At 42.4% G+C, this 119,130-nt stretch overlaps 5 protein-coding genes and 1 pseudogene across 13 annotated transcripts; 2 read left to right on the top strand and 4 right to left on the bottom strand.

The window, feature by feature from the left end:
- Positions 1-12,467: 12,467 nt before the first annotated feature.
- Positions 12,468-22,999, bottom strand: LOC106562654 (methenyltetrahydrofolate synthetase). Its single transcript, XM_014127624.2, has 3 exons — positions 22,707-22,999; positions 21,033-21,303; positions 12,468-14,232 (listed from the first exon to the last, which is right to left on the bottom strand). The coding sequence occupies exons 1-3, from the start codon at positions 22,815-22,817 to the stop codon at positions 14,006-14,008; spliced, it is 609 nt and encodes a 202-aa protein (XP_013983099.1). The 5' UTR covers positions 22,818-22,999; the 3' UTR covers positions 12,468-14,005.
- A 40-nt stretch (positions 23,000-23,039) lies between these two features.
- On the top strand, positions 23,040-42,108 carry LOC106562652 (AN1-type zinc finger protein 6). 8 transcript variants are annotated; one of them, XM_014127619.2, is made up of 7 exons: positions 23,040-23,307; positions 31,931-32,088; positions 33,164-33,278; positions 34,562-34,662; positions 39,503-39,691; positions 40,898-41,029; positions 41,209-42,108. In XM_014127619.2, exons 2-7 carry the CDS (start codon positions 31,938-31,940, stop codon positions 41,355-41,357), a joined length of 837 nt encoding a protein of 278 aa, XP_013983094.1. In that variant the 5' UTR covers positions 23,040-23,307; positions 31,931-31,937; the 3' UTR covers positions 41,358-42,108. The 8 variants fall into 8 exon arrangements, with proteins under 8 accessions (XP_013983094.1, XP_013983091.1, XP_013983097.1 ...); XM_014127616.2 differs by having other exon boundaries at positions 33,164-33,287; XM_014127617.2 differs by lacking the exon at positions 23,040-23,307 and adding an exon at positions 23,461-24,184 and having other exon boundaries at positions 33,164-33,287.
- A 368-nt stretch (positions 42,109-42,476) lies between these two features.
- Positions 42,477-68,656, top strand: LOC106587846 (fumarylacetoacetase). Of its 2 annotated transcripts, XM_045708427.1 has the most exons (14): positions 42,477-42,761; positions 43,003-43,113; positions 43,996-44,117; positions 44,577-44,626; positions 45,130-45,220; positions 48,240-48,337; positions 48,487-48,539; positions 48,738-48,837; positions 53,392-53,522; positions 54,466-54,541; positions 56,487-56,533; positions 60,051-60,152; positions 62,543-62,660; positions 68,317-68,656. In XM_045708427.1, exons 1-14 carry the CDS (start codon positions 42,597-42,599, stop codon positions 68,385-68,387), a joined length of 1,335 nt encoding a protein of 444 aa, XP_045564383.1. In that variant the 5' UTR covers positions 42,477-42,596; the 3' UTR covers positions 68,388-68,656. The 2 variants fall into 2 exon arrangements, with proteins under 2 accessions (XP_045564383.1, XP_045564384.1); XM_045708428.1 differs by lacking the exon at positions 62,543-62,660.
- A 1,471-nt stretch (positions 68,657-70,127) lies between these two features.
- Positions 70,128-73,439, bottom strand: LOC106587845 (major histocompatibility complex class I-related gene protein). Its single transcript, XM_014176498.2, has 2 exons — positions 73,262-73,439; positions 70,128-71,873 (listed from the first exon to the last, which is right to left on the bottom strand). Exons 1-2 carry the CDS (start codon positions 73,341-73,343, stop codon positions 70,855-70,857), a joined length of 1,101 nt encoding a protein of 366 aa, XP_014031973.1. The 5' UTR covers positions 73,344-73,439; the 3' UTR covers positions 70,128-70,854.
- Positions 73,440-86,739: 13,300 nt separating this feature from the next.
- On the bottom strand, positions 86,740-89,328 carry LOC106566091 (major histocompatibility complex class I-related gene protein). The gene is made up of 2 exons (XM_014133932.2): positions 89,196-89,328; positions 86,740-89,096 (listed from the first exon to the last, which is right to left on the bottom strand). The coding sequence occupies exons 1-2, from the start codon at positions 89,248-89,250 to the stop codon at positions 88,114-88,116; spliced, it is 1,038 nt and encodes a 345-aa protein (XP_013989407.2). The 5' UTR covers positions 89,251-89,328; the 3' UTR covers positions 86,740-88,113.
- Positions 89,329-117,810: 28,482 nt separating this feature from the next.
- The window catches only part of LOC106594926 (major histocompatibility complex class I-related gene protein-like), a 1,743-nt pseudogene continuing 423 nt past the window's right edge, over positions 117,811-119,130 (bottom strand).

Below are 119,130 nucleotides of genomic sequence, written 5' to 3'. Positions count from 1 at the left end.
TTGTTTTTGAGATCTTTGTTTTAAACCTATCCCAAACCTTACCTCAACCATTCAGAGTTAATGTCTAACCTTAAGGTTAACGTCTAACCATTCAGAATGAATGTCTAACCTTAAGGTTAATGTCTAACCATTCAGAGTTAATGTCTAACCTTAAGGTTAACGTCTAACCATTCAGAATTAATGTCTAACCTTAAGGTTAATGTCTAACCATTCAGAGTTAATGTCTAACCTTAAGGTTAACGTCTAACCATTCAGAGTTAATGTCTAACCTTAAGGTTAACGTCTAACCATTCAGAGATAATGTCTAACCTTAAGGTTAACGTCTAACCATTCAGAATTAATGTCTAACCTTAAGGTTAATGTCTAACCATTCAGAGTTAATGTCTAACCTTAAGGTTAATGTTTAACCATTCTGAGTTAATGTCTAACCTTAAGGTTAATGCCTAAACTTCATCTTCAACATTTCCAAATTTAACATTTGCAACAACTTAGAAATTTGACGTTTGAGAAACATGGATGAACTTCTAATTATGACGTGAAACTGTGAGAGTGTAACGGCTGTCTGAAGAGAGAGTAGACCAAGGTGCAGCGGAGTTAGTGTTCATCATGAATATTTAATTATGTAAGAACACTATACAAACAAAACAAGAAAACTGACAGCCAAACAGTCCTGTCAGGTGCAAACACTAACAGAAACAATTACCCACAAAACCCAAAGGAAAAACATGCTCCTTATGTGTGACTCCCAATCAGCAACAACGAGCTTCAGCTGTGCCTGATTGGGAGCCACACACGGCCCAAAACAAAGAAATACAAAAACATAGAAAAAATAACATAGAACGCCCACCCAATGTAACACCCTGGCCTAACCCAAATAAAGAACAAAACCCCCTCTCTATGGCCAGGGCGTTACAGTACACCCCCCCCAAGGTGCGGACTCCGGCCGCAAAACCTGACACTGAAGGGGAGGGTCCGGGTGGGCCTTCTTATGGCGGTGGCTCAGGTGCGGGACGTGGCCTCTGTTCCACCCTTGGCGTCGCCCTCTTAGATGGCGCACCTGGCGCGCCGAAGGTCTGGTGGGCGACCCTGACTGCGCCCGGCTGGCGGGCGGCCCTGGTTGCGCCCGGCTGGCGGGCGGCCCTGGTTGCGCCCGGCTGGCGGGCGGCGATGGTTGCGCCCGGCTGGCGGGCGGCGATGGTTGCGCCCGGCTGGCAGGCGGCAAAGGCTGCGCCCGGCTGGCGGGCGACCCTGGTTGCGCCCGGCTGGCGGGCGTCCATGGCTGCGCCCGGCTGGCGTCCCTGGCTGTGCCCGGCTGGAGGGCATCCCTGGCGGCTCCGGCGGCACTGACCCAGGATTCACCAGGCTGGGGAGATATGAAGGAGGCCTGGCCCTGGGCGCAGGCACAGGACTCACCAGTCTGGCGGGCGGCTCTGGCGGCTCCGGCGGCTCCAGGCTGGCGGGCGGCTCTGGCGGCTCTGGCCCAGGATACATTTTCCAATTAGCTCTCAGTAACACCCTGGCCTAACCAAAATAAAGAACAAAAACCCCTCTCTATGGCCAGGGCGTTACTGAGAGCTAATTGGAAAATGTTACAGTTTCAAAGCAAGAACACTTAGCAATTTTATAAAATCGTCATGCAATTCTACTCATTTTGCCATGGGGTGGAGAGAAATTTCTGCAGTTTGAAAGCTAATTTGCAACAATTCTATACATTTTGTAATGACTTATTCCATGTAAATAGAATATGTGAGTGAGAATGATTAACAAAATCAAAGAGGCCCCCTGGAGGTCAGGGACCCTGGGCATGTGCCCTGCCTGCCCGGTCAGTATTCGGCAATGATTACTACAAGTTTAGATAGCTGGCTTGACTAACTACCAATCTAAACATTTGCTGACATGGCTAATTGAGCGACTGTCAGTGACCGACATAACAAGAGAAAAAATTGCTGACACAACCAAATTTCAAATTGCACCTGGTGTATTCTACTATTCTTACTCACAGTAGTAAGTTGAGACCCAGATTGAGTTCCTAAAAAGAAAACTAGCGGCCGGGGGCCCTAACCAACAACTTAGGCCCCTTATCCCTGGATCCGGCCCTGCCCACCCACACACAAGCATTCAAGACAGTAGCAGTACAGGTACATATCAAAATGTATAGACTCAGAGCTGCTTCTGAATTTCAATGTAAGTGGGTGTCGTTTGCTAACAGCACAAGACAGAACCGGTTTTGTATGCAGTGCTATTGTGCTTAGATCTCACCTTTAAAAGGCTCTGACTGTAATTTAAAATAGTATTATTTTCTGTACTGGCAGGCTGTGCATTGCTGGTATATTCATCTCAGAGGTACACATTCAGGTTGTATACTGACACAATGGTTGAGAGAACACTGTCTTTTTTAGTCACACATCTTTACCTCTTTCCCTATCTAAACCTTGTCTGACCTGGCTTTCATCCTGTCATCCGGAGTCGAGGCACGTTCTGTCTCAGACAGAGGGTGTGTGTCTCTGTGTTTTTGTGTGTACATGCCAGTGCTGACTAGCACCCTCCTCCATCCAAATGGCATGGCTCAGAGAGCCACCCCCACCACCCCAACCTGTCCTTGACCCTCTGCCCCAAACACATACGCCCCCTTCACGCCTCACAGGCCTTCACCACCATCAAAAGTCTCACACACACTGTCGCATCCCACCTGCTGATGAGATTTCCATGGGCCACTGCCAGGCTCTGATTACATGTATGGGCACACAGGGAGTGAGTGCGTGTGCGTGTGTATGTGCGTGGTTGCATATGTGTGTGTACATGTGCGTGTGTGTGTGTGAGAGGGAGAGAGAGAAAGAGAGAGAGAGAGAGAGAGTTAAAAAATAAGGATAAAGCAGTCCCTCCAGGATTCTGCTATAGAATCAACAATACCCTCCATATTATGCGAGGGATTGCTAATTGACCAATCACTGCACTATTTCCGCATAAAATGTTTGATTTTTGACCACAAGTATTAGAAAAAAGTTTAATTGAATGCTAGCTGAATTGTCCCACTACCTGCAACACAGAGAGCAATATTTGTCAGGCTAAAAGGCAAGCCAACCACTTACTAATCAGGACAACTGGCAAAGTCAACGTGCTCTACAATAAATGACCTGCCCAGAAGAGCCAATCCCCTTCAGGCATAACAGAGTAAGTCACCCTTTAGTGCAAATAATTTGCATTGGAATAATAATAATAATAATAATCTTTGTGCAGAAGTTCAATCAAGTTGGATTCCTCCCTGTTCTGGAGATTAGCTGGGCTCAGATAGGAGGAGAGGAGAGTACTGGGAAAGAAGAGAAACAAATGCTGTTCAAAAGCAGAAGGCCAATCACTGGGGCGGGAAGTAGGAGGGCCTTCCATAACATCAGATTGCCCTCAGTCCCCCTCCCCCACGCACCCCGTCCTTTGTTTCCCTCTTAGTTCTGTAAGCGTGTTGTGTCGTTGTAATGGTATACATTTAAAAAAATACAAAGGGTAAAATTATTTCCATAGTTTCTTATTATTGTTAGTAGGAGCATGACAATTAAACAATAGAGGCAGAAGCGCACTGACAGAGTTCATGTTCAGTGCACTTCTGCCTTACAGTTACATCGTACAGAGTTGAAGGTCCACACACACACACACACACACACACAAACCTCAAATCAGAGGGTGACTTATTCCAGAATATTCCCTATCAGCTGTTCTGTGGGACTCAAGGGTGCTTACACTGTCAAGCCACTGGTATGTAGCCAATAGTAATCAGTGAGATCTGGAAATGAAGCCAGTCCTCTAGCCCGAGTCTAGTACTTTTCAGACTGGGCTAGTAGAAAATATGTCTAATTAGCCCAGCTGGCTAGTGAAATGTTGTCTTTATAAACATTGCATGGCGCAGATTTAGGACCTGACTGTTACCCTGGCTAGTAGAAACCGCAGTCTAGTAGCCCAGCTGGCCAGTACCCAAAATCCTTCAGTTCCATCCCACAAACCAAACTCTAGTCAGCTCTCCATCTCAAGACTGGTCAGTCCTCACTGCGCCTGTTGCAAAATGAGATGAGATGAAATGAGTTGAATGTCAGATTCAACATGAATATACACTACAAAGTTAGTGTCCACAGTTAGGAACTGATGAAGGCAGTCCAGTCATTACTGACAGGTTGACTGGATGTGGGAACACCCGCATTGAGTCCAGGGTGCAATCGCACATATTAAAACAACACATTTAACACTGGATAAAAGTGGCTATTACCTCATGTTAAATATTAATTAATTTGTTCATTCATTTGTTCATTCATTCACTTTCTCATACACATTCATACCTACCTGTACATGCTGTACATACATACATACAGTATGCCCATTCATTCATTAATCCATTCACTCCATGTCCTTTCCTCTGCCTCAGATTCCAGGTGGGTGCAGGCCTGTACCGATGATGGATTACAGAATATTAGAACTGCTGCTCAGATGGTTAAATCACTTCAGCCAAGTTTCTCTGCTGCTCATGGCAGAGGGTGCTACCCAATTCACAATGGGCCATGGTCATGGTCAATGTCATTTGGGACGCAACTAGAGAGAATGGTGGTCTGCTCATACGTAAGCCCTCAGAACAAATGTGTCTGTCTGTGGAATGCCTCTGAAAGCTCTGCAGTTCTGTAGGTCTGTCTGTGGAATGCCGCTGAAAGCTCTGCAGTTCTGTAGGTCTGTGTGTGGAACGCCTCTGAAAGCTCTGCAGTTCTGTAGGTCTGTGTGTGGAATGCCTCTGAAAGCTCTGCAGTTCTGTAGGTCTGTGTGTGGAATGCCTCTGAAAGCTCTGCAGTTCTGTAGGTCTGTGTGTGGAATGCCTCTGAAAGCTCTGCAGTTCTGTAGGTCTGTGTGTGGAATGCCTCTGAAAGCTCTGCAGTTCTGTAGGTCTTTGTGTGGAATGCCTCTGAAAGCTCTGCAGTTCTGTAGGTCTTTGTGTGGAATGCCTCTGAAAGCTCTGCAGTTCTGTAGGTCTGTCTGTGGAATGCCGCTGAAAGCTCTGCAGTTCTGTAGGTCTGTGTGTGGAACGCCTCTGAAAGCTCTGCAGTTCTGTAGGTCTGTGTGTGGAATGCCTCTGAAAGCTCTGCAGTTCTGTAGGTCTGTGTGTGGAATGCCTCTGAAAGCTCTGCAGTTCTGTAGGTCTTTGTGTGGAACGCCTCTGAAAGCTCTGCAGTTCTGTAGGTCTGTGTGTGCTACATCAGCCGCTTGTCATTACTACAGGCACTGTGTGTGTGTGTGTGTGTGTGTGTGTGTGTGTGTGTGTGTGTGTGTGTGTGTGTGTGTGTGTGTGTGTGTGTGTGTGTGTGTGTGTGTGTGTATCACCATCAGTCAATTATCATTAGTCAGCTCTACAAGCACAACGCAACTTGGAAACCTGGTTATTGGATTAATATTGGACAAAAACATTCCATAACTGCAGGTAGCAGTAAATCACCAATGTGGCTGTATACCTTTCAGACTATACACAGTCCAGCACAGTCCGTGGTGGTACACACCTGTTCAGTTTATTTACAAATGACCAAAACACTCATAGAAGTAGAGGAAATGTATTACTTTAAAGGGGAGGTAGCTGTTAAAGGGGAGATAGATAGCTATTAAAGGGGAGATAGCTGCCCATGCTGTCACAGAAGACCTAATTTGCAAGGATAGAACGTGTGCTATCTTTCCATATCTATGCTGGAGCCTGTGTTTAATGCTGCGTTCGTAACCATGTGGGAGGTGGGAATTTACCATTTATGAAGTCGTAAATACTAGTTGGATGCATTCAAGTGCTTTGAACTTGTTGAGAATTTGATTTGATATATTAGGATCCCCATTAGACTACACCAATGGTGACAGCTAGCCTTACTGGGGTCCGACATATAACAAAAACGACATTACAGACAAAATACTTTACAATTTACATACATTTAAAAACATTAACATTTAGTGTGTGTGTGTGTGTTTGCATCTATCAGTTCCACATACATGTCAGTACATATACACAACAAGTAGGTCACATGGGAGAGAGGCGTTGTGCTGTGAGGTGTTGCTTTCTTAGTTTTTTTAAAAACCAGGTTTGCTGTTCACCTGTACTATATAAGATGGGAGTTCCATGCACTCATGGCTCTGTTTAATACTGTACGTTTACTTAAATTTGTTCTGGACCTGGGTGCTGTGAAAATAACCCTGGTGGCATGTCTGGTGGGGTAAATGTGTGTGTCCGTGCTGTGTGTAAGTTGACTATGCAAACAATTTGGAATTTCCAACGCATTAATGTTTCTTATAAAAACAAGAAGTGATGCCTCAACTCTTAGCCAAGACAGACTGTCAAGCACAGTATTAATATCAGCCCTCTGATTACAATGAAGAGCAAGACGTGCCGCTCTGTTCTGGGCCAGCTGCAGCTGAACTAGGTCTTTCTTTGCAGCACTTGACCATATGTCTGGACAATAATCAAGATAAGATAAAACTAGAGCCTGCAGGACTTGCTTTGTGGAGTGTGGTGTCAAAAAAGCAGAGCATCTCTTTATTACCGACAGACCTCTCCCCATCTTTACAACCATTGAATCTATATGTTTTGACCATGACAGTTTACAATCTAAGGTGACACCAAGTAGTCTCCTCTACTTGTTCAACAGCCACACCATTCATTACCAGATTCAGCTGAGGTCTAGAACTTAGGGAATGATTTGTACCAAATACAATGCTCTTAATTTTGGAGATGTTCAAGACTACCTGGCCACCCATTCCAAAACAAAATGCAAGTCTTTGTTAAGGGTTTCAGTGACTTCATTAGCTGTGGTTGCTGATGCATATGGTTGAATCATCAGCATACATGGACAAACATGCTTTGTTTAATGCCAGTGGCAGGTCATTGGTAAAAATAGAGAAAAGTAGAGGGCCTAGAGAGCTGCCCTGCGGTACACCACACTTTACATATTTGACAATCGAGAAGCTTCCATTAAAGAAAACCCTCTGAGTTAAATTAGATAGATAGCTCTGAATCCACGATATGGCAGAAGTTGAAAATAAATGACACATATGTTTTCTCAACCATAGGTAATGAAATCTAACAGTACAGCTCCCACAATCTTCTTATTATCAATGTCTTTCAACCAATCATCATTTGTGTCAGTGCAGTACATGTTGAGTGCCCTTCTCTATAAGCATGCTGAAAGTCTGTTGTTCATTTGTTTACAGAGAAATAGCATTGTATTTGGTCAAACACCATTTTTTTCTAACAGTTTGCTAAGCTCTGGCAGCAAGCTGATAGGTCTGCTGTTAGAACCTGTAAAGGCCGATTTGCCACTCTGGGTAGCGGAATGACTTTGGCTTCCCTCCAGGCCTGAGGACAAAGACTTTTCTCTAGGCTCAGATGAAAGATATGACAGATAGGAGTGGCTATAGAGGCAGCTACCATCCTCAGTAGCTTTCCATCTACGTAAGTTGTCAAGGCCAGGAGGTTTGTCATTATTATTTTTGTATTTATTTAACTAGGCAAGTCAGTTAAGAACAAATTCTTATTTACAATGACAGCTTATGAACAGTGGGTTAACTGCCTTGCTCAGGGGCAGAATGACAGATTTTTACCTTGTCAGCGCGGGAATTCGATCGAGCATCCATTTGGTTACTGGCCCAACACTCTAACCACTAGGCTACCTGCCGCCCCAGGTCATTTTTACCTGGGGCGGCTTCCTCTTGAGCGGACAGCTTGATCTTCTCTAAGCATTACAGGGATATGGCTCTGAATATATACAGTCCCACTTCCCCCATAAGCATTCCTGTCTCTTCTATAGATGTTATATCCTTGTATTGCTACTGCTGTATCATCAAATGAACTAAGTGAGTCTCAGAAATGGCTAATATGTGAATGTTATCTAAAGTTAGCAAGTTATTGAGTTCATTAACCTTATTTCCAAGGCTACATATATTAATATGGGCTATTTTCAGCCCTTTCCTGGGTAGCTTATTGGCTAATGACCAACACTAAAAGTACAGCTATCATGCTTGTAAACAAATTATAGAGTAAAACAATTATATTAATAGATTACTTTTTATAATTAATGTTTTATTAACTGCTGAAAATGCTGTTATCGATGTCCTTTTCCTAGTAGGTGATGTCAGAGATCAGCATATGGTAGAAGTCGGAGCTCAGGGAAGATTTCCTCCTAGTAATTACCAGTTAGAGGGCTGTTCAAGTGATAAATTCCCACTTCCCACTTGGTTACAAACGCAGCATAAGGCTCCAACATAGATGCCATAAAGTAATTGCCTGGGGAATCACCCCAAAACAGAATCAAACATTAAAAATACTTTAGTAGGCCAATCTCTGTAAATTGAGAATCTGGTTCATGCATGTTTCTATTTCTAATCAAGCCTCATTTAGTTGATTATTCAACTGAAAGTAACTGTTGAAAACATCTCTGGTTTAATATCTACCATATAATTTATTCAATCAATTTAGCTAAGCAAATGGAGTTAGTGAACTATGATGAGTAACCTTGCCTGAGACCTGAAGACTTGTGTTGGCTCTCTGAGATAATCTCATCAGTACCCTGTCATTCTGAAGATGGTTCATTAAGGAAATGAGACCTACAGGTGTGTGTGTGTGTGTGTGTTCACCTGGGGTGTTCTTGGGGTGTGAAATCTGAACTCATGCTCATTTTCAGTGCAGTCCCCAGAGCATAAACACTCTTCCCATTCTCATGAAATATTGAAGAGCCCTCACTCTTGTGGTTCATTGGGGAAGAGATACACACACACACACACGCACAGGGGAGAGAGAAAACACACACACACACACACAGGCGATTTACAAACAGGTTGAACACAAGGAGACGGCCAAATGACTGTGGAAGAGAGCAGTGATGGAGCATTCGGGAAGTGTGTAAGGCTAAATGGAACCCTATTCGCTATATAGTACACTACTTTTAACCAGAGCCCTATGGGTCCTGGTCCAAAATAGTGCACTATAAAGGGAATAGGGTGCTATTTGGAGCACAGCCTAACACTTTATTTATGGATCTGCTTATATTTAACATCTTTTCAGTTTGTTAGACATGTATAATACCTGTTGTTCATGCTTTATACATGATGACATTCAGACTTAAATAGTTTATACTGTTCATAAATACACTGCTCCAAAAAATAAAGGGAACACTAAAATAACACATCCTAGATCTGAATGAATGAAATAATCTTATTAAATACTTTTTTCTTTACATAGTTGAATGTGCTGACAACAAAATCACACAAAAATAATCAATGGAAATCCAATTTATCAACCCATGGAAGTCTGGATTTGGAGTCACACTCAAAATTAAAGTGGAAAACCACACTACAGGCTGATCCAACTTTGATGTAATGTCCTTAAAACAAGTCAAAATGAGGCTCAGTAGTGTGTGTGGCCTCCAGGTGCCTGTATGACCTCCCTACAACGCCTGGGCATGATCCTTACGAGGTGGTGGATGGTCTCCTGCGGGATCTCCTCCCAGACCTGGACTAAAGCATCCGCCAACTCCTGGACAGTCTGTGGTGCAACGTGGCGTTGGTGGATGGAGCGAGACATGATGTCCCAGATGTGCTCAATTGGATTCAGGTCTGGAGAACGGGCGGGTCAGTCCATAGCATCAATGCCTTCCTCTTGCAGGAACTGCTGACACACTCCAGCCACATGAGGTCTAGCATTGTCTTGCATTAGGAGGAACCCAGGGCAAACCGCACCAGTATATGGTCTCACAAGGGATCTGAGGATCTCATCTCGGTACCTAATGGCAGTCAGGCTACCTCTGGCGAGCACATGGAGGGCTGTGCGGCCCCCCAAAGAAATGCCACCCCACACCATGACTGACCCATCGCCAAACCGGTCATGCTGGAGGATGTTGCAGGCAGCAGAACGTTCTCCACGGCGTCTCCAGACTCTGTCACGTCTGTCACATGTGCTCAGTGTGAACCTGCTTTCATCTGTGAAGAGCACAGGGCGCCAGTGGCGAATTTGCCAATCTTGGTGTTCTCTGGCAAATGCCAAACGTCCTGCACGGTGTTGGGCTGTAAGCACAACCCCCACCTGTGGACGTTGTGCCCTCATACCACCCTCATGGAGTCTGTTTCTGACCATTTGAGCAGACACATGCACATTTGTGGCCTGCTGGAGGTCATTTTGCAGGGCTCTGGCAGTGCTCCTCCTGCTCCTCCTTGCACAAAGGCGGAGGTAGCGGTCCTGCTGCTGGGTTGTTGCCCTCCTACGGCCTCCTCCACATCTCCTGATGTACTGGCCTGTCTCTTGGTAGCGCCTCCATGCTCTGGACACTACGCTGACAGACACAGCAAACCTTGCCACAGCTCGCATTGATGTGCCATCCTGGATGAGCTGCACACCCTGAGCCACTTGTGTGGGTTGTAGACTCCGTCTCATGCTACCACTAGAGTGAAAGCACCGCCAGCATTCAAAAGTGACCAAAACATCAGCCAGGAAGCATAGAAACTGAGAAGTGGTCTGTGGTCACCACCTGCAGAACCACTCCTTTATTGGGGGTGTCTTGCTAATTGCCTATAGTTTCCACCTGTTGTCTATTCCATTTGCACAACAGCAAGTGAAATGTATTGTCAATCAGTGTTGCTTCCTAAGTGGACAGTTTGATTTCACAGAAGTTTGATTTCACAGTTTAAGTGTTCCCTTTCTTTTTTTGAGCAGTGTATATAACAGTATTTATGGGTAGGCTTACTTGTATTTATGAATAAAAATAGATCTATATGTCATTTGTTGAAATGATTTCCGGAGTTTTCTAGACTGTTTCGACGCACCCCATTGGCCATATGTACAGTGCAGTATCAAGCTTCTCAACGTAGGAGTGCTGATCTAGGATCAGGTCCGCCCCGTACATGTCTTTTTTTTCATTGTGATCTAAAAGCCTAGACTGATCCTAAATCAGCACTCCTACTCTGAGATGCTTGGCCCCTGATCATGCAGAATGGCTGTGACATCAGAGCTACCTGCGTCATCGTAGCCAGACCTGTCACCTGACACTGACAGTCCTACACCTGTTGTATTCGGCGCACATGACAAATAAACGCTGATTTGATTTGATGTGGTAGGAATAAGTATTTCTTCTTAACCGACTTGCCTAGTTAAATAAAAATAAAAAATGTGCCCGTCCCATCTAGCCTTGTTACCTCTCTGTAATGAGCAGCCATGCTGAGCACACACACACATACACATACGTGTAGGTCTCATTTCTTTAATAAACCATCTTCACACTGGTTCTGATGAAGCAGGCAGCTGTAGCTCTCTGGGAGAGATTGATCAAGCAGAGAAAGAGAGGATGGAGAGAGTGAGGGAGAGAAGGCAGTGGTAGGTGAGAAAGTCTGTGTGTGGCTGCTGGCCTACATATATGCTCCTGATCCATGTCATTATAAAGCTGGCTGATTCTGAGAGAGATGTACTGTGTGTACTGATGTACTGTGTGTGTGTTCTGTTCTGTACAGCTGGAGAAAGACTTCCTCCCCGCCATGGTAATAAACCAACTGCTGAGCAGACAGACAAACAGACAGACAGCCTTTGAAAGATGGCACTGTTTGGTAGTCGGGGCTTTACAAACTGAAACCAATGTTAAACACATAGAGGAACCGAATAACGTTTATGTAAAACCACTTTTGTGATTTCAGCAGATGAACAAACTATAAACCACCATGGGGATTTAATGAGTGGGCAGGTCGTGGTGGAAGTACAGCCAGTCTAAAATAATAGGATTGAGACAAGGTCTTTTGTAATCTCTCTCTGAAGGTCTTGTTTAGATCATGGAAGGATGACTGTGGTTCTGAAGGTCTTGTTTAGATCATGGATGGATGACTATGGTTCTGAAGGTCTTGTTAAGATCATGGATGGATGACTGTGGTTCTGAAGGTCTTGTTTAGATCATGGATGGATGACTATGGTTCTGAAGGTCTACTGTAGGTGTGTACATCCTTTTGTTACCACCCAGGAACAAACGTTTCCTGATCCAAATAATCATGGTCTTCAATAAATAAAAAAAAACAGAGGACCAGCAATGTATGTTCAAGTGCGGTTACACAAAAAGAGAGAACATCTTAGTGTTTTACTCTTGGATCTACGGTGAGCCATTCAAGCTTTCTGCGATTCATGCTGCTGCACTTAGCAATGTCATGTCATTCAGTCTCAGTTTAAAACAGGCAAGACTTTGATAAGCAAAACATAAAAAGACTCTACCAGAAAAGTATGGATTAATTCCCAAGAGCATCACAGCAATTAGGCAAACAAGCGAGGCAGTCACTAGGCAGTTCATTAACATTCTGCCAGTCAAACACTCATTCTCAGCATGCTCTCAGTCTCCAGTAATAATACTGTTATTCCTTTGTTAAGACAACGGAGGGGTTTTGGATCCCACTTCTGACACCAAAACTATGCTAGCTAGCTTTGGTAAGCAATAAACAAGCGTGTGTTCATTCAGCAGTCTTTATTCTTAACCGAACTTCCTGTGTCCCCTGATGGCAGCATAATCATCTCATTACAGAAGACCAGGAAGTTTGACAGTTTAAAAAAAATCTAAGAACTGAAATCACAGGAATCTTGAAATGGAAACAAGGTAGTGTCATCTGGTAGTAGTGTCATCTGTAGAGAACAGTTTATTCCTCACCAATTCAGGCACATTCTAAGACAACTCGTTTGACCATTATGATCACTAGGGGTCTTTAGCAAGCACTTTAGAAGTCCAAACTGAACCCTGGCCCCTTACTTAGGCCCTTGTTGATGCCCCCACTAGAAGATTTAAATGGATTGGATCCGTATTTAAACAAACACCTTGGAGTAAGGGCTAATGATCCATTTGGAATGAGGCCACCAGGCTCAGCTCTACCACTGTCCTGTTGACTAGTTCACAGCTTCATGTCTTATGATAATATCATATCAACATACCAAACAATATCATCACAGCTAGCACTGAACGTTCCCTAAAGGCTCTCTTTTGGTTGTTTGAAATAACTTTCCCACAATGTTCTGGGAACCAATATCTGTTAGCTGGGATCACATAATATGATATCATGTGCTGTATAATACAATTTCATCCACAGGTTGGTGGCACCTTAATTGGGGCGGACGGGCTTGTGGTAATGGCAAGAGCGGAATCAGTGGAATGGTATGTAAATACATGGTTTGATGCCATTCCATTTGCTCTGTTCCAGCCATTATTATGAGCCGTCCTCCCCTCAACCTCCACTGATTTCATCGTCATACCATTGTAGTCCAGTTGACTATTCCCATCACAGTTAAAGGAGAATTTTCCTATTTCTGAATTAGATCTCTGTTTCTGGTGTAAATGGCATGTTCTAGAAGGGTCCAGTCACTGTTTTGTGTGATTTGTCTTGTTTTCCATACGTTTCTCCCAGCCATGATACACTTCCTCATTGCTTGTTGTGCAGTACCAGGGCACATAAAAGACATGAACAAAAGCTCAAAAAACACCCAAATATGTCCTTTTAGAAATGGATTTTCAGTATAGTGATGTAGGTCTTAAGATGTTGTACATGTGTCATTCCGAAATGTATCCGCAACATTATAATCCATTTTGGTCGACTTGCACTGTTTCCCCCCTGCAGCTGTGCAGGTTGAGCGTGTCCCTATAGTACACGGACACAGCCCGCGCAGCACAGCTGCTAGAAGAAACGGCTCCAGTCGCACAAAATGGAAGCTAACGTTGTGGATAAAGTCTGGAATGACACAATTGAATGTGTACAACATCTAAAGACCTACATCACTATACTGAAAGTGTGTCCGTTTCTAAAACGACATATTTGGGTGTGTTTTATTCATGTCTTTTGCGTTGCCCGATTACTGCACAACGAGCAAGGAAGTGAATCACGGCTGGGGTAAGTTTCTCAAAAACAAGCCAAACCACAAAAAAGGTGTCTGAACCCTTCTAGAACATGCCATTTACATCACAAATAGAGATTTACTTCAGAAATATGAAAATGTGCCTTTTAACTAGTCCAGGACATCATACAGGACCTCGTCTATCAGCACGTCGTTGTCACCCACGGGTATGTCCTGACACAGCTGCTCCCTGAAGGCCAGAGCGATGGTGTACGGCTTCCCCTTGGGGTGCTTCATACAGCGTTCCAGGTATGTGTCGTAGAAGCCCTTCCCTCGGCCCAGCCGGTTCCCATTCCTGTCAAATCCCAGGCCTGGCATCAAGATCAGGTCAAGACCTCCTGCATGGGAGGAAGACATGAAAATACATGAATGAGGAGGCTATAAAACAACACTGTTCATCCTATTTAAAACAGAAATACACTCCACCCCCTAAAAATGCTATTGTTGCTTCGTAGCAGTGAACTGCAGGCCTGCTTCAATAAATGCCAGAACTAAAACATGCATTGCCAGTTCTACAGTCTCCAGCATGATCAATTCTTTATAATTCCATCAGACCCAACAAGCTACAGATTCTCTGTGAGGCAAAAGATGGATGGTGTTCGCTGCAAGACTTCACAAGCCCTTGGATGAATATTTCACAACATCCTGATGTAACCATAGCATCAAGTGCTCGCTGACAACCCAAAGAAATAACAGATGAGATGTTTCACAGAATGTTTCTTAGAACATCTGATATCAGGGCCCGTACATATCAATCGTCTCAGGGTAGGAGTGCTGATCTAGAATCAGTTTTGGCTTTAAGATCAAAATGATCAAGATTACATGGACAGGGTGGACCTGATCCTAGATCAGCACTTTATGAATGCGGCAGCAGGTTTCTGGTGATGATGTGAACCTCTCACTTCATTCTGCTCGGTGTAGCCTGAGACTCTAATATCAAAAGCTCTTCCTGTTGTCACGCAACCATGACATTCATTAATCATTTATGCAGATTAAGCAGGGACATTCTGCATACACGTTCCTCACAGCAGCAGCAGGTTGCGGTCTCTTCTCTGGCCCTCCAGACTGCATGGCAACATTCATCTATTATTGATGCATGTAGCCTACTGTTGTTCACATGACTCATCTGGCATCACATCTACTTTAAATGGTAGTAAGGATGTAATGCTAACAATTGAACCCTGATAGTTAGACACGCACGCTCACACACACACCCACACACACCCTCCCAATGTGTAAATAAAACAGAGCCCAATCAAAGGTCTCTGTTTTAATCTACTCCAGTCTTTTCTATTCCTAGCCAATAACAAAGATCTCGGATGAATGTTAAATCATTCACTTTCTGAAGGACATCTACTCCTGCTGTGCCAAAATGCCATTACCCCTTTTCTCTCTCCCTCTCTGTTGTGTGCTCTCTCCCTCTCTCTCTCTGTTGTGTGCTCTCTCTCTCTCTCTCTCTCTCTCTCTCTGTTGTGTGCTCTCTCTCTCCCTCTCTCTCTCTGTTGTGTGCTCTCTCTCTCTCTCTCTGTTGTGTGCTCTCTCTCTTTCTCTCTCTCTCTCTCTGTTGTGAGCTCTCTCTCTCTCTGTTGTGAGCTCCCTCTCTCTCTGTTATGAGCTCTCTCTCTCTCTCTCTCTGTTATGAGCTTTTTCTCTCTCTCTCTCTCTCTCTGCTGTGTTCACTCTCTCTCCCCCCCATTTCTATATGCTGTGTTCTCTCTCTCTCTCTGATGTGTGCTCTCTCGCCCTCTCTCTGCTCTGTTCACTCTCTCTGCTGTGTTCTCTCTCTCCATCTCTCTACTGTGTTCTCTCTCTCCCCCCATCTAACTGCTGTGTTCTCTCTTTCTCCATCTCTCTGCCGTGCTCTCTCTCTCTCCAGCTCTCTCTGCCGGGTTCTCTCTCTCTCCAGCTCTCTCTGACGTGTTCTCTCTCTCTCCAGCTCTCTCTGACGTGTTCTCTCTCTCTTCAGCTCTCTCTGCCGTGCTCTCTCTCTCTCCAGCTCTCTCTGACGTGTTCTCTCTCTCTTCAGCTCTCTCTGCCGTGTTCTCTCTCTCTTCAGCTCTCTCTGCCGTGCTCTCTCTCTCTCCAGCTCTCTCTGCCGGGTTCTCTCTCTCTTCAGCTCTCTCTGCCGTGTTCTCTCTCTCTTCAGCTCTCTCTGCCGTGCTCTCTCTCTCTCCAGTTCTCTCTGCCGTGTTCTCTCTCTCTCCAGTTCTCTCTGCCGTGTTCTCTCTCTCTCTGCCTTGTTCTCTCTCTCTCTGCCGTGTTCTCTCTCTCTCTCCAGCTCTCTCTGCCGTGTTCTCTCTCCCTCTAGCTCTCTCTGCCGTGTTCTATCTCTCCAGCTCTCTCTGATGTGTGCTCTCTCGCCCTCTCTCTGCTCTGTTCACTCTCTCTCTGCCGTGTTCTCTCTCCCTCTAGCTCTCTCTGCCGTGTTCTCTCTCTCTCTGCCGTGTTCTCTCTCCCTCTAGCTCTCTCTGCCGTGTTCTCTCTCTCTCTGCCGTGTTCTCTCTCTCTCTCCGCCGTGTTCTCTCTCTCTCTGCCGTGTTCTCTCTCCCTCTGCCGTGTTCTCTCTCCCTCTGCCGTGTTCTCTCTCTCTCTGCCGTGTTCTCTCTCCCTCTGCCGTGTTCTCTCTCCCTCTGCCGTGTTCTCTCTCTCTCTCCGCCGTGTTCTCTCTCCCTCTAGCTCTCTGCCGTGTTCTCTCTCTGATGTGTGCTCTCTCGCCCTCTCTCTGCTCTGTTCACTCTCTCTCTGCCGTGTTCTCTCTCCCTCCAGCTCTCTCTGCCGTGTTCTCTCTCTCCGCCGTGTTCTCTCTCTCTCTGCCGTGTTCTCTCTCTCTCCGCCGTGTTCTCTCTCTCTCTCTCCACATGTAAGTATCTGAACAAGAGGAAAATGCTTTGAAGACAAGTTTCAGATGCTCAGCAGGATGGCAATCCTTGCAGGTAGCAATTTGTGTTGTGTTGTCCACACACACACACACACACACACCTCCAGACCTTTGCTTTCTATGCACCCCAGGACAAAGAGACATTCTTTATGAGGATGGAACTGCTGTTATGAAAAGAGGGAAATAATATGGTCTATACCCTTCTGTCAGCTCCTGGGAATATTCAAGGTACTTGGAATAAGGTGCCCTTCTTGTTGCTATGTGAAAACCATGACGATAATCAAAGCTAATCTGATGGCACGGCAAGACAGACCTCCCCCCATCTCTTCTCATGTATTTAAATTTGCTTTGCATTATGTTCTATCGGTAGTTTCCTTGACAACAGCCATGATAGGTTCATGAGAGGTATTCAAGGCTGCAGGACTGAGTCAGAGTGGAGAGAAATTCATCAAACCAGCTGTTCACTGTCAGAGGGAGCCCTAAACTGAAGACGTGATTGGTTGGTATACAGAGACTACAGAAAGTCTACACCCCCTTCAACTTTTTCACATTTTCTTGCGTTTTTAAGTGGGACTGAAATAGATTTAACTGTATTATTTTTATGTCAAGTTGAATAGAAAATTATATTTTTTTTTACAAATTAATAAAAATTAAACAACAAATAGTAATTGCAAAAGTATTCACCCTCTTTGTTTATGCAAACCTAAATTAGTTCATAAGTATTTCGCTTAACAAATCACATAAGGACTCCCTCTGTGTGAAATAACAAAGGTTGACATGATTTTTTAATGACTATCCTTTCCTCTGTCCCCCATACATACAACATATATAAGGTCCCTCAGTCAAATATTGAATTTCTAGCACAGATTCAACTACAAAGACCAGGGTGCTTTTTCGAAAGCCTCATTACGGATGGCAGTGATTGGTAGATGGGTAACAATAACAAATTAGACATTGAATATATCTTTAAGCATGGTCAAGGTAATAATGATGCAGTGGATGATGTATTAAACCAACCAGACACATCAAAGATGAAGTCATCCTTCTGAACTGAGCTGCAGGACAGGAAGGAAACTGCTCAGGGATGTCACCATGAGGCCATTGGTGATTTTAAAACAGCTAGAGTTCAATGGCTGTGATGGGAGAAAACTGAGGATGGATCAACAACATTGTAGTGACTCCACAATAATGACCTAAACGACAGAGTGAAAAGAAGAATACAAATATACAGAATACATGCATATGTATGCAATAAGGCACTAAAGTAATACTGAAGAAAAAAAAACAAGGCAAAGAAATGCAAAGCCTTATGCCAAATCCAACGCAACACATCACTGAGTAACTGCCTCCTTATTTTCAAGCATGGTGGTGGCTGCATCATTTACACCAGACACTGGGAGAGGAATTCACCTTTCAACAGGACAATAACCTACAACACAAAGCCAAAGCTACTGGAGTTGCTTACCAAGAACACAGTGAATATTCCTTTGGCCAAGTTACAGTTTTGACTTAAAATCTGCTTGAAAATATATGGCAAGACTTAAATTGCTGTCTAGCCATGATCCCCAACACCTTGACAGATCCTGAAGAATTTTCAAAAGAATAATGGGCTAATATTGCACAATACAGGTGTGCAAAGCTTTTAGAGTGTCACATCTGTCGTCAGGAATGGACCAAGGCGCAGCGGGTTGCGTGCTCATCATTGTTATTTATTAGAGAACACGAAAAAACCACGACAGTACACCAGTCTTGCAGGCTATACTAAAAGCAATGCAAAAACAACTACCCACAAAATCCAAACCAAACACACACCTAGTTATAGGACTCTCAATCAGCGGCAACTAGAAACACCTGCCTCCAATTGAGAGTCCAACACCCAAACCTAAACATAGAAAAACTAAACTAGACAGAACGTAGAAATACATACAAAAACCCTCTGCCACATCCTGACCAAAACTAATACAATTACTCCCTCTGCTGGTCAGGACGTGACATAGAGACTTACCCAAGAAGACTGACCGCTGCCAAATGTGTTTCTGACATGTATTGACACAGAGGGGTGAATACTTATCTAATCAAGGTGTATTAGGGTTTTATTTTCATTCATCTTTAAAAATGTTTGAATTTTTTCTTCCACTTTGACATGAGTATTTTGTGAAGATCGTTGACAAAAAAGAAAGATTAAATCCATTTTAATCCCACTTTGGAACGCAACAAAATGTGAAAAAAGTTAAAGGGAGTGTAGACTTTCTATAGTCCCCAACGCCAAAATAAGTGAACCTGGTTACAAGTGAACCTGGTTACTAGTGAACCTGGTTACTAGTGAACCTGGTTACTAGTGAACCTGGTTACAAGTGAACCTGGTTACTAGTGAACCTGGTTACAAGTGAACCTGGTTACAAGTGAACCTGGTTACTTGAGCTGGCGAGTGGAGTGCATGAGGTGAGTGAGAGCGATAATTAGAATTGACACAGGTTATTGCCAGACAGGAGTGAATTCATACATATGTAACCGGTGTGAAATGGCTAGCTAGTTATAGCGGGGTGCGCGCTAATAGCGTTTCAATCGGTGATGTCACTCGCTCTGAGACCTTGAAGTAGTTGTTCCCCTTGCTCTGCAAGGGCTGCGACTTTTGTGGAGCGATGGGTAACGATGCTTTGAGGGTGGCTGTTGCCGATGGGTGCAGAGGGTCCCTGGTTCGAGCCCAGGTAGGGGCGAGGAGAGGGACGGAAGCAATACTGTTACACATACACAATGAAGGAGCGTGGTTATGACCAGTTTGGTTCCAGAAGTCATGATGACATTATTTGCACAGCTCAAATAGACTCAGAGAATGCACAACAAACACATTTCCTCCCCAGGCGTCGGTATTTCATATCCTATCTAATAATTAAAACTGTGACGGTCTGGATTAAAATAGTTGAGGTTGACAGAGGAAAAAATAAGTATTCACCATCCAAGAGATTACAATGCTAATAACCGTTATCAATATGATCTTTCTTATTATACAGCAGCAGCAGAGTTGATTACAATAGAATTATGCAACGTCACCAATGATTCACAGTGCTTATTTGGTGCTCAGGGTAAATGTTACCAGATCTAGGATCAGTTTATCCTCCCCAATGTTTTTTTTTTCACACCTTTATTTAACCAGGTAGGCAAGTTGAGAACAAGTTCTCATTTACAAAGACTAATGATTATCATATTATGATTGATTATGATTATCAATGATTAACCTTTAGGGGGTAAATGACCTTGGATCAGTGTTGGGGCAATTCCATCCTTCCCCTTGCATAGTATTTCGATTAAGTGTCACATGTCAGGTGTGTGGCCAGACGTAAAGATTGTTATTGCAGGAGACTATCAGTCTCGATGATGGTGCTATACCACCATCTTGTGGAGGAAACCAAAACAGGAACTTTTGTCTGACACTAATATGGTATCACATGTTGGAGACTGTGAATGCATCCCAAATGGCACCCTTTCCCCTAAATAGTGCACTACTTCTGAACAGGGCCCATAGGGGAACAAAGATTAACTGTGTATAAGGGAAGAAAGACGAACATTGCAAGGCCATGCCAGGATTTAGGTAATTCAAACAAATAGGTCATAAGTGTGTTATGATACACACAGCTGGTAACATACAACAGGCAAACTAAAGTACAATGTGTCAACACACACTGTGAGGATCGTATCACCATAGGGCACCCTGTGTGTGTGTGTGTGTGTAAATGTTTTCCAACCTTATCAGGCCCACAAATTCCTGGCAAGTCACCGGAATGTCCTGACAAGGTAGAAAAACAGTCAGGACTTCTTTCATGTCCTGAATTTGTTAACATTCTATTTTACGCTTAAGGGTTAGGTTTAGGAGTTAAGTTTAGGTTAGGCATTTGGGTTTCAGTTAGGTTAAAGGTTATGGGTTAGGGAAACTAGGATTTTGATTGGGAATACATTTTTACTCCCCAAAAAGTAAAAAATGAATCACGAAAACTAAGCTCTGTGTGTGTGTGTGTGTGTGGCCCTATGTGCATACTGAAAGAAGGTATGACGCTTACTTGACTCGGTAGGATATAAAGGATATTTTGTTGTTGTGTATAACCAATAAAGAGATCCCAGAAAAATAGAATAGGTTCTCACACAAAGTGGACGGACTCCATTATCTTCTTCTTCTTGTGTGTGTGTGTGTGTGTGTGTGTGTGTGTGTGTGTGTGTGTGTGTGTGTGTGTGTGTGTGTGTGTGTGTGTGTAGGTTAACACTAACCTGTCTCCAAGGCCTCCTCTCTGGTGTTGTCGTTGGCAGTAGGCTGTCTGATGTTCCAAGAAGTCAGAGGCAGTGACATCATATCCTCCATGCTGGTGAGCTTCACCATGTCCATGTGGTTACTGGTGCCCTGTGTCAAGTACTTGGGCATAAAGCAGGTCTTACCGTGCTTAAACAAGTCCTGAATTATCTCCTCGGTTCTCACCTCGTCATGCATGCTGAGGAACACAGCGATGCGCTCACAGCTAGCATACTTGGGGTGCTTGAAGAGCTGGTTGAGAGGAGAGTATAAACGGGTCAGTGTATGCATAGTTTTTCTATTTTCCTGTCATTTACGGAGCAAATTACATCAAATAATGCATGTAAATTAACCATTCAAAATGTGCTGTTAGGTTTGGTGAAAGTAATTAGGTATGAGGTGTTAGACTGGTAATTATATGATTACAGCATTAAGGTACTGCCAGTTTAACATAGGCAGTATGGCCTATGAAAACCATGTGAGGTCACCAACTGGAGACATCTGACAAACGAATTGTTTGAGTTATTTGATTATTTTAAAAGCAATATCGTCTATCTGTTAGTAAAAGGCAAGTTACATATAATTGAAAGCATTCATGGCTAGGTGTCTTCTGCTTGCAGGTATTGACAATACTAAACAAAAGTAACTATAGAGAGCAATAGTAAAGGCATGTTTTTGGAGGCACCAACTCTACCCTGGTTCACACTAAATCAGGCTTTGGCTCCACAGGCTGTCTAGCCACGCACCTGGTCACCCAAACGGGTTACCAGGTGCTGATGGGGGGGGGGGGTCCTCAGGAGTGGTAAGTGTGGTAAGTGGTAAGACCCCCTAGAGGGGGCAACCCCCCCCCCCACCTGGGATCCACCACAACGGGGCGCCACTGGTCATTTTAGGACATTTTAACCACGGGCACCAGGGAACCACTGTACAAAGCCTGTGGGGAAATGAATGGAATTTTGGGGATAAACGGCAAAAATGAGGTATGTGGTAAACACAGGCTTAGGAGGTCTTATATGTCTGTTCTATGAGATCATCTCCATCAGCTAACATTACTTTGTGATTTTCCAAAAAATTATCTGAAAAAGCACATAAAAGGCTTCATAATTCATAAAGGTCATGTTAACTGACTGATATCTCATAGAGCAAAACATACCAGATATCCTAATGCAACATTCAAATAAACTCGGAAATCTCAGACTTCTGAGTGAAAAAAAAAAGAAGAAAACTCTGACTGGAATGTTTTTTGAAAGGTCAACTGGGAATTCAAAGTCCGAAACTCTGGCATCTTTCTAGAGCTCCAAATTTCCGAAATGAAGACCACCAACGTCGTGATTGACCTCGTTTTTTCCAAGTTCCCATTTATCTTGAAAGCACCATAAACCTGTGTTAATCTCAGATCTTATTTTCGACATTTATCCCAGAACCCCATTTTTTTCCGCATTCAATTTCCCATTGGAATGGCTGAACGAAACAGATTTCCGGTTTCTAGGACTACAAACTGGCGAGTTCTATTGGCAACGCGACGATAGGACACATGCATACACAAATTCAGCTTTTAGCGTTGTAAAAAAAAATCATTAAAAAATGCACAAGCACATTGTAAATGTGATACCCAGTTTTTTGTTACATGATTGTTTATATCTCACTGCAGTTACCTTTTGCGAAATGACTCGAGACTGGCGAAGTTTCTCTTGATCGTCCAACGCAGCTACTCGTTTCTTTATTTCTCGCCTCATAGCTTGTTTGGCTGCACGCAAGGCGGCCATGCTGGCTAATGTAAAACTCGTGTCCAAAGATAAAAATGTTGCAATGTGTGTGAGTTCAGAGAAAGCAGCAAGTTAGGCTGGCCTTGAAATGAGAAAATTCTACATTTGGATTGGACTCAGCTAGCCACGTAATTGATTTGCCAATCAATCATTAAACAGACTGCAATAACATAATAATCACCTATATGGCTATCACACTACCCCACGGCACTATTTGACAGCCCAGTGACGTGTGTCGGATTGTCTGTGACGTCACCACCAATTTTACAGTCGGAGTTGAAGTGAAAAAAGTAACAAATAGACAGTGTCTGGTTGGGGGTAGGGAAGAGGCGAGAAAAGACGATCCAACAACACCGCGTAGAGTTAGCAAGCCTGCAATCCTGGTTGTTAGATATCGTTCGTTTTTCTTACCTAGCTAGTCTTTTCCGAAGTCCAAGAAAGTTATCGTGGGCTAGCTACTTACGAGTAGAAACGTAACGTTTAACAGAAGGTAAGGCAACGTCAGTTCAAACAAGCTAGCTACTGATAGGTCTGGGTTGCTAGCTGGCTAGCCAGTATATATCGCACTAACTTTTAACGATGCTTTGGATCTTTATTTAGCTACAGCATCTAATGTTCTGGTACAGCTAAGTTATCTAATTAACGTTAGTGTGACTATATATACACGATATACTATCCTGCCAGTGCTACTACGTTAGCTAGCTAGTTAACGTCGTTAGCTGCTGTAACTGTATCATACAGTGTATGACCTCGGTCCTTGAAAACTAGGTTAGCGTCCACTTATCCAAGGACGGCTAGCCTGCACAAAACTTTAACACTTGATGCTAACTAACGTTAGCTAGTTTTTGTAATTTTTTAAAATGTTACATTCCCTGTTTTAAAGTTAGATTTTAACTATAATAGGTCAGTAGAGACGATATGCATAGGCAGTTAACGACATCATAATCATGTTGATGTCAGCAACTTCTTAGACGTACAGTAGATAACGTTTACTTAACGTTACACGGATAAATGGCAGTTAACTAAGAGGTCGCTAACGTTACATTTACGTTATGGCTGGTTACAATACTTTCTCGGTGACAATTTGTTATTATACTTGTTTTCTGTCACTATTGTATGGGGGTGTATACTTTCACATACCCTGTCCAACCAGCTGTGTTTTTAAAAGGCTGTAAATGATTGACGTTTAATTTGTGCAAGACGGTACTATATATGGGCGTGGTTTACTAAACAAACAGCCAATGACAATGGATTATGTGTAGTCAGTTGAGTGCGTTCAGTTGTGGGATCATTCTGCGTATGATGTCGGATCTAATCTGCTGGTGTAGAGACGAAGAAAGAGAGGAGTAGGAGAGAGGGGGAAATTGGTACGTTTCTTGAGGTTGGTCCAATACAAAGTTACATGATTGTGATGGACACCCATTTCAGGTTTATTCTCAGCCAACGTTATTTGTCTCTGCCTAAGTTGCCTGTTACAATTTTGCACTTATCCGAACAATATTGGGCACTGTTGAGACGGCAGTAAAACGATAATACAGGCTAGGCTGGGGATTTATAACAACATTTGTCACACAGTTCCGTGTGATTTTAATCGCAATTTACTACACTCACTGCAAACTACTGTAAGAGCTCCTGACTAGGTACATTGTTGCAAGTTTTCATTGTCTGATTTATATGTTTGGATAATGTTGTGTAGTTAATGGCAGCATTTATTTTCCCAGTTTGATATTGTAGCTAATGTGCTTGGGACTAGGACAATCAAATAGCTTTTATGACGTTATAGTACAATTCCCTTTGCTTTGTTGCATCTCAGAGTTTATATTGGACTATTTTGAGTCCCAATGGAGGAATCATACTTCCTCTGTTACTGCTAGGTCCGTCTACTTCTAGAGACCCAGTGTTGCTGTATCTGTAGCAAAACAGCTGTTCAGTTAAAATGATGGCACACTAGCTAAATAAACAAAGCCAATGGCAAATTGTAATGTAGGCTAACACCTGTGATGTCATGTGGATGTAGGCTAGCCTATGGCAATGGGTTCCTGTGACTTGGATAGTGTTGGCCTATTCAAACAACACTAGTAGGCTATTACCCCAGCCTATCAGAACAGTTATTTAGTTATATTAGTTCCCCCAAACCACATGATGCCATTTGAGATGGAATCAGTTGACAATGACAAGTCCCTGGCCGATACCCTCAGATTACATCCTTGCTAGTAGAGGAGAGAGTTCTTTCCACAGCCAAGGTGACGGTATCGGCCTATCTGTGTGAGAGTCAGCATGTAGCCTATAGTCATGTGTGACAGTCTTTGTTGAACTGGTTCACTGTGGTTGCACAACTAGGCCAGTGACATAACTGTCCTTAGCCTATGCTGTGATGTGTGCAACAAGGCTTCAGCTGGAGTTCATAAGTTTGTTTTCCATATTTCAGCTAAACTGAATGTGTAGGTCTACACATGTTTTGGCATTTAGATAGGCCTTATGTCTCTTACCTGTTAGCTAAGACATATGATTAGGGAAGATGTTCAGGCTAGTCTACATATTGGATTCCTCACCATGTTTGTTAAAGACACGTTACTGTACTGCGTAACAATGGCATGCCAGACATAGTTTCAGCTCCAGGTAGGCCTAATGCTTGTTGTGTTCTCTGAATTATTCACCTCTCACCAGGTGCGAGTCCTAAATGGCACCCTATTCTCTATATAGTGCACTACTTTTGACCAGGACCCGTAGGGCTATGTAGGGAATACTATGGTGCCATTGTTTTGGACTGGAGCATCTCTCATTGGCCTGCTGTAAAGACAGTCCACATCATTTCTATGTTCAACCTGAGAAAGTAGCCTGCTGTGTCTGAAGTCCACTTATCCCTTCCACGTAGCATACCGTAATTTCCGGACTATTAAGCGCACCTGAATATAAGCCGCACCCACTGAATTAAATGTATTTTATTTTATTTTGAACATAAATAAGCCGCACATGTCTATAAGCCGCAGGTGCCTACCGGTACATTGAAACAAATGAACTTTACACAGCTTTAACGAAACACGGCTTGTAACAAAAATAAATAGGCTTTAACGAAACACGGCTTGTAACAAAAATAAATAGGCTTTAACGAAACACGGCTTGTAACAAAAATAAATAGGCTTTAACGAAACACGGCTTGTAACAAAAATAAATAGGCTTTAATGAAACACGGCTTGTAACAAAAATAAATGGGCTTTAACGAAGCATGGCTTTTAATAAAAAATTAGCAGTAAACAGTAGCCTACCAAGAAAGTCATTGGTCACCATCTTCCTCCTCCTGTGCACTGAAACCACTGAAACCATCTCCTTCGGTGTCGGAGTTGAATAGCCTCAGAATTGCTTCATCCGATATTGGATCGTTTTAATTGTCGCTCTCGTCACTTTCATCTGGAGGCAAATCCCCCGCTGAGCCCTCTTCAACATGCAGCAGTCCAGCCTTTCGAAACCCGTTGATGATAGTGGATTTTTTGACAATGCTCCACGCTGTCAGGACCCACTGGCAGACTTGACCATAAGGTGCTCTTCGCATGCGGCCCGTTTTTAGTGAAGGATTTCTCCCCACTTGTCATTCAAGCCTCCCGCTGAATACGGAGCGCCACCTTAAATGCACGATTTACACTGATGTCGAGTGGCTGCAAATACTTTGTTGTACCCCCAGGAATCAGGGTGACAAAATGACTACCGTAATCAGAATGATGGGAAGTTTGAGCGCGCTCGATTTTAATCTAAACAGTAAACAAAAAAGTTGTTTGACCTTAACCCGTTCGGCAATTTCATTGGTCTAATGAAAGCTTCATGCCGCCAAAAAACTGAGCACGTCACAGAAAGCGGGAAAAATCCATATATTAGCCGCGTCATTGTTTAAGCCGCGAAGTTCAAAGCGTGGGAAAAAAGTTGCGGTTTATAGTCCGGAAATTACGGTACTCAAGCTTGATCTGATTTCGGTCTATATGCATTGATGACGTTTGTGAGTTTCTCTCTCACGTGTGTGTTTGTTTGTTTGGGATTGTTACTATTGTAGATTTTAAATGGCAGATTACATAACATAATCTAGACTAGATGAGGCCATTGTGAAATCTCACTGCAATTAATCTGGTGATTGGCATCAAGGAGGCAGGGGTAGAGAAATGGGGCAATGATTGGTGTAAAGAAGGGGAGCGAGGAGGGACTTGAATTACAGTAATATTGAGAAGGACAGAATGGAATGGTGCTGATCTGCAGAACCTGAGATCTGAGCCTGTATTTATCAAGTCTCAAAGTAGGAGTGTTGATCTAGGATCAGTTGAGCCTTTCAGATCATAATGAATCAAATTATTATGGACAGGCAGGATCTGATTCCTAGATCAGACACTTCATAAATACGGGCTCTGGATAAGTTGTATTAGTTGTATGTACAGGATACACATGGTATACACCGTCCAACGAAATGCTTACTTAGGACCTCTACATGTCTCTTCCACCAGTAGGCTATTTCAGATCAAAGGAGAAAAATCACACAGGCACGGCACAAATTCTGAACTTGGCACAGGACCTGAGCAAAAGGAGAGCCTGTAGGTGGTCTATGGGTTCAGGCTGTAGCAATAGAGTGTTAATCTCAGCTCACTGTTAGCATGATCTTCATTGAGTTAACCTGCTGTTGTATCGTTCTTTCTTTTCACCATGGTTTTCTTGGTATTTCAGCCCCTCTGTGAGTGGTTGCTATCCACCCTGATTAAAGACAGTCCCTGAGATTACCACTAGATTATTCTCTTTCTCTCTCTCAAATCACTCTGTTTATGTAAAAGATAGAATTAGGATGGTGAAGTCCATGTCACAATGAAGTCAAATGATGTCCTCTCCGTACTACCTTAAGAGCCCAGTACGATGCTGACGACACTGGCGTCACACGTCCACACTATCTTAAACTTGTTATGCTTTCTGTATATTTTCCTATGCATTCTCAGGGTAGTGAAGCAGCCCTCCCTATCCTGTCTCCCATGGAGGAAATGGCAGTGTACTAAACCATACACCAGATGTCCAACCCAGCAGATGCACCATTACATCACTACTACCCAGATCAGTGTTACCATATCCAGGCTTAGTTTAGACTACGTCCCAAATGGCACCCTATTCCCTATATTTGGGCTCCCGAGTGGTGCAGCAGTCTAAGGCACTGCATCTCGGTGCTAGAGGCGTCGCTACAGACACTGATTCAATTCCAGGCAGTATCACAACCGGCTGTGATTGGGAGTCCCATAGTGCGTTGTCCGGGTTTGGTCGGTGTAGGCCGTCATTGTAAATAAGAATTTGTTTTTAACTGACTTTCCTAGTTAAATACATAAAATATAGTGCACTACTTTTGAGCAGGGCCTAATATAATGTAATTTGGGGTGCATCCTTATGTAGCTTATGCGACATTAGCAGAGTTTTCATTTCTGTGGCTTCTTTGATGTTTTGACATAGTAGCCTAAGTGTTACAAAGAGTGTAGGCTATCAACATGACTATGGAGCAGTAGCTTGTATCGAATTAGGCCTAATGCTGTTTCCCGCACAGAAAATGAGGCAGCATAGAATGTATTAGGCCCAATTATATAGCCTAGTGCAGGGATCATCAACTAGATTCAGCCGCAGGCAGATGGTCAGGGGGCCAGAACCTAATTACTGTAAACTGCAAGAAGCCCAAACAGATCATTTGACTAAAATAGTCATTTCAAACCTTACTTACATTTGTGTATGATCACATATCTCTTTATGTGTGGAAATACTTTGGAAAAGATCTCAAATTAATTTAGAGCTGGTTTGCTGGTGTTTTTAGTCTTTTGTCCCTTTTTCTTGCTCAGAAAACTTGGTGGGGGGGCAAATAAATTGAACTGCAGGCTGCCAGTTGGGGAACCCTGGCCTTGCTAACCCTGTTAGCCTACGCCGAGGCTGTATTTGACCTGTAGTTAGTCTCTGTCTCTAGGCTGTATTTGACCTGTAGTTAGTCTGTCTCTAGGCTGTATTTGACCTGTAGTTAGTCTCTGTCTCTAGGCTGTATTTGACCTGTAGTTAGTCTCTCTGCTCTCTAGTCTCTCTGTCTCTAGGCTGTATTTGACCTGTAGTTAGTCTCTCTGCTCTCTAGTCTCTCTGTCTAGGCTGTATTTGACCTGTAGTTAGTCTCTCTGTCTCTAGGCTGTATTTGACCTGTAGTTAGTCTCTCTGTCTCTAGGCTGTATTTGACCTGTAGTTAGTCTAACACCTACTTGAAGTGGTCTTTTGAAAGGTTCATGCATAATAGGATATTAACTTGTTATCCAATGTTCTTTTTACTGCATGAATAAAGGTGAAAGTTAAATCTTTCAGAGTTCTTTGAAAGGCCCAGTGCAGTCAGTCGTGATTTTCCTGTGTTTTTTTATATATATATATATATATATATATATATATATATATATATATTTCCACACTGCGGTTGGAATAATATTGTGAAAAAAGATGGTAATGCGTTAGTGTAAGCGCTGTTTGAAAAGATTTCGGCCTGTTTTGGTGGGATGAATTTTTGGCCTTCCATGGTGACATCACCATGCGATAAATTAGTTAATAGACCAATAAGAAAGAAAGTTCCAAACCTCTCTGCCAATAACAGATCGTTTTCACTTTTACCCTCCCCACTCATACCACTTCCAGACAGTCCAAGCAAAATTCTTGCTTGAGAAATTGCACTTTGCTAAGAAGCTATTGACTGTACAGCAGCTGTCTAGTGCCCTTATCATGGAGAAGATGATTTATCATGTAGTGGTCCTGTCAACACCAGGCTACACATCCAGTTCATCATGTAGTGGTCCTGTCAACACCAGGCTACACATCCAGTTCATCATGTAGTGGTCCTGTCACCACCAGGCTACACATCCAGTTCATCATGTAGTGGTCCTGTCACCACCAGGCTACACATCCAGTTCATCATGTAGTGGTCCTGTCAACACCAGGCTACACATCCAATTCATCATGTAGTGGTCCTGTCAACACCAGGCTACACATCCAATTCATCATGTAGTGGTCCTGTCAACACCAGGCTACACATCCAATTCATCATGTAGTGGTCCTGTCAACACCAGGCTACACATCCAGTTCATCATGTAGTGGTCCTGTCAACACCAGGCTACACATCCAATTCATCATGTAGTGGTCCTGTCAACACCAGGCTACACATCCAATTCATCATGTAGTGGTCCTGTCAACACCAGGCTACACATCCAGTTCATCATGTAGTGGTCCTGTCAACACCAGGCTACACATCCAATTCATCATGTAGTGGTCCTGTCAACACCAGGCTACACATCCAGTTCATCATGTAGTGGTCCTGTCAACACCAGGCTACACATCCAGTTCATCATGTAGTGGTCCTGTCAACACCAGGCTACACATCCAGTTCATCATGTAGTGGTCCTGTCAACACCAGGCTACACATCCAATTCATCATGTAGTAGTCCTGTCAACACCAGGCTACACATCCAGTTCATCATGTAGTGGTCCAGTCAACACCAGGCTACACATCCAGTTCATCATGTAGTTGTCCTGTCAACAGGTCCTGTGTGGCTCAGTTGATATAGCATGGTGTTTGCAACGCCAGGGTTGTGGGTTCGATTCCCACGGGGGACCAGTACGGAGAAAAAAATGTATGAAATGTATGCATTCACTACTGTAAGTCGCTCTGGATAAGAGCGTCTGCTAAATGACTAAAATGTAATGTAAAATGTCTATGCTCTCTAGTCTCTCTGTCTAGGCTGTATTTGACCTGTAGTTAGTCTCTGTCTCTAGGCTGTATTTGACCTATAGTTAGTCTCTCTGCTCTCTAGTCTCTCTGTCTAGGCTGTATTTGACCTGTAGTTAGTCTCTCTGCTCTCTAGTCTCTCTGTCTAGGCTGTATTTGACCTGTAGTTAGTCTCTCTGCTCTCTAGTCTCTCTGTCTCTAGGCTGTATTTGACCTGTAGTTAGTCTCTCTGTTCTCTAGTCTCTCTGTCTAGGCTGTATTTGACCTGTAGTTAGTCTCTCTGCTCTCTAGTCTCTCTGTCTAGGCTGTATTTGACCTGTAGTTAGTCTCTCTGCTCTCTAGTCTCTCTGTCTAGGCTGTATTTGACCTGTAGTTAGTCTCTCTGCTCTCTAGTCTCTCTGTCTAGGCTGTATTTGACCTGTAGTTAGTCTCTCTGCTCTCTAGTCTCTGTCTCTAGGCTGTATTTGACCTGTAGTTAGTCTCTCTGCTCTCTAGTCTCTCTGTCTCTAGGTCACCCATATCCAGTTGTACTGGTGACATAAGCAGCCTCTTTCCCTACCCCTCTTCTTACCCTCTTCTCTCAAGTCTGTGTCAGCCTGTCACTTGTTATACAGGAGAGTGACTGTGAGGCTTAGGTTTTTCGTCTGATTTTTAATACAGCACATTTTAACTCTGCACTTAGGCTATATGTAGTTTTCACTGGCTTACAAGGGCAGGCTGGCCCAGAGAGAAACAGAAGTGAGAGTTACACCATATACACTCAGCAGTCGGTCAGAGATTGGGCTTGACCAAAGACACAGATTAGTAGTAGCTACTTTTATCTTCCACTTTCAGCAATTAACCTACATAGGAGAGCTATGTGTTAATATCAGATAGCCTAAGTACCAGTGATTTATACATTTTCAGTGCTTAGGTCATTGTGTTGCCATAGAATGATCCAGGGCATCGTGATGCAACAAACAACTTCTAGAACTTGTGAGTCCAAGTTTAGGGAATTGTGACCAACTTGTTTTGGTTTACACCACTTTCAATGCTACAGCCGGCTGGCTAGAGATTGTCTTCTAATCTTCCTTCCTTCCGGTCCTGTGTGTCTCAGTTGGTAAGAGTATGGCACTAGCAACACCACAGTTGTGTTCAATTACCACAAGGATCACACACTTTTATCCAAGGTGACTTTTAGAATAAGTGTGTGCTAAGTGGTATAGCCTTTTGCAGCAGCACACTGGGCAGCTCCGCTCTCTTTTCAAGAAACTAGCCTTTGGCTTTCACCAATACCTAAGCATTTTTTAGACCTAGGCAGCAGCCAATCCTGAAATGGCGTGATAGCCATATTGACCTTTGAACTCTCCCCTCTTGACCTCCACAGGAGGGACATGGCCCAGGAGACCAACCAGAACCAAGGGCCGCTGCTCTGCACCACGGGCTGCGGTTTCTACAGCAACCCGCGAAACAATGGCATGTGTTCGATGTGCTACAAGGACTTCCTCCAGAGACAAAACAACAATGGACGAGTCAGTCCACCAGGTGAGTAGGAAAGAAATTCCCCAGAGCTTTCCAGTATCTTATTGATCATTTAGTTAATCAATCAAAAAAGACCTGTTAGACCAAAATATTGACACTGACCCATTTGACTTTTGACTGGGTGAGCATGATTTCTGGTGTTTGGGACTTACTATTTCACAATGAAGTCAGTTTAAAAAAAATGACTGAAGTTTGTTTGAAAGACTAATGATAGCGACAGTAACTCCAGACAGTGACTAACTTTAGACAGTGTCTCATTTGAGTGAGTGACTTTTGCCACAGATGATCCATTATATTGAGCAGATACCCAATTAAAAGAAATGTTAAAAATGGAAGGCAGTCGGGAGGAGGTAAGATCAAGTTGGCCCATTCTAGCCAATGAGAGGGCAGATGCCTGTATGAACAACAGGCACAACTCCAATAGAAGGTGTTTCTCTGAGTTTCCGGGATGTCATGTATCCTACTAATATCAGTACACTCGTAACAACCTAAGCATTATAAAATGTATATTCCATCAAATAAGCCATTACATTTTATGTTAATCAAATTCTACAAGGGGCGAAAGAAATGCACACCTATTTAGGCGAGGTGCTGGCTAGCGGAGTAGAACACCTGTTTAGGTGAGGTGCTGGCTAGCGGAGTAGAACACCTGTTTAGGTGAGGTGCTGGCTAGCGGAGTAGAACACCTGTTTAGGCGAGGTGCTGGCTAGCGGAGTAGAACACCTGTTTAGGCGAGGTGCTGGCTAGCGGAGTAGAACACCTGTTTAGGCGAGGTGCTGGCTAGCGGAGTAGAACACTTGAAACATTTAAAGGAGAGCCCACACTCTAGGAGCTCAGATCCAATAATTTAATAACCTAATATCCAACGTTTTGACTGACAAGCTGTCTTCATCAGGGTAAGATTCTATCAAATTCTACACTCATTGACCTACATCCAAAAACTCCTTGCTTGGTGAGTGAAAAATAAAACTGCCACCTGCTGGAGAAGACAGATTTTTGGGCCCAGTTGTCCCTCTCGCTTTGCCTCTTCCTCTCCGTTTTGGGACTGCTCTGATGTAAGTGTGTGTTGTCGTTGCAGTGTCGTCCTCGGCGGCGGTTAGCAGCCTGGGGGAGTCCCTCCTAGCCCAGTGCTCAGAGAGCAGTACTGTAGACGTGCCGTCAGCCACGACCCACACAGCCATCAGGATGAACAGGTACAGTAGGTATAGAGCTACTCTTCTCTGAAACACGCTACAAGCATGATCACACCACCACCATGTCTACGGTGTAGCTGCCAAGCCAGCCATGCAACATACAGTATAGGATACACACGCCATGTGGAAATGATTGTAATAAAGTAGCCTATGTGAAACGTAGGTACACTAGATGTATACAGCCCTTTCTATAAAGATGTAGTTATTACTGTACGTACGCAATGCCCCAAAAAAACACATGGCAATCCTGCATACTTGCACACCAGTTTATAATTGTGGGGCTGCACACGTCTGTGTATATTTGCTACGCAATTAAGTAGAATCATTTTGCGTCGCTATTTGTAGTTCTTGCATTGCTTACTACGTACGGTCAAGGCTAGTATTACGGTGGATTATTATTATTTTAAACCTGGATCATTTATTTCCTCTTACAAAATTCAAAGATGTTGTGTCATTTTAAATTAGTGTGTCAATCATGAAGTGGTTTCTCTGCGGAAGGGAAGGTTATTTTTGCACCATGGTCTTCCTGTACCCCATTGAAGTACAGTACAAGGAAGTCAATCATCTCTAGTTCTGTCTGAATAGTGTGATGTCATCTCCCTGGACGCTTCTGTCTCTTCTATGAGACAGATTCCACTTGCCATGTCCGTTTCCCCTCCCAGTGTGTGTTAACCACAGAAGGTCTCGTGTCTTATCTAATGAGCTCTGTCTTTGTCTATCTGTACCATACCTAGCCTGCTGAAATCTACAGGGACACTGTTTTCTCAAACACACAGAAAATGATTTGAAATAAAAAAAATCACTGTATAGAATTGAGTACTGCTCATTTCTCTACAGTCGTTACGGTTTTATCCATTTAATACACTTTTTATTGCTTCAACATAGAGCTACAAGCTTTCAATCTCTATAACCACAGAGAGACACTATTATGAAGCCACAGTGGACAGCTGCCACTAAGTCTTTCTGGATAAGAGCGTCTGCTAAATGACTCATGTGAATGCCAGTCATTCTGACTGTCTGACAGTGAGGTGGGCATTAGTGGTGAAATGCTTTGTAATATGATTGCCATAGTTGATGACAATGAGCTGCATGTCATTGGATTTTACAGTCAGTTTTCTTCCTTCAGTGCATTTTCAGAAAAATCCTGAATAGGATTAAATTGAAGTCTTCAAGTGCATCAATTTCATAATACTGTATATAACTAGTCTAGTCTTCTAATCTAGACTACCAACTGATGGATCATGCTTTTGTCTAATTGAACACTTCCATTTTTTTTCTTCCAGGGTTGTATCTAGCCAGTCATTCTTAACGGCAGCACCAGCTACTCATTCAGAAGAGGAGAGTACAGCCACGTCTGAAGACCTGAAAACAGAAGAGATACAGGGTGTGTATTACCAGCGCGTTTCACACAAACCTTTTCTCATAGGGACGAGTCGATCCTCATTTGAGATCTGCACGTGTTACTCACATTTCTGTGCTAGATGTCATTGACATGAATGCACAATTTACACGTTTTCTCATTGACATCAAAGCATGGTTTACATAAGACTTGAGTTATGCAGGCGAATCTCAAGTTAGGATTCAGACAATAGTGCTGTTGCTTTGCTACCCTCTCATGTTCCTGTGAATAGCCTGAGGTCTCACACACACACACACACACACACACCAAATGCGGGCTCACTACCATGGGAACCCTTCACCTCATACCCTCTTGCAGTCAATCTCAGTCCATGGGGTGGTTTTACACACAGACACACATTGTTGTCCCATCTCTATTAGCTTAGAGATCGGTAGTAGAGAAAGCCCAAAGATCAGCCTAGGGATTTCAGGAAGGATTTCAGACACAATCCTCTCTTGCTGGATTACAGTTACACTGGTTCTCTAGTGTTTCCGTCTACCCTCTTCTAGAACAGTTGCACTGGTTCTCTAGTGTTTCTCTCTACCCTCTTCTAGAACAGTTGCACTGGTTCTCTAGTGTTTCTGTCTACCCTCTTCTAGAACAGTTGCACTGGTTCTCTAGTGTTTCTGTCTACCCTCTTCTAGAACAGTTGCACTGGTTCTCTAGTGTTTCTCTCTACCCTCTTCTAGACCAGTTACACTGGTTCTCTAGTGTTTCTGTCTACCCTCTTCTAGAACAGTTGCACTGGTTCTCTAGTGTTTCCGTCTACCCTCTTCTAGAACAGTTGCACTGGTTCTCTAGTGTTTCCGTCTACCCTCTTCTAGAACAGTTGCACTGGTTCTCTAGTGTTTCCGTCTACCCTCTTCTAGAACAGTTGCACTGGTTCTCTAGTGTTTCCGTCTACCCTCTTCTAGAACAGTTGCACTGGTTCTCTAGTGTTTCCGTCTACCCTCTTCTAGAACAGTTGCACTGGTTCTCTAGTGTTTCCGTCTACCCTCTTCTAGAACAGTTGCACTGGTTCTCTAGTGTTTCCGTCTACCCTCTTCTAGAACAGTTGCACTGGTTCTCTAGTGTTTCCGTCTACCCTCTTCTAGAACAGTTGCACTGGTTCTCTAGTGTTTCCGTCTACCCTCTTCTAGAACAGTTGCACTGGTTCTCTAGTGTTTCCGTCTACCCTCTTCTAGAACAGTTGCACTGGTTCTCTAGTGTTTCCGTCTACCCTCTTCTAGAACAGTTGCACTGGTTCTCTAGTGTTTCCGTCTACCCTCTTCTAGAACAGTTGCACTGGTTCTCTTTTCAAGTATTCGTTTCGGTATTTCACTATGGGATACGCCCCCAGCGTTTGTGTGATATATAGCACAGGGCAGTCTGTCGTCAGGATAAGCTTGTCTGGCAATACGGGACTCAGTATATCCCATAGTGAAATACCGAAACTAATAGTTGAAAGAGAACTATAGGTTACGACTGTAACCCCGGTTCTCTGATAGTATGAGTGAGGTATTTCACCAGAACACCCTCCTTGCATGAGCAGGGAAGAGGTGTGGCTTATTCGTTAATGACTCAGATATGTTGGGCTCTTTATAGGGTAGGAGGGACACGCTTTCCTGACTCGCACGTCTCCACGTCCAGCCAATCATGGCTGGCGTAGTGTAATAAGGCTTCTGCCGAATACGCTGGGGGCGTATCCCATAGTGAAATCCCTCACTCATACTATCAGAGAACCGGGGTTACAGTCATAAGCTATAGTTCTCTAGTGTTTCTGTCTTCTAGAACAGTTACAGTACAGACACCCAATTCAACATTTGATAAAGAGGAACTGTGTTAGATGGGTAGAAAATACCCCAAAGTGTTTTAAGCTTTGTCTTGAATTACAAACCAGTCGCTAAAGTTTGTGTGTCTGTGTCTGTGTGTCTCTGTGTATGTCTGTGTGTCTCTGTGTATGTCTGTGTGTCTCTATGTGTATGTCTGTGTGTCTCTATGTGTATGTCTGTGTGTCTCTATGTGTGTGTCTGTGTGTCTCTATGTGTGTGTCTGTGTGTCTCTATGTGTGTGTCTGTGTGTCTCTATGTGTGTGTCTCTATGTGTGTGTCTCTATGTGTGTGTCTCTATGTGTGTGTCTCTATGTGTATGTCTGTGTGTCTCTATGTGTGTGTCTCTGTGTGTCTATATGTGTATGTCTGTGTCTCTCTATGTGTATGTCTGTGTGTCTCTATGTGTATGTATGTGTCTCTGTGTGTGTCTATATGTGTATGTCTGTGTCTCTCTATGTGTATGTCTGTGTGTCTCTATGTGTATGTCTGTGTGTCTCTATGTGTGTCTCTGTGTGTCTATATGTGTATGTCTGTGTCTCTATGTCTGTGTCTCTATGTGTATGTCTGTGTGTCTCTGTGTATGTCTCTATATGTGTGTGTCTGTGTCTCTATCTGTGTGTCTCTATGTGTATGTCTCTATGTGTGTGTCTGTGTCTCTATCTGTGTGTCTCTATGTGTATGTCTCTATATGTGTGTGTCTGTGTCTCTATCTGTGTGTCTCTATGTGTATGTCTCTATATGTGTGTGTCTGTGTCTCTATCTGTGTGTCTCTATCTGTGTGTCTCTATGTGTGTCTCTATGTGTGTCTCTATGTGTGTCTCTCTATGTGTGTGTCTCTATGTGTGTGTCTCTATGTGTATGTCTGTGTGTCTCTATGTGTGTGTCTCTATGTGTGTGTGTGTCTCTATGTGTGTGTGTCTCTATGTGTGTGTGTCTCTATGTGTGTGTGTCTCTATGTGTGTGTGTGTCTCTATGTGTGTGTGTGTCTCTATGTGTGTGTGTCTCTGTCTCTGTGTGTGTGTGTGTGTGTGTCTCTGTGTGTCTCTGTGTGTCTCTGTGTGTGTGTGTGTGTCTGTGTGTGTGTGTCTGTGTGTGTCTATGTGTATGTCTGTGTATGTCTATGTGTGTCTCTATGTGTGTATGTCTGTGTCTCTCTATGTGTATGTCTGTGTGTCTCTATGTGTATGTATGTGTCTCTGTGTGTGTCTATATGTGTATGTCTGTGTGTGTCTATATGTGTATGTCTGTGTCTCTCTATGTGTATGTCTGTGTGTCTCTATGTGTATGTCTGATGTGTGTCTCTGTGTGTCTATATGTGTATGTCTGTGTCTCTATGTCTGTGTCTCTATGTGTATGTCTGTGTGTCTCTATGTGTATGTCTGTGTGTCTCTATGTGTATGTCTGTGTGTCTCTGTGTATGTCTCTATATGTGTGTGTCTGTGTCTCTATCTGTGTGTCTCTATGTGTATGTCTCTATATGTGTGTGTCTGTGTCTCTATCTGTGTGTCTCTATGTGTATGTCTCTATATGTGTGTGTCTGTGTCTCTATCTGTGTGTCTCTATGTGTATGTCTCTATATGTGTGTGTCTGTGTCTCTATCTGTGTGTCTCTATGTGTCTCTATGATGTGTGTCTCTATGTGTGTGTCTCTATGTGTGTGTCTCTATGTGTGTGTCTGTGTGTCTCTATGTGTATGTCTGTGTGTCTCTATGTGTATGTCTGTGTGTCTCTATGTGTGTGTGTCTCTATGTGTGTGTGTCTCTATGTGTGTGTGTCTCTATGTGTGTGTGTGTGTCTCTATGTGTGTGTGTCTCTGTGTGTGTGTGTCTCTGTGTGTGTGTGTGTGTGTGTCTCTGTGTGTCTCTGTGTGTGTGTGTGTGTGTCTCTGTGTGTCTGTGTGTGTCTGTGTGTGTGTCTGTGTGTGTGTCTGTGTCTGTGTGTGTCTATGTGTATGTCTGTGTGTGTCTATGTGTATGTCTATGTGTGTCTCTATGTGTGTCTCTGTGTGTCTGTGTGTCTCTATGTGTGTGTGTGTCTGTGTGTCTCTATGTGTATGTCTGTGTGTCTCTATGTGTATGTCTGTGTGTCTCTATGTGTATGTCTGTGTGTCTCTATGTGTATGTCTGTGTGTCTCTATGTGTATGTCTGTGTGTCTCTGTGTATGTCTGTGTGTCTCTATGTGTATGTCTCTGTGTGTATGTCTCTGTGTGTGTGTCTCTGTGTCTGTGTCTCTGTGTGTCTCTATGTGTGTGTGTCTCTATGTGTGTGTCTGTGTGTCTCTATGTGTGTGTCTGTGTGTCTCTATGTGTGTGTCTCTATGTGTGTGTCTCTATGTGTGTGTCTCTGTGTGTGTCTCTGTGTCTCTGTGTGTCTCTGTGTCTCTGTGTGTGTGTCTGTGTGTCTCTATGTGTGTGTGTCTATGTGTCTCTATGTGTATGTCTATGTGTGTCTCTGTGTGTCTCTGTGTGTCTGTGTGTCTCTATGTGTGTGTCTATGTGTATGTCTGTGTGTCTCTATGTGTATGTCTGTGTGTCTCTATGTGTATGTCTGTGTGTCTCTATGTGTGTCTCTATGTGTATGTCTGTGTGTCTCTATGTGTATGTCTGTGTGTCTCTATGTGTATGTCTGTGTGTCTCTGTGTGTATGTCTGTGTGTCTCTATGTGTATGTCTCTGTGTGTATGTCTCTGTGTGTGTGTCTCTGTGTCTGTGTCTCTGTGTGTCTCTATGTGTGTGTCTGTGTGTCTCTATGTGTGTGTCTCTATGTGTGTGTCTCTATGTGTGTGTCTGTGTGTCTCTATGTGTGTGTCTCTATGTGTGTGTCTCTGTGTCTCTATGTGTGTCTCTGTGTGTGTGTCTGTGTGTCTCTATGTGTGTGTCTCTATGTGTGTGTCTCTGTGTCTCTATGTGTGTCTCTGTGTGTGTGTCTGTGTGTCTCTATGTGTGTGTCTGTGTGTGTGTCTATGTGTATGTCTCTGTGTGCCTACGTGTGTGTGTGTGTGTGTGTGTGTGCGCAGAGCGAGCACCATGTAGAGCAGCTGTAGAAAGTGAACAGCAGGAGCCCAGCACAGCAGGTAGCTCAGGGACTCGCCCTAATAGACAGGACAGTCAGCCAATGAGAAGCCAGGACAGGAAGTCAGTCAGAAGGCCTGCCCCAGAGGACAGCTCTCGCAAGAGGAAGCTAGAGGAGCCAGATGGAGAGAAGGGTGAGTGAGGACAATCGCGACAAATGGCACCCTATTCCCTATGTGTAGTGCACTATTTCTGACCATGGTCTATGGGGATCTGGTCTAAAGTAGTGCACTACTGTGTATATAGGGTGCCTTTTGGGACGCACACCGTCAGAACAGACGGCTGTCAATGGTTGTTATAATGGCTTATAAGCTTTTAGAGGGGATTGAGTGAGTTCTAGAGAGCGGTGAGAGTCTGAGAACAGCTGCTAGCTGCTTCCCCTGTACCAAGGGTAGCCAAAACCTGGGTTGTATTCATAAGTGCACACCGTAGCAAAACGTTTTGCGATGGAAAACGAAAACAAGTGATTCTTATTGGACAAGTTCAGGTACTCCCCGTTTTGATACATTTCCTTCCGTTTGGTTTCTACTTAATCCCAATGGCTACCTTTCCTTATCTCCTTTCCTCCACGACCACTGATTTTCCATGTCACGATGGGTGAAAGGGTATTGTAGAAACCCCATCCAGTACTATTCACAGGTAATGAAGAAAGGACGCTCTTTGAGAGGACCGGGACACAGTCCCAATCTTCAGGCCCCTTCTAAAAATCATCCCTTCATATCCATATGGTCAAGACTGTACAATATGGGTTTTGTATAAACTTAAAAAGGACACATGTATATAAAAATGTTTACTTTGTTAAGGAGGAAAACTTTACTTTGTTTACTTAAGGAGGAAAAAATATCAAGAAACGAACAATAAAGGAACTGGTTAGTACTTTAACACTTCATTCTTACAGTTGAATGTTTACTGTGTGAATACGTTTACCCAAAGGTACTGGCACCATGCAATAACCCAGTCACTTCTGTTGTGACTTCTCTTCACCATGACAGGGAAAGGGCGCTGGCTTTGTGTCAGATAAACTAAGCTTTTCTACCCATTATGTTCAAAAGTGAAGAAAAACAGAAAAGCAAATGCGTTGTAAAAATGTCTGCATTTTTCGGCTGTTTTCTATTTCCTACTGAAAATATGTTAAGTGGGAACAAGCATAGTAGGCTTCCGCTTCGATCACACTGACAGCGTCCTTGCACAAAATAGTACGCAACATCTGGATATGTATGCTCCGAAAGTTCAACATTCACCTTCTGCTACCATTTCTGTCATGTCGTCTACACAGACAGTTTGACACATCGATAAAAAAGGAGAGACTGTAAAGTTGTTGTTCTGTGTGATCCATCCAGTGTCTGTATCGGTATCCGAGGACACGGACCAGGCCTCGGTAGACGGACAGGACAAACCCTCGGACTCGGACGAACCCAAAGCCGCCAAGAAGAATCGCTGCTTCTCCTGCCGCAAGAAAGTCGGCCTCACGGGTAAGGTTCTGACACATTCTCCTGTTGGCTTAGTGCAGTGACTTAATAGTTCCTATTTTCTCGCTCTGTCACTGTCTCTCTCTGTGTCTGTCTCTGTAAGTACTTGATATCCTGGAGATGCATTTGGCGAACAGCCATTTTTCTTTTTTACCTTCAAACTCTTCCGTCTGTGTACCCAGGCTTCGACTGCCGATGCGGCAACGTGTTCTGCAGCATGCATCGGTACTCAGATGTTCACAACTGCACCTTCAACTACAAGGCCGACGCAGCGGAGAAGATCAGGAAAGCGAACCCTGTCTGCGTCGGGGAGAAGATACAGAAGATCTGAAAACGGGTTTGCCGCGAATCGATGTCCACCCGGAAGCCTGCGGTTTAGATGAACCGTTGACCACCTTTTTGTTTCTCCGTTTCCTCTTTTCATTTGAAGTTGTTTATGTGAGCAACGCTCCATTCCCATCGGACCCTTTAAAATCATGCATGCCAGCTGCAAAAAAAATGTCTTTGTAAATGTATTTTTACTTAACCTGTTTCCTTTTGTAGTTTTAATTCTATTATCCCTTAAATGTTGTGGCTTATGAAAAACCTGAAGATGTAAACAGTTACAATATTTTGATTGATTGATTAATTAGGCTTTAATTACTTTGTTGGGTACTACTGGAAACGCTGTGCTTTTCTGGTGTTAAAAAAAATAATACAAAAAACAAGCATGTTAAAAAGCCTGAAGGATCTTTCCATTCCTCCTTTTGGACTGGATGTAGCCTGACGAAGAGGACGGAACAGGTTGTGTTTTACATTATCAGCGAGAGAGCAGAAACTAGGATTGTGCTGTTGCTCCCAGACCTTTTTGTATAATTGAGTCATTTTAAAGACTGTGATCTGCTGTGTAAAGAGTTTATGTTTATCATATGATTATGAATAGCCTGTATGCATGTTTCCGGTTGTGCGTTTGAGGATTATAAAGTTCATTTATGGGTGCACAGGAGTATGACCTGAATCTATTGTTCTGTATTTATGTTAGTTTATTCACTGTCTTAACTTTGATCTGAATAAAGCTTTAACACATTTTTGAACATTTGAAATGTTATGCATTTGGTACAATTTTCTCAGAAACCAAATGAAGTAAGGTCCAAAAAGTGGTTTTGGGTGTTAATGTGTACTGTCATATAATGCTTTTACACAGGCAGCCCAATTCTGATATTTTTTTGTCAATCATTTGCATTTTGACCAGTCAGATCAGCTCTGAAAAATATGACTGAAAAGATTTTATGTGATTGATCAAAATACCAATTGTTGGGAAAAAGATCAGAATTGTGCTGCCTGTGTAAACGCAGCTTAACCGTCTACTTCATTGATATCACAAAATATCTTCACTAGCAACTTTAAACTTTTTAATAGGGTAATATTTAATACACCCCAACCAATAAAGTTTAATCAGTTGTAGACCGCATCATTTTTGCTGAGTCATTTTCAAACCGTTTTGGGTTATTTACAGTTCTTGAAAAAGGGTGGATATAAGAGAGCGTTTTCTATTGGTCGTTGGTTCATTGTGTGGGAGGCGGGCTGTCCTATGGCTGCGGTCAGCATCTGGAAGAAGTTACTCACGCTGTTCCTTACCTTGGAGAGTATACCGGAGTACAACTGCAATTTCAAAATGTCTTTTGTAAAAATTGACGAGAAGTCCGACTTCTCCTATCACAATTTACCATATGGCGTGTTCTCGACACCGGATAATGTGAGTATGACGATAAATGTGTTGTACTTTTAGTTGAATCGGTTTTCCTACATCTTCTCCTGTGCCATAACACTATGACATGTACATTGATTTTCTTGGGATAGAATGTTACAAACCACTGTTGGAACGTGAAGTTCTCTTGGATGAAATATTGTAGTTTACAAAGTAGCTTCTCCAATATCGTTCCATTTCGGTATTTCATTACTGTTTACTGTTTTCACAAATGTCTCGTCACTCTCAGCCCAGGCACCGGATTGGGGTTGCTATTGGAGATCAGATTTTGGATTTGAGCGTTATAAAATCTCTCTTCCGAGGTCCTGTGCTCTCCAATCACCAGGATGTGTTTGACCAGGTAAGTCCATCAAAATGCATAATGCTCCTCAATGTCTCGTATTGATGGTTGATATTTCTTATCAGCAATGATGGCAATATTATGCATTGACCTGGTAATGTAACATGGCACGTTTACTATCTATCTCCACTAGTTTACTTATAGCTACATGGGTCTACCTTATGTAGCCAATAGTGCAGTATGCTAGGAGGGTAGGTGTCATAATCGAGTCTTCAACTAGGATGTATGCTTCATATATTGTGGACTATACAGTACATTAAATCTACAAGTGAGTAGCGTAAATTGGTTTGGAGTGTCACCTCTCGCCCTCTGCCTGTGAATGGGTCCCTAATACCACTCTTGTCTGGAGGCCTTGTGTGCTGCTGCCTCCCAACTGTCTCCCCCCTTCAGCTGGGTGCTGCTCTGACATAACAGGATCGGTTAAAGCACAATGGTGAATTCTTACTAGGAATTGGCTTTCACCTGTCCAGTTCGGTCACATTAGTGCTTGATAGGGAAATGAGACAAGGGGAGAACGCCTCATCATGCTGTTGTATTCACACTATTCTTCAACAGGAAATGAAAGAAGAAGAAGAAGAATTTCTGTCATGATTTCACTCCTTGAATTCAATCTTAAATGCACAGGTTCCCCCAAGGATATTTTCACTCCTGCCCCCACACCAACATCAAAACAAATTGGACTTGCATTCAACTTGCAAACATGCCTGTTTTCTCTTGAAGTTTCTTCCTTTTAGGTTGTTTTTCCTTGCCACTGTGCTGTTACTTGCTCCTTGGGGTCCAGGCTGGGTTACTTGTTATGAGGGCTATATACAGTATAGAAAAAAAATGATACTTTAGATTTTTATGCGTTTCCTCCATCATATGTTCCAACCTCTCGACTAGCCGACCCTGAATGCGTTCATGGGTCTGGGGTACGAGGCATGGAGGGAGGCCAGGAGGAGTCTACAGCAGCTGCTGTCTGCCAACGAGACCACGCTCAGAGACGACGTCAGCCTCAGGAGCAGGTCAGCCTCCAGCACTTCTGTAGCACTTTTTTACAATTATTTATTGGATTTTGCCGTATGTAAGAAGCTATATTCTATAGCACTTCTATATTCTATAGCACTTTTATATTCTATAACACTTCTATACTTTATAGCACTTTATATGCAATAACACTTCTATAATTTATAGCACTTCTATATTCAATAACACTTCTATAATTTATAGCACTTCTATATTCTATAGCACTTCTATATTCAATAGCACTTCTATATTCTATAGCACTTCTATATTCTTTAACACTTCTATATTCAATAACACTTCTATAGTACTTCTATAACACTTCAACAGTTAGGCAAAGTAGGATCATGTCAAATATATTTAATTATTATTTTAATTGTTTAGGATATGGTTTTTGGCCGCAATCAAAATCATATTTTCTTGTATTCCCTCTGTAATGTGTGTGTGTTTATATGTCTCAGAGCGTTTTTCCATCAGAGTTCAGCCATGATGCAGCTGCCTGCTGAGATAGGTGAGTTGTTAAACAGTCGGACAAGAGGCAAGGAGAGGAAGCCACTTTAGACTATTGACATGCACCTCATATTTCACTCCCCCTGTCTCTTCACTGAGCTTGATGTATCCTACAGTTGTCCCTAAGCACAGATCTAGGATCAGATTTATGGCTCTGCCATTGCTAACTTTAACTCTCAGTGGTATTAAACAAAATCTGACCCTGTATCAGATGAGAAGGTCATCCAATGTGTTTGAGAAGGAAGCAAGGAGATAGGACGCGAGGAGTCAAGACAATGCAATTGAGGTGTTTGTATGATGATTGAACAAGAGGGGGCGCTGTTAACCAATATAAATTTACTAGTGATTGAGAGATTTGTTTGCTATCTAATTGTTGATATAAAAAAAGGTTCTGAAGGCTGATCATTGGTTCACTGTATATATTTAACAATGTCACTTAATTTACCTCTTTCTCTCTCTCCATCACACACACACAAACATGCATCTATATATAACCACACACAGGTGACTACACTGACTTCTACTCATCCAGGGACCATGCCACCAATGTTGGCATTATGTTCCGAGGGAAGGAGAATGCCCTGATGCCCAACTGGTATGATATGACAACCAACACCGCATCTGTGACCCAAATGGCATCCTATTCCCTTTATAGTGCACAACTTTTTTATTTTTTAACCTTTATTTAACTAGTTAAGAACAAATTCTTATTTAGAATGACGTACTACCCCAGCCAAACCCTAACGACGCTGTGACAATTGTGCGCCGCCCTATGGGACTCCCAATCATGGCCGGTGGTGATATAGCCTGGAATCGAACCAGAGTCTGTTGTGATGCCTCTACCACTGAGATGCAGTGCCTTAAACTGCTGCGCTACTCGGCCCAAATAGCTCTTGTCAAAAGTAGTAAACTACAAAGGGAATAGGGTTCCATTTGGGAAGTAGACGGTTGTCTGTTCCACTACTACACTGAGTGGAAAAAACATTAAGAACATCTGCTCTTTCCATGACATAGACGATCCAGGTGAAAGATATGATCCCTTATTGATGTCACTTGTTAAATCCACTTCAATCAGTGTAGATGAAGGGGAGGAGACAGGTTAAATAATAATTTAATCATTGAGACAATTGCAACATGGGTAGTGTTTGTGCGCCATTCAGAGGGTGAATGGACAAGACAAAAGATTTAAGTGCATTTGAACGGGGTATGGCAGTAGGTGCCAGGCCTACCGGTTTTTGTCGTGAACTGCAATGCTGCTGGGTTTTTCACACTCAACAGTTTCCTTTGTGTATCAAGAATGGTCCACTATCCAAAAGACATCCAGCCAACTTGACACAACTGTGGGAAGCATTGGAGTCAACATGGACCAGCATCCCTGTGGAACGCTTTTGACATCTTGTAGTCCATGCTCCGACGAATTGAGGGGGGTTGCAACTCAATATTAGAAAGGTGTTCTTAATGTTTAGTACAGTCAGTGTATATCTCTGTTTTTCATTCCCCACTTACTAACTAACCATATTATTAGATGTAGACAGAATAACTCACTAATTAACCATATTATTAGATGTAGACTGAATAACTCACTAATTAACCATATTATTAGATGTAGACTGAATAACTCACTAATTAACCATATTATTAGATGTAGACAGAATAACTCACTAATTAACCATATTATTAGATGTAGACTGAATAACTCACTAATTAACCATATTTTTAGATGTAGACAGAATAACTCACTAATTAACCATATTATTAGATGTAGACAGAATAACTCACTAATTAACCATATTATTATATGTAGACAGAATAACTCACTAATTAACCATATTATTAGATGGAGACATAGTAATCATATTGGTCAGATTCTCTGAAAACCTCGAAGTCAAAATCCTCAGATAACAATGTAGCTTTTCCTGTTTGAATTGTTTTTATCTCCTCGTTGTTATTTGGAGAGAGACACGGCGAGAAAAAGAAGGATAAATAAAAAGAGAGATAGAAAAGAAGATGACGGGGAAGAGGAGAGAATAAGAGGGAGAGGGAAAAATAAGAAAAGAGAGGATGAAATAACAATAGAAAGTGAGAGAAGAAGATAGAGAGGGAGAAAGAGAGATAAACGTGCTAAGGCCTGGTACTGTGAGCTATGATGTGTGAGGGACACAATTAGTTTTCTCTAATTGACTGGAGCACTCGGGCGGTTTCAGTGCTTTCACAAACAGCACCATCCTTCCAGTCAGTCAGTCAGTGAGTCTGCTGTTCAACACTGCACCATCCTTCCAGTCAGTCAGTGAGTCTGCTGTTCAACACTGCACCATCCTTCCAGTCAGTCAGTCAGTGAGTCTGCTGTTCAACACTGCACCATCCTTCCAGTCAGTCAGTGTCTGCAGTCCAACACTGCACCATCCTTCCAGTCAGTGAGTCTGCTGTCCAACACTGCACCATCCTTCCAGTCAGTCAGTGAGTCTGCTGTTCAACACTGCACCATCCTTCCAGTGAGTCTGCTGTTCAACACTCACCATCCTTCCAGTCAGTCAGTGAGTCTGCTGTTCAACACTGCACCATCCTTCCAGTCAGTCAGTGAGTCTGCTGTTCAACACTGCACCATCCTTCCAGTCAGTCAGTCAGTGAGTCTGCTGTTCAACACTGCACCATCCTTCCAGTCAGTCAGTGAGTCTGCTGTTCAACACTGCACCATCCTTCCAGTCAGTCAGTGAGTCTGCTGTTCAACACTGCACCATCCTTCCAGTCAGTCAGTGAGTCTGCTGTTCAACACTGCACCATCCTTCCAGTCAGTCAGTGAGTCTGCTGTCCAACACTGCACCATCCTTCCAGTCAGTCAGTGAGTCTGCTGTTCAACACTGCACCATCCTTCCAGTCAGTCAGTGAGTCTGCTGTTCAACACTGCACCATCCTTCCAGTCAGTCAGTGAGTCTGCTGTTCAACACTGCACCATTCCTCGCTTCAGACACCACAGCTGCTGTTCATATGGCTGCGGTCTTTGTCACGGTTGGGAACCTTTGTGTAGAACCTCTCTTCTTTCTGTCTCTCTTTCCATTTTTCTTCATTTCTTACTCTCTCTTTCTCTCTGGATCCGTATTTCTGTATTTGTACAATGCTATAAAAAAAACGGATTGATTGGTTGATTAACTGAACGATTGCCTGACTGATTGACTAGCTGTTTGTTTGACTGGCTGGCTGACTGACTGACTGTTTGACTGCCTGGCTGGCTGACTGATGCATTGACTGACTGTTTATTTGACTGGTTGGCTAACTGACTGACTGGCTGACTGACTGACTAATTGCCTGTTTATTGGACTGGCTGGCTGAATAATTGATTGGTAGCCTCAAGGTTAGTGTTGGGCCAGTAACCAAAAGGTTGCTGGTTCCAATCCCAGAGCTGATAAGGTGAAAGAAACTGGTCGCTGTGCCCTTGAGCAAGGCACTTAACCCCAATGTCTCTAGGGGTGCTTGACAATGGTGACCACACTCCCTGCGGCTGTCTTAGGGGGAGTTGGGATATGCAAGAAACACTTGTGTGTGACAGGACAAATATAATAACCCCCCAAATGATTATTATTATTATGTTTGTTTGACTGACTGATTGTGTCCCTCAGGTTGAGGCTGCCCGTGGGGTATCATGGCAGGGCTTCTTCCATAGTGGTGTCTGGGACCCCCATACGCAGACCCTCTGGACAGATGAGACCCGACCAATGTAAAAATCTAAACATACTCTGAATTCAAAGAGACACACACACACACACACACACACACACACACACTCACAAAACCTCTCAGACCAGTGTCACTTTGTTTTCGTGTCCCTCACTAACGGTCCTCCTCTTCCATTGTGTTCTCTCTTAGCTAAGCCTCCTGTGTTTGGCCAGTCCAAGCAGCTGGACATTGAGCTGGAGATGGTCAGTATACAATTTATATAGCTACACTTTATTACAACCAAGGAGATGGTTCATATCAATGGCATCACAAAACAATGATCTGTCTCCCTCACTCGCTCTCTCTCTGCCTTTTATCTCCTTTCTCTGTCTCTCTCTCTCGCTGGCTCTCTTTCTCTCTCTGTCTCTCTCTCTCGCTGGCTCTCTCTCTTTCTCTCTCAGGCATTCTTTGTAGGTGGAGGTAATCGTCTTGGTGAGCCCATTCCCATAGAGAGAGCCCACCAACACATCTTTGGCATGGTGCTAATGAACGACTGGAGTGGTAAGACCTAACACACACACACACTTATACACACACTCACTCGCAGACTCATGCACACACATGAGTACACACATAGTCACTAACAACTACACACACACACACACACAAGCACACACACAGTTACTAACAACTACACACACACTCACACGCTTACTCACTCATGAGAACACTCACAAGTCACGATAACACACACACACACACTCACTCACTTATTTACACACTCATATGTGCATACACACACACACACACCTACATAGCCCACCTCACTAGAAGACAGAAATTAATAAGCACCATACAGTATTTCTTCATTTTCAAATGAATGCATCTATCGACTATAGCAGCCAATAGTAGAATCATTAGCCAAAAATGATACATCAGTAAATGTAAAATTCGAACGTCAATAACACTCATTGAAAAGCATCCATAATAACACTGACTTAAGTTCCTTAATTTAATTCTGCATTATACATGTTGATGTAAACAGTTCATATTTAATGACTGGGATCAGGGTAAGTTACTCAGGAAAACATGACAGGTTATTGATTATTGATGAGGCAGAAGGATCTCAGGAGGAGTGGTTTTGACTGTAGCCTTGAGATTTCAAGATCGTCTTCTCTCCATCTCTCTCTTTCTGTCGCGATCTGTCTCTCTCCGTCTCTTTCTCTCTTTCTTCATGTTTTTGACTCTTTCTCTCTCCTTCCTTCCTTCTCTCTCTTTAGGTTAAGCTCCCACTGTATACTGTCTATCCTCTATTCTCATCCTGGGAAAATGGAGAATGAACTGTTTGCCAAATATATTTTCCAAAATTGTATGTGTTTGTCAAGCCCATAACCACTATCATTTCGTAGTTAGCTCCCTTGCTAAGGCGTCATTACGACCAAGGTTGTTAGCTACAACGTTGTAAGTCAACTAAGCGAGAACACTTTCTTGCCCGCACATGTTTTGATCTCAACGGTAGTAGGCGCGGGCGCATTGACGAGCCAGGAAACGTCCAGTGTTGCGGTAGTTCAGTGCGCGTCGCTGCATGGATGGAAACGGACATGGCAGAGAGAGCTGTTCCACTGATACCATCAGTTATGTTAGACTGTTCAAGTTTAGTAGGCCTATGTTAATAAATCAGTTGTTGATCTGTCCTCTTGATATAGCTGTATGTCAACAGTATAATGACATAATAGTCAGTTCACCAATGACAACAAGGCATGTTGAATGAATGGCAGCTAGTAGTCAGACCTAACTGGAAGGATGAGGTCAGGGATGGAGATCTGGAACCAGCTCATATAGACCTAGTCCAGTTGTTTCATATTCCAAATAGCCTGTAGTTAACTACACTACTATATTGCATCCAGTTATTTAATTATTCAGAATCCCCCCCGTTTATATTTTTCCTAGACTATCCACATAAAGACACCTATTATATAGAATAATAATTACCCCTAAAGTTAACCTAGAAACATGCGAGTGTCATTGTGACCACCTCAATTTCATTTAGGATCAAACAGCAGACTTCTGTGTTGGCTACATCGTTTGATATATTTGAAGACTCCAAATACCATAACAGTCTATGGGCTACCATTCATACAGAGGCAGTCTTCTGCCAACATCATTAGGCTAAACAAGGTGCATTTGCCTATGGTTTGAGCAGTGTGGGTGTCACACGTGTGCTGTCGCAGGGCCGGGGGTGCCGGTTACGTGCTGAAGTGGTACTCATTAAATATTCTTCAAGGTTGGCAGGTCTGTCTCAGTCACACCCATATACAATACTGTTTCCTGTTGATTCAAACAAGTTGTTTCCTTCCCTCCGGCTTCAGTCACTCCGCTTTAATGAAATCTAATTAAAAGAAACGCGTGTTTTTGCCATGAGGGAACTCGTTATGAGAAATTATACTTTTGTTTCTGTGTGTGTGTGTGTGTGTGTGTGTGTGTGTGTGTGTGCATGGAAGCACGTGCATGAAATAATACATGTGTGTGTATCAACTCAACCATTAAAGAGATACACAGTCAGGGACCAAGTGACATTCTAATTCCTCACCTGTTCCAATAGCAGCACTCTCTCTCTCTCAGCCCCGCCTCCCCTCTTAGTTTATTTAAATATTGAAGATATCTCTTCTTTGCAAAGCTGTTGTCACCTCTTAACACTAGGTCGAGACATCTCACCATGACTTGCTGAGTTGCTGTGATTTAGTGAGACTTTCAAGGCAGAGCAAGTGGCATTTCAGCACATTGACTAGTGCTGTGTCCCAAATGGCACCCTATTCCCCATATGGTGCACCACAAAAGGAGTGCACGGTAGGAAATCAGTGGCGTGAAGTACTTATTTAAAAATACTTTAAAGTACTTAAGTCGATTTTTGGGGTATCTGTACATTACTATTTAAAAAAAATTAAATGTGTACTTTTACTTTACTAGCTACATTCTTAAAGAAAATCATGTACTTTTTACTCCATAGATTTTCCCTGACACCCAAAAGTACTCGGTACATTTTGAAATCTTAGCAGGACAGGAAAATGGTCCAATTCACACAATTATCAAGAGAACATCCCTGGTCATCCTTACTGCCTCTGATCTGGCGGACTCAATAAACACCAATGCTTTGTTTGTAAATGATGTCTGAGTGTTGGAATGTGCCCCTGGCTTCCCGTAAATGATGTCTGAGTGTTGGAGTGTGCCCCTGGCTTCCCGTAAATGATGTCTGAGTGTTGGGGTGTGCTCCTGGCTTCCCGTAAATGATGTCTGAGTGTTGGAGTGTGCCCCTGGCTTCCCGTAAATGATGTCTGAGTGTTGGAGTGTGCCCCTGGCTTCCCGTAAATGATGTCTGAGTGTTGGAGTGTGCCCCTGGCTATATGTAAATGATGTCTGAGTGTTGGAGTGTGGCCCCTGGCTATATGTAAATGATGTCTGAGTGTTGGAGTGTGCCCCTGGCTTCCCGTAAATGTAAAAAACAAGTGTGCCGTCTGGTTTTATAACGGGGTGAGTGACTGGTTGCCGGGTAGTCAGGCGCAGGAGAGCAGAGATGGGTGATAACAGGAGAACTTTAATATACACCCTGGCCCACAGGCACAGGCGAGGCAGCACAAAGCACAACCATGGTAACATGAACCGGATAAACAAAACAAACAAACCTAGCGCAAGCCAGCCTGTAGCCTAACACCCTACACAAAGAACAATTCCACACACAGAGGGGAATATACATTTAGTCTGATGAGGGAATGTGAACCAGGTGTGTGGGAAAACAAGACAAAGCAAATGGAAAATGAAAGGTGGAGCGGCGATGGCTAGAAGACCGGTGACTTCGACCGCCGAACAAGGAGAGAGACCGACTTCGGCGGAAGTCGTGACAGGTTTGCTTAATATAAGGAATTTGAAATGATTTTTACTTTTCTTACTTAAGTATATTTAAACTAAATACTTTTAGACTTTTACTCAAGTATTATATTTCTTGGTGACTTTTACTTGAGTAATTTTTTGTTAAGTATGACAATTGGGTACTTTTGCCACCACTGTAGGGAATAGTCTTCACCTTATTGTTCGTTTGCCAGAGCCCATGTTGACTCCAATGCTTCCCACAGTTGTGTCAAGTTGGCTGGATGTCCTTTGGGTGATGGACCATTCTTGATACACACAGGAAACTGTTAAGCATGAAAAACCCAGCAGCGTTGAAGTTTTTGACACAAACCAGTGTGCCTGGCACCTACTACCATACCCGGTTAAATGCACTTACATCTTTTTTGACTTGCCCATTCACCTTCTGAATGTCACACATACACAATATATTTCTCAATTGTCTCAAGGCTTAAAACTCCTTTAACCTGTATCCTCCCCTTCATCTACACCCATTTAAGTGACATCGATAAGGGATCATATCTTTCACCTGGTTAGTCTATGTCATGGAAAAGGCAGGTGTTCATAATGTTTTGTCCACTCAGTGTATGAAGCTCTAAGGGCTTTGGTCAAATATAGTGCACTATATAGGGAATAGGGTGCCATTTGGGGTGCATCCTCCACCCCTGCGGCTACAGCTGACCAGTCATTTACAGCAAAGATACAGTGAGGCTGAATGACTGACTGATTGATGTCGTATCTTATCTGTCAGTTGTGAGAAGTCATTTTTCAGACAGATGTAAGGGAGTCTGAGCCAGGTTCCACCTGGGTTAATATGTAGAGTAGAGGGGTACTGATAGTTGAAATAGATTTTCCTGCTGACTGCAGCACATGATCATTTATCACATCCCTCAACACTATATTTCATAGAATAGTTCCTTGGTTGTCAATAGTCAAAGACCAGTAGTTCAGTTGAACATCACACAACTAACTTCACCTACACATTACCAAGGTTTTGAAGCTATGTCTATGTACAGGTAGTGTTAGTACAGGTACTTTAGCTGTGTTGGTCAACGATCATCCAATCAACATAGCATGGATCACCACTGGGCAGGTTACATAGTATTCAAACCTAGCTGTAATCTGTGTGTCCACTGAGGAATATTCAGCAAATACCAGTTCAACAACTAATGGTAAAATAAAGGGTAACCTCTCTTCTTCCTGTGTGTGTTCCAGCCAGGGATATCCAGGCGTGGGAGTACGTTCCTCTGGGTCCGTTTCTGGGGAAGAACTTTGGGACAACCATCTCACCCTGGGTGGTTCCTATGGAGGCCCTGCTGCCCTTCGCTGAGCCCAACACTGTCCAGGTGAGGAACACAAACAGTATAGTAGTGTAATATAGTATAGACCTGGTGGTCCTACTGCCCTATAGTATACTATGGGTGGTCTGGATGTATTTTATATTACATTATGGGTGGTCTGGATGTATTTTACATTACATTATGGGTGGTCTGGATGTATTTTACATTACATTATGGGTGGTCTGGATGTATTTTACATTACATTATGGGTGGTCTGGATGTATTTTACATTACATTATGGGTGGTCTGGATGTATTTTACATTACATTATGGGTGGTCTGGATGTATTTTACATTACATTATGGGTGGTCTGGATGTATTTGACATTACATTATGGGTGGTCTGGATGTATTTGACATTACATTATACTACGGGTGGTCTGGATGTATTTGACATGACATTATACTACAAGTGGTCTGGATGTATTTGACATGACATTATACTACAAGTGGTCTGGATGTATTTGACATTACATTATACTACGAGTGGTCTGGATGTATTTGACATTACATTATACTACGAGTGGTCTGGGTGTATTTTACATTACATTATACTACGAGTGGTCTGGATGTATTTTACATAAAATTATAGTACGGGTGGTCTGGATGTATTTTACATTTCATTAATACTCTTACATTTTCACCATTCAGGCAAGCCTTTAGTAATGACAGCCAGTATCCATACTGTGTTAGAAAAAAAGGTGCCATCTAGAATCTAAAAGGGTTATTCAGCTGTCCCCATAGGAGAACCCTTTTGATGAACCTGTTTGGTTCCAGGTAGAACCCTTTTGGGCTCCATTTTCTACATGGAACCAAAAAGGGTTCAACCTGAAAGCAAAAAAGATTCTACCTGAAACCAAAAAGGGCTCTCCTATGGGGACAGCCAAAGAACCCTTTTTTCTAAAAGTGTAGTGGCTCTTCATGCTTTCTATTTCCACTTCCTGTTTCAGGATCCAAAGCCCCTCCCTTATCTATGCCATGACGATGCCTTCACCTTCAACATTAACTTATTTGTGTCAGTGAAAGGTATGTTGGGTTTTACACACACACACGTGCACAGACACACAGTAAAAAGGAATTGTTGGTGAATGAGTGCCTTGCCTTGGTAATTAAGCACACACACACAAGGGAGGTGATGATTTACCATTAAGAGCTTTGTATTCCTAATGACCAGGACTGTTCATTCTCTCTGTCCTGACTTTCACTCTCTCTCTCCTGACTCTCTCTGTCTCTCCACTGACTCTGTCTCTCCTGACTCTCTCTGTCTCTCCTGACTCTCTGTTTCTCTCCACTGACTCTCTCTCTCTCTCTCTCCACTGACTCTCTCTCTCTCTCCTGACTCTGTCTCTCCTGACTCTCTCTGTCTCTCCTGACTCTCTGTTTCTCTCCACTGACTCTCTCTCTCTCTCTCTCTCTCCACTGACTCTCTCTCTCTCTCCTGACTCTCTCTGTCTCTCCTGACTCTCTGTTTCTCTCCACTGACTCTTTCTCTCTCTCTCTCTCTCTCTCTCTCTCCACTGACTTTCTCTCTCTCCACTGACTTTCTCTCTCACCACTGACTCTCTCTCCCTCTCCACTGACACTCTCTCTCCACTGACTCTCTTTCCACTGACTCTCTGTCCTGACTATCTTTCTCTCTCTCTCCACTGAATTTGAAACCTTGAATAAGGGTTTCAAATTTGGGGAAATGACACTGTCTAATTGTTTTATATATTTCACATTTTGTCAGGAAATGCAGCTCTGTCTCAGGTTCTGCTGTTGTGCAGTGGTTGCACAGCCTTTCCTCTACAGGGAGCCAGGTTTTCCTGTGTCTACCCTTCTCAATGGCAAGGCTGTGCTCACTGAGCCTGAACTTTGTCAAGGTTTTTCTAAGGTTTTGATCAGTAACCATGGTCAAATAGTTAGCCACGGTGTACTGTCGATTTAGGGCCAGATAGCACTGTATTTTGCTTTGTGTTTGTGTTTCCCAATAAGCAATGTAGTTTTGTTTTGACTGTGTTGTAATTTGGTTTATTCTGATTGATTGGATGTTCTGGTCCTGAGGCTTCAGTGTGTTAGTAGAACAGGTTTGTGAACTCAGCCCCAGGACCAGCTGGATGAGGGGGCTCTTTTCTTTGCTCAGCTCTTGGCATTGCAGGGCTTGGTAATGATATGAGAGGGGTCACTGTATTTTAGATGTTTCCAAAACTTAATTGCTCTTGTTTTAGTTTTTATTATTAGTGGATATTGGCCTAATTCTGCCCTGCATGCATAGTTTGTAGTTTTCCTCTGGACATGTAGGAGATTGATGTGACACTCTCTCTCTCCACTGTCTCTCTGTCCTGACTATCCACTCTCTGGCTTGACTATCTCTCCTGACTCTGTCCTGACTCTCCACTGACTATCTCTCTTGACTCGCCACTGACTATCTCTCCTGACTATCTCTCCTGACTATCTCTCCTGACTATCTCTCCTGACTATCTCTCCTGACTATCTCTCCTGACTATCTCTCCTGACTATCTCTCCTGACTCTCCACTGACTCTCTCCCCTGACTCTCTCTCCAGTGACTCTCTGTCCTGACTCTCTCTCCAGTGACTCTCTGTCCTGACTCTCTCTCCAGTGACTCTCTGTCCTGACTCTCTCTCCAGTGACTCTCTGTCCTGACTCTCTCTCCAGTGACTCTCTGTCCCTACTCTCTCTCTCCTGACTCTCCAGTGACTCTCTGTCCTGACTCTCTCTCCAGTGACTTTCTGTCCCTACTCTCTCTCCTGACTCTCCAGTGACTCTCTGTCCTGACTCTCTCTCCAGTGACTTTCTGTCCCTACTCTCTCTCCTGACTCTCCAGTGACTCTCTCTCTCCTGACTCTCCAGTGACTCTCTGTCCTGACTCTCTCCACTGCTCTTCCTATGTATTTTCTGAGGTATTATTGAGGGGGTATATCAGGTGTTGATATCCTGTCTCAATTAACTATTGTGGATTGTTTTTTTCAGGAGAGGCAATGAAGGAAGCAGCCACTATATGCAAGTCCAACTTCAAGGTAAGCAGTTGGTGAAGTAGACTGCTTCAATGTGCAGAGTTGTGGACTCGAGTCACATATTTGATGACTTCAGACTCAACTTGATAGAAAATAAAATAACTAGAGGCTTGACTTGACTTGGAGCCTCAAGACTTGGGACCTGAGTTTGACTTGAGACTGATGACTTGAAATTATTTGGCCAGGGTTTGTCACTCATTTTGTGGCACAGAGTCTTAGTGCACAGAGTCTCTGTGGCTACTGTCTCTGTCTCTACGTAGCCAGAGACAGTAGCCACAGCATCGCACATTGCAAAGAAAACGTGCAACAGATTGGCTAGTGAAATGCACACTTGGCCCTCTGATTGGCCCAACAAACAGTCAATTAATACAGGTCTGGTGAGGTAGCGAAGCGTAAAAGGATTTGGGGGGTCGTGAGCAATGTTCCCTCAAATCTTTTCTGGCACTGAGATAATTGAAGTTCTGCTGAGCGCAAACTTGAACATTGTGAAAATTCTGTGCAACTTCCAGCACGTGCTTATGTGAACACTGAAGCTGCACTCACTTTAAGTTAGTTTTAACAGTGGCCAAGTCGGCTACTGTGGCTATTTGATCATATTGTAGGCCTACCAGAGTGGCCCACCATCAAAAACAACGGAGATGTTTTGTGCTCTTGTAGGAAGCAATCAATCACCTATTGCTGACTACAAATGATCTATAACTGGGATAATACCTCACTAAATAGCAAAGGATATTAACTAAATGTACACTTGTGGCTACATGCAGCTCTTGTTTTGATCTCAAAACAAGTGGATCTACTCACGACCACAGCTGTAAACACAGTCCAGTTCAAAGTAAATGGCATAGATCCATATATGGCAATGGTCTCTTTGCTTACAGGCCTACTGCAGCTCTGATTGGTTATGCCGCCGGTCTGTGTAGAGTACAGGCTGAGTTGTTGCAATAGAATCCTTCTGCGATGCTAGAGATGTTGTTGTAGGCAGAACGCATGGTTAGTTTTGTTTCACTATGTTGCATTGACAGTGGCTAATATTGTGTTGATTCGATCACGATTGCCAGAGTAAAGGGAAACTAGTGTTAACTAACAGGGAAAACTCTAGAAAGCTGAGTGAAGTTTAATCTCGTGGCTGATATTTCTTCTGTGCGCTGCACTGCATTCGCGGACTACTGCACACCCCCGAAAGTTTAGAGGGAATGTTTGTTGTGAGTAGGAAACTGAATTTTTGAAACATATTTTAATTGGCTACATACATTTTATATTTATACCTTTGCCTATTTGATCTGGTTTCAGGCATAGGCCCACGGTATTACACCAAATGATTGTCTAAAAAACATTTCATCCGTGCTCCAGAACCACCAAGTTGCACGTCTTGACTGTTGACCAATGAACAGTGATCAGCATTAGCACACAAAGGCTCATATCCAGATTAGTCTTCAGAAAGCGCTTGTTACATTTTCTCCGGTTTTGCCTGGTAAAAACAGAGTGAGCCTAAATGTATATTATCCATATAAAAGTGAACCACATATATACAGTTTAGCAATCTACCAAGGACACATCTTTTCCAGAACAATAACCTTAGGCTACGTGGTGATTTCATTGATAATTTTCATATTTCAGATAGTGCTAGTTTGGGTGGTAACTGGCTATATGTCTGAAGATAACTGTAACATCACACTGCCTTGAATATTATGGGATGAAGATGTAGAACTAACATATTCGGGTGAATGTATTATGATATGTGTGAGGAAGAAAGGGTCTTCCCAGTTGGCAACGAGCTGCAGGCAGGCGGCCCTCCAGAGTGACAGGCAAGTTGCAGACAGACCATGCTTTCCTGTTCCTGCAACCTCCGCTGCATTCAGGCCTATTATCCTGGTTTCTCTGGACACCAGAGGAGTGAGAAGATATCCCTAGTTGATATTGGCTGCTAACATGAATGACTTTCATCAAGAGATGCAGGTGTAAAAAGTTTATTTCTGTGTCTTGCGCTTTGAAAAATGCATCGCTGTTTATGGCTCTTATGACAGGCTACATTTGCGCCGCGTTTGAGCGGACGGGCGGGTCGCAAGCTTTGAACCATATACAAATTAATTTTTACATAATAAAAATATGTAGTAGACAGAATAAAGAAAATGGCTGTCTGGTAGCCTCAATAAATATACAAAATATTGTAGTTGAACAAGTCGTTGCGTGTGTATGTATATATATATATATATATATATATATGTATATATATATATATATATATATATATTTTACTTGACTTGAAAAAACTACATGCACTTAGTTTACTTTCGATTTGGTTTACTTTCTGAATTGGAATGCAGCTCTTATGGAATGCAGGACTGGCCCAGGGGTTTTGACTAGCTGTAAATGAGTACTGTTATCATTGAGATACATTAGTGTTTACTGTATTAAAGGGATAGGTCACTCTATTTTCAGAAGTTGTTAATATTTGTCATGTCAGAGGCAGTTAAGAGTGCAGTAGTGACAGAATCTACGATGAGCCTTACATGTCTGCCAGAGCCACCACAGGCTGACAGTTAGCATTGACCATTGAGTTTCAATGTTTCAACACAGCATCCTCCAATGTAAATGCCCATGAAATGAAAGACTTAGCGTAGATACTGTCACACTACTGGTCTCTAGACCACTTCTAAGGTAAGATACACATTACAAAACATAACGATTATATTACGATCATATATTACTAAATATAATGATTTATGAAAATTGGGTGGACTACCCCTTTAACCAGAAGATGATAGAAATAAAACAAATCCTGTGTGATTTAAGTCTCATTATCCCTCTCTCTCCTGCCTCCTAATGGCAGCTGTCTTATCTGCCGTTGTAGGCAAGTACTCAGTACTCACACACAGACTATGGTTATGTCCCAAATGGCACACAAATCCCTACATAGTGCACTACTTTTGACCATCAGTGGAGCCCTATCGGCCCTGTTCAAAAGTAGTGCACTATGAAGAGAATAGGGTGCCATTTGGGACGTAACCAATATATTGGTGAGGTGAGTGAGTGGAGTCTATCAGCTTCTCTGATGAGAACGGTTAGTCTCTTAGTCCAATGGCTTTGACTGATGAGGTACAGGATGTCTTTCTGACTGACTCACTGTCTCTTTTTTACCTGTCTTTCTGTGTGTGTGTTAAAGTTGTTTTATTAGTCGTATGTACAGGATACACATGGTATACACCGTCCAATGAAATGCTTACTTGCAGGTTCCTTCTCGACAATGCAACAACAGTAACAAATAATAAAATATAAGAATACTAACTTAAAGAAAATATCTCAGTAGAATAGAATAAACATTTTAACATCAGTATAATACAGGAAGGCACAATTTATAGTCCAATATGTACATGTGTTCTGAGGAAGGAGGGATTGGGGAGCAAGTGTTTAAATTTTGCAGCATGGTATACACATGGTGTATGTTGGTGTGTGTGTGTCTTTCTCACTCATTTCTCTCTTTCCCTCTCACTTCTCTCCATCTCTCTCTTTCTCTCTCCAGTATATGTACTGGACTATGAAGCAGCAGTTAGCCCATCACACAGTCAACGGCTGTAAGGTCAGACCTGGAGACCTGCTGGCCTCAGGAACCATCAGTGGACCGGTGAGTGTGTGCGTGCATGCATAAACACTACCGTTTAAAAGTTTGGGGTTACTTATACATTTCCTTGTTTTCCATGAAAGTATACATGAAATGAGTTGCAAAATAAATATGAAATATAGTCAAGAAGTTGACAAAGTTATAAATAATGATTTTTAATTGAAATAATAATAGTGTCCTTCAAACTTTGCTTTTGTCAAAGAATCCTCCATTTGCAGCAATTACAGCCTTGCAGACCTTTGGCATTCTAGTTGTCAATTTGTTGAGGTAATCTGAAGAGATCTCACCCCATGCTTCCTGAAGCACCACCGACAAGTTGGATTGGCTTAATGGGCACTTCTTATCTACCATACGGTCAAGCTGCTCCCAGAACAGCTCAATAGGGTTGAGATCTGTGACTGTGCTGGCCACTCCATTATAGACAGAATACCAGCTGACTGCTTCTTCCCTAAATAGTTCTTGTATAGTTTGGAGCTGTGCTTTGGGTCATTGTCCAGTTGTAGGAGGAAATTGAAGCCCTGTCCACAGGGTATGGCATGGCGTTGCAAAATGGAGTGATAGCATTCCTTCTTCAAGATCCCTTTTACCCTGTACAAATCTCCCACTTTACCACAACCAAATCACCCCCAGATCATCACATTGCCTCCACCATGCTTGACAGATAGCGTCAAACACTCCTCCAGCATCTTTTCATTTTTCCTGCGTCTCATGAATGTTCTTCTTTGTGATCTGAACACCTCAAACTTAGATTTGTCTGTCCAGTGTCTGTGTTGCCCATCTTAATCTTTTCTTTTTATTGGCCAGTCTGAGATATGGCTTTTTCTTTGCAACTCTGCCTAGAAGGCCAGCATCCCGGAGTCGCCTCTTCACTGTTGACGTTGAGACTGGTGTTTTGCGGGTACTATTTAATGAAGCTTCCAGTTGAGGACTTGTGAGGCGTCTGTTTCTCAAACTAAACACTCTAATGTACTTGTCCTCTTGCGCAGTTGTGCACCGGGGCCTCCCACTCCTCTTTCTATTCTGTTTGGAGCCAGTTTGTGCTGTTCTGTGAAGGGAGTAGTACACAGCGTTGTGCGAGATCTTCAGTTTCTTGGTAATTTCTCACATGGAATAGCCTTAATTTCTCAGAGCAAGAATAGACCGACGAGTTTCAGAAGAAAGGTCTTTGTTTCTGGCAATTTTGAGCCTCTAATCAAACCCACAAATGCTGACGTCCAGATACTCAAGTAGTCAACAGAAGGCCAGATGTATTGCTTCTTTAATCAGGACAACAGTTTTCAGCTGTGCTAACATAATTGCAAAAGTGTCACGGTTGTCGTAGGAATGAGCGGACCAAAGTGCAGCGTGTGTGTGTCATTCCACATTTTATTTATACTGTGAAACTATGCAATACATCAATAAACTGAATAACAAAAAACAACAAACTGTGACGCAGAGGTGAAACATACACTACTCAAAATGAATCTCCCACAAACCCAGGTGGGACAAACATCAACTTAAATATGACCTCCAATTAGAGACAACGATGACCAGCTGCCTCTAATTGGAGATCATTCCAAACACAGGCCAACATAGAAATACAATACTAGAACAACCCAACATAGAAATACAATACTAGAACAACCCAACATAGAAATACAAAACTAGAACATAACAACATAGAAAAACTAAACTAGAAAAAAAACCTGTCACGCCTTGACCTACTCTACCATAGAAAATAACAACTTACTATGGTCAGGATGTGACATAAAGGGTTTTCTAATGATCAATTAGCCTTTTAAAATGATCAACTTGGATTAGCTAACAGAACGTGCCATTGGAACACAGGAGTGATGGTTGCTGATAATGGGCCTATGTAGATATTCCATAAAACATCTGCCATTTCCAGCTCCAATAGTCATTTACAACATTAACAATGTCTACACTGTATTTCTACACGGTCTTCCCTGTGGCTCAGTTGGTAGAGCATGGTGTGTGCAACACCAGGGTTGTGGGTTCGATTCCCACGGGGGGCCAGTACAATTAAAAAAATAAAAAAAATAAAAAATATGCATGAAATGTATGAAATGTATGCATTCACTACTGTAAGTCGCTCTGGATAAGAGCGTCTGCTAAATGACTAAAATGTAAATGTAAAATTTCTGATCAATTTGATGTTATTTTTAATGGACAAAAAAGGTGCTTTTTTTTCAAAAACAAAGACATTTCTAAGTGACCCCAAACTATTGAACGGTAGTGTGTGTTATTCTGTGTGTGTCTGTGAGCATTTTGTATATGAATCAGTGTTTACATGTCTTCACATTTTACTGTGTATGTTCTGATGAGTTGTTGATTCAGTATTGACTGACTCTGTCTGTCTGTCTGTCTGTCTGTCTGTCTGTCTGTCTGTCTAGGATCCAGACAGTTTTGGTTCTATGTTGGAGTTGTCATGGAAGGGTTCTAAGACCGTGGACCTGGGAGGAGGAGAGACAAGAACCTTCCTAAAGGATGGAGACGAGGTCACTCTTACAGGTGGGTGGAATCCTATTATACACACTGTTACAGACAGAACCACTACAGAAACCATCATACAACCTTACTGAGCTCTCTACAAACACTGTTATAGACAGAACCACTACAGAAACCATGATACAACCTTACTGAGCTCGCTACAAACACTGTTATAGACAGAACCACTACAGAAACCATGATACAACCTTACTGAGCTCTCTACAAACACTGTTATAGACAGAACCACTACAGAAACCATCATACAACCTTACTGAGCTCTCTACAAACACTGTTACAGACAGAACCAGTACAGAAACCATCATACAACCTTACTGAGCTCTCTACAAACACTGTTATAGACAGAACCACTACAGAAACCATGATACAACCTTACTGAGCTCTCTACAAACACTGTTACAGACAGAACCACTACAGAAACCATCATACAACCTTACTGAGCTCTCTACAAACACTGTTATAGACAGAACCACTACAGAAACCATGATACAACCTTACTGAGCTCTCTACAAACACTGTTATAGACAGAACCTCTACAGATACCATGATACAACCTTACTGAACTCTCTACAAACACTGTTACAGACAGAACCACTACATATACCATGATACAACCTTACTGAGCTCTCTACAAACACTGTTATAGACAGAACCACTACAGAAACCATGATACAACCTTACTGAGCTCTCTACAAACACTGTTATAGACAGAACCTCTACAGAAACCATGATACAACCTTACTGAGCTCGCTACAAACACTGTTACAGACAGAACCACTACAGAAACCATCATACAACCTTACTGAGCTCTCTACAAACACTGTTATAGACAGAACCTCTACAGATACCATGATACAACCTTACTGAGCTCTCTACAAGCACTGTTACAGACAGAACCTCTACAGATGCCATGATACAACCTTACTGAGCTCTCTACAAACACTGTTACAGACAGAACCTCTACAGGTACTATGATACAACCTTACTGAGCTCTCTACAAACACTGTTACAGACAGAACCTCTACAGATACCATGATACAACCTTACTGAGCTCTCTACAAACACTGTTATAGACAGAACCACTAAAGAAACCATCATACAACCTTACTGAGCTCTCTACAAACACTGTTATAGACAGAACCACTACAGATACCATGATACAACCTTACTGAGCTCTCTACAAACACTGTTACAGACAGAACCACTACAGATACCATGATACAACCTTACTGAGCTCTCTACAAACACTGTTATAGACAGAACCACTACAGAAACCATGATACAACCTTACTGAGCTCTCTACAAACACTGTTATAGACAGAACCACTACAGAAACCATGATACAACCTTACTGAGCTCTCTACAAACACTGTTATAGACAGAACCTCTACAGATACCATGATACAACCTTACTGAGCTCTCTACAAACACTGTTATAGACAGAACCACTACAGAAACCATCATACAACCTTACTGAGCTCTCTACAAACACTGTTATAGACAGAACCACTACAGATACCATGATACAACCTTACTGAGCTCTCTACAAACACTGTTACAGACAGAACCACTACAGAAACCATGATACAACCTTACTGAGCTCTCTACAAACACTGTTATAGACAGAACCACTACAGATACCATGATACAACCTTACTGAGCTCTCTACAAACACTGTTATAGACAGAACCACTACAGAAACCATAATACAACCTTACTGAGCTCTCTACAAACACTGTTACAGACTGAACCACTACAGATACCATGATACAACCTTACTGAGCTCTCTACAAACACTGTTATAGACAGAACCTCTACAGATACCATGATACAACCTTACTGAGCTCTCTACAAACACTGTTATAGACAGAACCTCTACAGATACCATGATACAACCTTACTGAGCTCTCTACAAACACTGTTATAGACAGAACCTCTACAGATACCATGATACAACCTTACTGAGCTCTCTACAAACACTGTTATAGACAGAACCACTACAGAAACCATGATACAACCTTACTGAGCTCTCTACAAACACTGTTATAGACAGAACCACTACAGAAACCATCATACAACCTTACTGAGCTCTCTACAAACACTGTTACAGACAGAACCTCTACAGATGCCATGATACAACCTTACTGAGCTCTCTACAAACACTGTTATAGACAGAACCACTACAGAAACCATGATACAACCTTACTGAGCTCTCTACAAACACTGTTATAGACAGAACCACTACAGATACCATGATACAACCTTACTGAGCTCTCTACAAACACTGTTATAGACAGAACCACTACAGATACCATGATACAACCTTACTGAGCTCTCTACAAACACTGTTATAGACAGAACCACTACAGATACCATGATACAACCTTACTGAGCTCTCTACAAACACTGTTATAGACAGAACCACTACAGAAACCATCATACAACCTTACTGAGCTCTCTACAAACACTGTTATAGACAGAACCACTACAGATACCATGATACAACCTTACTGAGCTCTCTACAAACACTGTTACAGACAGAACCACTACAGAAACCATGATACAACCTTACTGAGCTCTCTACAAACACTGTTATAGACAGAACCTCTACAGATACCATGATACAACCTTACTGAGCTCTCTACAAACACTGTTATAGACAGAACCACTACAGAAACCATGATACAACCTTACTGAGCTCTCTACAAACACTGTTATAGACAGAACCACTACAGAAACCATCATACAACCTTACTGAGCTCTCTACAAACACTGTTACAGACAGAACCTCTACAGATGCCATGATACAACCTTACTGAGCTCTCTACAAACACTGTTATAGACAGAACCACTACAGAAACCATGATACAACCTTACTGAGCTCTCTACAAACACTGTTATAGACAGAACCACTACAGATACCATGATACAACCTTACTGAGCTCTCTACAAACACTGTTATAGACAGAACCACTACAGATACCATGATACAACCTTACTGAGCTCTCTACAAACACTGTTATAGACAGAACCACTACAGATACCATGATACAACCTTACTGAGCTCTCTACAAACACTGTTATAGACAGAACCACTACAGAAACCATCATACAACCTTACTGAGCTCTCTACAAACACTGTTATAGACAGAACCACTACAGATACCATGATACAACCTTACTGAGCTCTCTACAAACACTGTTACAGACAGAACCACTACAGAAACCATGATACAACCTTACTGAGCTCTCTACAAACACTGTTATAGACAGAACCACTACAGATACCATGATACAACCTTACTGAGCTCTCTACAAACACTGTTATAGACAGAACCACTACAGAAACCATGATACAACCTTACTGAGCTCTCTACAAACACTGTTATAGACAGAACCACTACAGAAACCATGATACAACCTTACTGAGCTCTCTACAAACACTGTTATAGACAGAACCACTACAGATACCATGATACAACCTTACTGAGCTCTCTACAAACACTGTTATAGACAGAACCACTACAGATACCATGATACAACCTTACTGAGCTCTCTACAAACACTGTTATAGACAGAACCACTACAGATACCATGATACAACCTTACTGAGCTCTCTACAAACACTGTTATAGACAGAACCACTACAGAAACCATGATACAACCTTACTGAGCTCTCTACAAACACTGTTATAGACAGAACCACTACAGAAACCATAATACAACCTTACTGAGCTCTCTACAAACACTGTTACAGACAGAACCACTACAGATACCATGATACAACCTTACTGAGCTCTCTACAAACACTGTTATAGACAGAACCTCTACAGATACCATGATACAACCTTACTGAGCTCTCTACAAACACTGTTATAGACAGAACCTCTACAGATACCATGATACAACCTTACTGAGCTCTCTACAAACACTGTTATAGACAGAACCTCTACAGATACCATGATACAACCTTACTGAGCTCTCTACAAACACTGTTATAGACAGAACCACTACAGAAACCATGATACAACCTTACTGAGCTCTCTACAAACACTGTTATAGACAGAACCACTACAGAAACCATGATACAACCTTACTGAGCTCTCTACAAACACTGTTATAGACAGAACCACTACAGATACCATGATACAACCTTACTGAGCTCTCTACAAACACTGTTATAGACAGAACCACTACAGATACCATGATACAACCTTACTGAGCTCTCTACAAACACTGTTATAGACAGAACCACTACAGATACCATGATACAACCTTACTGAGCTCTCTACAAACACTGTTATAGACAGAACCTCTACAGATACCATGATACAACCTTACTGAGCTCTCTACAAACACTGTTATAGACAGAACCACTACAGATACCATGATACAACCTTACTGAGCTCTCTACAAACACTGTTATAGACAGAACCACTACAGAAACCATCATACAACCTTACTGAGCTCTCTACAAACACTGTTATAGACAGAACCACTACAGAAACCATCATACAACCTTACTGAGCTCTCTACAAACACTGTTATAGACAGAACCACTACAGAAACCATCATACAACCTTACTGAGCTCTCTACAAACACTGTTATAGACAGAACCACTACAGAAACCATGATACAACCTTACTGAGCTCTCTACAAACACTGTTATAGACATAACCTCTACAGATACCATGATACAACCTTACTGAGCTCTCTACAAACACTGTTATAGACAGAACCACTACAGAAACCATCATACAACCTTACTGAGCTCTCTACAAACACTGTTATAGACAGAACCACTACAGATACCATGATACAACCTTACTGAGCTCTCTACAAACACTGTTATAGACAGAACCTCTACAGAAAACAAGAGACACATCTGTTGTTGTTTAGATGGACATTTTGGTCATTTAGCAGACAGTCAGTGCATTCAACAATTAAACGGTATTGCTCAGTTGGTAGAGCATGGCACTTCTTTTGCCAGGATTGGGGGTTTGATTCCCGGGACTACCCATATATAAAATATATGCACACATGACTGTAAGTGGCTTTGCATAAAGGTGGCATTTATTAGTGTTATTATTATTATTATTATTATATTAACTTACGGAAGCTAGGTTAGACAACCACATATTACTGTCATTGTGAGTAGAACGTTCCTCAATAAAGCAGCTATCAGCTACATCAGTCCCAGTCAGAAAAGAGGAAGTGTTAGGGAAGGCAGGTAGAATATGGTGTTAGTTTTTCTCTCTTCTAATATTAGTATTTTAAATAAATACTTCAACTTGATTGAGCTTACATGTCTTAATGGAACCAATGGAATATTCTCAGGCGTGCAAACCCCTCCCACCAGGAACTTCTATCCTATTTGAACCTCGGTCTGTCACCTATGTGTTAGTGACCACAGCTTCTATTAGCCACCGTTCACACACACACACACGTTCAGACGTTTCTGTTGGTCTGTGTTGTCCTTTCATTTATTTTTCCTTCTTTCTCTCTCGATCTCTCTCCTCTCCACAAACCCTCTCTCGATCTCTCTCTCTCTCTCCTCTCCACAAACCCTCTCTCTCTGGCTCTCTCTCTCCTCTCCCCCAACCCTCTCTCTCTCTTTCGCTCTCTCTTTCTTTCCTTCTCACCCCCCCCTCTCTCTAGGTTACTGTGAGGGGAATGGGTATAGGGTGGGTTTCGGACCGTGTGCTGGGACCATTCTACCAGCCCTGTAACCATGAGAATCATCCACCCTCAATGTCTCTTCCATCCTGGGGGGAGTAATGTTGTTACTGAAGTCCTTTAAAAGAAACAATCTGGGATTTTAAATACACCAAGTCATTCGGATGGATGAACATACCAATCCAGGATTGACCCTTTAAATGAAGGATTCTTGTTTATCATTCTAAAGTATTGTTGCCAGAAGCAGTGTTGTATTCCATACTGTTCCATAACTATGTGGTTTGGGACTTGACATCTAAAAACTATAAATGTTTAAACCCTCCTGTGACTTTGTTTTGTTTTCATCCTATTGACTTACTGAGTGACATCTTTATGGTGGAAAATACTGTAGGTAAAATCTGTGCAAAAGTATTGTAAAATCCATTACAATCTGTCAGTATAATTTAATTTGACACTTTCTTGAACAATGTGCGTTATGAAAAGGTGATTATTTAACTAGAGTTTAATAAACTGAGCGATGCATAAATAGTGGCCTTTTTATTTTGCGCATTGCTGAATTGTCAAATTAAAACATCTCACTCTCTCTCTCACCAGACAGTTTTAGCTATCCTTTTATAGGGTCATTCCACCAAGTGTAACTTGGTCAATAGACTATAGTAAGTACCTATGAAGTGCTAAATTAAGTAACGGGGTTAACGATTTATTCTTAAATCAGCCTTACATCCCCTTGTGACAGGTTGAATGGAAGCTTATTTTGTTCCTTTGACTTTGTCAAAAATAGCTTTACAATGATGGTAAAAATTGGGAGACATTTTGGGACTAAGTGGGTTAAAATCTTCCTAGAAGTGACACATGGTTGACGGAGAGACATGTCAAAACCCTGAATTGTAGCACTTTAGCAAGCCTTTATATTTAAAAAAAAAAATGGATTTATTGAACTTACCATGGCTATGTTTACACAACCACCTGAAGAACCCAGTTCTGTTTTTTCCCCCATATCCAATCTTTTTTTCTGACTGTCCACACTCAGTTTTACATGTGACCCATATCAGAATTGAACATTCATGATGTAGCCTCTGAAGTAGCACACAGATGCAATGCTAATTTCCTGTCGCTGTTCCTTCAAATTTTGACCGTGGTTGTCATGGTAATGGCAGGTCATGAACAAACACTTCAGAGCAAAATAGATCAGATTTGAGCGTCAGACCAAGGTCACATGTGGAGCCGAATTGTATCAAGATTGAGATCCAAATAATTGGCAAAAGATAAGAGGGGAGAGGAATCATCTAACTTACTACATTTCAACACATTTTGCCATGGTGCAGAGATATTTTTCAGTTTTATAATGCTATTCTACACATTAGGATATTTAATGAGTGGGCTCAAAAGTGGCGCAGCTGTCTAAGGCACTGCATCTCAGTGCAAGAGGTGTCTATAGTACCAGAGGGCTAACACAATATTGTGGTGTGCAGGAGACCTAGTTAGTCTCATTAGGAAGCAGGTAACATGGAAGGATACTTATTTCACAATGTGGAATGGAGATATTGGCCTTGCAGCCTTTTGATATACCATTCAGTGTTCAATACAAAATAACAGTTAATTAAACTAGATCTTATATTCAAAAGCGATGTTTTATGTTGTGGTCCAGCCTTGGAGTGGAAATGTAGGCCTGAATATTTGACTGGGGAAAGGTAACACAAAAAAATATATGTTTAGAAGAAGTGGTGTGCATATTGTAAAATAGAAAATGACTTTTCATGGCACTGACTACAATCCAACAGATTCATTCCCCATTAAAGCTGTTATATCAAAACGGTTTAATTGTTTATAATGCATACAACATTCACCTTAGTTTAATAATCACTCCAGTCTTCAACTGGAGTGAAATAGGGTCAGATATCTCTCCCTTCCACCGTGATAAACAAGTTCCTGAGAGAAGTTATGGTATACTTGACATTAATTTAAACAATGTCGTAGTTAACATTAATCAATCCATTAATTGATTTGGCTACATTTTATTGTCTGTAATAAAGGTATTATTGTACAGCCTGGGGGTAATATACACTACATACAATACAACACAGAGACAGTGTAAAGTCTTTCCAATAATAAACAGACCTCATACACATGATCACATGATTCTCCTTCTGGTTAAGATACTGGCTTTCAGCTAATACAGAACGGATATAATTGTACAGTTAATGAATAGTCATGATTAGAAATTACAGATTACATCACACATATAACTACCAGATTATGTTTGTTAATGCTCAGGATGCCAAACCAGCCTATAAAATATAGAAATGCAGATCTGGACTAATAATGGCCAGATATTTGTTATTGTCAACAGTCTCCACAAACTGATGTCTTTACAGTCCTTTGTTGAGGGGAAGGGAAGATTGTTATGGTCAGTCAATCATTCATACATTTTGTGTCTGCCCTCATAGGTGCTCTGGCAGTCATATTTTCATTGTGAATTGAGCTGAATTGACAAAGCTGCATCCGTGTCCCAAAAATATATTAGGTCTCAGAATCTGAAGAAAGGTTAATTTCCTCTGACACTTTTGCATCAACGTTGGCAAGTTCAGACTGGGAGGCAGTGTTACTCCACCTCCTTTTGACACAAATGAAAATGCCCAATAGAATAAGAATCAGCAGCATCATCAGTAGAACTGAGAGGGTGGACAGGTGAACTCTCTCTGCCCCAGACTCCCAACTGACATCCAGCTTGTTGTCCAGACTGAGGTGAGAGGCAGTACAGGTGTAGTTGTGTCTCTTCTTTAGCTCCTCAGTACTGACCTCCAGACTCTTCCTCAGCTGGTAGGTCCCATCTCCACTAGGCAGCACCTCCCCCCCTGTCAGCTCCTGTTCTGCCACTGGCTGGCCGTCTCTCAGCAGGGTCAGGTTGATGTGGCGGGGGTAGAAACCAAACGCCAGGCAGCTCACCTGAAACCCTCCAGAAACCTCTTTCTTTATCAACCTGAGTCTGGGAGGAACTTTACGCATCACAATGTTCTTCTCTCTCTTCAGGAGTCTCTTCAGTGATTTTATACAAATAGGAAGGTAAACATTCTCATAAAGTGTTCTTTCATATGCTTGCCTTATCCCATCCCATCCTAGTAGTAGTTTCCCAGCATCGTACGTAAAATGTGTCATGTTGTAATATAATGTTCGATCTGTATAAATGGCATTGAAAACATCCTTATACATGACCAAGGCTGATTCACCATTGTTCAACATCTCACAGCCAGTTATTTTTTGCTGAACTTGAACACCTTCCGTGAGATTAAAGCGGTGCTTTAGTTCAAATGATCTGTCTTTCATGCTCTGGTATATTACTCTAAATACATGAGCTCCGTCCTGAGCTTCATCGTCCTTGGTTTTTGTGATATGTTGTCCCCTGTAGACAGACTGTTTATCGTTGGAGTCATAGTAAGCCACTTGAACATCATCCAACATCACCACAACCGTAAACTCAGGGAAAGGCGTCTCTCCGACGATGTATGTTGCAAGTGCCCACAGAGAATGTGATCCTGAACCTGGGAGAGAAGTGAAATTATACACAATTGTGGACATTTTACATTTTATAACATCAAATGTTAACATAGATTAGCCAAATTGTTTTATTTGAGCATAACCCACTAAAAAGCCTAATCTGTTATTTTTGATTTTGCTGTCATGGAGGACTGATTGGGCTCATTGCTTCTCGTTGAGAAAGAAAAACGAGATGGTAATTTTCCATTAAGAAAATAAAAGCCCCGCTGCTGGTCTTCTTAAATTAAACTAGTTTATGACGTATGAAGCACAATACCACAGGGGAGTTTAGAAGGGAGAAACTCAAACTTTCTTTCCATAGGTTGGGATCTGCACTACGCAGCTGTTGTAGGAGCGTATTTTCACTGGCTGTCTACTGGGGCATATTCTGTTGCAAAAAGTGTCTTAAACGGAACGAAATGGGAGGGACCTACACATTTCAGTTGAATGCATTCAGTTGTGCAACTGACTAGGGCTGCGTTTCAAACAAAAAAAAAGACACCCTCGTCCACTTACACCCTCGTCCACGCCTTCTGCCCTTGGGGGAATCCCCGCAACCACATTTGTCGTCGGTCCAAACGATTAGCCAAGCAAGGGACGTTTGCAACTTAAGCCCCTCAGCGCTCGTTTTTAATGGAGTTTGTGAGTGTACAATTATGTTCACTTTGAGGCCTTTATACACCCCATAATTCAATTCACGATGATTGTACATCCGCTAAGAAAAGTCAGCAAAAACATAAAACCTCAACATCAACATGGAGTCAACATACAAATGTAGGTAAAAACAAATGTGAATAAGTTAGAAATTGTGCTACTAATGCACATGACGGCACAAACACGCCTCGTAAAAGTAATTATGTTTTTGTTTGGTCAGCTTTTGGAAATTGGAGAAATAATGTTAGTTAGCTAATTAATTTGATAGCTATCATACATTAGGCGTATATTAATAATTATATAGTTAATTTAAGTAGACATGCAATCATAATTGACTGTAGCGCATATAAAGCACCCACAAGCTACCGGTGGCTGAAAACACAATCAACGCGGGATGAACGAGTGCCCGGAAATTCGTCACTCGTTCATCCCGCGATGATCGCCCCTTGTCCTGCAAGTGTAAACTCTTCTGACATCATGATACGTCATCAGAAGTGTCCACTTCATTTGAGGGCCGAGGGGAGAGGCTGTGTCTTTTAAGTGTTTGGAATGCTGCCAAGATATAGAGAGCAGCAGTGTGATTCACATCATCAATGTGCCATGTAGCCTAGATATCAATAATAAATTATATCAGTATAGCCCGTACACTACTCCCCAACCCTGTAAACAGTTATGGACATTTTACATTTTCTGACATAATAAATCATTAAATGAGTAAGGGAGAAAGTTAAACCCTTACCTGGGCTGACAATGGTGTAAAATGAAAAAACAAACAAAAAGACAGACAGTTTGCCCATGATTTTGATAGTGTAGCCTCGCATAGCAAGAAGTGAGTCTGTCAGACTTTCCCTTCCACTTAGCCGATTGCGTAGCAAGAAGTGAGTCTGTCAGACTTTCTCTTTCACTTAGCCAACTGCCAATGGCGACCCGTCATTCAGGGCAGGTGGGGCAGAGCAATGGGCTTGCCTGTTTTGCATGTTCTTTTGGCATTAATACGTGTCACATATCAGTTTGCAAACAATGTAAAAAAACATCTATATAAAATGTAGTTAATAAATCATCATACATGGTCTCTTTTTTGTTTTCTTGAGTAAGGCAGCTCCAAAATGCAGGTGTTTCAGCCTAGCTCACTGCTTTCTCTGGTGGTGGGGCAAGCCAGCAGAACATTATTATTATTTTTATTTTATTTAACTAGGCAAGTCAATTAAGAACAAATTCTTATTTTCAATGACGGCCTAGGAACAGTGGGTTAACTGCCTTGTTCAGGGGCAGAACGACAGATTTTTACCTTGTGAGCTCGGGGATTCGATCTTGCAACCTTTCAGTTACTAGTCCAACTCTCTAACCACTAGGCTACATCATGGAGCATTGCGCCGTGTATGGCTCAGTGTTCTGTCACTCATGTGGACACTACGTCACCGCAAAGTCTGAGGGTAAACCTCGAAAACTTTAGCCCCTTGGGTGCTACCATAGAGTTACATTTGATGTGCCCATCCAAGAAGGCTCAAGGTCATTGGCCACAGATAAAATGACGTCAAATCGCGTTATATGTACAGTAGCTTTGATTGGACTGATCATGTCAACATCATACTTTCAAAGTCTTAGCTAGCAGTCATCATCATGAATCAAGTCGGAAATCTACTGGCAAATCCTTTTTAATCCTTTTCATATGAAGAGAAATAATGAAGAGAAATTATAGATAAAACATATCGGTGCTCATCGGCCATTCTACATAAACATTACACAAGTTTGAAATATTAAATTCAACAATGAGTGGTTTGGAAGAAATCAGTGAGAGTGGCTGTGTGGTCCCAAATCTGGGATTAAGTTCTTTCCCAATTTTAAAATTATAAACATTCAACATTGGCCATGCTGTCAAAACAACTCTTAACTCGTAACTGCGAAAACTTGACTTCAGTGAGTTCAAGACAACTGGGAAGTCAGCAATAAATGAGCTAAGACTGCAAAAATACGTTTTGAACGGTCATCCAACTCGGAATTGTAAATCTGGCCTCTTTCTAGAGCTATGACCTGAAGATCAATCCAGAGAATGTCAGACTTTTATGACAACATTTGCCCACGTCCAAAAATGCATTTTATGGTGCTGCATAAATTATGTAATATGGCAGGGAGATACGTATACTGTAGCTAAGAAAGTAATACTAAGTGTATGTTGTGTAGTAAGATGTTAGTAGGCCATGTGCCTCACCCTAATCATTTGGTCTATTTATCCCTCTTAATTTTGCCTACTGTTCTGACTTGGTGGTGCACATCTAGCCTATAACCTGTTTCAGAGATATGTAATCATTGAATATTGTAAGGGCTTTCATTGTCTGCTTATATGCCCCCTTTATTTATCCTACGGTTCTGACTTGGTGTAGAGGGAGAACACTGTAAGAACGGTCCATGTTCTGAATTCTGTCACAATACATTTCAAAATTGCTGAACAAATAGTTATATTGATTACGTCCGTCCTAGCTCGCTCATTAATGTCCTAATCGAAATTACGGATTGCCTCTTATCCGCTTGTCATCTCCTTATGCCATAGTTTGTACATCTCAATACTTATTAGAAACCACATTTGTTTAAAACCTGTTGTGGATAGGGGGCAGTATTTTCACGGCCGGATAAAAAACGTACCCGATTTAATCTGGTTACTACTCTTGCCCAGAAACTAGAATATGCATATAATTAGTAGATTTGGATAGAAAACACTCTAAAGTTTCTAAAACTGTTTGAATGGTGTCTGAGTATAACAGAACTCATATGGCAGGCAAAAACCTGAGAAGATTCCAAGCAGGAAGTGGCCTGTCTGACAATTTGTAGTCCTTCTGTTGCATCTCTATCAAAATTATAGCATCTGAGCTGTTACGTGACACTTTCTAAGGCTTCCATTGGCTCTCTAAAGCCTTCAGAAACCGGATTGAGGCGTCTCCTGTCTCTGGGCAGATAACAGCAGCACAGTTTGTCAGTGGTATGCCTGGTGACAGAGAGACTGGAGATGCGTGTTCACGAGACCTCGCCATTTTTTTCTTTCCCTCTTTGAATAAATACAACATTGTCTGGTTGGAATATTATCGCTATTTTACGAGAAAAATTGCATAAAAATAGATTTTAAACAGCGTTTGACATGCTTCTAAGTACGGTAATGGAACATTTTGAATTTTTTGGTCACGAAATGCGCTCGCGCGTTACCCTTTGGATAGTGACCTGAACGCACGAACAAAACGGAGGTATTTGGATATAACTATGGATTATTTGGAACCAAAACAACATTTGTTGTTGAAGTAGAAGTCCTGGGAGTGCATTCTGACGAAGAACAGCAAAGGTAATCCAATTTTTCTAATAGTAATTCTGAGTTTAGTGAGCCCTGAAGTTGGCGGGTGTCTGAATAGCTAGCCTGTGATGGCTGAGCCATGTACTCAGAATATTGCAAAATGTGCTTTCGCCGAAAAGCTATTTTAAAATCTGACATAACGATTGCATAAAGGAGTTCTGTATCTATAATTCTTAAAATAATTGCTATGTATTTTGTCAACGTTTATGATGAGTAATTTAGTAAATTCACCGGAAGTTTTCGGTGGGTATGCTAGTTCTGAACATCACATGCTAATGTAAAAAGCTGGTTTTTGATATAAATATGAACTTGATTGAACAAAACATGCATGTATTGTATAACATAATGTCCTAGGAGTGTCATCTGATGAAGATTATCAAAGGTAAGTGCTGCATTTAGCTGTGGTTTGGGTTTTTGTGACATATATGCTTGCTTTGAAAATGGCTGTGTGATTATTTTTGGCAGGATACTCTCCTGACATAATCTAATGTTTTGCTTTCGATGTAAAGCCTTTTTGAAATCGGACAATGTGGTTGGATTAACGAGAGTCTTATCTTTCAAATGGTGTAAAATAGTCGTATGTTTGAGAAATTGAAGTTATTGCATTTTTAAGGTTTTTGTATTTCGCGCCACGCTCTCTGTTTAGTGTTGTGTTGTGTAGTGGTATTGCTGGCATGCATCCCACTTATTATTATTTTTTCCCCACCAAGATTTACATGCTAAAATCGCCACTGCCAACTGCATAGCAAGAAGTGAGTCTGAAAGACTTTCCCTTTCACTTAGCCAACTGCGTAGCATATTTTTTGTATAGAGCTTGCATGCTTCTTGTCAAAGATATTTATAACTAACCCATGATTGTTAATTTCTGTCTTCTTCTTCTCCTTCTTCTATGGTATATTCTGACGATCACAATTGAATGTGCATTCCGCCACCTACAATACAGGATGGAAACAGGATTCCCCAAAAAACTGAACTACCAAAAAACTACCCAAAAATAAAGAAACTAAACTAAATGAAACAACTTTTCTGTTAAAATAAATAAATGAAACAGATCTGATCCCTACACAGGCTCAAGGGGAACCTGGGAGGGCGGGTCTTCCGGCTCCAGTACCCCTTGTAAGTCTACAGATGTAAAATCCTTGAGTTTTCTGCCTCAGCCACAACAATGTCCAGTTGCTTCAACTTCTTTGAGACTTGTGCTGTACAGTTTATAACTGTGGCAATGAATGTGACAAAATCCACCTTTTTAACACAAAGGGTATCTTTTGTCTGGCAGCAAACATTTACTACAGGCTGTATTCTATCCAATACCATATCTTCACTAGCATCTGACAGTGAATCTCAACACAGGAGATTTGGTTGACTGAACTTTTGCCACCTCTACCTCCTTCACCTTTACAGGGCACTCCAGGAACTCAGGATCATGATCCCCACCACAATTGCAACACCGTTGTCCTTCTACACATCGTTCTTCAGTATACTGTTCATCTACACACACTTGAAATCGCAAAATCGTTTAAAAGTCTTACACTGCAGTGGTTTGAGGACGAAAGCTCTTACGGCGTATCTTTCATAACCAAGCTTCACATGGGTAGGTATTTGCTCTTTATCAACAAAGAACAGTACAGACTTTCTTCTTTTTCTCCATTCACCCAGCGGGTCAGACGCCGGGCACCAACCACACCAGGAATTCTCTTCCGGGATTCAACCTGATCATCCGTCGTCACCCCTGAGATAACTCTTTTGACGGGTGCTCTATTCCCAAGTTCAAAACACAAAACCTCTGCTGTCTGGATTCTTTTGAGACTCACTGCAATTTTCCTCTGCTCATCAGAAATACAATTAAACAAAATAAGACCACTCCTGGTCACTCTGACAGACTCCACATTTCCAAGCGCATACTTCACAATTTTTGACACCTCTAATAGGTTTCCCACATATGCATCCTTGCTCAATAAACGCATCCCAACAAGAAGCGATTCATTATAATTTACACACGTCCTCCACTACAATTTTAGACAATTTTCTTTTTGCTCCAGTTTTCGATACTACTGTAGTCGATTCAGAACATTCCTCTTCACCAAATTTACTCCACACACTGCTTAAATCATACTTTACATCCACTTCCACCATCTTTCCTCCTCCGATCATTCATCTGTGTTGTTTACAGTGGGAGCAAATGGAGCATACTGGGTAGAACAAGCAGAAGAAGCAAAGCCAAGCACGAGCTAGCGAGATCCTATTGGCACGTTGTAGCATGTGTTTGCATATTTCCGTGAGGGAATGCCTCCTCCGTGAAGTGCGCATGTGCACAAGCTCAATTCGACCTAGCAACACAATTTTCTGAAACTTTGTCAATGCACTGTGTTTGTAACATATTCTAGTTTTGGGAACTTAAAAATGTATTCAGATCAGATTGTGCAGAATGTCAGCCCAGTTTCACCTAGTTCCATCCTCTCTCACTACCTGCAACTTTCTTCTTTCTTCTTTTTCATGTAACTTTCTGGCAGGCTAGATGCTGTGTTGCATATTGCTGCCTTTCACAGGTTTTGGTGCGGATTGCACATTTTGGTCACAAAAAAGAAATAAAAAATGGAAATGGAAAAATATTGAATTGCACCTCCATCTAACCTGCACCTATACACTGTCCCCAAAAAGCCCACCACCCCATCCCACTACTTTGGCCCTAAACGATCCTACACCAGGCCATCAGCCTGACATGATGTAACCCCTTCTCGCAAAACTTCCTGTAGTTCTGTAACACCCAAATACTTCTCTGCTGCTGCAACTACCACATCTATCTGTTGTGACTTCTGCTCCATCATTACAGTGCAGTAGATCCCTATGGCTATAAACACAAGAAATCCAACCTTACTGAAACTCATCCTCTCTGGATCTCTCTCTTCAGGCCTATACTCACAGGGAGTCTCCCAGTCAACCCACTCACTCTTGGTCTATCCTCTGCTCTCTTCACTGCCTCAGCATAGGACACGTTCTGTCCCACTCAAACTCTGGCAATCTCAACCTGTCTCTCTCTCACTTCAGGTCCTCAGCTGCATGAGCACCCCCACAGTTGACACACAGCGCTTTCTCTTTTGCAACTGTACACTCCCTCTGACTATGCCCTCCTGGACATTTCTCACAGCGTGGGGATCTCCCTTCTACACACTGCTGCAACACGTATGAATCCTTGACACCTAAAACATCAGTGGATTTTAAACATAGGCCCTCACAGAATAGCAAATATAACCTAACCTGACGTTATAAGGTAAAAACTCTGTGTCAAAGCTCAGTCCCACTTCTCAAAACTTTCACTGAATCGACCATTCCCAGTTTGTCCTTTACCCAGCGTGACACAAAGTGTAGGTCGGCCAAAAATATTACTCCTACCGGTCCAAAATCATCTCTGGTAGAATTCTCAGGACAAACGTTGGAAGTCTCCAATACACCTGTCGCCGCAGGTAGGCCCACTTGATCCTGGGCTGGCTCAAGGAGAGCATGAAGACCAATAAGTCGTATTTGTTGGTGTGTATTAGGAAGTCGGTATGTTATCAAGAGTCAGGAGATGAATCTCTCATCTTAATGGTACCATTCTTTCCCTTTCTTGTCATTGCACCTCCTTGCGGTCTCCGACCCGCAGCTGGACTTGCTCTCACTACCATATTTGGTGCTGAGAAAACTTTCTTCTTCTTCTATAGTATTATGGCGGTCTGCAAACAAACGTTAGAAGAGCATCTTCTTCTTTGAGGTTTTATGGCAGACTACAACCTACTGGTCTATTGCCGACACCTACTGTACGGGGTGGGGAAACAAAAATGTTCCATTGTGGGAAAGTTAGGGGAAAACCCAGACATCATACAAAATACAAAAAATTTAAAAAACATCCCACTTCAGTCACAATTCAAATCATATCCCTACACAGGCTCAGGGGCCTGTGAGGACGGAGCATTCATCGACAGGATTCCTTGTAATGCCTCTGCTGTAAAATCCCAAAAATCCCAAAAGAGTCCCAAAAAACTTTCAGCCGCACACAACGATGCCTATTTTCTCAGATTTCCTCTCTGTTTGCGTTGTGCAGTTGATAACCAATGCAACAAACACTACCATGTCCACCTTCTTTACATGCAACATGTCACGATCCCTCTGTTGACAAGGAACATTCTCTGGTGTCTCTACTCCTACTACCATTACTTCTTCAACGTCACTCCTTTCTTCCACTCTTCTCACCACCTGAGGACAGGAGACATGCTGGACAGCCCTTATTCTCACCACCTCAGGACAGGAGACATGCTGGACAGCCCTTATTCTCACCACCTCAGGACAGGAGACATGCTGGACAGCCCTTATTCTCACCACCTCAGTATAGGAGACATGCTGGACAGCCCTTATTCTCACCACCTCAGGATAGGAGACATGCTGGACAGCCCTTATTCTCACCACCTCAGGACAGGAGACATGCTGGACAGCCCTTATTCTCACTACCTCAGGATAGGAGTCATGCTGGACAGGCCTTATTCTCACCACCTCAGTATAGGAGACATGCTGGACAGCCCTTATTCTCACCACCTGAGGATAGGAGACATGCTGGACAGCCCTTATTCTCACCACCTCAGGATAGGAGACATGCAGGACAGCCCTTATTCTCACCACCTCAGGATAGGAGACATGCTGGACAGCCCTCATTCTTGCCACCTCCGTCTCCTTCATCCTATCAGGACACTTCAGGAATTCTGGCACATTTTCACCACCACAATTGCAGCATTTAGGCTCAGCTGGCATACGGTACTCCTTTCATCTACATACACTTGACACATGGCCAAATCATTTGCGTTTATCACACTGCACAGGTTTAGGCATGAAGGCTCTCACACGGTATCTTGTAAACCCAAATACACCAGAGAAGGGAGAGACTCTTCTCCTTATATACTTCCATTCATTTTTTCAACTGGTACCGGGGAATCTAAAGACAAATCTTGTGAGGCCTGTGGGCGTCCTCAAGCAAAACAACAGACATGTACATATTAGTGTGTAGTCCAAACGGTTCGGACGCTAACAGACCGAAGTTGGCAGATCGGCTGTACCGACTTCAGATGAGGGGGGAAAACCTCATGGCTTGGTTTTTGCTCTGACATGCACTGTCAACTGAGGGACCTTATAGAGACAGGTGTGTGCCTTTCCAAATCATCTCTAATCAATTGAATTTACCACAGGTGGACTCCAACCAAATTCTAGAAACATCTCAAGGATGATCAATGGAAGCAGGATGCACCTGAGCTCAATTTTGAGTCTCATAGCAAAGCGTCTGAATACATATGTAAAAAAGGTATTTCTGTTTTTTGTTTTTTTATCCAGTTGCACAAATGTCTAAAAACCTGTTTTTGCTTTGTCATTATCGAGTATTGTGTGTAGATTAATGAGGAAGAAAATGTATTTAATCCATTTTGAATAAGGCTGTAATGTAACATAATGTGGAAAAGGTGAAGGGGCCTGAATACTTTCCGAATGCACCGTACATATTAATCAGTGGAAGCTCCTCAGAGGAGGACCATCCTCCTCAGTGAATTTCATGAAAATAAAAATGTTAAAAACATCTAAAAAGTTACTAAATATAATCACGGCACCAAATAATTGATTAAAATACACTATTTTGCAATGAAGGTCTAGCGAAGTTTCAATAGCACTCTGTAGGGTAGCACTATGGTGTAGTCAGAGGACAGCTAGCTTCCGTCCTCCTCTGGGTACATTGACTTCAATACAAAACCTTGGAGGCTCATGCTTCTCACCCCCTTCCATAGACTTACACAATGATTATGACAGCTTCCGGAGGACGTCCTCCAACCTATCAGAGCTCCTGCAGCATGAACTGACATGTTGTCCACCCAATCAAAGGATCAGAGAATGAATCTAGTACTGAAAGCAAAAGCTACAGCTAGCTAGCACTGCAGTGCATAACATGTGGTGAGTAGTTGACTCAAAGAGAGAGCTAGACAATAGTTTAACAATTTTGAAAAAATGAGTTTCTTACAAAATGAAGGAGAAGCAAGAGCGATAGAGATTGTCTTTTTTTCACTTTCAGTTTCACTTACTTAGCTAGCAAATGCGTCTAGCTAGTTTAGTCTACTAAAACACCCTGCTCAAACAGAGGAATGCTATGTTAGCTAGCTGGCTATGTCTATTGAACACAACACTGGAACTCTTCCAAGACAAGGTAAGCTTTTGGTTTTACTAATTCATTGCCACCGGGCATGTGGTGTAAGTGCTAAACTGCTTACTGACTGTACACTGTAACATTAATGCATGATTGTAGCGGTTTACGAACATGTTAATTCTATTAGCTATGTTGACTGTGACGTTACTTTAGCTAATATGGTGACAACGATGTAGGCTGTGTAGTGGTTATGATATGGTTTGGCTTGGAAAGTTTTTTTGCGCCTGGTCACATACAGCTGATTCATTGTGCATTAAAGTCCACAAGCGAAGGGAAAAGGTGAGAGGAGGAAAGCGCATAGATGCGAGAAGGAATACAACGTGGCTGCTATGAAAGGGAACTGTGTTTACGCGTGACCAGGGGTATTGTCACGTCCTGACCAGTTAAGGGTTATTTGTTGTTGGAGTTTGGTCAGGATGTGGCAGAGGGTATTTGTTTTATATGGTTTGGGTTCGTGGTGTAGGTAGTAGGTTGTTTTATTTATGTATTCCGGGGGTTTTGGGCACTGCTCTGTGTTTATGTATTTCTAGGTTTAGTTAGTTAGTTGTGGGTATAGGTTCTAGGTTTGTTTTCTATGTAGAGTTAATTGGGATTGGACTCCCAATTGAAGGCAGGTGTGTTGAGTTGCCTTTGATTGGGAGTCCTATATTAGTAGGGTGTGTTTGTCTGTGTGTTTGTGGGTAATTGTTTGTGAGCACTGCTTGTTTAGCCTGCCACACTGTTTGGTCGTGAGTATCGTTTATTGTTTGTTTTTCCTGTGGATGCTTTGAGTTTTTTTCATTAAAAGAATGAGTATCCACATACCGCTGCATTTTGGTCTTCTCTCCACTACGACAACTGTGACAGAATTACCCACCACAAAAAGACCAAGCAGCGGAGAAGAGGACAGAGGGAAGTCAAGGAGGACTATTGGAAGCAGTGCGCTCGGGAGGAGATGGATTCCTGGTCGCTGGAAGTATTGGAGGAAAGGATTGACTGGACATGGGAGCAGTTGCGGGTCCACTGTGACAACCTGCCTGGGAGGCAGGTAGAACCCGAGAGGCAGCCCCAATAATTTTTTAGGGGGGGGCACAAGGGCTATTTGGCGGGGCAAGATTGGAGCCCCAGGCCAGCTCCCCGTACCCTTGTAGGGCAGACTGGACAGGTCCCGTGCTTTGGGGTTGGGGCTGTGGTGAGGCCTGGGATTTTCAGGCCGGTAGGCACAGTACCAGCGCCCCGCATGTGCCAGGGCGAAGTAGGCATCGAGCCTGAAGGGGTGATGCCAACCCTGCGCTCAAGACCGCCGGTGCGCCTCTATGGTCCGGTGTTTCCCGCTGTGCGCACTAGCATGGAGGTGTGTGTCTCCAGGCTGGCACGTCCAGTACCAGCCCCACGCATCAGGCGTCTAGTGCGTCAGCCCAGCCTCGCCAGTCAGGGTCTGCCAGAGTGGCCCGACTGCCCGGGTCTGCCAGAGTGGCCCGACTGCCCGGGTCTGCCAGAGTGGCCCGCCTGTCCTCCGGCCCAGCCCGAGTGGCCCGCCTGTCCTCCGGCCCAGCCCGAGTGGCCCGCCTGTCCTCCGGCCCAGCCCGAGTGGCCCGCCTGTCCTCCGGCCCAGCCCGAGTGGCCCGCCTGTCCTCCGGCCCAGCCCGAGTGGCCCGCCTGTCCTCCGGCCCAGCCCGAGTGGCCCGCATGTCCTCCTGCCCAGCCCGAGTGGTCCGTCTGCCAGGGTCAGCCCGAGTGGCCCGTCTGCCCGGCCAGCTATCGGCGCCACCGAAGTGGGCAACGCCGAAGGTGGGGCGAGGTCCACGTCCTGCACCTGAGCCACCTCCAGGATAGGTGGGTTGGGGAGGGAGGGTGTAGCACAGTGCCGTCGTTGACGGCAGCCACCCTCCCTTCCCTCCCTTATTGTTTAGGGGATATTTTTGTTTGGGGGTTTGTTTTTTCTTTTAGGTGCATTCCGGGGTCTGCACCTTTAGTGGGGGGGGGTTACTGTCACGTCCTGACCAGTTAAGGGTTATTTGTTGTTGGAGTTTGGTCAGGATGTGGCAGAGGGTATTTGTTTTATATGGTTTGGGGTGGTGGTGTAGGTAGTAGGTTGTTTTATTTATGTATTCCGGGGGGTTTGGGCACTGCTCTGTGTTTATGTATTTCTAGGTTTAGTTAGTTAGTTGTGGGTATAGGTTCTAGGTTTGTTTTCTATGTAGAGTTAATTGGGATTGGACTCCCAATTGAAGGCAGGTGTGTTGAGTTGCCTTTGATTGGGAGTCCTATATTAGTAGGGTGTGTTTGTCTGTGTGTTTGTGGGTAATTGTTTGTGAGCACTGCTTGTTTAGCCTGCCACACTGTTTGGTCGTGAGTATCATTTATTGTTTGTTTTTCCTGTGGATGCTTTGAGTTTTTTTCATTAAAAGAATGAGTATCCACATACCCGCTGCATTTTGGTCTTCTCTCCACTACGACAACTGTGACAGGTATATTCATTCCGTTGATTATGTTGAAAAACGGTTCTTAAACAGAAGCGAACAGAACAAAACGGATAAACATACATACATTTGTTCAATAGAAACTGTTGTTTGCTACTGTTGGACTGTTGGACTAGTGATTACTCCCTATATCAGCTAGATGCAGGCAAGAGTGTGCAAGGTACAGTCTGTCTATGTGTCACTGTCTGTCACCTAATTTTTCTCTCAACCTTTGTGCACCTATGTTGTACATTTCATTAATAGGCTAGGTTGTAGCAACCTCATGATGGGTATAGGGAATATTTCAGTATCATGTAGTAGCCTAAACCTTTCACTTTTATATTGAACTGGGTGAATGGAATATGAATAACAGTCATCCAATATACTGTAATGGAAACAAGGCCATGCTCATGAAAAACAAAATGGTCCTCCCACATTGTAAACGGCACTAATATTAATATTCATCTTTTTTTATATGATTTTTCAGGGGGTGCTGCAGCACCCATACTTCCTGCAGCTATGGAGACACTAAAGCCATTCCAAAAATAAACTGACCTCATACACATTATCACATGATTCTCCTTATGGTTAAGATAGTGGCTATCACCTAATAGAGCACAGATATAGAGTACATTGAGAAATTAATTAATAGTCATGATTAGAAATTATAGAAGGCATAACACATATTAACACAGATTACCTTTGTTAATGCTCAGGATGCCAAACCAGCATGTAAAATAAACTCGATAGTGGATCATGAAATCATTTTGACAAAATTATTATAAACTCAGCAAAAAAAGAAACGTCCCTTTTTCAGGACCCTGTCTTTCAAAAATAATTTGTAAAAATCCAAATAACTTCACAGATCTTAATTGTAAAGGGTTTAAACACTGTTTCCCATGCTTGTTCAATGTACCATAAACAATTAATTAACATGCACCTGTGGAACGGTGGTTAAGACACTAACAGCTTACAGACGGTAGGCAATTAAGGTCACAGTTATGAACTTAGGACACTAAGGAGGCCTTTCTACTGACTCTGAAAAAGACCAAAAGAAAGATGCCCAGGGTCCCTGCTCATCTGCGTGAACGTGCCTTAGGCATGCTGCAAGGAGGCATGAGAACTGCAGATGTGGCCAGGGCAATAAATTGCAATGTCGTACTGTGAGACGCCTAAGACTACAGGGAGACAGGACGGACAGCTGATCGTCCTCATAGTGACAGGCCATGTGTAACAACACCTGCACAGGATCGGTACATCCGAACATCACACCTGCGGGACAGGTACAGGATGGCAACAACAACTGCCGGAGTTACACCAGGAATGCACAATCCCTCCATCAGTGCTCAGACTGTCCGCAATAGGCTGAGAGAGGCTGGACTGGAGGCTTGTAGGCCTGTTGTAAGGCAGGTTCTCAACAGACCTCACCGGCAACAACATTGCCTATGGGCACAATCCCACCGTCGCTGGACCAGACAGGACTGGCAGAAAGTGCTCTTCACTTACGAGTCGCGGTTTTGTCTCACCAGGGGTGATGGTCGGATTTGCGTTTATCGTCGAAGGAATGAACGTTACACCAAGGCCTGTACTCTGGAGCGGGATCGATTTGGAGGTGGAGGGTCCGTCATGGTCTGGGGCGGTGTGTCACAGCATAATCGGACTGAGCTTGTTGTCATTGCAGGCAATCTCAATGTTGTGCGTTACAGGGAAGACATCCTCCTCCCTCATGTGGTACCCTTCCTGCAGGCTCATCCTGACATGACCCTCCAACATGACAATACCACCAGCCATACTGCTCGTTCTGTGCGTAATACCCTGCTCTACAGGAATGTCAGTGTTCTGCCATGGCCAGCGAAGAGCCGGATGTCAATCCCATTGAGCACGTCTGGGACCCGTTGGATCGAAGGGTGAGGGCTAGGGCCATTCCCCCCAGAAACGTCCGGGAACTTGCAGTTGCCTTGGTGGAAGAGTGGGGTAATATCGCACAGCAAGAACGGACAAATCTGGTGCAGTCCATGAGGAGGAGATGCACTACAGTACTTAATACAGCTGGTGGCCACACCAGATACTGACTGTTACTTTTGATTTTGACCACCCCTTTGTTAAGGGACATATTATTCAATTTCTGTTAGTCACATGTCTGTGGAACTTGTTCAGTTTATGTTTCAGTTGTTGAATCTTATGTTCATACAAAAATGTACACATGTTAAGTTTGCTGAAAATAAACGCAGTTGACATTGAGAGGACGTTTATTTTTTTGCTGAATTTATATAAATGCAGATTTGGACGAATGCCCAGATATTTATAATTGTCAACAGTCTCCACAACCTGAACCTTCATAGTAATTTGTTGAGGGGCTGGGAAATCGACCGACAATAACAAAATCTTTTGCACATTTTGTGTCAGCAATACAGATGTAGGATCTTCATTTGATCACCCTGTTTCAGGTGAAGGTTTGAGGTTTAAAAAGTATTCTGAAAGTTGTATTTTCCACTTTGAAATTTCAGACTACCTTGACAAAAACTGTATCAACCCCTTCAAAAGTAATCCACATAATAATTCTCATTTGCTGTTGCTGCAGGATTGTTTTCCTGCTGTAGCAAACTGGCTCAAATTAAGATCCTTCATCTGTAATACTGCAATAATAATAGTGTGGGCAGTCATTTTATTGGTCTCAGAATCTGAAGACAGGTTAATTTCTTCTGACACTTTTGCATCAAAGTTGGCAAGTTATGACAATGTCTACGAGGCGGTGCATCTTCTCCTTTTGACACAAATGAAAATGCCCAATAGCATAACAATCAGCAGCATCACCAGTAGAACTGAGAGGGTGGACATGTGAACTCTCCCTAACATAAAACCGTTTAATTGTTTATGATGCATACAACATTCACCTTAGATGAATCCTCATGCCAGTCTTAAACTGGAGTGAAATAGAGGGTCTGATTTCCCTTCCACAGTGATAAACAAGTTCCTGAGAGAAGTTACGGTATACTTGACATTGCTTTAATTACATTAATTAATGTCGTAGTTAACATTAATCACTGCATTAATTGATTAGGCTACATTTTATTGTCTGTAATAAAGGTATTATTGTGCAGTAAGGGTGAACATACACTACATACAATACAACAGAGACACTGTAAAGTCTTTTCAAAAATAAACAGACCTCATACACATGATCACATGATTCTCCTTCTGGTTAAGATACTGGCTTTCAGCTAATACAAAACTGATATAGAGTGCATTGTGAAATTAATGAATAGTCATGATTAGAAATCACAAATTACGTAACAGAATTAACAACCATATTACCTTCAATAATGCTCAGGTTACTAAACCTGCATATAAAATATATAAATTCAGATCGGGACTAATAATGCCCCAATATTTGTTTTTGTCAACAGTCTCCCCAAACTGATCCTTTACAGTCCTTTGTTGAGGGGAAGGGAAGACTGACCGCCAATAGCAGAATAATTCACACTTGCCCTCATAGGTGCTCTGGCAGTCATATTTTGATTGTGAATTGAGCTGAACTGACAAAGCTGCATCAGTGTCCCAACATTTTATTAGGTCTCAGAAACTGAAGACAGGTTAATTTCCTCTCACGCTTTTGCATCAACGTTGACAAGTTTCAGATGGGAGGCAGTGCATCTCCACCTCCTTTTGACACAAATGAAAATGCCCAATAGAATAAGAATCAGCATCACCAGTAGAACTGAGAGGGTGGACAGGTGAACTCTCTCTGCCTCAGACTCCCAACTGACATCCAGCTTGTTGTCCAGACTGAGGTGAGAGGCAGTACAGGTGTAGTTGTGTCTCTTCTTTAGCTCCTCAGTACTGACCTCCAGACTCTTCCTCAGCTGGTAGGTCCCATCTCCACTAGGCAGCACCTCCCCCCCTGTCAGCTCCTGTTCTGCCACTGGCTGGCCGTCTCTCAGCAGGGTCAGGTTGATGTGGCGGGGGTAGAAACCAAACGCCAGGCAGCTCACCTGGAGCCCTCCAGAAACCTCTTTCTTTATCAACCTGAGTCTGGGAGGAACTTTACGCATCACAACATTCTTCTCTCTCTTCAGGATTGTCTTCAGGTTTTTAATGCAAATGGGAAGTAAAACGTTCTCAAATAGTGCTTTTTCATATGCTTGCCTTATCCCATAATATCCTAGAAGTAGTGTCCCAGAATCGTATGTAAAATGTGTCATGCTGTTATATATCGCATGATCTACAAAAATGCCATTAAAAGTCTCCTTAAACATGATCAGGGCTGGTTCACCATTGTCCAACATCTCACATCCAGACATTCTTTGCTGAACTTGAACACCTTCCGTGAGATTCAACTGGTGCTTTAGGTGAAAGGATCTCTCTTTAATGCTCTGGTATATAATTCCAAATACATAAGCTCCGTCCTGAGCTACGTCATCATGTATTTTGTCCGTTGGGTTATGTCCCCTGTAGATAAAGTCTTTCATGTTGGAGTCATAGTAACCCACTTGAACGTCATCTAACATCACCACAACCGTAAACTCAGGGAAAGGCGTCTCTCCGTTGATATATGTTGCAAGTGCCCACAGAGAATGTGATCCTGAACCTGGGAGAGGAGTTATATTATGAAGTTATGGACATTTTACATTTTATAACATAACAAACCATTAAATGAGTTTGATAGTAAGTAAGTAGTCAAATCTACCTGCATTGCCAATGGTGTAAAACAAAATAAAAAACAAGACAGACAGTTTGCCCATGACTTTGAGTGTTCACTTTTTTCCAATAGCCTCGCGTAGCAGGTTTCTAGCTCTCAAGTGAGTCTGACAGACTTTTCCTTTCGCTTAGCAAAAAAAGGTAAGGCACTTTAAAGTTGTTGAACAAGTCAAACAAGTACAGGTCAAACAAGTGGTGGTGGGAATTCAAACTGATATGCACTGAGAATGGAATGAGGAAGAGACTGCTTTAGCTTTAAAACACTGAGGATGTTCTGTGTTCAGTAATTTAAGGTTCTAGTTTAAAACACTGAGGATGTTCTGTGTTCAGTAATGTAAGGTTCTAGAATCAGTATCACATATATTCGTCAAGTACATTTACACATACCCAGAATTTACCTTACTGAGAAGGTGCTGACAGCAATAGACAATATACAAGCAGAATACAGACATAATTCAGAATATTGTCGTGGAAATATGTCTGATTTATTGTGAGTGGTCTATTTTCATTTGGTTTTAGTGTGTTTTTCACTAGTTAAAGAAAATGTATCTTAAAGGGGCACACACATGGAATTTTCTGAAGTTTTTATTTTCGGAGTTTTATTTGATCACCCTAATTATTTTGATATGAAATGTACTGAAGAAACTTACTGTAACCTGGAATGCGAAATGTATGAAATGTTTGACTATTTTTAAATAATTTGTCTAATAGAGAAAGAAACACTTATTTATCTGTCTTGACTTTCTAGTGTGGTTTGATCGCCCTCAATGGAAAACTGAGAGATGGTTGGGTGATGATTTAATGGTCATATGTAATTCTGATTTGAAGGTCATTTGTAATACTGATAATTAGAGAGAAGTTTATAATTAATAGTAATATGTGTGATTCGGACCACATGAAGGATAGACCTGTCTCTAATCTATTTTTACTATGAAGTTATGGGTAAATAAAAAAATTAATGGAGATATTAAGGGTAGTAATTCTAATTTGATTTGCAGTTGTTTTTTCACGTGTCAAAATAGGGGAATGACCAGTCTTTTGAGGTCTTGGATTGAAGTTTACACACCTTGAGTGATATGTAGGAATGTATCGAATAATGTATAAAGGAGTGTATTGTTGTTTGTTCTGTTTTGTTTCAATATAAATCTCACCAGATTGGGTCTGCTGGATGATCTAGATTACTCCCGAAGGATTAGCGGTCTAATTCCCTGATCCTGTGACCCTGCGATGAGGTTGACTGTGTGATAAGGGGAGTATAAGCCAATTTGAGAAAAGAATTCAACAGAATGTGGTTATTTTCTTTGACATTTGTTTTAGAAATTTGTATTAGGAATATTGGTAGTAGTAATAATTTGTCATACAGTAAATAATTTGTTTGGATTTCTTGAATTGGAAATGCCTAAACTAAATTGTTGTTCTGATCTGTCCTTTTTTGAGATTAGGGAAAAGTGACTACATGTCACGGTTGTTTAAAGGAGTGGACCAAAGCGCAGCGTGTGTATCGTTCCACATTTTCTTTATTAAACTGTGAAACTATGCAATACATACAAATAAACTAATCAACAAAACAAACTGTGACGAAGAGGTGCAACATACACTAACTCAAAAAACAATCTCCCACAAAAGCAGGTGGGAAAAACAACTACTTAAGTATGATCTCCAATTAGAGACAACGATGACCAGCTGCCACTAAGTGGAGATCATCCCATACAAACCCAACATAGAAATACAAAAACTAGAACAAAACATAGAAAATCTAAACTAGACAAAAAAAAACTGTCACGCCCTGACCTACTCTACCAAAGAAAATAACAGCTTTCTATGGTCAGGACGTGCCAGTACCCCCCCCAAAGGTGCAGACTCTGAACGCAAAACCTAAAGAAAAAAAAGGGAAAAAAAGGGAGGGTTGGGTGGGTGACTAATGTCGGTGGCGGCTCTGGTGCAGGACGAAGAACCTTCTCATCCCGTGGATCCTCCAGCAGAGGAGGCGGCTCAGGTTCAGGGCGTAGCCCCCGCTCCGCCAGCTGATCCCTCCGCTTTTGTGTCACCGGACCCTGGATCGTCGCCGAAGGACCCGGACCGCGGATCATCACCGGAGGTTCTGGACTGCAGACCGCCGCTGGAGGTTCCGGAATGTAGGCCATCTCAAGAGGTTCCGGACTGTGAACTGTTGCCAGAAGCTCTGGACTGGGAACTGTCGCCGGAAGCTCTGGACTGGGAACTGTCACCGGAAGCTCTGGACTGGGAACTGTCACCGGAAGCTCTGGACTGGGAACTGTTGCCGGAAGCTCTGGACTGGGACCTGTCGCCGGAAGCTCTGGACTGGGAATGCGCACTGGAGGCCTGATGCGTGGGGCTGGCACAGGTGGCGTCAGACTGGTAACACGCACCTCAGGGCGAGTGCGGGGAGCAGGAACAGGACACACCGGACTGGGTAGGCGCACTGGAGGCCTGATGCGTGGGGCTGGCACAGGTGGCGCCAGACTGGTAACACGCACCTCAGGGCGAGTGCGGGGAGCAGGAACAGGACACACTGAACTGGGCAGGCGCACTAGAGGCCTGATGCGTGGGGCTGGCACAGGTGGCGCCAGACTGGTAACACACACCTCTGGGCGAGTGCGAGGAGAAGGCACAGGATATACTGGACTGAGGACACGCACTTCAGGGAGGGTGCTGGGAGGAGGCACAGGACGTACTGGGCTGTGGAGGCGCACTGGAGGCCTGATGCGTGGGACCGGTACAGGTGGCACCGGGCTGATGACACGCACCTCAGGGTGAGTGCGGAGAGGAGGCACAGGACGTACTGGAGTGAGGAGGCGCACTGGAGGCCTGATGCGTGGGACCGGTACAGGTGGAACCGGGCTGATGACGTGCTCCTCAGCACGCCCGCTCCGCAGCGCTCTCAACGCCAGCACCTCTCTCCGGAATCTTGCGTCGAGCTCCACACTCGACTCCCTGACTGGCTCGGGTTCACCCCTCGGCTCTCCACGGTAAGCACGGCAAATGCAGGGCGCAGGCACAGATCGCACCGGGCTATGAATTCGCACTGGTGATATAGTGCGCATCACAGCATAACTCGGTGCCTGACTGGTCACATTCTCCCTACGGTAAGCACGGGGACTTGGCTCAGGTCTACAACCTGACTCCGCCAATCTTCCCGTGTGCCCCCCCAAAGAATTTGGGGGAGCTGTCTCTCGGGATTGCCTCGTGGTTGGTATAGTGCCTCGTAATATTGCCGCTCTGCTTTTGCTGCCTCAATCTCCTCTTTAGGACGGCGATACTCCTCAGCCTGACTCCAGGGTCATTTCCCGTCCAGAATTTCCTCCCAGGTCCAGTCCTGTTTCTCCTGGGCACGCTGCTTGGTCCTTTGGGGGTAGGAGATTCTGTCACGGTTGTTTTAACCTGTTGGGGAAGAATGGTGTCTGAGTATAACAGAACTCATATGGCAGGCCAAGACCTGAGAAGATTCCAAACAGGAAGCGCCCTCTCTGACCATTTCTTGGCCTTCTTAGTCATCTCTATCCAAAACAAAGGATCTCTGCTGTAACGTGACACTTTCTAAGGCTCCCATAGGCTCTCAGAAGGCGCCAGAACGTTGAATGATGACTCTGCAGTTACTGGCTGAAAAACAGTAGCACATTTGGTAAGTGGTCGATATGAGAACAATGAGACGGGCGTGCGTGTGCACGTGAAGAGTCAATTTTCTTCTTTGAGTCTTTGAACGAAAACAACTTCTCCCGGTCGGAATATTATCGCTATTTTAAGAGAAAAATCGCATAAAAATTGATATCTACTCAGGCTATCTACTCAGAATATTGCAAAATGTGCTTTCACCGAAAAGCTATTTTAAAATCGGACACCGCGAAAAGTAACAGACAGTATCTGGTGTGTTCACCTGCTGCATTAACTCCTGCAGTGCATCTCCTCCTCATGGACTGCACCAGATTTGCCAGTTCTTGCTGTGAGATGTTACTCCACTCTTCCACCAAGACATCTGAAAGTTTCCAGACATTTCTGGGGGGAATGGCCCTAGCCCTCACCCTCCGATCCAACAGGTCCCAGACGTGCTCAATGGGATTGAGATCCGGGCTCTTCGCTGGCCATGGCAAAATACAGACATTCCTGTCTTGCAGGAAATCACACACAGAACGAGCAGTATGGCTGGTGGCGTTGTCATGCTGGAGGGTCATGTCAGGATGAGCTTGCAGGAGTGATAACACATGAGGAGGTGGATGTCTTCCCTGTAACGCACAGCGTTGAGATTGCCTGCAATGACAACAAGCTCAGTCCGATTATGCTGTGACACACCGCCCCAGACCATGACAGACCCTCCACCTCCAAATCAATCCCGCTCCAGAGTACAGGCCTCGGTGTAACGCTCATTCCTTCGACAATAAATGTGAATCCGACCATCACCCCTGGTGAGACAAAACCGCGACTTGTCAGTGAAGAGCACTTTCTGCCAGTCCTGTCTGGTCCAGCGACGGTGGGTTTTGTGTCCATAGGCGACGTTGTTGCCGGTGATGTCTGGTGAGGACCTGCCTTACAACAGGCCTACAAGCCCTCAGTCCAGCCTCTCTCAGCCTATCGCGAATTGTGCGTTCCTGGTGTAACTCCGGCAGTTGTTGTTGCCATCCTGTACCTGTCCCGCAGGTGTGATGTTCGGATGTACCGATCCTGTGCAGGTGTTGTTACACATGGCCTGTCACTATGAGGATGATCAGCTGTCCGTCCTGTCTCCCTGTAGTCTTAGGCGTCTCACAGTACGGCATTGCAATTTATTGCCCTGGCCACATCTGCAGTCCTCATGCCTCCTTGCAGCATGCCTAAGGCACGTTCACACAGATGAGCAGGGACCCTGGGCATCTTTCTTTTGGTCTTTTTCAGAGTCAGTAGAAAGGCCTCCTTAGTGTCCTAAGTTCATAACTGTGACCTTAATTGCCTACCGTCTGTAAGCTGTTAGTGTCTTAACCACCGTTCCACAGGTGCATGTTAATTAATTGTTTATGGTACATTGAACAAGCAGTGTTAAAACCCTTTACAATGAAGATCTGTGAAGTTATTTGGATTTTTACAAATTATCTTTGCAAGACAGGGTCCTGAAAAAGGGGTGTTTCTTTTTTTGCTCTGTTTATGAGTTGCTAACATGTGGATATGATGTAAAGACGAGCAGTTTAACTGGACAAACAGTACAATTTAGGCGATGAAGATGGACAAATGTAGCTTACCGCCATCATCTCCAACCGTTTCTACCGGTCCCTGGAGATCCAACTGTACCTTGCCACAGCACTGTGAACCACTGCACATTGAAGCATATGATAAAACATAAACTCAGCTGGCCCCTCCCCGGATTTGGTGTTAAACGCTCTACAACAAAGCTTTTTAGTGATCAGTTGAACAATTCTCATTCTTAACAATGGGCTAAAATAAAATGCAATTTGTGTTTTTGTCAGCAAGAATTATTCCCCACAATTACAATATTTTATTATTCCACTTCTCAATTGTGTCAGTGTAGTCACAGATTTGATATGTGATATGCCTACATGTGTCTTTGAAAATGAATTCTATGAGGCTATGTATTTTTGCAGCCATTCACAGACAGTTTTGAATAAGTTCTACAAATAAGCTATCACGACTCAGGATAAGACTCAGATGTAGACATGTTAGAATAACAGACATTTATTTATAAAACAGGGGGCAGACAAACGACAGGTCAAGGGCATGCAGAGGTCGGAAAACAGGAGTACGAAAAACATGCTGCTAGGCTTGACAAGACAAGACGAATTTGCAACAAACAAACAGAACACAGGTATAAATGCACAGGGGATAATGCAGAAGATGTGTGACACCTGGAGGGGGATGGAGACCAGCACAAAGACAGGAGAAACAGATTAAGGTGTGACAGTACCCCCCTTCTAGGGACGCCTACCTGGGCGCATACCTGGTTGATCGGGGTGCCGGCAGTGGAACTCAGAAATGAGGGCTGGGTCCAGGATGACCCTAGTGGGGACCCAGCACCTCTCCTCCGGGCCATAACCCTCCCGGTCAACCAGATACTGGAATCCCCTGCCCTGCGGCCGAACCTTCAGGAGGCGCATCACCGTGTATGCCGGTTGGCCGTTGATGAGACGGGGGAAAGGGGTGGGCCTAGAAACAGAAGACAAAGGACTGTGAGACATCCTAGCTCTGCCTAGTTGCATCGGCTCGGGAAGAGACAAATCAGCAGACTTCGGAGACTCTCGGGGGAACTCGGGTAGCCTCAGATTCTCTCGGAAACGTAGACGTCGGGATGCCTCGGAGGCGAGGTGGAATCCTTGGGAGGGCGAGGGAGACCGGATTCAGACCTCTCCTTCCTACATTCCCGTAGCTGCCCATCGATCCGGATGGTCAAGGCGATGAGCGAGTTGAGATCCATCTGACATTTTAGTACTGTGAACATGCTAGTCAGAGATGGTAGGGGGACTCACAACTCATAAACACATATTTTGTCTATGTAGAGTAAGATGATGGCAAGGGGGATACTGCTGGTCTCTGCAGTGGGAATTGTGAGAAGAATAAGTCTTAAGTGGCTTTGTTCAAAAGTGACTATTTTGCTACAGTGTCAATCACCAGTGAGGTTTTCACACCCTCAATGTAGCAGTCACATTGCTTGAACGCAACTGAGATAGTTCCCCAAAATTACAAAATACAAAATGTTTGTGTCCTTATCTTGAAAGCAGTCAATGGACAAGGAGACTGCAATCTCTGATTTGGTTACCCACTGCCATCAGCCATTACAGTTTTTTCCAATTGCTAACACACTAAAATGACATGCACAGCACAATTATTTAAACTGACACACAGAGAGCAAAACCTCTTCTCAAGTCTCCAAAAGTCTAAACACATTTTCTGCTTTACACACATTTTGCAATTCAAAATGGCACTTTTTAAATGCACTGCACACGGTTCTCTGCATAAGACACAAGAATCTGACATAAAGTCACATGTTTGCCATTTCAAAACACTGCCATTCAAAACGACACTACATGAGCTAATTGGCCAATACATGTGCCACCTGGCCAAACACCTCAATGGTTAATTGTTACCACTTCAATCAGGAAGTAAGTACTATGAAAAGACCACAGGTGAGCACCTTTTGTTTTACAGCAACAATGGAAGCCGTTGCAGAGAGAGGAAGAGGAAGAGGGAGGGTGAGAATGAGAGGTGGAGGAAGAGTGAGAGGTAGGGGTAGAGCTGGTAGAGGAGTTCATGGCCAAAGAAGACAACAACTTTGAAATGAAATCAGAGCAACCTTAGTTGATCATGTCATCAACCATGGGCTGACAATGCGAGAGGCTGGACAGAGAGTGCAGCCCAACTTGAGCTGTTTTACTGTCGCCTGTGTCATCCGGACATTTAGACTGGAGTACAGGTATGTAACCAAAATTTCTTTCACACTATGTAGTACACCCCATGTCATAGTGTATCAGTTGGGTGACACCTGTTTACTTCATGAATGACTGATGTCATACACTAACTGCACAAATTTCCTGTAGAATTTACTCTACTGTGGGGGAAATATCTTTAGGCTGCATTGTCCAAGCCCTATATTTTTGTTTTTTTGTTTTTCTAAAGGACTGAGAGACGCAACCATGGTGGAGGAAGGAGTCAAATGTTCACTGGGGTACAGGAAGCTGCCATTGTAAACTTGGTTTTGGAAAATAATGAAATCAGATTACGAGAAATTCAAAGCCACATCATCCAAGACAACACCACATTCAACAACATTCAACGAGTCAGTCCACATTGGCTCGCATTCTCAAGCGAAACCAAATCAGAATGAAACAACTTTATATAAGGTGCCGTTTGAGAGAAACTCTCAAAGAAACTCAGACGAGCATATGTGGATGTAAGTACAATATTGACTGCAGTACACTACACGCAACATTGTTTTCCAGTGTACTGGATAACACCATATTGACTGCTTTTGTTCTTTGTTTTCAGGGAGTACTGGAAATGGATGCTCATGCAATCCCACATGAGTTCATCTTTATAGATGAGGCTGGGTTCAACCTAGCAAAGGCCAGAAGAAGGGGGAGAAACGTCATTGGCCACAGAGCCATTATAGATGTTCCTGGCCAATGTGGTGGGAACATCACAATGTGCGCTGCCATCTCCAATACGCATGGTGTCCACCATCATGCCAACCTTGGACCATACAACACAGCCCATATTCTCACATTTCTGGACAGACTCCACAACATTCTCATACCACCAGAGCGTATGAATGATGCAGACCATCAAAGAACCCGGTACATTGTAGTATGGGACAACGTGAGCTTTCATCGTGCAGCCCCAGTCCAAAACTGGTTTGCTGACCACCCACCATTTCTCGTGCAATACCTCCCACCATACTCACCATCTCTGAACCCCATAGAAGAGTTATTTTCGGCATGGCGGTGGAAGGTATACGACCGGCAGCCCTTTGTGCGCATGCCTCTTGTGCAGGCTATGGAAGAGGCATGTGATGAGATTGATGTGGGTGCGATTCAGAGATGGATAAGGCGCTTCTTCCCTCGATGTCTGGCAAGGGAAGATATTGCCTGTGATGTGGATGAGGCGTTGTGGCCAGACCCAGCTGTGCGGCAAGATGCTGCCTAATTATTTTTCTTGCCTCTTCTTTTTTTTTATATATATATTTTTTCTGCACATTTTTTCTGCAATTTTCTTTTTCAGTTTACTATTTTTTTGTGAGCATATTTTTTGTTCAGTCCAATGTAAATATATCTGCTGTGCATATGTTGCACTGACTTGTTTGGTGAAAAATAAAAAATAGCATGTGTGTGTATCTGCAAATATTTCTGTGCATCTGAAGAATTTTCTACAATTTGAACTATTTTAGTATAATGGCAAAGCATACTAAAGATGAGAGTGCTTTTCATTATGCCCAACAGTGTGTAGTTGGTTAGACAAAAATCTGTTAATATGAATGAAGTGTGTGCCATTTCGTGCAAACGTTTGATTTTCATAATGCTATATGTAGTTTTGGTTGCAGTGCTTCATTTTGCAGGATATATGAGGTATTTTTCAGTTTGGGTGTGTGGTTTTGTGAATTGTGTTAAGTATTTTGATAAAACCAGCCTAGTTTGCAAAATTGTGTTTTAGCAATTGGGAAAAACTGTAATATTAGTTTTATATGTGCAGAGCATTTCCACTGACCTTCCAGCTGTTTCTCCCATTTGCCTGTCTCACAATCGAATTTAATTCCTGTCACTATAGTGTCAAACTACCTAAAAAGTATGTTAAAAAAATATTTGCATACTTTAAATTTCATTCCCCAAAAATCTAAAAGTAGTGAATTTTGAGTGTTCATTTAATGTTCAAACATTATGAATACACCTGACCTGTGTTTTTTTTCTCTTTCCTGGTCATAGGCCTAAGCCATGTTAAAATACATAGAATAGCAGGAAATTAGCTTTAAAACAGTACAATTTTCCTGGGGGAGGACCCCCAGACCCCATCTATGCAAAATCTCACTCCAAGCTTTCTTCAGAAGTTGGCAGCCCTGGTATATGGTAGCTGTAAATCTGTACAGAGCTGCTGACGCTCACAAACAGGCGATTCTACTCCATTGTCTTGGTGCTGAGGGACAACACGTCTTCTACACTCTACAGCCGGTGGATAACAAGTTCCTATTGGCAGTCCAAGACAATAGCCGCATGCCCCTACTAGCTCTCTAAACGGAGACAAACTGTGCTAAGGTGTTAATAGTAATTTCACAGGCTTTTTTACCTCACCTGCAAATTCTTTGAAAACCATGTTTTACTTTTTCACTGTCTGTGTCACGTCCTGACCAGCAGAGGGAGTAGTTGTTTAGTATTTTGGTCAGGACGTGGCAGAGGGATGTTTGTTTTGTATGGTGGGGGCTTTGTGTGTGTTGTAGAGGGGTGTTTGATTTATGTGTTCCTGGGTTTTGGGTGTATGTTCTAGGTTGTATTTCTGCATTCTGTCTAGTTTAGGTTTTCTATGTTTAGGTTTGGGTGCTGGACTCTCAATTGTTGCAGGTGTTTCTCGTTGCCTCTGATTGAGAGTCCTATATATGGGTAATTGTTTGGTGTAGTGTTTGTGGGAGATTGTTTCTTGTTTTGCGTGTGTGAGCCTGACAAGACTGTTTTGTTGTTCGTGAGTTCTTCGTTGTTTGTTATTTTGATGTTTTCTTGACTTAAAATAAATCAAGATGAGCATCCACATTCCTGCTGCATTTTGGTCCTCTATCCCCGACGACAACCGTTACAGTCTGCATTTCACCTGTTATAATTTGTGCAAACAATTACAACTAATTAGAATCTATAGAGCAGCTTGAAGTGATACAGTGTACTGTGTTCTCATCCCACCTCTGTTCTCTCTCCATCTGCCTTCTCTGTCACTTTCTTCTCCTTGGCTCAACTGAAAAGTAGGAAGGTAGAGTTGCAACATGACATTAGTTAGTTTTCAAGGGAGACTGCACTACCTGATTTGGCCTTGTTCTAGATTTTGTTCATTAGCGACCACCACTGAATTCAACCATGAGTTGATTTCAGTGTGGGGTTTGATGTGGGAAGAGTTAGACAAATTATTTTGCCAATTAGCTTCATCCGGCTGGTGTGCCACCTGACTTTGGATAGCCTATCTCCAGGGCTAGTTAAGGACCATCAATAAATTACACAATGTAAATGAGACAATATTTTAGTGTTGCATACCTTTTAGTTCTCTCATTAACTGCGTTCAATATTTGTATATGCATTTATACAATTTATAGTTGGTTTGAGGTTAACCTCTTGTAATTTTAACATATTGTCTCATGTATATTCTGTAGTTTACCAATGGTCCTTAACTAGCCCCATAGGCATATCCAAAGTCAACCCAAATGTACTTGTGTGCTGCCAGCTGTGGGCAGGATTGAAATAAACCCAACCTTCATTTATGTTGTGATGCAGTCACGAGCACAAGTCTCACAAAACGTAGTTTTGGACGAGATTTTATGACCAAAATTATCCAATTTAAACTTTGTATTCAATTTTGACAGTAGAATAAATGTTTCTGATGCACATTGATGCCACATAGACTGCTTTCTAAATGAGAAGTTGTTTTTTATGGTCAGTTGCTCTTTAAAGTTACTGTACACTGTCATTACCAGGGCAACTCAACTGTAAAAAAAAAAATCTAGTCTCCTCTGAGACCCAAAAAATGTACCTGTATAATAGATGAATGAATGAGATTGTGTCAGTTCAACCAGCTAATGTAAGATTTTTAGATTACATAACATTTTAAAAACATTTTTACATTTAACCTTTATTTAACTAGGCAAGTCAGTTAAGAACAAATTGTCATTTACTTTGACGGCCTACACCGGCCATTTGAGGACACATAACATAAGAGCCTATGTATTTTCAATGTTTTGTTTACCTACAATCTAACCACAAAGCTGGCCATCTTTTCCCCTCTCTTTCTGGCTGCCCTCCCCCTTCCCTTCTAAGTTCAAGTCCAAGTTTGTTTATTTGTCATAAACACATGGTATACATGAAATACAAAGTGCAAGGAAATGATTATTTGCAGGTTAACCTTTCAACAATGCAACAACAATAGAACAAGTAAGTAGCTAAGTGAATAAAAATAGTAATCAAAATAAAAGCTTAATGAAATCATTTCACCCTTTAAAGCTGCAATATGTGACTTTTTGGGCGATCCGACCAAATTCGCATAGAAATATGAGTTATAGATATGTCATTATCGTTGAAAGCAAGTCTAAGAAGCGGTAGATATGTTCTATGTGCAATATTTCTATGCTTCCCGTTCTTAACTTTAGTTTTTGCGTCTTTGACTTTCGGTTTTGTACACCAGCATCAAATAGCTGAAAATATTATAATTTTGTTTATTGAACAGATATTTCACAGCTGTTTAGGTAGTACAATGATTCTTTACACTATACAGTATATACCTTGTATTGCAACTTTAATAAAGGTGAGTTTTAAATTTGTTACGTAGCCTATATGGAAAAAACAGACATGAGCCAAGCATGTTCACCTGTAGAATGGAATAGGTTATAAGTCCTCTATGATTATTTTAACTTAGTCAGTTCTACCATCTCTACATTGAACAGGGTTAAATATACTGTTGTAGTAAAGTTCAGCTTCAGTCCACAGGGGAGCACTGTGTCACTGTCAGAAGATGTGCTTCATTCAAAAAAACATTCTCATCTCTTCTGGGTCTCAGCTAGCTAACCAGCTAGTAGCTACCAAAGTGGCTTGCCAGCCAAGCTTGCTACTGCAACGCAACCCATCAAATACACTCGCTGGAAACAAATACTTTCCTAATATCATTACATATAGCAGCAAGACAGAAGCATGGAGCCCACGTGAAGACTTTCCAGAACTCATTGCAAAAGACTCCTTATTTTTTTATTGTCAGGTTTTGAATTCAAAGAACTACATGATGTGTCTTTAAATATCAGGTTTACGAGACATAACTAAAAGAAAATCACTTATTTATTTTTTTTGTAAACATTCTAATGCATATTTCATTCGTCTTCGAGAGACTCACTCCTGCGATTCAGATTCTAGTTATTAGAAATCACAATGGGGAAATACTGTTTATTATAGTCACGGGTCTAACCCCTCAGCTGAGACTATTGATATTGCTTCATAAGTTAAGAGGTGATATTTCAGAGTCTTGTGTGTCCAAAGATGGGAGAAACTAGATAATGCTTGTTTTATTATATGCAATGTACAATTGCATATATGCAATGTACAATTGCATATATTAAATGTACAATGTACAATTCTCACACCTCAAATAAGACTTTCTTTTTGGATCTTGCTGATAAGCTTACTTTAATACAAACTTAAACAAATACACCTGGTGTAATAAGTGAATGATGGTCAGATCCAGAATTGATTTGTTTCTCATTTCTCCCCCATCTTTTACAGTATGTACAAGAAGTAAGGCATAAACATGCTCCTTTGACTGATCATAAAATTATATTATTGAAGTTAGAATGTTCTGAAAAATCCAGTGGCATTCGAGAATACTTGAAACTTAATTCACTCCTAAATGACTCAGTCGTTAACAAAGAAGTTAAAGGGAAAAAAGTTCAAAGGAAGATCTATCACCATTACACACAGTAAGGAACTAAAGAAGCAAACATGTCTGAAAGGAGATGAGCTTATGAATAAGTTGAATGTTCTTTTAGAAAAGAATACCCTTTCAGCAAAGGAAGAAACAGATTTGAATACATCTAGAATAGAACTATATCAAATGTACATTGATTTAATTAAAGGGACTTCATTAGATCTAGAGAACAATGGGTTGATGATGGAGAGAAAAACACAAGCTATTTCTTTGCTCTTGAAAAAAGGAACTATGAGAGAAAATCTCTTTCTGCCTTATATATTGACAATACCTTGTGTAATGACCCTAAAATCATCTCTAACTGTGTGTTCTTTCTATTAAAATCGGTATAAATCTAGTTTTAATGGAATTGAATGTGAACATTTTATGAAACATGTCTATGTTCATGTTCCAATGATTTCTGATGAGTTCAAGTCCATATGTGAAGATTAGTTTTCTATAGTAGAGTTTAGAGATGCTCTTAAATATATGAAGGGCAAAGCACCTGGAACAGTCGATCTTTCTGTGTAATTTTATTTACACTTTTGGGAACGTTTAGAGGAACCAGTATTTAACATGTTCCAAGAATGTCTGGCTAATGGTGAGATTACTACTACTACCATGAAACAAAGGGTTATCTCCTCAATATCAGAACCTGAGAAAGATCCCCTTTTCATAGATAATAGGAGACCTATTACATTATTAAATACAGATTTTGAATTGATAATTTTAGCATATGCTAATAAACTTAAAATGGGCCTAAACCACCTTTATAAATGAAACCCAAACTGGTTTGATGAAAGGTTGCCACATCAGCTGTAACATTAGTTTTAGACTTGATAGATCACGCTGATTCAGTTGACTACAAGGCTATTATTTTATTCCTCGACTTTTGTAAATCATTTGCTACAATAGAACACAAGTTCCTAATACATTGTTGTACACTTTTGGTTTCGGAACTAGCTTTGTCTCTGTTATCAATATGTTTTATAAAGATATTAATAGTTTTATTATGATTAATCGTAACAAATCTAAAATATTCAATATTCACCATTGTGTACGCCAGGGTTGCCCTATTTCAGCTTTCCTATTGCTTTTAGTTGTAGAATTACTATATATTAGCATTTTAAATAACCCTGAATTAAAAGCTATTTCAATATTTGGAGAAAAAAAAATCTATATATATATCTCAGTTAACAGATGATACAACTCTGTTTCTAAAAGACAAGGATCAAGTTACTATTGCACTTAATATTATCAAATCATTCTCTTCTGCTTCTGGTCTGGAACTTAACTTAAATAAATGCCCCTGTGTAACTCAAATTACCAATTTATTGAGAATATTCCAGTGAAAGATAATGTGAAATACGAACGTGGCGAAAAACCATATTGTCTGTCAACATCTCAATTTCTCTCAGAGATGAAAGAAAACTAAATCCATCTGTAATAACTGGCTCCAGTGTGACCTCTCTATTATTGGAAGGGTTTTATTGTCCAAAGCAGAGGGTCTGTCACATTGTCTACCCTGCTCTATCTCTATCTGATCCAACCAGCAAGGATATCAACAACACTTTCCTAGACTTTATATGGAAAAATAAACACAAACTTGAGAAATCTGTAATGTCAATCCAAAGAGCTGTTGATGGGCTTGAAGTACTAGATTTATTGATATCAACAATACCTTTTAAAGTAATCTGGATTTAAAAAAATATGTATGCTTAGCTCTGAATCTATATGATACTTCAATCCTTGTCATATTTTTATGAAATTGGGTTGGTGCTACTATTCTCCGGCAAAATTACCCATCAAACTGTCAAAATTTCCCCAACAAGCCCTTTTAGCCTGGAAATCATGTCCACAACTTCTCCCTACACAAAACACTTCTGTGGAACAATAAAGATATTGTTGTTAAAAACAAGTCTTTATTCTTCCCTAACTGGTTTGATATAAATATTATATTTGTGCATGATTTATTTGATTAAGAAGGGAATATACTCTCTTATAGAAATTTCTTAGAAACATATAACTTCCCAATATATTATAAAGAATTGTATTTTATATACAAAGCAATACCTTCAAGACTTACTCAATTAATGACATTTTATTTGTGTTTTTGAGAGCATGTCAAGATACTATAGATGCACAACTTATGTTAGAAGGTTGCCCCTGCTGTATAAGAAATGTAAAAAAGCATTCTTACGGGAACTTCTTCAATCCAAGAACAAGATCTCTCAGAGGGAATTTCTTCTGGAACGCACATATTACTGACTATTATTTTTTTAAATGATGAATGTGACTGAAGTTATTTTGGGTATGTTCAGTAATGTGGGGTTCCAGTTCAGTTGAGTATTGAATGCTGTTGCTTAACGAATGTATCACATGCAGTGTGGGGTTGATCATTTTTGTTAGGGCAAGTCAAGTCTGACATTTTAAAGTGTGAATTACAAACCTTAGAAGCCTTTTTAAACCTCAAATACAAGCTTGCACTTCCTGTTCTCAGTGAGAAAAGAGGGATCAAAGTAAGATCTGTAGTACGTAACACATTTTACTGGCACGGACAAATAATGATTGGAGTTCAGGGACTATGGTGGGAATTCAGTTATATATATTTATTTTGTATTTTTTGTTAAAATAAAGTAAATATTTGAATTACTTGCATGAATACATTATAGAAGAGGGCTGCAAAACAACCACAAATAACCCCAAACAGAATCCCTAAACAACTCCAAACAATCACAAACAACCCCAAACAGGATCCCTAAACAACCCCAAACAACCCCAAACAGAATCCCTAAACAACTCCAAACAATCACAAACAACCCCAAACAGGATCCCTAAACAACCACAAACAACCCCAAATAGGATCCCTAAACAACTCCAAACAATCACAAACAACCCCAAACAGGATCCCCAAACAACTCCAAACAGTCACAAACAATCCCAAACAGGATCCCTAAACAACTCCAAACAATCACAAACAACCCCAAACAGGATCCCTAAACAACCACAAACAACCCCAAATAGGATCCCTAAACAACTCCAAACAATCACAAACAACCCCAAACAGGATCCCCAAACAACTCCAAACAGTCACAAACAACCCCAAACAGGATCCCTAAACAACTCCAAACAATCACAAACAACCCCAAACAGAATCCCTAAACAACTCCAAACAATCACAAACAACCCCAAACAGGATCCCCAAACAACTCCAAACAGTCACAAACAACCCCAAACAGGATCCCTAAACAACTCCAAACAGTCACAAACAACCCCAAACAGAATCCCTAAACAACTCCAAACAGTCACAAACAACCCCAAACAGGATCCCTAAACAACTCCAAAAAATCACAAACAACCCCAAACAGGATCCCTAAACAACCCCAAACAACCCCAAATAGGATCCCTAAACAACTCCAAACAACCCCAAACAGGATCCCTAAACAACCCTAAACAACCCCAAACAGAATCCCTAAACAACTCCAAACAATCACAAACAACCCCAAACAGGATCCCTAAACAACCGCAAACAACCCCAAACAGGATCCCTAAACAACCCCAAACAAGCCCAAATAGGATCCCTAAACAACTCCAAACAACCCCAAACAGGATCCCTAAACAACCACAAACAACCCCAAACAGAATCCCTAAACAACCCCAAACAACCCCAAACAGGATCCCTAAACAACCCCAAACAACCCCAAATAGGATCCCTAAACAACTCCAAACAACCCCAAATAGGATCCCTAAACAACTCCAAACAATCACAAACAATCACAAACAGGATCCCTAAACAACTCCAAACAATCACAAACAACCCCAAACAGAATCCCTAAACAACTCCAAACAATCACAAACAACCCCAAACAGAATCCCTAAACAACTCCAAACAATCACAAACAACCCCAAACAGAATCTCTAAACAACTCCAAACAATCACAAACAACCCCAAACAGGATCCCTAAACAACTCCAAAAAATCACAAACAACCCCAAACAGGATCCCTAAACAACCCCAAACAACCCCAAATAGGATCCCTAAACAACTCCAAACAATCACAAACAACCCCAAACAGAATCCCTAAACAACTCCAAACAATCACAAACAACCACAAACAGGATCCCCAAACAACTCCAAACAGTCACAAACAACCCCAAACAGGATCCCTAAACAACTCCAAACAATCACAAACAACCCCAAACAGAATCCCTAAACAACTCCAAACAATCACAAACAACCCCAAACAGAATCTCTAAACAACTCCAAACAATCACAAACAACCCCAAACAGGATCCCTAAACAACTCCAAACAATCACAAACAACCCCAAACAGGATCCCTAAACAACCCCAAACAACGCCAAATATGATCCCTAAACAACTCCAAACAATCACAAACAACCCCAAACAGGATCCCTAAACAACTCCAAACAATCACAAACAACCCCAAACAGAATCCCTAAACAACTCCAAACAATCACAAACAACCCCAAACAGGATCCCTAAACAACCCCAAACAACCCCAAATAGGATCCCTAAACAACTCCAAACAACACCAAATAGGATCCCTAAACAACTCCAAACAACCCCAAATAGGATCCCTAAACAACTCCAAACAACCCCAAATAGGATCCCTAAACAACCACAAACAACCCCAAACAGGATCCCTAAACAACTCCAAACAATCACAAACAACCCCAAACAGAATCCCTAAACAACTCCAAACAATCACAAACAACCCCAAACAGGATCCCTAAACAACCACAAACAACCCCAAATAGGATCCCTAAACAACTCCAAACAATCACAAACAACCCCAAACAGGATCCCCAAACAACTCCAAACAGTCACAAACAATCCCAAACAGGATCCCTAAACAACTCCAAACAATCACAAACAACCCCAAACAGGATCCCTAAACAACCACAAACAACCCCAAATAGGATCCCTAAACAACTCCAAACAATCACAAACAACCCCAAACAGGATCCCCAAACAACTCCAAACAGTCACAAACAACCCCAAACAGGATCCCTAAACAACTCCAAACAATCACAAACAACCCCAAACAGAATCCCTAAACAACTCCAAACAATCACAAACAACCCCAAACAGGATCCCCAAACAACTCCAAACAGTCACAAACAACCCCAAACAGGATCCCTAAACAACTCCAAACAGTCACAAACAACCCCAAACAGAATCCCTAAACAACTCCAAACAGTCACAAACAACCCCAAACAGGATCCCTAAACAACTCCAAAAAAATCACAAACAACCCCAAACAGGATCCCTAAACAACCCCAAACAACCCCAAATAGGATCCCTAAACAACTCCAAACAACCCCAAACAGGATCCCTAAACAACCCTAAACAACCCCAAACAGAATCCCTAAACAACTCCAAACAATCACAAACAACCCCAAACAGGATCCCTAAACAACCGCAAACAACCCCAAACAGGATCCCTAAACAACCCCAAACAAGCCCAAATAGGATCCCTAAACAACTCCAAACAACCCCAAACAGGATCCCTAAACAACCACAAACAACCCCAAACAGAATCCCTAAACAACCCCAAACAACCCCAAACAGGATCCCTAAACAACCCCAAACAACCCCAAATAGGATCCCTAAACAACTCCAAACAACCCCAAATAGGATCCCTAAACAACTCCAAACAATCACAAACAATCCCAAACAGGATCCCTAAACAACTCCAAACAATCACAAACAACCCCAAACAGAATCCCTAAACAACTCCAAACAATCACAAACAACCCCAAACAGAATCCCTAAACAACTCCAAACAATCACAAACAACCCCAAACAGAATCTCTAAACAACTCCAAACAATCACAAACAACCCCAAACAGGATCCCTAAACAACTCCAAAAAATCACAAACAACCCCAAACAGGATCCCTAAACAACTCCAAACAATCACAAACAACCCCAAACAGGATCCCTAAACAACTCCAAAAAATCACAAACAACCCCAAACAGGATCCCTAAACAACCCCAAACAACCCCAAATAGGATCCCTAAACAACTCCAAACAATCACAAACAACCCCAAACAGAATCCCTAAACAACTCCAAACAATCACAAACAACCACAAACAGGATCCCCAAACAACTCCAAACAGTCACAAACAACCCCAAACAGGATCCCTAAACAACTCCAAACAATCACAAACAACCCCAAACAGAATCCCTAAACAACTCCAAACAATCACAAACAACCCCAAACAGAATCTCTAAACAACTCCAAACAATCACAAACAACCCCAAACAGGATCCCTAAACAACTCCAAACAATCACAAACAACCCCAAACAGGATCCCTAAACAACCCCAAACAACGCCAAATATGATCCCTAAACAACTCCAAACAATCACAAACAACCCCAAACAGGATCCCTAAACAACTCCAAACAATCACAAACAACCCCAAACAGAATCCCTAAACAACTCCAAACAATCACAAACAACCCCAAACAGGATCCCTAAACAACCCCAAACAACCCCAAATAGGATCCCTAAACAACTCCAAACAACCCCAAATAGGATCCCTAAACAACTCCAAACAACCCCAAATAGGATCCCTAAACAACTCCAAACAACCCCAAATAGGATCCCTAAACAACCACAAACAACCCCAAATAGGATCCCTAAACAACTCCAAACAATCACAAACAACCCCAAACAGAATCCCTAAACAACTCCAAACAATCACAAACAACCCCAAACAGGATCCCCAAACAACTCCAAACAGTCACAAACAACCCCAAACAGGATCCCTAAACAACTCCAAACAATCACAAACAACCCCAAACAGAATCCCTAAACAACTCCAAACAATCACAAACAACCCCAAACAGGATCCCCAAACAACTCCAAACAAGCCCAAAAAGGATCCCTAAACAACCCCAAACAACCCCAAACAGAATCCCTAAACAACTCCAAACAATCACAAACAACCCCAAACAGGATCCCCAAACAACTCCAAACAGTCACAAACAACCCCAAACAGGATCCCTAAACAACTCCAAACAATCACAAACAACCCCAAACAGGATCCCTAAACAACCACAAACAACCCCAAATAGGATCCCTAAACAACTCCAAACAATCACAAACAACCCCAAACAGGATCCCCAAACAACTCCAAACAGTCACAAACAACCCCAAACAGGATCCCTAAACAACTCCAAACAATCACAAACAACCCCAAACAGAATCCCTAAACAACTCCAAACAATCACAAACAACCCCAAACAGGATCCCCAAACAACTCCAAACAGTCACAAACAACCCCAAACAGGATCCCTAAACAACTCCAAACAGTCACAAACAACCCCAAACAGAATCCCTAAACAACTCCAAACAGTCACAAACAACCCCAAACAGGATCCCTAAACAACTCCAAAAAATCACAAACAACCCCAAACAGGATCCCTAAACAACCCCAAACAACCCCAAATAGGATCCCTAAACAACTCCAAACAACCCCAAACAGGATCACTAAACAACCCTAAACAACCCCAAACAGAATCCCTAAACAACTCCAAACAATCACAAACAACCCCAAACAGGATCCGTAAACAAGCCCAAACAACCCCAAACAGGATCCCTAAACAACCCCAAACAAGCCCAAATAGGATCCCTAAACAACTCCAAACAACCCCAAACAGGATCCCTAAACAACCCCAAACAACCCCAAACAGAATCCATAAACAACCCCAAACAACCCCAAACAGGATCCCTAAACAACCCCAAACAACCCCAAATAGGATCCCTAAACAACTCCAAACAACCCCAAATAGGATCCCTAAACAACTCCAAACAATGACAAACAATCCCAAACAGGATCCCTAAACAACTCCAAACAATCACAAACAACCCCAAACAGAATCCCTAAACAACTCCAAACAATCACAAACAACCCCAAACAGAATCCCTAAACAACTCCAAACAATCACAAACAACCCCAAACAGAATCTCTAAACAACTCCAAACAATCACAAACAACCCCAAACAGGATCCCTAAACAACTCCAAACAATCACAAACAACCCCAAACAGGATCCCTAAACAACTCCAAACAATCACAAACAACCCCAAACAGGATCCCTAAACAACTCCAAAAAATCACAAACAACCCCAAACAGGATCCCTAAACGACCCCAAACAACCCCAAATAGGATCCCTAAACAACTCCAAACAATCACAAACAACCCCAAACAGAATCCCTAAACAACTCCAAACAATCACAAACAACCCCAAACAGAATCCCTAAACAACTCCAAACAATCACAAACAACCCCAAACAGGATCCCCAAACAACTCCAAACAGTCACAAACAACCCCAAACAGGATCCCTAAACAACTCCAAACAGTCACAAACAACCCCAAACAGAATCCCTAAACAACTCCAAACAGTCACAAACAACCCCAAACAGGATCCCTAAACAACTCCAAAAAATCACAAACAACCCCAAACAGGATCCCTAAACAACCCCAAACAACCCCAAATAGGATCCCTAAACAACTCCAAACAACCCCAAACAGGATCCCTAAACAACCCTAAACAACCCCAAACAGAATCCCTAAACAACTCCAAACAATCACAAACAACCCCAAACAGGATCCGTAAACAAGCCCAAACAACCCCAAACAGGATCCCTAAACAACCCCAAACAAGCCCAAATAGGATCCCTAAACAACTCCAAACAACCCCAAACAGGATCCCTAAACAACCCCAAACAACCCCAAACAGAATCCCTAAACAACCCCAAACAACCCCAAACAGGATCCCTAAACAACTCCAAACAACCCCAAATAGGATCCCTAAACAACCCCAAACAAGCCCAAATAGGATCCCTAAACAACTCCAAACAACCCCAAACAGGATCCCTAAACAACCCCAAACAACCCCAAACAGAATCCCTAAACAACCCCAAACAACCCCAAATAGGATCCCTAAACAACTCCAAACAACCCCAAATAGGATCCCTAAACAACTCCAAACAATCACAAACAATCCCAAACAGAATCCCTAAACAACTCCAAACAATCACAAACAAGCCCAAACAGAATCCCTAAACAACTCCAAACAATCACAAACAACCCCAAACAGAATCTCTAAACAACTCCAAACAATCACAAACAACCCCAAACAGGATCCCTAAACAACTCCAAACAATCACAAACAACCCCAAACAGGATCCCTAAACAACTCCAAACAATCACAAACAACCCCAAACAGGATCCCTAAACAACTCCAAAAAATCACAAACAACCCCAAACATGATCCCTAAACAACCCCAAACAACCCCAAATAGGATCCCTAAACAACTCCAAACAATCACAAACAACCCCAAACAGAATCCCTAAACAACTCCAAACAATCACAAAAAACACCAAACAGGATCCCCAAACAACTCCAAACAGTCACAAACAACCCCAAACAGGATCCCTAAACATCTCCAAACAATCACAAACAACCCCAAACAGAATCCCTAAACAACTCCAAACAATCACAAACAACCCCAAACAGAATCTCTAAACAACTCCAAACAATCACAAACAACCCCAAACAGGATCCCTAAACAACTCCAAACAATCACAAACAACCCCAAACAGGATCCCTAAACAACCCCAAACAACCCCAAATATGATCCCTAAACAACTCCAAACAATCACAAACAACCCCAAACAGGATCCCTAAACAACTCCAAACAATCACAAACAACCCCAAACAGAATCCCTAAACAACTCCAAACAATCACAAACAACCCCAAACAGGATCCCTAAACAACCCCAAACAACCCCAAATAGGATCCCTAAACAACTCCAAACAACACCAAATAGGATCCCTAAACAACTCCAAACAACCCCAAATAGGATCCCTAAACAACTCCAAACAACCCCAAATAGGATCCCTAAACAACCACAAACAACCCCAAATAGGATCCCTAAACAACTCCAAACAATCACAAACAACCCCAAACATAATCCCTAAACAACTCCAAACAATCACAAACAACCCCAAACAGGATCCCCAAACAACTCCAAACAGTCACAAACAACCCCAAACAGGATCCCTAAACAACTCCAAACAATCACAAACAACCCCAAACAGAATCCCTAAACAACTCCAAACAATCACAAACAACCCCAAACAGGATCCCCAAACAACTCCAAACAAGCCCAAACAGGATCCCTAAACATCCCCAAACAACCCCAAACAGAATCCCTAAACAACTCCAAACAATCACAAACAACCCCAAAAAGGATCCCTAAACAACCACAAACAACCCCAAATAGGATCCCTAAACAACTCCAAACAATCACAAACAACCCCAAACAGAATCCCTAAACAACTCCAAACAATCACAAACAACCCCAAACAGGATCCCCAAACAACTCCAAACAGTCACAAACAACCCCAAACAGGATCCCTAAACAACTCCAAACAATCACAAACAACCCCAAACAGAATCCCTAAACAACTCCAAACAATCACAAACAACCCCAAACAGGATCCCTAAACAACCCCAAACAACCCCAAATAGGATCCCTAAACAACTCCAAACAATCACAAACAACCCCAAACAGGATCCCTAAACAACTCCAAACAATCACAAACAACCCCAAACAGAATCCCTAAACAACTCCAAACAATCACAAACAACCCCAAACAGGATCCCTAAACAACCCCAAACAACCCCAAATAGGATCCCTAAACAACTCCAAACAACCCCAAATAGGATCCCTAAACAACTCCAAACAACCCCAAATAGGATCCCTAAACAACTCCAAACAATCACAAACAACCCCAAACAGAATCCCTAAACAACTCCAAACAATGACAAACAACCCCAAACAGGATCCCTAAACAACTCCAAACAATCCCAAACAGAATCCCTAAACAACCCCAAACAACCCCAAATAGGATCCCTAAACAACTCCAAACAACCCCAAATAGGATCCCTAAACAACTCCAAACAACCCCAAATAGGATCCCTAAACAACTCCAAACAATCACAAACAACCCCAAACAGAATCCCTAAACAACTCCAAACAATCACAAACAACCCCAAACAGGATCCCCAAACAACTCCAAACAGTCACAAACAACCCCAAACAGGATCCCTAAACAACTCCAAACAATCACAAACAACCCCAAACAGAATCCCTAAACAACTCCAAACAATCCTAAACAACCCCAAACAGGATCCCCAAACAACTCGAAACAGTCACAAACAACCCCAAACAGAATCCCTAAACAACTCCAAACAGTCACAAACAACCCCAAACAGAATCCCTAAACAACTCCAAACAATCACAAACAACCCCAAACAGGATCCCTAAACAACCCCAAACAACCCCAAACAGGATCCCTAAACAACCCCAAACAACCCCAAATAGGATCCTTAAACAACTCCAAACAACCCCAAACAGGATCCCTAAACAACCCCAAACAACCCCAAACAGAATCCCTAAACAACTCCAAACAATCACAAACAATCCCAAACAGGATCCCTAAACAACTCCAAACAATCAGAAACAACCCCAAACAGGATCCCTAAACAACCACAAACAACCCCAAATAGGATCCCTAAACAACTCCAAACAACCAGAAACAGGATCCCTAAACAACTCCAAACAATTCCAAACAACCCCAAACAAGATCCCTAAACAACTCCAAAAAACTTCAAACAGGATCCCTAAACAACCCCAAACAACTCCAAACAACCCCAAACAGGATCCCCAAGCAACTCCAAACAACCAGAAACAATTGATTTATTTTATTTATTTCACCTTTATTTAACCAGGTAGGCTAGTTGAGAACAAGTTCTCATTTGCAACTGCGACCTGGCCAAGATAAAGCATAGCAATTCGACACATACAACAACACAGAGTTACACATGGAATAAACAAAACATATAGTCAATAATACAGTAGAACAAAAGAAAACAAAAAGTCTATATACAATGAGTGCAAATGAGGTAAGTTAAGGCAATAAATAGGCCATGGTGGCAAAGTAAGTACAATATAGCAATTAAACACTGGAATGGTAGATGTGCAGAAGATGAATGTGCAAGTAGAGATACTGGGGTGCAAAGGGGCAAGATAAATAAATAAATACAGTATGGGGATGAGGTAGGTAGATAGATGGGCTGTTTACAGATGGGCTATGTACAGGTGCAGTGATCTGTGAGCTGCTCTGACAGCTGGTGCTTAAAGCTAGTGAGGGAGATATGAGTCTCCAGCTTCAGAGATTTTTGCAGTTCGTTCCAGTCATTGGCAGTAGAGAACTGGAAGGAAAGATGACCAAAGGAGGAATTGGCTTTGGGGGTGACCAGTGAGTTATACCTGCTGGAGCGCGTGCTACGAGTGGGTGCTGCTATGGTGACCAGTGAGCTGAGATAAGGCGGGGCTTTACCTAGCAGAGCCTTGTAGATAACCTGTAGCCAGTGGGTTTGGCGACGAGTATGAAGCGAGGGCCAACCAACGAGAGCGTACTGGTCGCAATGGTGGGTAGTGTATGGGGCTTTGGTGACAAAACGGATGGCACTGTGATAGACTGCATCCAGTTTGTTGAGTAGAGTGTTGGAGGCTATTTTATAGATGACATCACCGTAGTCGAGGATCGGTAGGATGGTCAGTTTTACGAGGGTATGTTTGGCAGCATGAGTGAAGGATGCTTTATTGCAATATAGGAAGCCGATTCTAGAATTCATTTTGGATTGGAGATGCTTAATGTGAGTCTGGAAGGAGAGTTTACAGTCTAACCAGACACCCAGGTATTTGTAGTTGTCCACGTATTCTAAGTCAGAGCCGTCCAGAGTAGTGATGCTGGACGGGCGAGCAGGTGCGGGCAGTGATCGATTGAATAGCATGCATTTAGTTTTACTTGCGTTTAAGAGCAGTTGGAGGCCATGGAAGGAGAGTTGTATGGCATTGAAGCTCGTCTGGAGGTTAGTTAACACAGTGTCCAAAGAGAGGCCAGAAGTATACAGAATGGTGTCGTTTGCGTAGAGGTGGATCAGAGAATCACCAGCAACATCATTGATGTATACAGAGAAGAGAGTCGGCCCGAGAATTGAACCTTGTGGCACACCCATAGAGACTGCCAGAGGTCCGGACAACAGGCCCTCCGATTTGACACACTGAACACTATCAGAGATGTAGTTGGTAAACCAGGCGAGGCAATCATTTGAGAGACCAAGGCTGTCGAGTCTGCCAATAAGAATCAGAAACATGTACCCCAAACAACCCCAAACATCGAAAACTGTCCAGCTGTAGATTATGTGCGCTGAGGCCACCTGGTCTGCGAACCTCAAAGTGCATGCGCTTGCGTTTCAGATGGGTTTTTTTGTGTCTCAGTTAATATGTGCGCATGCAGTGTTCGAAAACCCTGGACCAGAGCTATAATCTGTCACTAGCTCTGGTCCATGGCATAGATAGTAGCTAGCTAGCTCTGGTCCAAACCAGCTCTGGTATAGCTCTGGTCCGCACTAAGTAGCTCTGGTCCAGGGTGTAGCTAATGGCTAGCTAGCTCTGGTCCACATTAACTCTGGTCTAGCTTTGGTCATACTAACTAGGTCTGGTCCAGGGCTTAGCTAGTAGCTAGTTTGGTTGTTTGAGATACATGTTTGGGGATGTTTGTGGTTCTTTGGGGTACCTGTTTATGGTTGTTTGTGATTCGTTGTTTGGAGTTGGTTGGTTGGGGTTGGTTGGAGTTTGGGGAGATCAGTAGGACCCCTGGATGTGTGAGGATCACACACGTTTGTATGAGTTAATATATGGATCTAAAGTAAAAACATTCAGTTTAATTGCACATCAAGCTTCAGTGTGTCTGTAACAGGGTGGAATGAGGAAGAGAGGGCGCTTTCGCTTTGGTGTCAGTCTGGAAATGACTTCACCCAGCTTAATCTGGAAACTCCAGGCTGTTCAAGGGGCTGCCCAGATGATTTATTCTGTAACATGTTTTCTGCCCTTGGATTTAGCTTGGTGTCTTGATTGTCTAAACACAGTCATTTTGCATGTTGTGTCCGCGGCCAAGGACCAGTTAGATCACACTATAAATGCGTGTGTGCATACATCAGTCCCTGCTTGTGTGTGTGACTGTGCCAGTGTGTCCTCTAGAGACTACCATGTTTGGAGTTTCCTTCCCTAGACTAGTCTCTGTAGCCTTCTGCAAAAGTGTAAATCAATGGTGTCGTCTGGGCAGTGGCTGGTAGAATAGAAGATCCACTGTTACACTCAGAATGACAGAACTGCTGAGGCAGGATCTGGTTAGAAATGCCAGAAAATTAAGAAGACTTGATTTATTATTATTAACTGGGTGGTTCGAGCCCTGACTGCTGATTGGCTGACAGCCGTGGTATATCAGACCGTATACCACGTGTATGACAAAACATTTATTTTACTGCTCTAATTACATTGTTAAGCAGTTTATAATAGCAATAAGGCACCTCGGGGGTTTGTGGTATATGGCCAATATACCATGGCTAAGGGCTGTGCCCAGGCACTCCGCGTTGCGTCTAAGAGCAGTCTGACTAAGAGCAGTCCTTAGCCGTGGTATATTGGTTATATACCACATCCCTCGAGCCTTGTTCCTTAAATATAATATAGCATGGGGAGATATACAATGACAGAGCAGCCATGTGTGTGTGTGTATGTGTGTGTGTGTGTGTGTGTGTGTGTGTGTGTGTGTGTGTGTGTGTGTGTGTGTGTGTGTGTGAGTCTTCCGAAAGCAAATACAGTATTTGTGTTGTATTAATCTCTGCTCTCGAGCAGCACTAACACTGATTCATTTCAGATTGACAAATGACATAATGAGGCATCTGTCTCCAAGACAAATACAATTCTGCCTTTTTTCTTCCTTTAGGATGTTTTATGTGAAAACACTGGAGTGTGCAGAACTGGGGAACTTAATTAACTAAAGCCAGTGATTATATCTGCATCCCAAATGGCACCCTATAGTCTATATAGGGCACTACTTTTGACCAGGGCCGCTAGTGCACTATTTAGGGAATAGGGTGCTATTTGGAACATAGTCTATGAGCACCTGCCCTTTACATCGGTAATGGAATGTAGGTAAGTTATTTTTATGGCTTTTACATGGACAAATGCACCAAGCAGGTTTAGGATGTGCAGGAGACCTGGTTAGTCTCATTAGGAAGCAGGTAACATGGAAGGATACTTATTTCACAATGTGGAATGGAGATATTGGCTTTTCAACCTTTTGATATACCATTCAGTGTTTATCATAACATAATAGTAGATAGATCTTATTTTTCTATGTTGTGTTCCAGCCTTGAAGTGGAAATATAAGCCTGAATATTTGACTGGGGAAAAGTAACACTAAAGGACTTTTCATGGCACTGACTGCAGATATAAAGTGCATTGTGAAATGAATGAATAGTCATGATTATAAATGACAGATTACATAACAGAAATAATTCAAAGATTACCTTTGTTTATTGTCGGGATGCCAAACCAGCATATAAAATATATAAATGCAGATCTGGACTAATGCCCAGATATTTGTTATTGTCAACAGTCTCCCCAAACTGATCCTTTACAGAACGTTGTTGAGGGGAAGATTAACCAACAATAACAGAATAATTCATACATTTTGTGTCTGCCCTCATAGGTGCTCTCTGGCAGTTATATTTTCATTGTGATTTGAGCTGAATCGACAAAGTTGCATCAGTGTCCCACCATTTTATTAAGTCTCAGAAACTGAATAAAGGTACATTTCTTCTGACACATTTGCATCAACGTTGGCAAGTTTAGACTGGGAGGCAGTGTTACTCCACCTCCTTTTGACACAAATGAATATGACCAATAGAATAAGAATCAGCAGCATCACCAGTAGAATTGAGAGTGTGGACAGGTGAACTCTCTCTGCCCCAGACTCCCAACTGACATCCAGCTTGTTGTCCAGACTGAGGTGAGAGACAGTACAGGTGTAGTTGTGTCTCTTCTTTAGCTCCTCAGTACTGACCTCCAGACTCTTCCTCAGCTGGTAGGTCCCATCTCCACTAGGCAGCACCTCCCCCCCTGTCAGCTCCTGTTCTGCCACTGGCTGGCCGTCTCTCAGCAGGGTCAGGTTGATGTGGCGGGGGTAGAAACCAAACGCCGGGCAGCTCACCTGGAGCCCTCCAGAAACCTCTTTCTTTATCAACCTGAGTCTGGGAGGAACTTTACGCATCACAACGTTCTTCTCTATCTTCAGTAGAGTCTTCTGTGTTCTGATGCAAATGGGAAGGTGAACATTCTCAAACAGTACTCTTTCATATGCTTGCCTCATCCCATCCCATCCCATCCTGGTAGTAGTTTCCCAGCATCATATATAAAATGTGTCATGTTGTAATATACCATTTGATCTGTATAAATGGCATTGAAAGTGTCCTTTACCATGACCATGGCTGGTTCTCCATTGTCCAACATCTCACAGCCAGACATTCTTTGCTGAGCTTGAACACCTTCTGTGAGGATGAAGTGGTGCTTTAGCTGAAAGGATCTCTCTTTAATGCTCTGGTATATAACTCCAAATACATAAGCTCCTTCCTGAGCTTCGTCGTGTATTTTGTCTGAGGGGTTATTTACCCTGTAGATAAAGTCTTTCATGTTGGAGTCATAGTAAGCCACTTGAACATCATCCAACATCACCACAACGGTAAACTCAGGGAAAGGCGTCTCTCCGATGATGTGTGTTGCAAGTGCCCACAGAGAATGTGATCCTGAACCTGGTAGAGGAGTAATTATACACAGATATGGAT

This window comes from Salmo salar, chromosome ssa26 (genome assembly GCF_905237065.1).
Source record: "Salmo salar chromosome ssa26, Ssal_v3.1, whole genome shotgun sequence".
Classification (NCBI taxonomy): Eukaryota; Metazoa; Chordata; class Actinopteri; order Salmoniformes; family Salmonidae; genus Salmo; species Salmo salar.
Note: the sequence above shows the minus strand (reverse complement) of the source record. Positions and strands in the feature narration are given on the sequence as shown.

Excerpts from the sequence above, each read along its gene's own strand:
- LOC106562654 (XM_014127624.2), bottom strand. The coding sequence starts at position 22,817 with ATGGCCGCCTTGCGTGCAGCCAAACAAGCTATGAGGCGAGAAATAAAG. Across the intron at positions 21,304-22,706 it reads CTCGAGTCATTTCGCAAAAG|CTCTTCAAGCACCCCAAGTA; the intron begins GTAACTGCAGTG and ends CCTCTCAACCAG. Across the intron at positions 14,233-21,032 it reads AGAGGAGGCCTTGGAGACAG|GAGGTCTTGACCTGATCTTG; the intron begins GTTAGTGTTAAC and ends CCTCCCATGCAG.
- LOC106562652 (XM_014127616.2), top strand. The coding sequence starts at position 31,938 with ATGGCCCAGGAGACCAACCAGAACCAAGGGCCGCTGCTCTGCACCACG. Across the intron at positions 33,288-34,561 it reads AGGATGAACAGGTACAGTAG|GGTTGTATCTAGCCAGTCAT; the intron begins GTATAGAGCTAC and ends TTTTTCTTCCAG. Across the intron at positions 39,692-40,897 it reads GGAGCCAGATGGAGAGAAGG|TGTCTGTATCGGTATCCGAG; the intron begins GTGAGTGAGGAC and ends TGATCCATCCAG.
- LOC106587846 (XM_045708427.1), top strand. The coding sequence starts at position 42,597 with ATGGCTGCGGTCAGCATCTGGAAGAAGTTACTCACGCTGTTCCTTACC. Across the intron at positions 48,338-48,486 it reads ACAGATGAGACCCGACCAAT|CTAAGCCTCCTGTGTTTGGC; the intron begins GTAAAAATCTAA and ends GTTCTCTCTTAG. Across the intron at positions 60,153-62,542 it reads CAGGAACCATCAGTGGACCG|GATCCAGACAGTTTTGGTTC; the intron begins GTGAGTGTGTGC and ends CTGTCTGTCTAG.
- LOC106587845 (XM_014176498.2), bottom strand. The coding sequence starts at position 73,343 with ATGCGAGGCTACACTATCAAAATCATGGGCAAACTGTCTGTCTTTTTG. Across the intron at positions 71,874-73,261 it reads TTACACCATTGTCAGCCCAG|GTTCAGGATCACATTCTCTG; the intron begins GTAAGGGTTTAA and ends CTTCTCTCCCAG.
- LOC106566091 (XM_014133932.2), bottom strand. The coding sequence starts at position 89,250 with ATGGGCAAACTGTCTGTCTTGTTTTTTATTTTGTTTTACACCATTGGC. Across the intron at positions 89,097-89,195 it reads TTACACCATTGGCAATGCAG|GTTCAGGATCACATTCTCTG; the intron begins GTAGATTTGACT and ends CTCCTCTCCCAG.